The 112,201-nt window shown below is 39.4% G+C and overlaps 4 protein-coding genes across 15 annotated transcripts; 3 read left to right on the top strand and 1 right to left on the bottom strand.

Moving 5' to 3' along the window:
• The first annotated feature begins 6,713 nt into the window (after positions 1 to 6,713).
• LOC134224578 (uncharacterized) lies at positions 6,714 to 20,621 on the top strand. Of its 3 annotated transcripts, none has more exons than XM_062703989.1 (5): positions 6,714 to 6,856; positions 16,660 to 16,899; positions 16,962 to 17,161; positions 19,383 to 19,455; positions 19,522 to 20,621. In XM_062703989.1, exons 2-5 carry the CDS (start codon positions 16,678 to 16,680, stop codon positions 19,693 to 19,695), a joined length of 669 nt encoding a protein of 222 aa, XP_062559973.1. In that variant the 5' UTR covers positions 6,714 to 6,856; positions 16,660 to 16,677; the 3' UTR covers positions 19,696 to 20,621. The 3 variants fall into 3 exon arrangements, with proteins under 3 accessions (XP_062559973.1, XP_062559974.1, XP_062559972.1); XM_062703990.1 differs by having other exon boundaries at positions 16,671 to 16,899; XM_062703988.1 differs by lacking the exon at positions 6,714 to 6,856 and adding an exon at positions 16,454 to 16,597.
• Positions 20,622 to 20,936: 315 nt separating this feature from the next.
• LOC134225021 (uncharacterized) lies at positions 20,937 to 39,309 on the top strand. Its single transcript, XM_062704756.1, is given in 4 exon segments — positions 20,937 to 21,033; positions 21,036 to 21,155; positions 38,720 to 38,985; positions 39,044 to 39,309. Coding segments are annotated over 4 exon segments (618 nt in total). The 3' UTR covers positions 39,179 to 39,309.
• Positions 39,310 to 46,630: 7,321 nt separating this feature from the next.
• On the top strand, positions 46,631 to 105,262 carry LOC134227662 (uncharacterized). Of its 2 annotated transcripts, none has more exons than XM_062709313.1 (6): positions 46,631 to 46,740; positions 100,001 to 101,747; positions 101,814 to 101,985; positions 104,055 to 104,451; positions 104,510 to 105,063; positions 105,142 to 105,262. In XM_062709313.1, exons 2-6 carry the CDS (start codon positions 100,030 to 100,032, stop codon positions 105,208 to 105,210), a joined length of 2,910 nt encoding a protein of 969 aa, XP_062565297.1. In that variant the 5' UTR covers positions 46,631 to 46,740; positions 100,001 to 100,029; the 3' UTR covers positions 105,211 to 105,262. The 2 variants fall into 2 exon arrangements, with proteins under 2 accessions (XP_062565297.1, XP_062565296.1); XM_062709312.1 differs by lacking the exon at positions 46,631 to 46,740 and adding an exon at positions 46,745 to 46,861.
• LOC134227663 (transferrin) lies at positions 46,863 to 77,856 on the bottom strand. 9 transcript variants are annotated; one of them, XM_062709321.1, is made up of 12 exons: positions 77,704 to 77,856; positions 64,711 to 65,015; positions 58,880 to 59,113; positions 58,676 to 58,809; positions 58,467 to 58,611; positions 58,249 to 58,406; positions 58,059 to 58,192; positions 57,787 to 57,990; positions 57,403 to 57,707; positions 57,080 to 57,340; positions 47,239 to 47,512; positions 46,863 to 47,176 (listed from the first exon to the last, which is right to left on the bottom strand). In XM_062709321.1, the coding sequence occupies exons 2-12, from the start codon at positions 64,823 to 64,825 to the stop codon at positions 46,978 to 46,980; spliced, it is 2,163 nt and encodes a 720-aa protein (XP_062565305.1). In that variant the 5' UTR covers positions 64,826 to 65,015; positions 77,704 to 77,856; the 3' UTR covers positions 46,863 to 46,977. The 9 variants fall into 9 exon arrangements, with proteins under 9 accessions (XP_062565305.1, XP_062565304.1, XP_062565300.1 ...); XM_062709320.1 differs by lacking the exon at positions 77,704 to 77,856 and adding an exon at positions 77,584 to 77,607; XM_062709316.1 differs by lacking the exon at positions 77,704 to 77,856 and adding an exon at positions 77,429 to 77,577 and having other exon boundaries at positions 64,711 to 65,006.
• Positions 105,263 to 112,201: the final 6,939 nt, after the last annotated feature.

A 112,201-nucleotide genomic window follows, 5' to 3' on the forward strand; every position in this document is an offset into this window, starting at 1 on the left:
ATACTCTCCCTTTATGTTACCCAGTGGAAAAAATATTGAAATTATTGAGATTCGTTTTAGTAGAACCCTTATTGCAAGACAAGTGAAAAACGCACTCTTACCCCACCGGTGGGGTAAAAGTGCGCATCGGGTGGGGTAAGAGTACGCATTTATCCAATCATGTGCTTTAAGTATATATTAACACAAATAAGAGTTAATAACATTTAATTGATGTTTAATGAGCATATGTTAGGGAATGTTTAAAGATTACGTAACTCTTAAAGGAGGAGGGGTCCTAAAAATGTGCACTTTCATACGAAAAACTATTATTTTTTATATATACAAAAAACTACAGAGGTAAAAATATATATCAGGTTTCGCGTGGCGTATACAAAGGCATTTTCCTTAAAGAAAGTCTACCAATCACGTAACGTAAAATTTAGCTATTTCATCACACCCCCCCCCTATCTTACACTATTTGTATGAATCCTCTAAAAATTATATGGATCGTCACACATCTCACAACGTTGCGTAATTTATGATTGTTTCTTTTGATTAAATGAAATTATCATTTAGATGAAATTGTGTTTTCGTGCTATGCTTAGGTGTACAACAAGTCCTAATACAATTTCATTATTTCGCTTCAGTGCTTTGTTCGCTAAGTCCTTTCTAACACCGAATTACTTCAACTTATCCTGAAAACTTGTGATAATTTCGAATTCTGTCCCTTTTTTCTTAGTTGTGGATCTTTACGCTTTGAAAGAAGTCTTATTTCGGACGGAGATACGGGTTTGACATCATAACTTGAAGATTCATATGCGTACTCTTGCCCCACCGGTTCCTGCGTACTTTTACCCCACAGTCCCAAAAGTTATTCAAGTAATGGTTTTGACTTCTTGGAAAACCAACCGGATTGATGTTCTGTACCATAAAGTACTTTATACAATAGGTTATCGAAATGGTATAATGTTCACCTGATGGAACATATATATGGTAATGAAATACTAGTTGCGGATATCCAATTATTTTTAGCAAAATGACCAAAAAGTTATCTAACTCCATATCTCCCTTGTTGTTTGTTCAAATCGTTTACAATTACACATGATAATAGTTGGCCAGAATACCTGTCAAACTGATGCAGTGCTGCTACTTTATCTTTTTTTATTACTTCAAAAAATCGAAAACGTACTCTTACCCCACGCGCACTCTTGCCCCACTCTACTCTAATCTTTTTGAGCGGAGTGAATTTAAATCAAATATCCGTTTTGTTACACTCAGCTGATAGATATATTTAAAAGCTTTGGTCCAAGTACTAACTAGCATACGCTAAGAGAAGAATGAATTCTGTCATCAAAAGAAAAAGAGCGATTCCAAGCAACAGCATCAAAATTTAAGAAAATTTTTAATTCATGATTTTCTATTGAGTTGAAACTTTGCACAGTTTTTCAATTTCATCTAAATCGTCATTTTTCGATATCAAATCTTCATATTGAGTCACGACTAACTTTTCAAAAGGGTGTATGTGAAAATGGTTTAAAAATATTTAAAAAGCTGCACAGCAAAAACGGAATGTTCAATTATTATGATTTTTTCAGCAAAGTTAGACAACTAAATGGTGATTCTTAAGAAAATGTGCACAGTAAAACAAAAAAAAATTTTGCCTTTAAAAATATCATTTTTGTCACAAAAACTCAAATATCTCAAAACCCTATCTTTTTTCGAACGTATTTTTTTTAGGGAAAACGGTCCATTATATTAGCTATCTACCATAAAAATTTGGTGATGGTAAACAAAAAAGTTATGACATTTCAAACATTTCACAATTTTCACATATAGTAAAAAAAAAAATTTCCGTGTATTTTTTTTTTCAAGAATCGCAGTTTGATGCTGATTTTATTTTTAAGGGCCTTGCGTGAGTTAAACAAGTTGTTTGTATGATATTCCATATTTATGTATTCATCGATATTATGTATATTATATGTATAAATATTATATGTATAAATAAATAAAAATGAATTAATATTATCCTAAGTATTAAATTAAATGTGGCAGTTACACAATGTTGTTATAGAAACTCTAAGAGTTTTGGGTTTGAATTTTGGTATGGGTTATGATATCATGATTTTTATTCAAATTTTTTAAAATATCGAACACTTTTGAATTATTATCAGCACAGTTTGAGTATAGTTTTGCTTTAATTTTATTTTCCGACAATGGAATGAAACAGTGAAATTTTTGGGTTCCTTGGATCGTTTTCGCGTTATTAAATTGCTCGCTGAGCTCTGAAGCCTTTATTTCGTACTCTTCAGTAGTAGTAAAACAAAATGATAATTTGGTTAAATCTTTTCTTTTCTACGATTTGCCCAATCAAAAGTTCTTTCGCAGTTTTAATTGGATGCTCACGTTCTTTGGCTAAACTTGCTCTTGTGGCCATGCGCTTTATTGTTCCTCCAATAGCATCACAAGGACCTTTGCCATGTGATGTAGCAAAAAAATGCCATTCTGCATCAATTCCGTACATTGATTTAAATTGACATAGGCTCGAAAAATTCTTACGATTTTTGTACTGCGACGCTGCTCCATCAGACATGAAATATGTCTTTTTGACTTCTTTATGCTTATCAACGCGTATAAAGACAATCATTGTATTTTTGTACAGGTTTACGGTTACTGAATCGTGTCTTAAATCTTCGGAAATTATAATAAAACTTAAGTGTTCAATTTGCGTACTTCCATTAAAATAAATAACGAATGGATGAATTGTAGCTTGTTGTACGTTCCAGTGATGGGACTGCACTTCATCTTGCAATACAAAGCTGTAATTTTCAGAAAAATCACAAATGACTAAAAATTCACCATTTTGTAATGTATTTTTCCTTTTTTTTGTAAAAAGCTGGATTGTTCTGTTTTAATGAAATCGTGAGGGATTAAACTTTCTAATTTCAAGCAAAAATATGACACAAACTCATCTACAGGTTTTACAATAGTTTCTATGTCACACCTATCCGTGGTCACCCATTGCTCAAATGATAACTGATCAATATATTTTTCTTCAAACTCAGCGAATAAAGTATTTTCCAATGATGAAGAATCTGGACAATCCGAACAAGATCGTAGATAGCAATTTGATGTTGTATTTTCACACAAAAGACTACCAGTTAACATTTTAATATCCTTTGTTAAATTGATTCTTTTCAAACTATGTAAAATAAGATTAATATTCTCATGGGTTGTGCACACACACATTATGTGTTCCTGAATTGGAAAGAAGCTTACATTGCCTTGGCCGAAGGCTTGCAAATGAGGAAAAACCTATTTTAATATTATCGTGAATTTCCTTGAAGCGTGTGTACGCTTCTTTCAAAGTCGTCATCATTAATCGTTTTGGATTGCTTGACGCTTTCCATCTTTTTACTGATGCATAATCTTTTGACCAGGCATAGCTCGACTTACTTCATCATCTTCAAAATATTGAACTACTATTTCTTTTGTCTCATCTGTTAATGCAGTACTAGACCTAGTATTTTTGGTTGAAAGACAGTTATTCTTCAATTGTTTTGCCTCTTTTACTGTATTTCTATTGGTTTTGAACTCATCAATGGCATCCTGAATAGACCACGAACTTGGCAGCATCGACAAAATCAATAATTTTTCTTTCCTTGTCGTGGCTGCATTCGAGAACCTTTCCTTCATATTTATAATTACCTCATCGTAGTCTGTATTTTCCACATCATCAGGTCCTAATTTGAAGAGGTTTCTTCGTACAGCTTCGTTTATTTCACGGTATTTTTCTCCGGGTAATAAACGTAGTCCATCTTACTCCATTTAATCGGAGTCACTTTTATCCCAGCTATGCCCTCGTTAAAGCGTTCGATGTTGACCTTTTGGATACACTCATCTTCCGATTGATTTGTTGAAACAGATTTCGCTGATGGTACGGTGGCAAGGCTCTCAGCACTTAATACTTCTGGTAATTCCTCAGTTGTTGTCGATACATCTGGCAATTCCTCAGTTGCTGTCGTTTTCGAACTTCCTGCGCTCTGCTCAACCGATGATATACAGATTGCTCTTTTGTCAACGTTTAGACGGCAGGACGTGCAAATGCGTAAATTTGTATTCAATGTGGACATTGGAGCATAACAAGTCGCTTTCAGTTTATCTATGGTGCTTTCGGTGAGATTTCGTAACTCTTTTGAACACTTTTTTCCATCAAACGGCCTACAACAGTTGAGAAAGCGGCTACTCATGTTGTTCGTAATATTTCAATAAACAAAATCACTTTTAAGTTTTTACTGACTAGTTTGGTGTCATTTGTTTGACTGAAGAAAAAATTACTATAAGATCTTTAACAACCTTAGTAGTAGTAATTTTTTGCTTTTTCGTGAGCATTGTCATGGTATGTACCTATCATGCATTTGTTGTTGTTGAAGATACCCGTTTCCTCCCGATCATAAAGTCTATTCTCTAAGAGGTATATTTTTGCAGATAAACTATAGACGTACACGTGTATATAAATCTTTGATTTTGCAGCTTTTGTCTTAAAAATAACATTTCTGATATGTTTCTATCAACGTTATTATCAACAGGTTTCAACACTATTAAAAGAATTTTCGCCAGTCACGTGCAATGAAAATTATGACACTATCAATACTTTTGATCACAACACTGGATCGTGTCTAAGTTTCTTATAGATGCTATGAATAATTAAATCAAAATATCATGAAAACAACTTGTTTAAATCACGTCCCTTAACAATAAAATCTGCATCAAACTGCAATTCTCGAAATAACTTACACAGAAAAAAAATTTTTTTTGTGAAAATTGTGAAATGTTTGAAATGTCATAACTTTTTTGTTTATTAGTTTACCATCACCAAATTTTTATGGTAGATAGCTAATATAATGGACCGTTTTTCCTGAAAAAATTACGTTCGAAAAAAGATAGGGTTTTGAGATAGTTGGGTTTTTGTGACAAAAGTGATATTTTTAAAGGCAAAACAATTTTTTTTTACTGTGCGCATTTTCTTAAGAATCACCATTTAGTTGTCTAACTTTGCTGAAAAAATCATAACAATCGAACATTCCGTTTTTGCTGTGCAGCTTTTTAAATATTTTTGAACCATTTTCACATACACCCTTTTGAAAAGTTAGTCGTGACTCAATATGAAGATTTGATATCGAAAAATGACGATTTAGATGAAATTGAAAAACTGTGCAGAGTTTCAAATATTTTCGAAATGGTCGCTCAGGATCGACTGACATGCCCCCGTGGAATGCCTCAAAAGTAGAATCATGAAAAAAATTCACAGCGAGGTATGGGATGCAGCTCTCAAAATAATTTTCAAAATTTCAAAATGATATTTATTTACAAATAATTTATAGCATGAGGTTAGAAATTTGATTATCTACATTATACATATATTAATTTGATTGTAAATGACAATGAAGTTTTTTCTTGAAATGTTTCCGGGGATGGTAGTACTTTTAATGTTTATTGAATTTCTAATCCCGCCTAATAAATCCTTTTCAAAAAAATCTCTGTTTGTAATTTTTAAAATTATTTTCAATTCCATTGGCTATACCTTGCCGTGTTAAATTTCAGTGATTCCACTTCTCCTCGCGTATGGGCAAAGCTCATTTTTATTGTATGAAAAACAAATTAAGAAAAAAAACTCCCAAAATGCTAAGCATCACTGATTTCTCGCTTAACTTTTCAAAAGGACCTAAGTAACATTTTTTTCATGAATTAATCTGAGTACTGCAATCAAAAGCTTTCATGTTGTTCTGTTGATTGCGCTATTCAAATTTATTCATGAAAAAATGTTACTTAGGTCCTTTTGAAAAGTTAAGCGAGATTTAGGAGTTCCTAAGAACTTTCAACTGGCGAATTTCCTGGATATAACCGAAGGTATGATTTTTCTATATAGCTTCCTACATGACTGCCACACTAAGGTAAGGAAGGCCCCATAGCGTCTAGCAAACTTTATATAGCCAATGCCTTATCTGTGTCACAAGATTGAAAATATGAACCTACATTCAAATGTTGTCCAACCTGTTGAATGTTTGATATGGTTTGGCCTCTTATATGCACCGTGAGGAGTGACAAAAATGTGTTCGCCGTTTCTCGCTATGAACATCAGAATCCTACTTCCACAGTAGTATCACATTGCGTGACATGCGTACAAACACTTGTTGTATAATGGGTATGTACAGTACCAAGCGTATTCTCTCGTATCTCACAGGACATAAAATGTGAAATATCAAAGGGATACACCATAGTTTGAAATTATTGGTCAGATACAAAACAAATTGATAAGACCGTGAATAAAAACTGTTTTTCGCTATATTCAAGAGGAACAAGTATGAAATTTAGCCCTTAGCATGGACGAAAGTATAAGCATTACGATTTCTCATTTACTAGCCAAAAACATCCCTTTTCTCAAAACTTCTGCGTGCGACTTTCTAACACTCCAACAAAGCAAGTATTTCGCTAATATTTCCATTTCTAAATATAAGCAAAAGGAACGTTCATAAATGTTTTTATGCGTAGAAAGAACAAAGGGTTTCCGGGAGTTCCTTGCAAAGTTTACAAAATTTCATTTATTTCTTACTCAGTTTGAAAGGCAACTATTGTATCATCATATCAAAAAACCTTATTGCCGGAAGTGTATCAGGATGTACTACTCCCTGATATCAGCAGGAGAATAGTAGCATACCTTATCAGTATGTTGTAAACTCATCTGGTGACAGCATCCCAAGATTTCCTCTGGGTTCAGTGAGCTTTCTTTAGTGAAAAATCTGCATAATTCATTGAAGATTTCAATCCGAGTTGGTGTGCTGAATATATCCTGAAATCAGTAGCATTAGAATCTTACAAGGTAGGAGCTATTATCTTGATTACTCAACAAAATTGCAGAATTGATTTTAAATTCCCACCATCCTGGGAGTTTTATATAATGTGTCGTCGTTGTAATCGGGCTTCCCAAGTCGGTCTCTGATAAAGTTCTTTGCATCCCATCCCAAGAGTAAAATTCAAGGACACCCGCCGCGGGAACGGTTCCATGAACACGAAATTACAATGCACCCCACTCCCACTCCGAGTCTTATCAATTTTCCTTTCCGTCATTGTTCGATGTCGCCTAGAGCATAACAGCGCGCCCGCCTGACGACGACGGCAACGACGACTAGCCAGCTCACTTTCACTGATGCTGTACGTGCTTTGTCGCCTTCTACTGAGTATGAGGATGGGGACGCTGAAACATCACGAGATACCACTTGGTTTGAAGGCTTGTCCTTTTATCATCTTGTCGAGCCTTTTTTCTCGTTTGCTCACCGGAGATGGGTGAACTCTAGATCAATACATGTAGTGGTGGTATGAACTTTTCCGAACATCTGAGATGATGCTTTTACTATTTTAATTAGAATGAGTTTGTATCTAAAGAACTAGCTAAATGAAAGTTGTAGAGGGTTAAATGATATGCTTGATAACACACTTTTAGAGCTTTTTTTTATTTTTTTTTTTAAATCTGCAGTTCAACGAGATAACATCATTCGTGAATCTTATTGAATTTATAGCCTTTCTACGTCACTAGTGGTAAAGGAAAGGCGAATGCTTTCACAGAACCAATAAGGAAATTCCTGCACCGTACTGCACGACAATAATCATTAAAAAGGATCATGGGAAAATCCCTAGTGGCACTTCGAAGCGATTTTTGTTTCATGGATGATTGATAATAATTCAACGAATTCACACGCCGACACCATACTGAGCTAGAGAATCGAATTGATGGATGAAAAACTAGTTTGTGAAGTAATGTCATTTGAGACAACTTTGTAAAACGACCAAGCTTATTTTCATTTTTTTTTTACTATGCACCAGCCCCACCAGTGAAAATAAAAACGTTTTTTGACTTTTGAACTCTGCTTGAGAACGAAAAATGTGGTATGTACTTGGATTACGCATACCTACCTGGATACCTGGTTGGCTACAGCGTCGATACACCTATGCCTGGCGTATTGTAGAGCTCCATAATCGTCGGTCTTGGGTGATGTTTCTCCAGTTTCCCCGAACGTTCAGGGTCCCCAGGCCCGATTCCACCGCATGAAGCCAGCGTGTTCGTAGCCTTCCACAAAGTCACCGGTCCCTATCTGGTTCTCTGTTGAATATTGTTTTCGCTATTCCTTCTTCCGACATTCGCATTAAGTGACCAGCCCACTGAAGTCTGTCGTATTTTATACGATTCACAATATTTTCTTCTTTGTATACTTGATACTGCTCATGATTCATGCGTCTGCGCCACGCACCATTTTCTAGTTTCCCTCCGAGTATTGTACGCAGCACTTCTTGGATTACGCATCTTGGAAGATAGTTAATAAAACTATTCAGTTCACATTGTCGTTAAGAGAAAATATGATTTATAACAAAAGAAAAAAATTGTTTCTCTGAAATACCCATTATGTGAAGGTATAAAATCTTAACTTCCATGTTACGGATAAACGAAAATGTCCTATCGAGGAATCATGAATATTTTTTCAGTATTTTTACAAACTCCACACAAATCTAGAATAAAACCCGATTTTACCTCTCCAAAAATGTATGGAAAATGAACAGATAGATCATTTTGTAAATTGACTTTGCAGAAAAAGAAAAACTGTAGGGGTGGTGGGGGTAAATTGGACACCATAAGAACTGCTGCAGATTATCAAGTGGCTATCAAGAAATTGCATTGTTGAAAGCAGGTGTGTCGAAGCTTATCTTATTGGTTAACGAAGCCTGTTGTTAAAAAAAATTGAAAAAATGTTTAAATATGTTATTTTGATCATATAAAATTAGTCCAAAATAGTTCAATTTTGTTTTGGGCGGGGTAAAATGGTCAGGCAGTGGGGTAAAGTGAACAATATTGTAAATAAAGCAAATAAGTCGATCAAAATATTTTAAACCAAATACAAAATATCAATAATATTCAAAATGTTACCTGACAGGTATAAGCCCTTCGTTTTATCACAGACAAGCAGACGTACCGGGCTTGGTCAAAATGATAGGGCGGGATTTTTTTTTTGAATATTCGATTCACCATTGCTCAGTGAAATATCAGGTTCCTTTGGTTTTGGAATGGTTCGGCAGGAAATTCATCTAGTTTTGAAAAATGGGTTAAAAATCATGTTCTGGCCGCAAAAGAAATTCCAGATTATTTGAGGGCATGTCAAAAATGCTAGATTTTGTGCGCCTATATTATTAAAATAGATAAAATGTTAGCCCTTGTTATACTCTTTTACAGAAACTAGAGCTTTTATTGAGTTGATTGATTTATAGATATCACAGATCGGATGGCAATCATCTGAGATATGGATGTTTCCATGAACGAGGTGCGTTGTATGGAAATATTCGCTCAGGAATGTAGAAATTGTACGAAAATGTGTATGTGGAGCGTAAATGACCAGGTCTCTCTTTTCTTCACCCCTGATTTATTATCCCACTATCAACCGAACCGATTAAGGTTGAAATTTGAGCTAGTTATCAACATTTTTCTGTCAGAACATTGCTCACTTTACCCCCAGGCGACATGACCAATTTACCCCCATAGCTACATGTTTTTCAAAGAACACCTAAACTAAGAAAAAAGTTAAAAAACTATCTTACATCACCCAGTTCCGCTTCATAACAAGCAAAATGAACGATGTGAACGATATTTTGGTTTAGAACTACTAACTCCGAGTTTTCATGGCTTAAATGCAACAGTGCCGAAATTACATCAAACAAGCATTTTGCGAAAGTGCGCAGAATTTTGCTAAAATCTAGTCGTTAAATAGATATTTCATGATTTGAAATAGCTCGGAGAGCATGAAATGCTTAATTTATGGTGTAGCATGGAAAATTATACGATAAATCCATAAATAGGGGATAAACAAGCAGTTACCCACTTTACCCCGCCTGTTCACTTTACCCTCGCTACCCCTACCTTCACCCCTGATGTATTGCTTAATTGCGGGCCGGGGGTACGGACTGGCGAAAGGGTTTTGGTTTTAGTGGGTCGGGTAAGAGTTACATGACATACCCATCCCCACACTACCTGAGTACCTCCTCAGGTGTCTGGTTGCAGATTTCCGTTTACCCTTGCTCAAGAAAAAAACCCCTACCTTCACGTAGTAAGGCATTTCAAAGATTTAAAAAATAAAGTTCTTTGGACGAAGACATCGTGAGTAAAGTCAAGTAAGGCTGTGACATATGAACAAAGAATGTGGCCCATGAAACAATTCACAGTCAAACCTTCAAAATTAAGCTTCGATATGAGGGTTAAAAATCTTTGTTATGTTTACCAGTAGTAGTGCGCACAGAAATTGGTTCGATCAAGAGAGCGCGCGCAGATTCAAAAACTTTGAATTAGATACAATTAGCACCGCGTCCAGAAGCTGCATGCATCAATATACGAATCAAGCCCAGTTTTGTAAGCTTCAATCATTTGGGTTGATCATTTTGATCTCCTAGTTTAGAAGTTTCCGATGGTTTTCGAGATAATTCTTCTAGTGCACCCAGATCGTTAGATTTGTCCTGTTTAATCTAAGATACATTTTCTCATCATAAAGTTCGACCCATTACGAAATAACAGCAGGTAAGCCCATAGAAAAGGGAAAATATAGAACAGCTTATCTGCATATAATTCCATAGTTGATGTATCAACCATTGCACTCACAAATTTAACACATTTCAACCCGTAGATACTTAAAAGAGATTTGAATCATGTAACGTATCGATGTTACAGCGGTTGAATTACCTTTGTAAACGCGCAGTAAGTCATATTCGCTGGAATTCTGAATGGTTTATACGTCAGCTATAAAATCATGGGCAGTTATGGTAGGATGGTAAACAAAATAGTGATTCTGGCGTTAGTACAGGCAACCAGCAGTTGACCATTCCTGTCAAAAATTGTAAGTCGTTTTATTGATTCAGTCAATTGTTTAAACTATTCTAGGTGATCTTTCCCAAAGAAACTATACTTTTGGAAGCTTCGAACTATCCTAAAAATCGATAACAAAAACTGAAAAAGTTCTGCATGTACCTATAAACTAGCATGAAGTATTAGCCTTACGTTGGTTTAGGTTTAAGGTTATGCCCAACCTAAAAAACAGTACATTTTAAATTTTATGTTTAAAATTTCAAAAATACTTAGATGCGACAAAATATATGGGACCTATTATGTGTTCTTTGGCAAAGTTGACCTTAGTTGATTGAAGAATCGATTGAGCAAATGGATCAATTCATACAAATTTAAAAAAAAAAACTTTGGCGTATACGGAAAGCAGATTCCTAAAGCAGCGTTTCTTAAATTTTCTTATATGTAATTCTGTATAAGAACCTACTAGAAACTGTATTAGAACTGGGTATATGAAAAACTTCAACATTTATATATCAACATGAAAAATTTTTGTATAAAACCTTAAAACATGCCAGACTGCAATCGGCTCGTTGTTCCCAAATACTGTTCTGTGAAATCGTTGCTGCAGCAATGTTTAATTCCGCAGGGCTCTAATTGACACACGGAAGTTCAACATGGAAAGCAATTCAGGACCATCAGTCTCACCATTCAACAGTTTGACCACTAGTAGTGATTGTTGAAATTTTCTACGCTGCTCCAGCGTTTCTAAGCCCAGCAAACGGTAACTATCGGGATACTTTATTTATTTATTCGCTTTAACCTGTTGCCAGGTTAGATTTCGGTCGACTTATTTTATTTCTTTATTGAGGCTTCGCCGCCATGAGCCTCAGGGTCTGCCTCTGCTGCGATGTCCCGCTGGATTCCAGTCTAATGCTTGTTTACCGATTTCGTTTCCGCCCCTACGTAGAGTGTGGCCGACGCAGGCCCACTTCCGATCCCGAATTTCTGTTGCTATCGGCCTCTGGTGACAACGACGATGGAGCTCGTTGTTTGAGATCCAGTTGTTAGGCCACCAGGCCTGCAGGCATCTGTTAATGAACACCTGCAGCCCTTGAGTGTTCTCCACTGATACACACCATGTTTCGCTAGCGTATAACAGCACAGATTTCACGTTAGAGTTGAAAATTCGTATTTTGGTGCGTTCACTTATCTGCCTGTTTTTCCAAATATTTCTTAAACTCGCAAAGGCAGCCCTTGCTTTCTTGATCCGTGCGCCTATGTCGATCTTGGTACCGCCGTCTGATTTCTTAGATTTCAACAACTTCTATTTTACCTCTGTAAAACGTTTAGAGTCTGAGAAGTAAAGTTTAGACCACCTTGAGCGCTTTACGGGTTAATAAAGTGTCTGAGGTCCCAAAGAACAATCAGTCTATTGTTTTAGGATCCCAAAAACATCTATGATTATTGTTTGGACTCTGATTAGCTTTAAAATAACCTTCTACTAACATACAAATTCTTACCATCGAATGACTTCATATGTTCATACCATAATCATGGGTAGGACAATGCTTTGACTGTCCCACCCAGGAAAATTCATGCGTAGGACATGTCCTACCTGTCCCACCCACTCCTGGTGCCCTGAATTGGTCAGCTTACTTCCTAACTTTTTATTTGCTTTCGATATTATTAATGAACGATACAGATCAAATGAAATTTGTAGTCCAACATTGATAACTCATGAAAGAACACTACACTACATGTATGCTTGTTATACAAATCTTCTATATACATAAAAATGAATTTCTGTCTGTCTGTCTGATTCTTATAGACTCGTAAATTTGTATGCAAAGGTTTTCGGGACCGGGGAAGGTTCTTGAGATGGTTCGAGACCCCTCCCCTCTTTGGAAAGGGGGGACCAATACAAATGAAACACCAGTTTCTTCATAATTCGAGAATTAATCAAGCAAATGGAACCAAATGTGGCATGTGGAGATTTTGGAAGGGAAAATATATTTCTGTGGTAGTTCGAAACCCCTCTCCCTTCTGGAAAGGGGGAGGGGCTCTCATACAATTATTATTTATTTATTCAGACTAATGCAACGTACACAACGCGGTATATAAGAGTCTTCTCCATTCGGCTCGGTCCATGGCTACACGTCGCCAACCACACAGTCTACGGAGGGTCCGCAAGTCATCTTCCACCTGATCGATCCACCTTGCCCGCTGCGCACCCCCCTTCTTGTACCCGTCGGATCGTTGTCGAGAACCATTTTCACCGGGTTATTGTCCGACATTCTGGCTACGTGCCCGGCCCACCGCAGTCGTCCGATTTTCGCGGTGTGAACGATGGATGGTTCTCCCAACAGCTGATGCAACTCGTGGTTCATTCGCCTCCTCCACGTACCGTCCGCCATCTGCACCCCACCATAGATGGTACGCAGCACTTTCCTTTCGAAAACTTCAAGTGCGCGTTGGTCCTCCACGAGCATCGTCCAGGTCTCGTGTCCGTAGAGGACTACCGGTCTAATAAGCGTTTTGTAGATTGTCAGTTTTGTACAGCGGCGAATTCTATTCGATCGGAGCGTCTTGCGGAGTCCAAAGTATGTACGATTTCCAGCCACTATACGTCTCCGAATTTCTCTGCTGGTATCATTTTCGGCAGTCACCAGTGAGCCCAAGTACACAAATTCTTCTACCACCTCGATTTCGTCACCACCGATGCCAACTCGCGGTGGGTGGCTCACATTATCTTCTCTTGAACCTCTTCCTATCATGTACTTCGTCTTCGACGTGTTGATGACTAGTCCGATTCGCTTGACTTCCCTCTTCAGTCTGATATAGGCTTCCTCCATCTTCTCAAAGTTACGTGCAATAATATCTATGTCGTCGGCAAAGCCAAATAGCTGGACGGACTTATTGAAAATTGTTCCACTCGTGTTAATCTCTGCTCTTCGTATTACCCCTTCCAAAGCGATGTTGAATAGCAGACACGAAAGACCATCACCTTGCCGTAACCCTCTGCGGGTTTCGAAGGGACTCGAGAATGCCCCTGAAACTCGAACTACGCACATCACCCGATCCATCGTCGCTTTGATCAACCGTGTCAGTTTATCCGGAAATCCGTGTTCGTGCATTAGCTGCCATAGCTGGTCCCGATCGATTGTATCATATGCGGCTTTGAAGTCGATGAATAGATGATGTGTGGGCACGTTGTATTCGCGGCACTTCTGCAGTACTTGGCGAATGGCGAACACCTGGTCCGTGGGGGAGCGTTCGCCCATAAAACCCGCCTGGTACTGCCCCACGAACTCCCTTGCAATTGGTGCTAGTCGACGGCATAAAATTTGGGAGAGTACCTTGTAGGCGGCGTTCAGCAATGTGATTGCGCGGTAGTTGCTACAATCCAGCTTATCGCCCTTTTTGTAGATGGGAAACACGACACCTTCCATCAACTCCTGCGGCAAAACTTCCTCCTCTCAAATCTTGGTAATAACCCAGTGCAGCGCTCTAGCCAGTGCCTCACCACCGTGTTTAAATAGCTCTCCTGGTAGTTGGTCAACCCCAGGGGCTTTGTTGCTCTTCAGCCGGCCAATCTCCTCCTGGATTTCTTGGAGATCCGGAGCCGGTAGAATTATGTCCTGCGCGCGTTCCCCCAGGTCCATCACCATACCGCCATCTTTGTCTGCCACATCGCCATTCAGGTGCTCTTCGTAGTGCTGCCGCCACCTTTGGATCACCTCACGCTTGTTCGTAAGAAGGTTCCCGTTTATGTCCTTACACATATCAGGCTGTGGCACGTGGCCCTTACGTGAACGGTTCAACTTCTCATAGAACTTTTGTTCTTCACGGTCTCTTCGTCGAGAGTTTTGAGCGCAGGCATACTGCAACGAGGTAGTGGTCGGATTCAATATTCGCACTGCGGTTAGTGTGGACGTTCGTGATGTCGGAGAAGAATTTACCGTCGATTAGAACGTGATCGATTTTGTTTTCCGTTTCTTGGTTAGGTGATCTCCATGTGGCCTTGTGGATATTTTTGCGGGGAAAGAAGGTGCTTCAGACTACCGTTCCGCGGGATGCTGCGAAGTTTATGCATCGTTGGCCGTTGTCATTCGATACGGTGTGCAGACTATCCGGTCCGATGACCGCTCTATACATTTCCTCCCTTCCTACCTGCGCTTTCATGTCATTGACGTTCCGCAGTGGGCATCCATCGTATGTCTGCTCCAGCTGTGCGTAGAACGCTTCTTTCTCGTCGTCGGGTCTCCCTTCGTGTGGGCAGTGCATGTTGATGATGCTATAGTTGAAGAAACGGCCTTTAATCCTCAGCTTGCACATCCTTGCATTGATTGGCTGCCATCCAATCACGCGTTGGCGCATCTTACCCAGCACTATGAAGCCGGTTCCCAGCTCGTTGGTGGTGCCACAGCTTTGGTAGAAGGTAGCCGCCCGATGCCCGCTTTTCCACACTTTCTGTCCTGTCCAGCAAATCTCCTGCAGCGCCACGACGTCGAAGTTGCGGGGATGTAATTCATCGTAGATCATCCTGTCGCAACCTACGAAACCTAGCGACTTGCAGTTCCATGTTCCAAGCTTCCAATCGTGATCCTTTATTCGTCGCCTAGGTCTTTGCCGATTATATCGAGTCGCATTATCTCTTATATTGTTCGTAATTATTGGTTTTCCAGGCGGCTTATTGGGCCTGCGCAAACCTCCTGTCTCGCCGGAGGACCATCGTGTCAGGGCTGTTTAGCGTCCCACCTAACACCAGGACTTGGGCTTGTGCGCTTTGAGCGGCACACGGTCGCTTTGGCGGAGCCTACTTGCGGATACATGCAGCTTTTTATAGAGGTTTAACAGGGCCCACTGTCAAACCCCACCACATCCTAGGCAGGCGCCACAACTCGCGGATGGCCTGAGGAGGGATCGTCAAGCCCTTGGACATAGTCCCTGCTGCCCCTACTTAAAACATTAACGCTTTACAAAATTATGATAAAACAAAAACAATATTTATGTAAGTATGATAGCGAACCAAACACAATCAAACATAATAGTGCTGTCCAATGAGAGCTTGAAGTAGCTCGAAGTTTCTCCCTGTCCTACTCATGCCCATTTGTTGACTAAAAAGAACGAGCAGGACGGGAACAACTTCGAGCTATTTCGAGCTGCTCATTGGACAGCACTAATATGTCACTGATACCTATTTGGTCGTCGGGGCACCAAGCCGCTTCTCGACTATCTTATCATACTGTATTATTAAAAATAACAAAAAAAAACAAAATTCATAATTATTTATACGCATAGAATATCCTATATTACGGAGTCGAGAAATGTGTGATACGATTGATTGATAATTAGCACAGCTAAACGTTATTTTGTGCGTATAAATGGGTTATTTTTACCATTTGAACTCTACACTAATGCCTTATCACTGACAAAATCCAGTTCAAAGTGGATGCACAAGAACAAGCGTAAGTAATGCTCATGCATTGCACATTTTCTTCGAATGAACCTCTACTCTGTTTGTTCGCTATCTATGAATTTCATGTCCAATGCATTGATAAATGATAAATGCGGTGGTAATTATAGCCAGAATATAATCTTGCCACTGTGAAGATATCTTAGAGCTGCCGACATTGATAACATTTCGTTTGAAGACAACTTTGGATTTCCAGTCCAAGCATTCAATGCACTTTCATCCAGTGGGCACAACACATTAAAACAATGTTCATAAAGAGCGTTGCCGTAGTAAGAATTTACAATTAAACATCTCGTTTTTGATTTCATTGTGAACTTCTTTATTCTTCAAGCTTTTCCGCAGAACTATCATGTTGGACAGCAAACTCAACAACATCCGTTTCGAGACAATATCTAGCAAATACTATGACGACGTGATCGAACATCTGCGGCAGACATTCTTTGCCGATGAACCGCTGAACAAAGCGGTACACCTTACCCGTCCGGGACAGGGCCATCCGCTCCTAGAACAGCATAGCCTGTCCACCCTCAAGGACAACGTTAGCATTATGGCCATTTCAAACGATGGAGACGTACGTATGGTTTACGATAACAGCATTAAGCTTAAATTATGTTCAAACTATTGTCATTCCAGATCGCCGGTGTAGCATTGAATGGTATACTCTACGGTAACAGCGATATCGAGCATTCCAGGGACAAATTGAACGATATTCAGGATGAGAGTTTCAAGAAAATATTCAAACTGCTGTATGAGCAAAATTTGAAGATCAACCTGTTTAAGCAATTTGATGTGGAAAAGATCTTCGAGATACGAATACTCTCTGTTGATTCCAAGTAAGTCATTTGATTTGCAACTTATTTTTGAACGCGGGTTATTTTGACCCTGTGGTCAAGCACCTCTGAAAATATCCTACATGCAGACATTCCAAAATATCTAACAATTTGCGAGGCTGAAATGCTAATCTATTACGCGTCTGTACCACGCGTCTCCACCAGTATTAACGCATTATCCCATACCCTAACGATATAATCGAACGCTTGGTACTTCTTTCCATGGTAATTCTTTGCGATTTGGGCGTACATAAACGAACACTATTTCATCAATTTCAAATGATGTATGCGATTTTCTTTTAAACTAATTAATGTATCTAATAGCGGAATGCACATATTGCCGGATACACATCTTGATTTTCTCAGAATGGTTGAACAAGAATCTATATATATAAAAACCAATCTATGTATGTATGTTCGCTAACTACTTCTGAACCACTTGGCCGATTTCAACCAAATTTGGTACAGACATTCTCTATCCTCAGAGGAAGTTAACAAAGGGGTGGGATGGTCATGAAGAAAAGGGGGAGGGGTTTTGTTCAGAAAACGAACAATTCTGTGTAACTTTCAACTCCCAGGACCGATTTCAACCAAATTTTGTACACATATTCACTACGAGCAGGCAATCATATGGAAGGGGATTTGGGAAAGGGGGAGGGGTCTGGAGGGAGGGGTTTTGTTTAGAAAACGGGCAATTCAAAGTAAATCATGAACCCCTGTACCGATTTCAACCAAATTTGGTACACACATTCTACATCATAAGGAAAAGATAACAAAGGGGATGGGATGGTCATTGGAAAAAGGGGAGGGTATAGGGGAGGTGTTGTCTTTGGAAAACGAGCAACTCAGTGTAACTCCCAACCCCAGGACCGATTTCAATCAAATTTTGTACACATATTCACTATGAGGAGCCGATCGTACGGGAGGGAAATTTGGATAAGGGGGTAGGGGTCTGAAGGGAGGGTATTGTTCAGAAAACGGGCAATTTAGTGTAACTTCTGAACCCCTGTACCGATTTCAACCAAATTTGGTACACATTTTCTATCCCTAGGAGAAGATAACAAAGGGGGTGAAATGGCCGTTGAGAAAAGAGGAAGGGTAAAGGGAAAGCGGTTGTCTTTAGAAAACGGGCAATTCAGTGTAACTCCTGACCCCCAGGACCAATTCTAAGCAGATTAAATGATTAAATCATTCAACTCTATGATTAAAGATTATGATTAATGATTTATTCGTTTTTGACAATGATTAATGATTATGATTAACGATTAAATTAATTTTTGACAATGATTAACGATTATGATTAATAGATGAAAAAAACCGTTGGATTATGATTAACGATTACCGATCGTGATTAAATGTTGACACACTATGTGTATGGTTAATGATTAACGATCGATATGATTAATGATTGATGATTATGAATGATCAAATTGCATAGTGATCCATAATCGAGTAACCTTTATTCCAAATTTTAAAAGGTATGATAATTATATGATAATGATTCAAGATTAATAAATAAAAGCAAGGTATGCAATGATCCAATGTTCCAGCATAACTTCTGTACCCCTTGCCCGATTTCAACCAAATTTGGAACAAACATTCTTTTTCTTAAGAAGGCGAAGATGACAGGGATCGATCAACTCAACACTTCATCGAAATCATGGTTTGCCCAGAGAAAAGCAATGATTAAAGTGTTTCCTTCTGGACGGTAAATGTGATCATTTCTTTAAAAATAGACGTTTTTCCGGAATAAGGCATCGGTGTATGTTTTTCCTTCTTTAGAAATAGACGTTTGCCCGGAATAAAGCGATTTTGGGTTTGATCCCATTTTCAAAATCAGTCAATGTTTTCAAATGTAATCTACCTTCTTTTAATCAAATGATGAAATATCAATAAGAAAACACAATTATCCTTTTGACCTATTCCAATTCCGATGGTGAAAAAAACTGCGAATTAAACTGGCAACTCCGAGCAAGGCCGGGTACATACAGCTAGTTAAAAATAAGAAACAAATCAGATACATTTTCATTGCTTTGTTTTTCGTGGGATGAATATCGGAGCTATGAGATGAAGTCCAGCAGCAGTAACCCTACGCCGAAACTTCAAAGTAGAACTGCTAAGAGGCGAGTCGCAGGATTGCAATTCTACCACACTAAAATATGCTGCATGGAATATCATACCCTATAATATATTTCCTTTATATATTACATAATTACCATTTCAGATTCCGTGGTAAAGGATTAGCTAAGAAACTCCTAGAAAAAAGTGAAGAACTGGCACTGGATCGTGGATTTCAGGTAGGTTGTACAATGGAAATTCTAAACCGAATAGAGATCATTCGACTAATTTCAAAATACTCGAAGGTTTTAAAAACCGATGCCACCGGAGCATTCTCTCAGCGCGTCGTTAGCTCCCTGGGATTTGTAACAAAAAGCGAAATTAACTATATCGATTATTTGGATGACAATGGAGAACAGGTGTTTCTAGTAGAACCACCTCATGAGAAGCTAAAAATTATGTGCAAAGTAATCAACTAAACGTGCAATATGGGAACATTTATTCCTAAATAAACATAACACATATGTATGTGGAGTGGCCGTACTAGTCATTGACAATAGAAATAAATACATACCAATAAGTATAATATTTGGAATGCGCAGTATTGCACATCTTTCGAAGAATTAGAATGTTGAGTAAGAAGAAATATACCAACCAAGAAGATGATAAATTAGAATGCTGTGTTAGAAGAAATACGCAAACCAAAACATTAATGAATGATTTACTTGAAAGGAGGAGCGGCATAAAAGACACTTTGACAACTAAAAAAACACATTATACAGAGAACTCTTGCTTCTACGAAATTGAAGCAATCATCGTGTAAGTAAGGATTTCGAGTTAATGAGCTGAACATTTTGAATTAGTATGATGAAACCGATCAGAGTAGTCAGGACTAACATCAAGTAAGGAAGAGATTACTGTATTTAACTTCTATGTGCAATGCAAAAATATTGCAGTGTCGTTACTCTCAACGCAGTATAAAATCAAAATTACCAAAGAAAAGCTGTGTCGATTGTTGTTCAAAATACTAACGGCTTACTTTGATGTTGACCAACTTATAAGTGTTCTAATTTTATACTAAAGTTTATGAACTAAAAAACCTTTCCAAAAATTGTTTTAATAGTTATAATTATTTCATAATGTCGAGCTTTAAGTGTTGAAACCGTTACCAAAACTTATATCAAATGAAAAATGGAACTGCTAAAACTGTCACAAGTACTATAATGATATACAAACTACTATGAACCGACCAATTTTGAGTGATCATATTGATTATATTAGTAACATTGAAACAATTATGAACCCAGTCCACAATGGCTCGAAAATTAAAACCAACCTAATAAATATATTATGTATGAACCAATTGTAGAACTCAGAGCATAAAATAAACGATAGGGTTACCGAATGCGTGCGTATACAGAAATCATATCCATACCGGTCCCTAATTGATGTCACATCACGCCTTTGGTCACTCGATATCCGAAAGGTGTGGCTTCTGGGGGTGGCACCTTTATGATAGCTTCCGTAACAAACCAATCACCGAGCGTCAAAGCAAAGCTACCATGTGCCATGCAACGAGGTAGGTAATACCGTTGTATGTTCCTTGCATATCACATCAGTGTTAGCTAACAGTGAACCACCCCGTAATATAGGCAACCAACCAGTGAGTGAAACAGTATAAATAATTTACTCACCGTCTTCAGACCGAGTGGTTACCCACATGTGGGAAACTGTTAACCAACAGTTCTCGTCAAACTCCTGCGTTGATGTGATGTACATAGAATTATCTGTTACAATCCTGTAGTTTTGTGTCATGGAGGTATTGAACTGTTAGGCAAAACCACCGTATTGAATTATAGAATGGATACCAGTGCACAGACTCCAGAACAATCAGCTTTACAGTTCATGAAAAAGTGCAATTATTTTACACCACAAACAGGTATAGTCAGAATTGCAACGAAATTATCATTGAGGGAAGTGTTTTTCCAAGTATAAAGAAAACCAGAGAATTTGACAAATAGAGCTGAGAAATTTTTCGTTTGTTCGACAACACCGTTCAAAAATACTCAAAACATTAAATGGTTTGTTAAGAAAAGTATTTTGAGCTTTTTGATGGAATGTCTTCACTTGTCATAAGACGAGTTTGTACCTTCCCAATTTTATTCCACCAATTGATTGTACCTTGACAGATACGTATTTCGACCTCAACAGTAAGGTCGTCTTCAGTGTCTCATACTTGACTCGACTTCAAGTGATTAAATGGTTTACCAAAAACAAAATGTTTTGAAACTAGATCTTCAACAAACTCTATTGGATTTTATTTAAGGTCAACTTTCCCAAAGAACCAACATTTTTGTGGCCTTTAAGTATTTTCAAAACTTAAAACAAAAAAAATCGAAAAAGTGCTGTTTTTCAAGATTAGCCCAACATTTGCCCGACTTTGAAAAAACATTGGGTAAATTTTTCAAACCGGTTTATACGTGTAGCACTTCCACGTTTTTGATTTTTTAAATAGTTAGAGGCTTTAAAAAATATGGATTCTTTGGGAAAGTTTACCTTAAATAAGCCAAAGAATCGGCTGGTACAATGACAATTTCCGCGGGAAAGGTCAATTGGGATAGACTTTCCATATAGAGGCCTTCCTCAGCCTAGCGGTAAGATGCGCGGCTATTGCTGAAGGTGTCTGGGTTCGAATCCCGGATCGTTCTAAGAAATTTTCGGGTTGGAAATTTTCTCGACTTTCCTGGGCATAAAAGTTTCATTGTGTTAGCCCCATGATATATGAATGCAGATATGGTGACTTGGCTTCAGTAACCTCACAATTACTAACTGTGGGAGTGCTGAATAAACACTACATTCATTCTACAGTAATCGGTAAATTAAATCGACTTTTCAACAACTAAACTTTGTAAATCAATATTATCATTCTCGCTTTGAAAAACCATTATCTTTCAAGCACCGATAAATTTCGTAATATTTTAATATTTGAAAATCATTATTTATAAATGCGATAAATTGAACAATTTAACTATTAAATATTTAGCATCGATTTCCAAAAATACATTTAGTAATTTTCAAATCCCAATTTTTTCCACATATTCACCAGTCATTTTAATCTCGAGACTTCTGCGAACTAACAGCAAATTCGTATACTAGAACGAAATACCCAAACTTTTAAACAGGTTTTTTTTTTAATATTTTTAAATAACGTAGAAAATGATAATAACCCACTAAAGATCGATTGTTGCGCATAATGCGCATCCAAAATTTGAACACCGATAACCGTATTAAACTTTGACAACCCTAAGTAAAACAGACGAGCAGAAAGTAGAGATCAATTCAAGAGAAAATCTTCAAAACGACTTATCTGCTTTTCTAAACAAAGGTTCAAACGACGATTTGACGAATCTGATAGCTCTCCCACGCAAACCAACATCATCAATAGGTAGGTGAAGGATTCCGCTACCTGTTCGTGGTGTTGGTTTGCCTTGGAGTGCTATCAGATTCGTCAAATCATCGTTTGAATCTTTGTTTACAAAAGCAGATAAGTCGTTTTCAAAATTTTGTCTTGAATTGTTAGTCATCTGAAAAACATGAAAAACATCTGCCACCGAATTTGTAAGTTTTAAATGTTTGTAGCTGATTTCATTTAATAAACTTAACTTTTTAGCTTTGTAGCTGATTTAAGACAATGTGCTTGTTTTTCATATCTGCTGAAAGAGTCGGCTTATACCAAACCCTCCCACAATGGCAACACCGATGCATGAACTGAATCCCTTCCCTCTCTTTATTTCACCAAGATAGTTTTGTCCTTGGGGGCCGTCCAGAAACCACGTGGTCATATATGGGGGGAGGGGGGGTTTGGAAAATGACCACGATAAGCCATAGGGGGGAGGGTTTTTTTACACGAAAAACTTTTGGTGAATAACAATAGCGGTGTAAAAAATACAAATCATTAAAATTTAATGATTTAATCATTAAACGCAAAGCGCATCTTAGGGCCGATGCCACGTAGCGTCTTTTCAACTCAGCGTTAAAAAGACGTAGGTGTGCATCGAGAAAAACCGGTAACGTCAGTTGTTACGCCGATGCATATCTGCGTTATTTGACCATCTTAGCCGTAGATCCTATTTCCATAAAAAATAAACGAAAAAATAAGTTGCGATTCAGTCTCAATTTCCACAAAAAAAAATCGCCGCAGATGATTTTTGGCATCATGCCGCCGACACTTTTGCATCAGCGGATTTACAATTTTGAAAAATGTTCATGTTTTTACAATAATCCAAGAAAAAATCTTAAGAAAAAAACTTCAAAAGAATGTCTTGTGGATATTCAGGAAAAATCCACTAAAGAAATTTCCTGTAAAAACTTTGACATTACTTCATACAATCCTGATAAAGTGCTGGCATTCAGAATGAACAATTCTCTCTGAAAAATTTTGCTACAAATTGTTAATGAAAAAAAAACAAAACATCTCCAGTGTAAGTTCCGAAAAATTTTCCTTAAAACTCCGATAAAAATTCCATGTGAATTCTGTCGGAAAATGGCAATGTTCCAGAAAAAAACACTCTAATTCCTAAAACAATGTAGGTTAAAAAATAGTGTTATAATAACGATTGAAATTGAATTCCAAACCAAATCTCAACCCTTCCAGGACGGATGGGTCATATATGCCCAGCGTTTTAGATTGTCTGTGAATCATTCTGAGCACTGAGATAAGATGGGTCATCCTGAACGTTAAGCCAGTGATGAATATTCAGGCATACGAGATGCTCAAGGTACTCCAAAACGTTCTCAAGTTCAGTCCACGATATCTACCAGATCAATCAAGACATTTGCAATGTCCTCATCATCGGTATATACCCAATCTGATGCAATAAGCATATGATCCTAGTTTCCATTAACATGAGATCCAAGAGACAAGGTACCCAAAATTATCTTGAGTCAACATCAAGTTGCACAATGACAATGAGGCTTGTTCGCAAACTTTTTTGTAGGGCCTTATAAGCACTGGGTTCACGGACTTGAATGATTAAGTAGTTCAAACATTACGACTTCCTGGACGTTTTGTATAACCTAAAGTGTCTGTAGTAGTTTGTATAAATTATAATTGAAGTCATATCAACCCAATGGACCTTCTGGGATATTATATCATACATCATTCATAAGTTGGTCAATTGGATAAATGGAATGATCCGAACTCCAAAATAGTAATTGGTCTATAATACATTCATTCCTCTATGAGTCGCTTATGAAAGGACCATTGGCTGAAGCATATTCGAGATTGGAAATTTATTCGAAAGAACCATCAGAGTGACCGATAAAATATTTTTGGTATGTCATCATTGGCTTCCACGAGTCGATATCAAAATAAAATTTCAATGAAGAATTATAAATTTTGAGAGATGAGCCAGCTCTGGACTGAAAATCTCTTTAATAAAGAAAAAAAAAATTGAAATTTTCCATAATAAAATAGGAAATTGCCAATATGAAATCAGGCTATGAGTATTAAATAAATATAAAATTCCATAAATAAAAAAAGTTGAAAATTTTCCACAAAACAATAATAAATTAGCACTTGTAAAAGCAAAAATTGCAATCATGAAATAAGAATTTTCTATAAAGAAATCAAAATGTTCCACGAGAAAATACAAAAATTTCATGAATAAATCAATTCTAGCAATAAACAATTACAAAAATCTTCACAAAATAAACATTTTTTCAACAAAATTTGTTTTCCACCATATCTCTATATAATAAAAATTAGATTTCCTTCCTTACGATTTAACTCGCGAACGGGTTGACCGATTTGTAAGATTTTCCAGTAATCGATTCGTTTTGGGATCCGCAAGGTTTGTATATACAAAACGTTGGTGAATTTAACGGGGAAATGTAAAAAAGTAAAAAGTAATACAATTTTGGGTCAGCTGTTGAGGAAAACAAAACAAACGAAATTGATCTAGAGTGCGGTGCTGCAAATAGTTCATTGTGACAATGGCAACACTTGAGCAATGCTGGGTTTCTTTCACATCAATAAAGAGCAATAAAAAATAAGAAAATTTAAAAAAATAAAAAACAATTAAATTTATAAAATTCTCCATGAACTTCAAACGCTTTTAAAGAAGGGGTAATCTATGGAAAAATGCTCAATTTTATTGATTTTTTATATTCTTTAATGGAAAATTTCCTTTTGTTTTCAATGCTCTTTAATGATTTCTTCGTGGAAAGGTTTAATAAAATTTAATAAATTTAATAAAAAAAATATTTATTTTGTGGAAAATTTTGTAATTATTTATTTCTAATATTGATTTATTTATGGAATGTTTGTATTTTTTCCGTGGAACATTTTATGGAAAATTCTTCTTTTATCTTTTCTTTTATCCATGTAAAAAAAAATCCTGAAAGGGTTAAATACCAAAATATAACAATAAATTCTAGAATACCATAAGGAACCCAACGATATTAAAGACTGTTGATTTGAAATGAAAACTTGCATTTTAAGCCAAAACTGTATAATTCAGGCAAAGGAATATAAAGCACATTGTGTTACGGTTCTAATTAGAATCATAGAATCTTGACATAATGAAGAGAGTTTTGAGATTCTGAATAAAACTTGTATGCCATTAAAAAAAACCTATTGATATTGGAAGGTAAACTAATTTGATGATTCTGGAAACAATACTGGAATTTCTCATGAATGCTACTCTAAAAAAACAACAGTAGGAGGTTTTACTAGCATCTCTGATAAACTTTTTGTTGTAAGAGTTCAGTTCAGATGCTTCGCTGAGGTTAATATATCTTAAGAATTTCCAGTACCTCCAGAGCTACTGAAGGTCCCAAATACGCTTAGGAATCTATAGGGATATTCAGTGATGAACTTCATAATTACCTATTTTAAAAAAATCACCAAAAAAATAAAATATGGGGATATTTTGGAAAATTTCTAAACCATTACAAATTACATTGCGAGTTATAGATATCCTAATACCTGATACACATTACAACATGATATCATCATCAAAATGTTCGAATTCATGAAAATTTATAATTTCCATGCTGGGTTTAGTTTGATTTTGAATCAGTTGAAATCGTCTATCTTAAAAATTGATTGGATTAACCATATGTTTCAGTTAATTGAGTTTTTTTTTTAATTTTTTGTACTTGAAAAAAACCACGTGGTCAAAGGGGGGAGGGGTGTTTGCCAAATGACCACGATAGACCACATGGGGGGAGGGGGGTGAAAATCTTAAAAAATATGACCACGTGGTTTCTGGATGGCCCCTTGGCTTAATCTTAAGAGATGACTCATTTATCATAATCACAACTGAGATTTACAGAGCAGTTTGTGTGTCTTGAAGATCTTCACACACATAAATGCATGATTTTTTTAGGTCTCCAGTCATGATAGCCTTGCGAAGGCATAGGATTGCTAATTCTGAGATGGCGAATTCGATTCTCGGTCGTTTTCTGGTGAGAAACATTCTCGACTCCCTGAGCATAGTGTAACCATTGTACTTAGGGTAAGACGGTATAACCGCTTTTGGCCCCACCTAGCCAAAACGCCCCTGTTTGATTTCTAAAAAACTATAACTAACTAAGGGTAAACATCAGTTGGTACCTTTAAATATTTGTAAGATCATCATCCTATGTGATGTCAATTTGTGTTTGCTCAACATTGGGGAGCGACGCTAGCACACTGTCCACAAAACTTGAACTGGAACACTCAGTTGGACAATAAAATAACTTTTCTCAGTGGTTATGTGATATAAAATTGCTTCCATCTTCAAAACTGTTTTTCGAAAATATGTTTCTCTGGCCAAAACGCCTCAGACAAGCCAGGACAATATGCCCTTACCAACTGGACACAAGCGCGGTGAGCTTGCAGCATTTGCTTCCAAATGATATGGAAACCTTTTGAAATGTAATTCAAACCTGCTCAAATGGACTTATGTTGGTTTTTTAATGTCAAGCACATTAGGATTTGTAACCTTTTTATTATGGGATAGATAAAATACTATTGAAGAGCTATGAAACGTCTTTGGTTACGGTGGGGCGTTTTGCCCAGGCACTTTTTGAAATCCATTTTTTCACAACTTTCCAAAAAAACTTTATTACGTGTTCTCATTAATATTTTTATATGACTACTCACAGGCAATGCATTTGTGACTTTTTGGACTACCAAATAACACTAAGTTTGCATAAACTGCGATGAAAAGTAAAAAGCTATCATAGTTTTGCCTTAGGAGGGCATGTTATACCGTCTTACCCTACCGCAGGAGATGCATATCTACTCATGACGGGCATAGAAAAGATTTCAATTAATAACTGAAGGAATGCTACACCCAACCATAGAGTGCAAGATTGTAATGCAATCTTGCATTATATCCAATGCACAGTTTGCCACATTTGTGGGAATATGTACACATATTGAATTAAATCAACATCACAAGCCCTTGCATTAGATCTCCGGTCACGAGAAAGTAGAAAGTGGTTATGTGTTTCTACCTATATTGAATCTATTGTTATACTCCAAGCGAGAAATGAATCGCTGTATGCCAACCTTAACTCGCTCACAGAAAAATTTAGTCAGAGAGCCGATTTATATACTTTTTCCTGGAGGTATAATCGAGATAAGTTTAGATGTGTTGAGCAAAACCAGATTAATCGACCAAATGCAATGAGCTTGCTTAACAAATATAGCATTATCTGATTGGTTTTCATGGGAGTTTTGCTACAATCTGCTTAGTGCAATCGATGTCATAGATTTTTGTTTTGGGTGTCAGACTACTAAGTTGAAAAGCAGGCCAAGTTTCAGCTGGATGGTAGATCCTTTGAAGAAGAGGAAATACTTAGTTTATTTGATTTCCTGTCCACATAGGACTACTATGTATTTATGGGCAGTATAGATGTCATAAACATGCTAGAGATGAGCCAGCCTAGGGCTGAAAATCTCTTTAATAAAGATATAAAAAAGGTCATGAACATGATTTTTTTTTAACGTTGACCAAATACAATCTTTTTGCCTTTCTCGAATATTAAGTGTCAGTAGAGGTTTTATGGGCATTATGCAAGTTTTGTTTCGATTATTTAGTATTCGAAATTGGCATGCGGTTGGAAATGTTCTTTCCAATTCTTTGTCTATGTACATTAATCCTTCAATTATGAGTCGCACACTAATATGAGTCATTTCCATTTGACCAACATGCAAAATGGAGTGACTGATTATTGTTACAAAGTGACGCATATAGGGGAACGGTTCGCCACTTCATCTCATAGCTCCTATTTCCATCCCATCAAAAACAAAGCAATGGAAATTAATTTGGTTTGTTTATTATTTTGTGATTTTTTCAGCAGTGAGCACGCATGTTGACAAAAGAAGCGACGAATTTGGTGTCGTATTTCTTTGTTTAGCGATGAGATTGATATATGTACAGTGAGATGGAGATCGGTACAGTTCCCCTATGTGGGGTCAGTGTTATGCAGACGAAGAATATGAAATAAAAAATGTTGACTGTTACGCTCTTTTCAAATGTTACTCTAGTATTGACCAAACTGATAATTTCTCGCTTAACTTTTCAATAGGACCTAAGTATCATAAATTAATTTGAACATTAGATTAATTGAATTAATTTGAATATTGGAATCAACAGACCAACATGAAAGCTTTTGACTGCAGTATTCAAATTAATTAATAAAAACCCAGATTAATCCACCTACAGTGAGATTTTGACCCTTCCTTAGTTAAAAAGATTTTTTTTCCAGACTAGTATTTAAGACGAGATAAAACTACTCAGCTCCCCACGGCGATTTACCGTGAAAGTGACAAAATAATTGCCTACCCAAAGGCGGTGTCTTGGGTTGAGTGATAACTTAACGAATGATAACGTACTGTACTTCATGCTGCCTATCTATAAGGCGCTCGTCGGATTGAATAACTATTGTGACATGGTTAGCAACTATCGTAACGCTGGTTGCATATATTGTACGCGTAATTTTCAGAGACCTCGATATTAATTAATCCAGAACTAACTTAATCAGTCATTGATCTGAGCGAAACTCAATAGCGTTCAATAATAACATATATTTCACCTTATGGATGCCTAATTTGGTAAAACTAAACTTGTTCAATACCTTAAAAATGAGCGAGATTTTTATGGTAGTAAATTTCAGAATTTGCACACATACGCACACATACATGCATACAAGTGATCTATTAGTGTCTCAAAACATGCTCACATTTGCTATCTAGCTTCTACTGAAGAAATTTTTGAAATCCCTTTCAATTTTACGTTTTGCTTTTCTGAGAAGATTTTTTGTACATGCTTCTATATGTTCCTCAATAAAAATCATTTATTTCTTTGAAACAAATCAGAAAAATAGGCATAATTCCATATCATATCATTTGTCATAATTATATTTTCAATGTCAAAGTGAATTTGTTTCAAATACCATACATTTTATTTAATAATTAACGAGATTTCTTGATAGATTAATACGTAACACACCTGCGTAACGCATACAAAGTGAAATTATAGACACTTCCGAAGGAAGGGTCAAAAAAGTTACTTAGGTCCTTTTTAAAAGTTAAGCGAGATTTTTCCCAAAAAAATAGTTTGGGCTTCAACCGTATGTCTGAAATGGTCGTTTGGCAGCAAGGATTATTTGACCGAACGAGTCAATATTGTTGGCCATTTTCAGCAAATGACAGATTCGGTTGTATGACCCGTTCGGTCAAATAACCTATTTATTCGACTTTCCGATCAAGTTACATGTTTGGCAAAGCTACATTTTTGGCCGAACCATTTTCGACCTAATAACTGTTTCGACCAAATGGGATTCGGGTAGATCGTTTTCGGCTTATCGTGTTATATGGCCTAGTGAAATTCGAACAAATGGCTTTCCGCCGAATGACTTCCAGTCGGAAGTCAATCGGCTAAAAATCTTTTAGCTAAAGATAACAAGGCATGAACTGCCGCTAAGCCCAAGTTTTGCTAAGCAAAGACTGTTTTGATATCTTAGCTGTAACGTTTTTCGCGGGTATCTTTGCCCCATGCAACAGTTTAGGATTATAGCTAGCTGATCCCTTCTTAACATTGAAGAAAATCTCAACTATATTGATATTATTAACAATTTCAAAAAGTGATGATATTTTTTTGCCCAAAATCTTATGATTAAAAACGCTGATAGCTCTGGTATGGAAAGTGCGTGGAGACGCGTAGTACATTGTAGCGCATGTAGGCATGTAGGCATTGTAGGCATTGCCTCGCCAAAATGTGAGACGTCCATCACCTTGTCTCAGTTCCCGGCGCGATTCGAACGAACTGGAGTGATCGTCCGAGATCTTCACGCAGTTTTACACACCATCCACCGTTGCTTTAAACAGTCTGGTTAGCATCCCAGGGAAGCTGTTCTCGTCCATAATTTTCTATAGCTCTACGCGGTCTATACTATCGTATGCCGCCTTGAAATCAATGAACAGATGGTGCGTTGGGACCTAGGTTTTACGGCATTTTTGTGCTTCCGGAGTGTGGGCTATGGACGTTGATTATGCTGAAGTTGAAGTACCGGCCTTTGATCCTCAACCTGCACATTCTCTCATTGATCGGCCACCACCCGATCACGCGCCTTCACATATCGCCCATCACTATGAAAACTGTTTCCAGCTCGTGTGAGTTGCCAGCTCTAGTATAGATAGTATGATTACCTCTAAACGTTCGCACCATTGATCCCTTCCAACAAACCTCCTGCAGCGCTACGATGCCGAATCCACGGTCCCTGAGCGCTATTACATAAAAATTCGAGTATGCGTGTGCTCCCGATGAAGTTGAGAAATTTGCAGTTCCACGTCCCTTTTCGTCGCAGTGGTTCGCCGATGGTTCCAGCCCGTACTCTCTTGTTGCTCGTTCGTTGCGTGAGTTTTTTTTAAAGGCTGGCTTGCAGGGCCTTATTTCCGGTGGATCGTGGTGCACAGTTTCAATTACAGTCCCTCGCTGGTACTCGGGCGATGATCATCCGCCACTAACATGGAGAACAGACGCTGTTGTGAGCCGTTCCTGAAATGGAGAATAAATGCTCAGTAAGATTTGCACCTCCGGAGAGGAGCAAATACCCCGGGGTTTGCTGAGGTTGCTCACTGAGGTTGCTCGTATCCCGACCAGTGCCATGAGGAGGTAGGGGTAGGAGTTGCTGGGTAAGAGGCCAAGGACCGCGAGATGGGGTCTATTTTATTCCTTCAGATACGCTGCGTACCATTATTATTATTTATTTATTCAGACTAAGGCCGAAGTGGCCTGTGAGGTATATAAGAGTCTTCTCCACTCGGCTGCCCGTCGGATCGTTGCCGAGAACCATTTTCACCGGGTTACTGTCCGACATTCTAGCTACGTGTCCGGCCCACCGCAGTCGTCCGATTTTCCGTACGTACGCATCACTTTCCTTTCGAAAACTCCAAGTGCGCGTTGGTCCTCCACGAGCATCGTCCGGGTCTCGTGTCCGTAGAGAACTACCGGTCTAATGAGCGTTTTGTAGATTGTCAGTTTGGTACGGCGGCGAACTCTATTCGATCGGAGCGTTTTGCGGAGTCCAAAGTACGTACGATTTCCAGCCACTATGCGTCTCCGAAATTCTCTGCTGGTATCATTTTCGGCAGTCACCAGTGAGCCCAAGTACACAAATTCTTCTACCATCTCGCGATGGGTGGCTCACATTGTCTTCTCTTGAACCTCTTCCTATCATGTACTTCGTCTTCGACGTGTTGATGACTAGTCCAATCCGCTTAGCTTCCCTCTTCAGTCTGATGTAAGCTTCCTCCATCTTCTCAAAGTTACGTGCCATAATATCTATGTCGTCGGCGAAGCCAAATAGCTGGACGGACTGGTACCACTCGTATTAATCCCTGCTCTTCGTATTACCCCTTCCAAAGCGATGTTGAATAGCAGACACGAAAGACCATCACCTTGCCGTAACCCTCTGCGGGTTTCGAAGGGACTCGAGAATGCCCCTGAAACTCGAACTACGCACATCACCCGATCCATCGTCGCTTTCATCAACCGTGTCAGTTTATCCGGAAATTCGTGTTCGTGCATTAGCTGCCATAGCTGGTCCCGATCGATTGTATCATATGCGGCTTTGAAATCGATGAATAGATGATGTGTGGGCGCGTTGTATTCGCGGCATTTCTGCAGTACTTGGCGAATAGCAAACACATGGTCCGTGGTGGAGCGTTCGCACATAAAACCCGCCTGGCACTGCCCCACGAACTCCCTTGCAATTGGTGCTAGTTGACGGCATAAAATTTGGGAGAGTACCTTGTAGGATGTGATTGCGCGGTAGTTGCTTCAATCCAGCTTATCGCCCTTTTTGTAGATGGGACACACGACACCTTCCATCCACTCCTGCGGCAAAACTTCCTTCTCCCAAATCTTGGTAATGACCCAGTGCAGCATTCTAGCCAATGCCTCACCACCGTGTTTAAATAGCTTTCCTGGTAGTTGGTCAACCCCAGGGGCTTTGTTGTTCTTCAGCCGGCCAATCTCCTCCTGGCGTACCAATGTTACGCTTTATCCAGCATTTACCAGCCAGCTGGGATCCAATAAATGTTAAATAAACAGGAAGTAGGGCTAGGGAAATGTTTTCTCTAAATATTCGTGAAATTATCAAATGATCCTTTGCGCTTATTATGTTACTAATTACTTGTTCTTCAACCGTCTAAGACGAATTAAGTACTCTCCATTTAATTCCACCAGTTAATTTTCGTTATCTTTGCAGATACGTATTTCGACCACAACTGTGTGATCGTCTTCAGTGTCTTGTACTTGACTCGACTCGACGAAAGGAAATTTTCGGCCGTATTCGCCCTTTCTGTCAAACGATCTTCGACCAAAAGGGATTTTCAGCCACATGACCTATTCGGTCACATAACTAATTCGGCTTATTCGCGAAAATCGTCATGTGTTTCAATGTTTTGTGGAAATTCCGAAGAATTTTCCGCGGAAATTCGAATCAATTTCCCTTTAGGAATTCCAAACATTTTCTTTGGAAATTCCAAACAATTTTCTCTGGAAATTTTAAAGAATTTCTCGTGGAAATTTCGAAAAATTTCCTATGGAAACTCAACGTAGTTCTCAAGAAAATAAAAAAAAAATACGAATGAATATTTTGGGCAAGTGTAAGTTGTAAACTTCCTCATACAGGGAAGTGATATAAAATAACGACCGAACTCGTTAAGTTTTCGACTTGAACTGAATTTTATTTTTCAACATGTACAGAGTTTAGGTAAGAAATTTTAGAGTTGTGGTGCCGTGTGCACCAATCCATGCTTGTCCCTCCTGGTGCGGGCTGCACCGGAATCGCTGATTCAGCGGGCATCGGGTGGTGCCCGTTCAAACGCTGAGGTTGTTTAGCCTCGTCGACGTCTCCAGTGATTTGAGCCGTCTCGCATTACGCCTCCATTTCCACACAATGAAGGCTAATACAATTGCTATTACAAAGAGTACGTCGACCGCGTACCCGGTCGCCTCGTGCGTGGAGATGTTGTTCTCCACTTCCACTTCTGGGTTGCTGTCTGAGAACGGCCACATTGTTACTTAGTTGTTGGTTAACGATAACTGATACCACCCAAGTGGCGGTACGATCGAAGTTGACTCTTTTCGAACTCAATGTTGCTGGGCGCACATTTGTTGCTGACTATGCGCTTGCATATATCGGGGTGGCGTGATGCCACCCATTTGGTCCGTGGGGGCATATTTCCTGTCGATTTGATGGTTTTGAGCAATGTTTTGTTTATTGCTTCAATGTTTACCGCAATGGAGCTGCCTCATCAGCTTCATAACGGAATGGGGTAACTGCCTATTTTGACCGTGAATACTCCTATTGATTTTAGTTACTTCCAGCAAGCTTAGAAGAATTTCCTGTAGAAGTTCATTTGATTTTTCCGGTAAAATTCAAAATATTCTCTCTGTTCCTAAAAAAATACAGAAATTTTTGTTTCGTCTCTATTCAGGTGTTTTTTATATTATAAAATATTAAGTTCAACGACGGAGAAAAAAAATTTCAAGAAACGATCGCAATAAAAAATCGCCACGTCGATAACACCGCCGTTGCCGACCAAAGTTGTGACAAACGCCGTCGTTGACAATTTCCAGACAAGCGCACACTTCTTTTATTATGAATAATTTGGAAACAAATTTAAGAAATAGAATGGATTATAACTAGGTTTTAATTTAAGAAAAAATGGATTTCTTATTCCCAAAATTATAGCGTTTTAGGTTCCCCCAAACGCACGCGACGAGACTATTGCGACGCGATTCTATCGCTTGGCGGCTGCGATTCTGTCGCCGTTGGTATGGAAGCGTAAATGGAACTTTGCCTGCAGCGAACCAACGATAGAAACGTGGTGACTAGTTGTCGCCGTCGCGGAGAAGATATCGGGGAGCCTTTAAGCTTTTGATGAAACTCCTGAATTTTGAATGATTTTTGACACAGTATAGTCCCCAGTATGGTATATCCGATTTCGAACTCTGAAAGTCAATACCTGTATAGAACGATTCGACAAATAATGTGTGCTATTAAAATTAATCAATTTAACAATCAAACCCTTCAAATTTGTTCAGAGCTCTTAAATCGAACTGCATATCAGCAAAGACGTAACTAGTGTCCCGGTCTAGGGGGCATGGCTCCAATTGGCAAGGTATATTTTACTTTGTCGATAGAAGGCATTGCTAATGAAATTTCTGTTCTATGTTTTTGTCGCTCATCGTCTTGTTTTTTCTGATTTTCAATAATTCTGTGATTGAGCCAGCACGATTTGTCTAATAGACATATACATATAACTAATTGTCGACGACTATGTGATCTACATAAAGAATTCTTAATCTCTTTATCAATAAACCAATATGGGTTGAATGCATTTTATTGTTTTTCTAATATTTCTGTGCATTAAAAAAATAAATTTTAGGACCGCATGATGGGTTTGCTTTGGCTTACGATTAGATTTTCAGCCGTTTCAAAGTGTCACGAAATAAGAAGAGGATGGTTTTCTAGCTTTTCGATTTAATGGTTAACTAAAGATGTGAGAGCTTCAACAAAAATAGAAGAGATTGTCAGATTGTTTTCCGATTTGATTCATTTCATTTATTTAGTTAACATTTAAACAGATAACACTGAATCGACAATTTGACGCCACAATGCACGGTTCGAGGCCGCATCTCTCCATCCTCGGATACGCCCCACGCTCGCCAAGTCGTTCTGCACCTGGTCTGCCCATCTCGCTCGCTGCGCTCCACGCCGTCTCGTACCTGCCGGATCGGAAGCGAACACCATCTTTGCAGGGTTGCTGTCCGGCATTCTTGCAACATGTCCTGCCCATCGTACCCTTCCGGCTTTAGCTACCTTCTGGATACTGGGTTCGCCGTAGAGTTGGGCGAGCTCATGGTTCATTCTTCGCCGCCACACACCGTCTTCTTGCACACCGTCAAAGATGGTCCTAAGCACCCGTCTCTCGAATACTCCGAGTGCTTGCAAGTCCTCCTCGAGCATTGTCCATGTTTCATGTCTGTAGAGGACAACCGGTCTTATTAGCGTCTTGTACATGACACATTTGGTGCGATGGCGAATCTTTTTCGACCGCAGTTTCTTCTGGAGCCCGTAGTAGGCCCGACTTCCACAGATGATGCGCCTTCGTATTTCACGATTAACGTTGTTGTCAGCCGTTAGCAAGGATCCGAGGTAGACGAATTCCTCGACTACCTCGAAGGTATCCCCGTCTATCGTAACACTGCTTCCCAGGCGGGCCCTGTCGCGCTCGGTTCCGCCCACAAGCATGTACTTTGTCTTTGACGCATTCACCACCAGTCCAACTTTTGTTGCTTCACGTTTCAGGCGGGTGTACAGTTCTGCCACCTTTGCAAATGTTCGGCCGACAATGTCCATGTCATCCGCGAAGAAAATAAATTGACTGGACCTGTTGAAAATCGTACCCCGGCTGTTACACCCGGCTCTCCGCATGACATCTTCTAGCACAATGTTGAACAACAGGCACGAAAGTCCATCACCTTGTCTTAGTCCCCGGCGCGATTCGAACGAACTGGAGTGTTCCCCCGAAATCTTCACACAGTTTTGCACACCATCCACCGTTGCTTTGATCAGTCTGGTAAGCTTCCCAGGGAAGCTGTTCTCGTCCATAATTTTCCATAGCTCTACGCGGTCTATACTGTCGTATGCCGCCTTGAAATCAACGAACAGATGGTGCGTTGGGACCTGGTATTCACGGCATTTTTGAAGGATTTTCCGTACAGTAAAGATCTGGTCCGTTGCCGAGCGGCCGTCAACGAAGCCGGCTTGATAACTTCCCACGAACTCGTTTACTAATGGTGACAGACGACGGAAGATGATCTGGGATATCACTTTGTAGGCGGCATTAAGGATGGTGATCGCTCGAAAGTTCTCACACTCCAGTTTGTCGCCTTTCTTGTAGATGGGGCATATAACCCCTACCTTCCACTCCTCCGGTAGCTGTTCGGTTTCCCAGATTCTGACTATCAGTTTGTGCAGGTAAGTGGCCAGCTTTTCCGGGCCCATCTTGATGAGCTCAGCTCCGATACCATCCTTACCAGCTGCTTTATTGGTCTTTAGCTGTTGAATGGCATCTTTAACATCCCTCAAGGTGGGGGCTGGTTGACTTCCATCGTCCGCTGAACTGACGTAGTCATCTCCTCCGCTGCCTTGACTTTCACTGCCTGTACTTTCAGCGCCATTCAGATGTTCCTCGTAGTGCTGCTTCCACCTTTCGATCACCACACGTTCGTCCGTCAAGATGCTCCCATCCTTATCCCGGCACATTTCGGCTCGCGGCACGAAGCCTTTGCGGGATGCGTTGAGCTTCTGATAGAACTTGCGTGTATCTTGAGAACGGCACAGCTGTTCCATCTCCTCGCACTCCGCTTCTTCCAGGCGGCGTTTCTTCTCCTGAAAAAGGCGGGTCTGCTGTCTCCGCTTCCGTCTATAACGTTCCACGTTCTGCCGGGTACCTTGCTGCAGCGCGACCGCCCGCGCTGCGTCCTTCTCCTCCAGAATCTGTCTGCACTCTTCGTCGAACCAATCGTTCCGTCGACTTCGACCCATATACCCGACGTTGTTCTCCGCTGCGTCGTTAATGGCTGCTTTGACTGTACTCCAGCAGTCCTCAAGAGGGGCCCCATCGAGCTCACCCTCTTCCGGCAACGCTGCCTCGAGATGCAGTGGCGACATCAGGTTGCTTCAGTCGCTCTAGGTCGTACCGCGGCGGTCGTCGGTACCGAACATTGTTGATGACGGATAGTTTTGGGCGCAGTTTAACCATCACCAGATAGTGGTCAGAGTCGATGTTAGCGCCACGATATGTCCTGACGTCGATAATGTCGGAGAAGTGCCGTCCATCAATCAGAACGTGGTCGATTTGTGATTCTGTTTGCAGTGGTGATCTCCAGGTGTAGCGATACGGGAGGCTGTGTTGGAAGTAGGTGCTACGAATGACCATATTCTTGGAGGCGGCGAAATCAATTAGTCGTAGGCCGTTTTCGTTCGTCAGCCGGTGAGCGCTGAACTTTCCAATAGTCGGTCTAAACTCCTCCTCTTGGCCAACCTGAGCGTTCAAATCTCCTATGATGATTTTGACGTCGTGGCTTGGGCAGCTGTCGTACTCACGTTCCAGCTGCGCGTAGAATGCGTCCTTATCATCATCAGTGCTTCCTGAGTGTGGGCTATGGACGTTGATTATGCTGAAGTTGAAGAACCGGCCTTTGATCCTCAACCTGCACATTCTTTCATTGATCGGCCACCACCCGATCACGCGCCTTTGCATATCACCCATCACTATGAAAGCTGTTCCCAGCTCATGTGTTTGATTTGAAGTGATCCCAACATCTAAAATAGTTTCAATTGTCCAAAGAAGTTCACATTCTCAATGAACACAATAGATACGATACTAGAAAGATTTCTGATAAACCTAAAAGCTCTTCTACGCCAGCGCTGGAATAGACTTTTGAGATTTTGCCCTTCAACCCTGCCCTGCCAAACATCTGCCTTATTTGTTATTGACCCAAATTTTGCATTTAAAGCTTACTGGTATCAATTTACATGGAGCCCCATCATTGTATGTACATATTACGTTTTTGAATAAATTTTGTTCATCAAATATAATGAGAATGACTGTTTTAACATTTATCAATCAATAAATCGTGCTGTACTCAGTGTACATAAAAGAAACGAAAACCTTTCACATTTTTGTCGGGGGTGAAATTGGGTCACTGTTACGTCACGTAGAATACTTATACATCAGATTGAATGTTTTGAAGAGCAAGAAAACTTAATTATAAGAGACCTTTTCGAACGATTTTGTTATCCGACCTCCAGACTGCTGGTGGATGTGTTGAGCCATTCTCACCCCGATCAAAATACCTAAAAAGATAAAGCTAAATAAAAACCTTAATTCACAAATAACATTGAATTCTGTCATCTTCTCTTTAGAATCTCATTGTTTAAAGCGACAGGCCAATACGGACGTTCAGCTTCCCCTGATACCACCACCGTCTTTAATGCTGCATCGACAATCTCTCTTACCGAATGGACCTTACCCCCTACTGATGCCACTGAAATGTTTTAAAAGAAAACAACGATCCGAGAAAAATCCTATTCCAAATGAACGGAAGGACGAAAAGTACTACGAGAAACGGAAACGGAACAACGAAGCAGCGAAAAAGTCTCGCGACGCGCGAAAGTTACGGGAGGACCGAGTGAGTAAGGTTTGCCTAACGTTTAGGATCTTGATTTCAAACAGATATGTCGTTCCAGATTGCACTAAAAGCCACATTGCTGGAGCGAGAAAATGCCATCTTGCGATCTCAAGTTTTTGCTCTTCAGGAAGAAGTTTACGCGTTAGCACAAGTGCTCTGTTTAAAAAATGTTTCACAAAACTCGTCACAGTAAGGACATGTAGCTAATACGAAGATTAATTACTCTGGCCACAATCGACGGGAATCTCACGCTACAATACTCGGGGCTGATCAATTATGTATACACGTGTTGTATCTTTATTTCAATAAAAGTTGATGAAGATATTTCTGCAGTTGAATAAATAATTAGCCATATCACATAGGTCAAACGCATTACAGCACCCCCTTCATTAGTACGACCCGGCAACCCTTTGGCTGAGTCAACAACGATCATAACATTAATTGTGTGACAGGTAACAGGTGAAAAATTCTCTATAGAAAACATAAAACAATTATTGTTTTCTTACAAAGCACATACATCACATTTATTTGTGCAGTAGTTCCTCTATTGTCTATATTATGCCAAAAACAGAACTATGTTCTATGCATTCCTAGACTTTTACATGTTACAATACTGTTTAGGAAAAGGTTCTCAAACGATTACACTCCACAGCATAATTCTAGATGTCACCCACTTTGTTACACTGTTCACTGCACAATGAAATACCGAAGCAATGAAGATCACCCAATAGGAACTAAATTCATATTATAACAAAACGATTAGCATACATAAAATCTACGTAAATAAAATTTATTTATCGGAACTCCTGGCGAAGGAACTCTTTACAAACAAATGTAGTAAGTAAGCATAGTATGAAGTGGGGCTGGTTTCCCAACTCTGAGATGGAGTTTTTTTTTTTTGTATTGCGTTTATTTGTAAGGTCTGAGATGGAGTATTTAACTCAAAATTGAAAGAAGCTTCAGTTGGACCAAAGAAGATGCAGGAAGATAAAAACCAGTAATCTATGCACGAAACGTAATTCTCTAAATGTTCAGATATCAGATACCATTTTGTTAGTTGGCTCACCTTTCTAGTCCTAGTCTAGTCATGTTCAGTAATAATCATACAGTCAATATTTATGTTAATGCCACTGTAATGCCAGAAGTTTGCCAACCATGAAAGATGCAAATAACTTATGAATTCACATGCGAAAAAAAATACTCATTGAATGAATGCACAGTAATGCAATTTTTATCATGTTATACGAGTTTTACTAAAGTGGGAAACACTGCTCTGTATTAGGCGCATTTATTTAATTATACTGTTTCGGTACCAACCCGGGCGTTAAGTGCTTGGCAAAGAAAAATGCTTACTATTTTACGTATATCCTTGCATAATGGTGAGAAAATCGGCATCTGCCGGTATTCGGCGATGATCGACTGGTGCCACGTTAGCGTGTGATTATGAGCACGAACATGTAACCAGAGCAAAAGAGCAACAGAAAGGATAAAACATATGGACACTAATTTGAATATTTGATTTATGGTGTTGTTTTTTATTACCATCAATTGCTAAGTTTTGTTTGGAAACGTAAGCAACGCGGTTCAAAAATCATATGCATTAGAAGGAATAGAACGAACCAGATTGAACATGGAATGATGTAATTAATTTTACTATCTTACATAGGTATCTGCTGCAAAAGAATTTATATTATTAGAATACCCGATTCACTTCAAATCTAGAACAATTAATTTTCAAAATCGTAAAACGTGTATTTGCCTTAATTGTAAATTAAATGGGGTAGTACCATTTGACTCAAACTCCAAACACTCGCTTTTAAATGGCCATTTTAGCTTTATTCGCGTAAATCTTTCCATATGATATTGAATCGTTTGTAATCTTGATCCTCCCTACACAAAACCAGTGGAAAATTAAGTTAAAAGGTACAAAAACGCCAGTGTTTGGAATATTAGTCTTATTCGGGATTTGAGTCAAAACGGTACCTACTGCGACGGTTGCAAGATTGGCAACGAGAGGAGTAGTTGAAACGCCGCGCCGGTGGAGGTCTTCCCTGACACTACCCTATAAAGTTCTAATTAGGTATAGATCAGCTATAAAATTCATTTTTCGGTGGCAAAGTAAAGCTTCATCATGCCTATTCCTTATCTATTAGAAATAACTATTAATAATGAAGCCGTCATCAGATAGTTCATATAAAAAGATACTTTAGTTACCAGATAAAGATTGTCGCTGTCGTCGTTGCCCGGAACATCTTTTGCTGGCGAGGATAGGGGATCTAAATGTCAATGAAGGAAAAATACATACGATTTGACAGTTAGGTACCACACATGTTTCGGACAGCAGAACAAAGGGAACCGAAGCGACAATCTTTATCTGGTAACTAAAATATCTTTTTTCATATACCATCATTATAATGTGTGGTATTTTTCTTATGGCTATTCGAAGTGAAACATAGACACAGTAGAAGAATAAGTACTAGAACGCTAGTGGCGCTGTAGTTATTAATAATGTTTTATCAAGTCGATTCCCTACGAATGTCTTGAACACATCGTTTATCAATAAATGGGTAGCTAGCTAAATGTAAGCGTGGCTACGACTCATCGTCACAGGGAACGCGTCAGAAAAGTATAGTCGAAATGAAGAGATCTCACATCATTATCACTGATGAAAAAGGCCTCTGCCTGCCTGCACTACCATTCAAGGCTCCAAGGCACAATGTCCGTTGGATCACATGCACATGCGTAAACTCGGTGCGTCAATGCCAGATTTATGACGCGGCACAAAACTAAAATAGTCAACATGTGATACCACCACGACAGGATAAGTGTGTGGTTGCCATCTCAGTGCTAATGGCGTAAGCCAACTCATCGCATCAAAATCACATATCCGAGGGGAGGGAAAACGGAGTTGATTAATATTGGGAAATTATCCCCGAGTAATAATCGTCCAGAAATGCGGAACAATTCAAACAATATTTCGACACCAACGATGAGATCAACCTGGTTGGTACTATCGAACTATGGATCTGCGAACTGAATACCAGGTGGTACTTCCCATGTCGAAGTGTCGAATAAGGTTGCAGATAGATCGATGATAACTGTCGGAAGCATAAAGAACTCAACGTTGGCGGTGTTCTCGCGAACGGATGGTCGCAGCAAACTTTTGCTTAGCTTGAGTAGACGCTTGACCAGTTCCGCTAATTGGCAGAGACAAATTCTTTTTCGGGTTACTTTGAGTCGCTGTGTGAATCTTTCTGCTATAAAGCAGCATCCGCCTCCTCAATCAAGAAGAGCACGCCCAGGATGTCCCACTCCACTGTCGTCGGCGGTGGCGAGTATAACCGTTTTCTTCTCATGCCCTACGGAAGCACAGCTGATAGATTCTGGGATGGAGGCTGAGGTAAAGGTAGTCGATCAGTCGTTCGTTGGAATAGTGGATATTGGTTTTAGTTGCTGATTGTTATGCATCACTTAAGCAATACTGGATGTGGTGACGCCCACGACACTTGCGGAAACTGATGGACGATGAGCATTCCTTTTGATTGATGCCCCTTTCTCAAGCAATTCCGGCACAGCTGATGCCGGCGACCTCCCCTTTCCTTTTCATCCAGTGACACATTGAAAAAGGTTGCATACTAAGAAAAAGAACATACTAAGCATACTGGGACCTCAGCGCCTTGATCCTACCTTCAGTTGACATGATCGGGTCAGTCAGATCTGAGGTCGAATAACTATAGCGTAGATGCACAATCGAGATAGTGAAGTAGTTGGAAATATAATCACCTGCTAGAGGCAAGTTAGCCTCCTTGAATAATTAGATGAAATTTAACGGCAAACAACTGTAATACGTGCACGGTAGTAACGGCAAGCAACTGTAATGACGGAGCTTGAGATCTGGAGATGGTTGACTAGCGTAAAACTACAGATAGCAGACATACGAAGTTTTGTTGAAAACGTGTGTAAAGCTCCTCGGCACCGACATCGCAGACTTTTAAACATACAAACTCAATCTCACCAAGCGATGGCGTAGCCAAACACATCGGGAATTTAGTACGCGGATTTTTCCCCATGAGTTTTTACACATGCGATGTTTCGGGATTTGGGCACAGAAAATCCAAATCCCGGACCCATTTAAAATGCACGGGGACCAAAATCCGGCGGATTTTTTTTCCGGGGTGTGAGGCTACCTTTACACTGCGTAAACAAGGTGATGCTATCATCTAGTGGCGAATCGGAATGAGCACTAGCGCTAAAAGGTAAAATACGGCAAATATTCGCCAAAATTATCAGCACACTACCCTAGTAGAACACATGTTCAACATAGGTTATTTATTACCAGACTAAGGCCGGAGTGGCCTATACGTTCAAGGTCCATACACATTTTTGAAAATTTATATGAACAAATGTCCACGCTGGGAGAAAGGGTATTTAAACCTGACCAAAATCTGTCCATGTGGTATCGGGACAGCCCCTTTGCACTTTGGTAACATTGCATCATCCTGAATAATGTTTTCTATAAGTAATTGAAAATTGCAGCTTATCAGTGAATTAAAGATTCTTTTCTTCTTCTATTTGTTCATCCCCTTTTTCTTCTTGTTGTTCTTCTTCTTCTATTTCCTTCTTATTCTCTTTTTGCTTCTTCTATTTTGTTCGTACAACGGAAACAGAAATGAATTCGTATTAATTTATTCCTATAATATTTAATGTTCGATATTCTCAGTTATAGGGTGGAACGATATCCGATACACTGGTGATCCACTGGATCTGCTACTCGAAAACTTGTGCAATAAAATGGGTAATTTTTTATTGACGCTTGGTGCGGTTTAGCAGAGCCCCGACCAGTTAATTATTGAAGGCTTTTCCATGGTGTGTAACCATGCGTCTCCATGATTGTGCTTACTCTTTATTGTGTATCTTCTTCTTCTTCTTATTGGCATTACATCCCCATACTGGGACTGAGCCGCCTCACAGCTTAGTGTTCATTAAGCACTTCCACAGTTATTAACTGCGAGGTTTCTAAGCCAAGTTACCATTTTTGCATTCGTATATCATGAGGCTAACACAATTATACGTTTATGCCCAGGGAAGTCGAGACAATTTCCAATCCGAAAATTGCCTAGACCGGCACCGGGAATCGAACCCAGCCACCCTCAGCATGGTCTTGCTTTGTCGCGCGTCTTACCACACGGCTAAGGAGGGCCCCGTCAATATTGTATGTTCGTACCGGCTTACTTTAAGTCAGCCATATACTATCATATACTTTCAGATTAGTACTAGCTCAAGGAAAATTTTATGCATACTACACACCAAAAAATTATGAATATTACAGGTGACGTATGTGAATAAAATGACGCAAAACCACATGACATAAACTGAATCGCATATTTTTCAATGTTAGATGATTTAAGGTGATTATACAATCGGGCCATGTGGTGAATTTCAAATTCACCACACGGTTTTCTACTCCTATTGTCAAAAGTTCAAATCTAGCGAAATAATGTTCGTACAATGCTGAAATTAAAGTCGATTGTTTAGCATAAGCAAGCAAACGTTCTACGGATGTTTCATCCTCATGGCCGTTGTGGTTCTTTCAATTCGTGCTCTTGAAAAATCACTAGAAAAAGCACGTGGTTTTCAAGATGGCCGATTTGTGGCTTTGTTGTATAACCACCTTAAAATTACATGTCATGGAATCCAAACACAGCACCCGATGCGACGCACCTAACGCTCTAGCAAATCGTGGAACATGGTTTACTTCGATCGCCCCTCTTTCAAGAGACGGAGATAGCTGAGTGGTAACGTGTTGGGCTCTCACTCAGCGGGCTTATGTTCGATTCTCATTCTAATCCTTCAATTTTTTGTCAATAAAGTTGTAATGTAAAATTAAAGCATCATCTAATTTTACGTCAAAAGTGACGCTCGCATATGTCGTTGTCGCAGCACCTAAAATTACATGATAATTTTTAGGTGTGTAGGGTTACTGCTCCTGGACTTCATCTTATGGCTCCGATATTCATCCCATGAGAAATGAAAAGGAATTTGATTTGTTTCTAACTTTTGTGATTTTTTACAGCAGTGAGCATTAAAGTGATTCAAATTTTGACTTTTTTGCTCCACGATGCATAATCGATTGCATTTGCCTTCTTAATAATCCTCCTTCTTTTTAGCTAATTTGAATGTAATTTGAGTGAGCACGCGCAGTTTGAAGTTTGTATAAAAAATACTATGAAAACAGTAACTTTTGTGGAAAACCGTTCCTCAACGCTTTTTTTTATCTATTGCATTTATTTGACAGGCTCAGGCGTGTATAACACTTAACGGAGCCGAAACTCTTTATGATATTTACAAACTATATCATTATTATTAACAGTTAGTAAGGGGAAAGGGACATTGACCAAGATACTCGTGGTGACTCAAGGTTAGATTGTGTAATTTCAGGATGGACATTGTTGGGATTTGGGTTTGGGGTATTGCATCGTGCTCGAGTTGTGGTTCGTCAGGGAGCATCTTCCGGATGGCCAGAGCTTCATGGTACACGGAACAATAAGACAAAGACAAGAAAAAAAACTTGGAAAGAAAAAAAAGAAATATTAGACTTGGATGTCAGACGAGCAAAGAAAGTCATAGATAGCCTGCATATATACCACATCGCGATCCCCCAAAACACTTCTTACTTCCCTGTAGGGGTTCCTCAACGCTTCCCATTAAGCTCTAATAATATATTAGTATATTGGCAACATAGAAAATTTTACAAAGAAACAGATCGTCTTTGTTGCGAAACGATTTGTTGTTTGCAAGAAAAGTTATTAAGGAAATACTGAATCGTGGAAAATTCAATTTAACACGTAAAAGAATAACATCAATATCAATAATGAGCATTTTAGTTTTCTTCGGAACTTTGCTTCCAAACAAAAAATCGCTTCCCAACAACAACTGGCTTTCAGCATAGGAAGTATTCTATACAGTCTCCGTGTTGATTATAATAAAATAGTTCATGGGCCATCTCACGGAACGTTCTCTCACATAACGGTCGGTTTTCATAGTAATGTCCATACAAACTTCAAACAGCTCGTGCTCACTCAAATTACATCCAAATTAGCTAAAAATTTAGGATGATTTTTAAAATGGCAAATGCAATCGTTTAAGCATCGGGGAGCAAAAAAGTCAAAATTTGAATCACTCTGGTGAGCATGCATGTTAGCATAAAGAAGCGACGAAATTGGTGCCGTATTTCTTTGTTTCGCGATGGGATGAATATATGTACAGTGAGATGGAAAACGAAACAGTTCCCCTACATACTATGAACCAACTTTACGATTCAAGACAAAGGTAAGTTTGTCTTTATTATTGCTTCATCATTTGCGTTGAAATGATCCGCGACCGTTGACATAGTTTTCCTTAAAAAAATAACATTTCATGGCCATACGATACTGAGAAGTACTAAACTCGTTTTATGACAAGTGAGGACATTCTACTAAAAGAGCCTCATAATTTTCTCATAATTTCGATTTTTTACACAAATTTAATTCAAACACCCTACATGATGTTTCATGCGATCTTGCATAGGGCTATAATATCGACCAATCGACAACAGCGCCAACGAAGTAGGCAACCCTGCATACAAACACGTTGCACATCGGTTACCAAGCCAACAAGGACGAAAACAAACAGATTGAAAAGGTTTGAAAATTCAAAGTGAAATTCTTACAATTCTTGTGAAGTTCTTATAGCATTCTCGTGGATTAAAAAATAACTGTAAGTAAGATATTCAGAATTTTCAGTAGTTACAATTGACTAGTAAAGCATGTGGATTATTCAACATACAAGAATCAGCACAAAAAATATGGATTACTAGAATAATAACAAGGAACACACGGTTAGTGAATGAACGTAGACGGTCGTAAAATGCTTTTATTGTGGTGTTTTAAATATAAATAATATCACAAATTGGTTTTCCACTAACAATGAAAAGTTATTCAGTCACTGAAGAGATCACATCAGGTAAAACGAGGAATAAATAAAAATCAATATGGCATTGAGCACTAGGACTTGCGACGACCCCATCACTGTGCGATTGGCATGATTGTGAGTGCAGTTTTTATACGCTATCCTTGAGTATATCGCATCAAGGAGCCCGGCGTTCCTGTCTCGGTACATCTCCATCTGGCCTCGAAGGGATTCGGTTCCGTCCCTGAAAACACAAAAATTTTATTCAACGCACTGGTTACCAAATTACGGAATGAATACATTTACCTATAAATAACATTACTTCTGTGATCAAACTCGCCGTACAGTGTGAAGGGGACGGATGTAACTCGATGCTTTTTGCCCAAAAGTCGGTCAATTTCCCTCAGCGAATTGTATATTTCCTTTTCACGCAGCACGGATGCCGAATCGCTAATCATGATGTGACCACGGGATACCCAATTCAAGTAGCAAACTGCTTTCGATTTTATAGGTTTGTTGAATGGGCAAAACAGGCTGAAGTCCGCAGGAGTGTGCTTGTGCGCCCATTGGAATTCATTTCCTAGAAACGCAAAAGAAAAAGTTATCATATATGATTATAGGGGAGAACGGTCCAAAATGCACCCATACACTCCATATACTATGAATTCCGACGTATTTGTTTTGATGTCATCTAATTAATTTTTATATAATCCTCTTTTTGCCTTTCTCGTATACAAAGTATACGTAAAGGCTATAGGATCGCTCCAAAACCGAACTTTTGATAGAAGGCTCGGAGACCCATAGTGTTATATACCAATCGACTCAGCTCGACGAATTGAGGTGATGTCTGTATGTGTGTATGTGTGTGTGTGTGTGTGTGTGTGTGTGTGTGTGTACAAAAATGTGAGACACACCTTTTGGTACTTAGCATTATTCGATTTGCTCGCAACAAGCTGCAGTCGACGCGGATTGCGGTCTAGTTGTTTCCTATTGAAAATTGCCCCAACGGGTAATTTTGTTCCAAAGTTATTGAAAAAACATTGTTTTTCTGCCAAGGGTCCCCCCTTGGGAAAAAAAATTAAAAACGAAAAAAAAATTTTTTTCAAAGATTGCAGCAATGCATTCAAATGACCGCAAATGCATATGAATTGATGGAAAAAGTAAAATCTATCCCCCTTAAGTGCTATTTCGACCTCTCTTATGTGTTTTTCTTATTTTTTTTAATGCGCGAGAAAGGCACCACCAACGCTAGGTGGATTGATCTGGGTTTTTAATTGTTGACACTACATCCCCCACAAGGACATAAGACTTCCTGACGTTTAATCAAACGCACAAAAAGCGTAGCTTTCCAAGGGTTTCCCGATAAAAACAAATCCTATCCTTCTTATGCGCTTGAAAGGAAAAGATGATTAAACGTCAGCAAGCCGTATCGCCGCCTCGCAGCAGAAGTCACAGTTATTAACTGAGTCTTACACGATGATTTCCACATCAAAAACATACTAGACCGAACCGGGAATCTAATTCGGCCAAAATTTATTTTAAGTGTGAATCTATTTATGATAAAGCTCACATACCAAATCTCTTCTATTTTTGTCGTGTACTAAGCGTGATTAAGATGCGCGGCTACAAAGCAAGACTATGCTGAGGGTGGCTGGTTTCGATTCCCGGTGCCGGTCTAGGCAATTTTCGGATTGAAAATTGTCTTGACTTGCCTGGGCATAAAGTATCATCGTGCTAGCCTCATGATATACAAATCCAAAAATGGTAACTTGGCATAGAAACCTCGCAGTTAATAACTGTGGAAGTGCTTAATAAACACTAAGCTGCGAGGCGGCTCTGTCCTATTGTGGGGATGTAATACCAATAAGAAGAAGAAGAAGGCCGAATTACTATTTTTGAATTCGTATATCATTAGGCTAACACGATGATATTTTTATGCCCAAGGAAGTCAATTTTTTTTCAAATCCAAAAATTTCACAGATCGGAGCGAGAATCGAACCCAACCACATTCAGCATCGTCTTGCTTTGAAGCCGCGCATCTAACTTGACTAAGTAGGGCCCCTTTATACCCTTTTATGCGATTACAACTCGGATCATCTTAAGATCCTGTCATAGGACGCGTTTAGTACTATTCAATTTATTTCCCCCACTTGATGAAACTAAATGAAATAGTACTGAAATCGTCTTATAACAAAGTAAGGATGAAGCCAGAGTAAACGCGACGAGCGATGCGACGCGACTCACGTAAAAGAATAACAATCATTATCAACAGGCTGTCAAATTGCACTGTCGCGTCGCGTCGCATCACATGACGCATTTACTCTGGCTTGCCCCTAACATTCCACGAAAAGAGCCTTATAAATTTCTACCTCGAGATATTTGCCCCATGTGCTCTACTAAACTAAATGTTCAGTAATTTATTTTTCTTGGAAGATAATCCGAATTGCTATAACAACAACAATGGCGTTGAAAGAGTTCGAGATTTCGCGCTTCCAATTACGCAAGTTTTTATAGATAAATCTTAACCAACCCTGTATGTGGGCTCTGATATATAGCCAACGCTCTGTGGCGCAAATTAATATCTACGGTGTCCAGGGTATCTGCAAAATAACTTCATGCTCCTTAAGGTGAAACTGTCCGGAATCCAGATAATTTTCACCTCACATTTTATGAGGCACCAATCTCGAAAAAGAAGCAACGAATAACTGTAATCTGCGTCGCAGCAAGCGGAGAATGAAAAGATGACAGCTGATCGTTGCTCCATTATTGAAAGTGGTGCCCTTTAAAACGTGAGGTGGAATACAATTGGATCCCGAAAAGTTCATCCTTAAATCCCCCTTCAACGAACGCAATTGACCTTTTTCGTTAAAATTCATATCATGTTTTATTGTCTTAATCAATTCTTTTACCCAATTAAGGTAGAGTTTCCCAAAGAACCCATATTTTATTTAAAACTATTTATTGTTAGCTCTATGTGTCCCGTTGGGCACTATGCGAGCGAGTTTCTTTTTCTTATCATTACTAGTTTTATGTACCCGGCTTTGCTCGAGACAGAAAAGTAAATTATGCAACTTTAATGTCCAAGGCTGTAGTACAAAATCCACAGAGATAGGTCTACCGCGCATCGGATTGAATCCATGTATCGATCATTTTTTTTATATGTCTATGGCCCTTCTACCTTTTTAATAAACATCTTTCAAAAATAGAGATTATGTGAACCAAATCTGGTTCGAATTGATCCTGGGGGTAGGGAGTTACACTGAATTGCTCGTTTTCTAAAGACAAACCCTTCTCCATCAACCTTCCTCTTTCCCCAATGACCCTCCTACTTCCTTTCTTCTTCTTCTTATTGGCATTACATCCCCACACTGGGACAGAGCCGCCTCGCAGCTTAGTGTTCATTAAGCACTTCCACAGTTATTAACTTCGAGGTTTCTAAGCCAAGTTACCATTTTTTGCATTCGTATATCATGATGCTAGCACGATGATACTTTTATGCCCAGGGAAGTAGAGACAATTTCCAACCCGAAAACTGCCTAGACCGGCACCGGGAATCGAACCCAGCCACCCTCAGCATGGTCTTGCTTTGGAGCCGCGCGTCTTACAACACGGCTAAGGAGGGCCCCCACTTCCTTTGTTATCTTATTATTAGAACAAAGAATGGTTACACCAAATTTGGTTGAAACGGTCCTGGGGTTGGGAATTAGACTGACTTGCTCGTTTTCTAAACACAACCCCTACCCCCTCCCATTTTTCCCAATGACCAATCCCCCTTTGTTATCTTCTCCTTAGGATAGAGAATGTTTGTACCAAATTTGGTTGAATTCGGTCCAGGGGCTCTTTTTTTTTTTTCCTCGTTTGTCGGGTGAAGATCACTGCGTCCAGATTTTAGGACTATTGTGATATACCCTTTTACTGTGAAATACGCAAGTTATCTCAGTAACATGTTTGTCACTGAGATACCTTGGTATCGACTGAACTCAAGACCATCTATTATTGATGAATAGAGATCCTGAGTTACAGTATGTGACTCCCCCATTCTGGCGAGACTAGCTTTATGAAGCCAACCACGTCCTTGGGGGATAAGATCCATATGTCAGCAGGCCCTAAAAAGGGCTTGCTGAGAACTTTGAACCTACGTTGGGTGAGTGCACTGCAATAGCAGAGGATGTGTTCTGATGTTTCTCTCTCCTTGTCACAGAAGCGGCAATTTGAGGTTTGGATTGCTCTGATCTTTTGTAGATGGTATCTGCAGGGCAGTGTCCAGTTATTAGACCGGTGTAGATGTTGAGATCCCTTTTGTTGAGACCTAATAGTTGTTGGGTTTTCTTGGGGTTAATCGTTACGAGCCTTTTGGATTGGCTCGTATGGGGAAGTGCATTCCAGTTTGATGTGATTTGACTGACTATATATTTGTTCAGTTCCATTTTTACAGAGCAGTCTGAGATCCCGCAGAAGGGCTCAGGGCCAATGAACCTTTCATTAGATCCATTCCTGGCTAGCTCATCAGCAATCTCGTTTCCCTCTAGACCCGTATGTCCTGGGATCCAATATAGGTAGACTCGATTGCGTATGGATAAGTTTTTCAAAGCCAGAATGCATTCCCACACTAGCTTTGAGTTACAAGTGTAGTTATTAAGCGACTTAAGTGCCGCTTGGCTGTCAGAGAAAATACATATTTTTGCAAATCTATACTTTCTCCTCAGGCATAATAACACGCATTCTAATATTGCATATATTTCCGCCTGAAATATTGGGCCACTGTCCTAAGTGGACAGAAATTTTTGTTGTAGGGCCATAGATTCCGGATCCTGTCAGATTATTCATTTTCGAACCATCTGTGAAGAAATTTATAGAGCCTGTTGGAACGTTGGTCCACCTCCTTCCCACTCCTGGCGGGAAGGAATGAACACATCGTAAGGTAAGTCATAATTGACTACCGTTTCCATCCAGTCACTACAAATTCCTATTGCGGGATTTATGGCAAATTCATTTAATATGCTGAGGTGACCCGTAAGGTCTCCCGACAGCAGTGTTTTTGTTCTCTTTAACCTTAGAGCACTTTTTTCCGCTTCCAGCTTTATGAATTGATCTAACCGGGGCAGGTGAAGCATTGCGTCTAGGGCCAAAGTGGGTGTACTACGAACTGCACCAGTGATGGCTATGCAAGCGGTGCGTTGGATTTTGTTGAGCTTAGCCCTTGCAGCAGCCTCATTAGTTTTAGGCCACCAGACAAGGGAAGCGTAAGTTGTCCTGGGACGGACAATGGTTTTATATATCCACATGATCATACTTGGTTTTAGGCCCCATCTTTTACCAAGGGTTTTTGAACAAACCCAAAGTGTATTGAGACCTTTCTGCACAACTGATTGGAGATGAGAGTTCCAATTAAGCTTTGCGTCGAGTATGACACCTAGATATTTTACTTCACTTGAATAAACTAATTGTGTTTGATTCAAGAAAAGGGGTTTCAGTTGTACCTTTCTCCGTTTGGTGAAAGGGATAATGGAAGTTTTTGTAGGATTTATGCCTAGTTGATACTTTTGACACCAGGAAAAAGTATGATTTAGGGCAGATTGCATTCTTTCCACGATAACACTTTCGAATTTGCCTCGTACAATAATGACAACGTCATCAGCATATCCAACCACTTCGAAGCCTCTTCTCTCTAAGCTGTCTAGAAGCTCATCCACCACCAGTGACCACAACAAAGGAGAAAGCACTCCGCCTTGCGGACACCCCCTTGTTGCTTTAACAGTGATGTATGAACCGCTAAGCTCAGAGGAGATTTTCCGATTAGCTAGCATAGCATGTACCCAGGTAACAATGCATGGGTCGAATTTTCTCCTCAACATTGCTGACCCTATAGACGAATAAGAAGCGTTATCGAATGCGCCCTCAATATCAAGAAATGCTACAAGAGCAATTTCTTTTGCATTAAGTGTTTTTTCGATTTTTGAACTACCGTATGTAGTGCCGAGATCGTAGATTTTCCACTTTGATAAGCGAATTGGTTTTTGACAAAGGCATTGCTTTCATAAATTTGTGATTTATGTACTCGCATAGTACCTTTTCCATAATTTTGAGCATTACAGATGATAAACTTATCGGCCTGAATGCTTTGGGGTTGGTTTTATCTCTCTTGCCTGCCTTCGGAATGAAGACAGCCCGGATTTGACGCCAATCGTTAGGTATGTGCCCCAAAATCAGACTCGCCTTAAAAATCTCAACCAAGGGTGGAACCAGTGTTTTCTCCTCTTTTGGATCAACGCTGGAAATATTCCATCCATGCCAGGAGACTTAAATGGCTCGAAAGATCTCACAGCCCTCTCAACCCCTGGCCCGAGTGAAAGCTTCCTTTGCAACCTTTATTGCGTCTTTTAGACCCAGAAACCCATGATTGGATCTCTTGTGGATCTGAGACAGCAATTCCAGTGCCTTGGTCGCCGATGCTCGACTCAGGGATTGAATCAGGAAGTGGATCTTTAACAATTCGCTCAGTGTATCGCTAGGCTCTACAGTGAGCGAACCATCCGTCTTTCGGAGGCTACCCACACCATTGGAGTGGTCTTTTGAAAGAGTTTTTGGAGTCTGGCCACTACGGGTGTATTCTCTATGCTTTCACACATTAGAATCCACGATTTCCGTTTGGCTGACCTTATTTCTTTGTTGTAGTTCGTCAGGGCCTTTCTGTATAGGCTCCAATCGCCGGTTCGCTTAGCACGATTGAACTCCCTACGCGCAGTTTTCCTAAGCTTCTCAAGAGTTTTATTCCACCATGGAACGTCTCTACTCGAACTAGTTGATTTAGTTGGACAGCTCTCTTGGTAGGCGTTAAGGATTTTGTTTTTAATGGATTTGGACGCATCTTCCAATTGTGTTATGGACTTGATGTGACTTTCTATGATGTACTCTTCGGATCGTAGGATAGCTGAGTAGGATTCCCAATCAGTTTTCTTAGGATCTTTAAACGTTTTTTCCATCGTTAGACCCCTTCCCATTCGAAGATGATGTGTTTATGGTCTGACATTGATATTTCTTCAGAAACATGCCAGTTTTTTATTTTATCAGAGATAGACCGACTACATAGAGTCAAGTCCAAAACTTCCTGACGAATGGAGTTTTCAAACGTGGGCTTGTCACCAACATTACAAATGTCAATGTTCTTGGAAGAGAGAAACTGTAACAGGTACTCACCTCTGGTGTTTATATTGGTACTTCCCCATACGGTGTGATGTGCATTTGCGTCGCACCCTATGACGAAGGGGATGTTGTGTCGGTGGCTGTAGGCTACGAGCGCAGCTATTTCTGGAGGAGGAATTTCGTCCACGTCACCTGGGAAGTATGCCGAGACCACCAAGATCTCTACTCCCTCTGGCGGAAGGTACCTCCATCCTGACCGCTACGATGTCCCTTTTATGAATTCTGAGATTGGAAAGTATTTACAGTTGTTATGTAATAAAATAGCCGCTCTAGGAGAAAGCTGGCTGTCATCATATACCAACTTACATGAGTGTTGTGGAATACCTTGTATTCTGGATTTATTGACCCATGGCTCTTGAATGAGGGCCACGGTTAAATTCTCTTTGGTGAACCTCCGACAGAGCACACCCGTGGCGCTCTCAGCATGGTGGAGGTTCACTTGCAGAACTTTAGTCGCCATTTCCGGGGTTCCCGCTTTTTCCGGACGACGACTGTCCGGCTTTGGATGTTGCGGATCATCAGGATGTCGTTTGGTATTACAGTCTGGGTTTTCTCTCTTCCCTGTAGCAACCTGGCCCGCCAGTTTCGCCTCTGTGGTCAAACTGTCGCTTTTTGCACCCCTTTGCCCTGTTTAGATACCTTTGGTTTGGTACCACTAGAGCAGGGGGTCGCATGTAAGCTTCGAGCTTTTCCTTTAGAGGCGGACAGACTAGCCTTTATGGTGCTTTTGGGGCGAGATTTACTAACCTCGCCCGAACCGGAGGCTTCCTCAGATTTCTCTTGGGTCGGCCTTCCAGTTAGCCGAACCTCGCTCGAACAGGAGGCCTCCTCAGATTGCTCTTGGGTCGGCCTTCCAGTCGGATTGGCGGTAGCGGCAGTCGGTTGATCTGTAATCTTCCTTAGTTGGATTTCACCAAATCGGTAGTTGAGGGTGTATTTGGACTTCTTCAACTTTTCCATCGACGCACCCTCTACTGTGAAGATCCATTCAACATGAATATCTTTCAGAATGGATCGTTTCACAATACGCCAATTAGTTGTTGTGATGTCATTTTGGCTTTCTATGAGAGCCTTTATTCGGTCGTCATCATAGCTGGAGCTTTGTGGGAAGAATGCTCGGACCATCTCTGGACGTGGAATCGCCACTTCGTCCATTGCCATCAGCTCTGCACCTTCCCAGGGTTTCATGGATGGGGATATTCTCTTTAACCACTCAGCAGTCTCTTGATCCTTACAGATTAGAACCATGTAACCGGACTTGTAGATGAGGTTGTTGAATTTGGGTTTTATTGGCTCGTTTCGCTGTTGAACTACTCTGAGCAGGAGTGCTTCTTGTAGAAGGTCTAGCTGGGCTGTAGTGAGTTGGACGGTGGGAAAGTCTTTGGGTATTATCCTGACCTTCACGCTTTTGGCCATATCACTGTAGCTGATACCAGCTGTTTTCCTCATGGGTGGGTTTTGTTGTCCAGACACGTTTTTCTGAGGCGCGCGGTTTGAGGACTGTTGGGCGCGCTCTCTCGGATCCAGATGGTGCTTCACCCTTTTTGTTTGGGGTCCTCTGTGGCGGATTTGTCTAGGTCGTTTTCGAGCGTTTTGAGGAAGTGGGCTCGCTCTCCTTATTCAGGATTATGGACAAGGCCTCATTCCGGTCTTTTCCCTTCTCCCGGAGAGTTCTAAGCTGCTTCCTCTGCGATCGTGTGAGTGTGGGGATTTTCTTTCTCGGAGCACCCTTGGCTTCCGTAGAACCCTTTGTTATCTTCGGATCCTTTGCTACTTGCTAAAGATTTTTGGGGTTGATGATGATCCTTATACCATCATCTTCGTTATCTTCCATGTCCAACAGGTTGGAGTCGGTCGATGAGGGGGGTTGTAGATCTGGATCAGCTTTGTCGAAACATGTGCTGCTCCGGGAGATAGGCGTTGAGGGGCAGGATATTTCCATCTTCTCCTGTGAACTACTGAGTAGCTGGTCTTCGGTAAGGCCAAGCTGACTCAGAGTATTCTCCACTTCGCTCTCACACGACTGAGAGAGGCAGTCGTCACCTTGAGGGTTGTTTGTAGAATTTGTACTCATTTTTGGTCCCACGAGTAGCTAGGGAAATAAATGTCCGCTGCACCAGTGCCCCGCCGTAGTGCAGTAAGGGCTGCTTACTGGGGTGTTCGCCCTGGTGCACCCCAGGCATGTTTAGAACCCCCTCAACCATTCTGCCCTCGGCACGGGTCGCATGTCACCTTGGCATTGGGGTTTATCCATTTTTGCTTTACACGATGGCCATGAATAACAGCCATCGCAACCTTCCTCCTTTACCAGGGCTTAGGACCTGTAGCTCAAGTTCTCAATAGTTTCACAATCTTTCGGACATGCAACTACAGCGAACCATCATTGCTAGCGGAGCGTCCAGGGGCTCAGAAGTTACACTGAATTGCCCGTTTTCTGAACAACACATCTTCCTCCAGACCCCCCCCCCTTTCCCAAATCACCCTCCCATATGATCGGCTCCTCAGAGTGAATATGTGTACAAAATTTTATTTAAATCAGTCCTGGGGATTGAGAATTACACAGAATTGTTCGTTTTCTAGACAAAATCCCTCCCAACAACCCTCCCCCTTTCCCAATGACCCACCTCCCCTTTGTTATCTTCTCCTGAATATAGAGAATCAGTGTACCGAATTTGCTTGAAATCGGTCAAGTAGTTCAGAAGTGGTTATCGAACATACACACATACATAGATTGGTTTTCACATATATAGATTATCAATTTCGACTACAACGCTAACATTAGGCTAGTGCATAGCATGATGTCTTTTTAAGCGAATAAAATTGTTTCAGCGAATAAACATGTTTCAAGCTAGATTGGTATATTTCTACCCATAGACATGTACTGCGATGCCTCTAACACACTCTCACCGGGGTTAAAATCTAACTCATTCTGTGTTTAACTCACCTTTAAATTTCTTGAAAGTTTCATAGCTCAAAAACGCTACATCTCCATTTCCTTCCAGCAGACACCGCAATGCTCCTTCGTCTCCATTGAAATTGTGCGTGCATGTTGAATCTGCAACCCAGTTGCACGACTTTGGTGAAAAATATTCCGATACATCGGTACATTCGTCGATGAGATTTGTATGATTCATCAGTGACTCAAACACCGACAAATACGCCGCTCCTTGGTAGCTAGGGAAACAAGCTTTCTTTCCACGTAAATCTAAAACGATTAAATTAGCCTCAACCTAGTGAACGCAACGAGGGTAATAAATAGTGACATACCGAATCCAGTCTTGATTTTCGATCCAGCTCGAATTACTGCAACCACAACGTACTTATCTTCCAATGTAGATGAGTATTCGTAAAGGATGGGTTTGAGTTTGTAATCGCGTTCCGCTCTCAGCCGCGTATCTTGATCAACAACAACCACATCTGCAACCTTATATTGTACATTTTTGAGGCACTTATCCAGTGTATCCGCTCGCATACACTGTATGTTGGGTTCTACGCCATACACTGAAGCCACCTCTTGCATCCAAGAGCATTTTGCTAGCTCTATCAAGGACGTGGTGCAAAACAGGATTGATCTGTAACAGTTGAGATATAAAGTATCAAAATGTAGGTTGAACAATTTTAAATCATTGCATTGACATGGCCTTATCTTACCTAGGAGGATTACACGATGGAAAACTGTACGCATCTTGAAAACCGACCGCCTGATCCAGGTAATCATCCACCGGAATGGTATTATCCAATGTAGTGACGTTCACGTGATATGTTTCCAATATCATAAGCAAAGCATTCTGCCAGCTGCTTGTATCATCATGACTGAGACCTGCTACGATATCCTGCACTCTCATGGCAACATTGCTAAATAGGACGACATTTGCATGTTTTATTGGTTCTTTGGTTCTTGATAATCAATTTTGAAATTTTACCTTTGCGCTGCTACAGCTGGCCATGGTTTAGCTAGCCAGACGCATGGCCTTCGGGTATCTAAAGGTTGCAGATGTCCGTCTGGACAAAGGAAGCTAAACCCAGCAGGATCTGCTTCTGCAGGAAGTCCTCCAAACTAAAATGATTGCCAGAATAATGGATAGTTCGCTGATGAAGCATTATTTGACCTACACCAAAGTGACTTTTCACGTCATCTAGTCGAACCCACGCGACTTCTCCAGCCCCACTAGTCAAGCAATACAATGGTCCACGACGACCCCAATGTTTATCGCCAATGCCACATTGATAAGGATTGTAGCATAACTGACACAAAGATGGATATTTATTTTCTGCAACATTCAACTTGTTTATACGGTTTTAAATACTTATTAGTTACGTATTCAACATACTCAAAGCTCTATCTTCTACTGGATCGGATACCCAAGGACCGGCCTTGCAGCTAGGCCCGAAGAAGTTAGCCGCAGCCTTTATCCTAGATTCCGTGGGAGATAAATCTTCCTCACACTCACGAGGCACCAACTTGGTTTCAAAATACTGAAATGAATAAATAATGCGTTAATATGTTGCATAGATGTTTCCATAGAGTATGTGATCATACATCAGCCAGCACTTCGGTCCAGTGGTTCTGTATTCCGTGGCCGGGGTGGCAGAACTTGCTTCCTTTTAGTTCTCTTGCTGTGTTGATGTGAGCCTCATTGTCCACAACTGCTACTACTTCATATTCGAAAAATTCTGAAATCAAATAATCAGTTCGATTAGACGTCGCCCAATGGAATGAAGTTTTCTCGACAATCTTACTCACCATTATGGAAGCGAAGCTCACTGGTGACCAGTATTTCAGCGCCCGCCCATCTTGCGGCCAACAAGTCCTCCGGTGAAAAAACGGTGAAATGTGCCTTTCCTTTTTGGATTTTCCGCAGGCAGTCAAGCCGGTCTAGTCCGTAAACACATTCGAGGTTGGACTTTGCTTCAAGGATTGGGCAGTTTTGGGCGCCCTTCTTATATAAGCCACTTCCTTCGACAACGCAAACCCGCACTGGAATGGGGAAAAATAAATAATTTGAGAAATAATATGTTAAGTATCAAATGGTAGTAATCATATAAGAAGTTATGTCGTAAAATCTTTTTGTCCCTAATAATATTTATTAGGCAAACATTGTCCGGCATAGTAAACGAGAATGCGCGTTGTGAGCTGCCCATGCAAAATTTACATAAGAAACATAAATTTAGCTTTTCACGAAAAGCGTTTATACGTTCGTGACATTTGAGGCTAAAACATATACATATACATATTACGGGGTAAGATCTACCACGGTTACATTGCCAGCTCCAGGCAAATCCTGACCCAACGATTACCTTCCTCATTATCCAACTCCGTGGTACTTATGAGGGTGTCGCTAAGTCGGTGGCCTCTCGTTAAGTAAGTACTACATCAACACTTCCTTCCTTTCCTTAGTTACGGTGAAGATGGGCGTGACCAGGAGTAGTAATCCTCATGCTTTTGTTATTTTTATTTGAGACTGGAATCAAGGACCACTCCCTTGATTTCTGATAGCATTCTAGATAAGGATCTCAAAAGTAAAACATGAGTATCACTAGTGTCCAATCTACGAATTACACCGTAACAATGCTAATGCTAATGCTAATGCTTTGAGGCTAAAACATATACAATACAACGTCCACTGACTCATACGGTTTAGCTAGCAATCTTCCTGACTAACGTTTCCAGGACTCATAAATATTATTCTCATGAATCGACTGTTGTAGCGGCGCTTGAGCTGCCTCGCAGTGGAGCAGTAACAAAGTTGAACTTACTTAAACTTACTACATACTAAAGCGCCATACACAATGTTGAGCCCTGAACGCCATCACAAACAGTTTTTGTCGGGTTTGGACTTACGAACACGGATCATCGTTCAATATCATCAGTAAATGTTAAGTTGTTTAATTTAATTTAATTTAATTTGAACTCCGATCTCTACCATTATTGTGAATACGAGTCAAGAACGACTGGTACTCCACTAGTCTGGTACTAAATATTTCGCAATGGCGATATAAATGCTTCGAATACAATATTCTGCAAAAGTGATCTTCCGTAAGATACGCAAACATCCCAACTAACATTTTTGGTTTTATAACGGTCATGAAAACCATTATTTGCTGCACAAGACTTCTATAAAACCATTATAAAACTCGAATGTTACTGGGATGTTCTCTTCGTGGATCACTCCCTCGGAGATCGTACATACGATATGGTTTCTTGTATGGCACGCAGCCCAAAAGTTGATGACCAACTGGTTGGTTGCCAAAAAGTGTGTTCAAACAAAGAGTTTTATAATTCCCAATGTTTCAGTAACCGAAAAGCTCTTGTAGCTCAAAAAGAGACCTCTTTGAATCTTTACTGGCTTAATAACCAGTCATTGCTCGTGTAGATATCATTTGGAACTAATTGACCAGGAAATAATTGTCGTTTCTGTAACATGGAACGAGAAATCTCGAAACATCTGCTTTGATGCATTGTTCAAGTGTAGATCTAAATTTCTAAATAGTTGCTTCATGCAACCAAGAGAAATTTGGACTTCAAATCCTGGAAAGGTAGTGGGTTTTATCAATTCAATTCTGCCGGGCTGGGAAAAGACGCGTCTTAGGTTGTTTGCTTATGAAATGGTTATCCGAATTAATCAATACTGAACTCTTCTACAAACCGTTGAATGGGAGTACGAAAATCTCATATCAGTCATATCATCTACTTTCCGTGAGTTCGATCATCGTGAGGTGCAAGTGCAAAAAAATAGGACGAAGGAAAGTGCTTTCCGAAAGAGTCACTACCAGCGATGCGTTATGCAACACGAACTTTCCATGCCCTACATTCTTCAAAGCTAAAATGTTAAGCATATGCGCTATTTACTGTTTTCTGTCGTCAAAGAGTCGTCTCTATCTTCTCATGTATCCGATTTAGAATAACATTGCACATAGCTTTGAGAAAAATGCTCTGTAAAATGATCCCCGTCAGTTGTTATCGGAGCTGATCTTTGCATTGAAGTTGCCCATTAGAGTTGAGCATCATGGCCATTTTTTCAAATCAATGGTTCTTCGATACCATTCGGTTCGGGGTCTCAAACAACTGTGCAAACTTTAAGCCCGATTGATTGCTTCCTTGCTTTCCGCATCGCGTTGCTAACGTAATGAGTCACATTATTGACGGTAAAATGTAGCCGCCATAAACAAAAATGTAAAAAAGTACAACTTTGCAAACCAATCTCCATATAAATTTAAATCGCGTTTTGTGGAAAGCGCGGACACAACCAATCGAGACCATATTTTGCACAGTTGATCGGGGTCCCAAAACGATTCAGAAAAAGCTTGATCTCACTTGATTGGATGAAGTTTGCGTTTTTCCATACAAGTGCGCCCCACTCTATTGCCCATGTATATCCTGATTTCACGCCGAAGTTTCGAAAAACTGCACGACGGCATTTAGTTTCACTTAAAAGTTCTTTTTATCCTGTAACAAGGTCGATCGTGCGAATTTCTCGATCTAGCAATAATTGTCCTATCATTAATTGGTTCTCACTCCATGATGCGCTAAGCCAAAGGCAGCTGGTGTGTTTTGATAACAGTTAGTGGCAGAATTTCGAGCTTCATGCACTGCGCATCATAGACCTTGCTAAACTAACGTTAAAACATGCCATGTTCCAATTCGTTTCCATTGTTTCATGCCAAAAGTCGTCGCCAGTCAATCAATTCTCGATATTTCCCAATAGGTTTCTCGAACGGTTAGTTAAGTTTCGGGAACAACTCCATCTCAAGAAGTTTAGTTATGTTATGTTCCTTCCAGGATGTCAACTCACCATTTCGTAGCCGTCATTGTACCTAACTGGTGCTGTTGAAATGTTTTATATGCGAATGCATAGTTCAAAACCCAGAATATTCCACCTAGCGAAGATGGTGCCTTTCTCGCTTATTATCAGATATAACAAGAAAAACACATAAGAGAACTCAAAAATGCACTTTAGCGAGATAGATTCAATTATTTCTATCAATTCACATTTCTCGCTTAACTTTTCGAAAGGACCTAAGTAACTTTTTTTTCATGAATTAATTTGAATAGCGCAATCAACAGAACAACATGAAAGATTTTGATTGCAGTACTTGAATTAATTCATGAAAAAAATGTTACTTAGGTCCTTTTGAAAAGTTAAGCGAGAATTCTCTGAAAGTAAAGATTTTTTTCTCCACCATCTCATACCATGGAAATGACGAACCACTACTTCATTACCAGCATTTGTCAATAAATATCAACGGCTCATACAAATTTGATTTACGAGGTTGAAAAGAATCGAAAAACATTCGAAAACGACTGAGAATTTTAAAAATCGGTATATTTTATCTTATAACCGCTATAGCTCAGAAACGGTAGCACTTAGAAAAAAATACCTTTTACATTGCAAATTTCACGTACTTTCATAAAATTGAGTCGATAAAAATGTAAAAGAAATATTTCGACCATTTTGGAAAAAACAACTTATTTAAAAAAATATAACTTTTTTGTCCATCATTTCTCCATTATGGTCTATAGTGCAAAAAAGTACATATATCATCTGCTACAACATATTAAAAAATAAAAAAATATTAAAAAATTAGTTTTTGAGAAAATCGTTTTTTTAGTTTTATTTTCAATGATTGAACTTCTTTTTCACAGTGCATATTTTTTTTCACTTAGCCCCAATGATTACCTAAAACAATGCCGAAACATCAAAACGATCGGACAAGCCGTTTTCAACTTATATTTTTTGTGTTAGGTGTTTTTGCTTATGCCTTTGTCAAAAGTTTGGCGAGAGTAAAAATGACAAACCAATGATGCAAATTATGTTTTTTGATCTCAAAGAATGTGTTGAATGCATTGAAGCAGGTTTTTAAAAAAATAACGTTTTTTCGATTTTGTGAAAAATGGGAAAAATGGAGAAAACAACAATGTTTTTACAATAACTCCGGAACGCAATTTTCAATAGCGAAAAATTAGGTAGGATTCCGCGTAGGCTGAGTACTAATGGACCAAACAAATATCATCCAAATCGGTCAACGTTTGGGCGGTGCTAAACTCTTTGGACGTTTATATAAAAATATTTATGCAGAAACATCGAAAAACAGTGATTTGCAGTTGGACGGCATAATTTACGATAAAGAACTATGATACTCATTCAGATCTTGAAGAATTTAATACAGATTGTTATGCTGAAACCGCGAGAAGATAAGCGTTTACTCGGCGAAGTTATCAGTATTTTTCTGAAGTGGGGTTCGAGCAAATTCTGTGTCTGTTACCTTTAAAAAGAAATAAATTCACCCCTACAACACTCCAGTAAAATGCTAATATTTTTGTCTAATAAACTATAATCTTCTCGCGGTTTTCAGCATAGCATTCTGTATTTTAATTCTGCAAGAACTGAATGAGTATCATAGCTCTTCACCGTAAATTATGCCGTCCAACTGGAAATCACTGTTTTTTCATGTTTCTGCATACATTTTTCTATATAAACTTCCAGCTAGTTTAGCGCGTTGACAAACGTTGACCGATTTGGCTGAAATTATGTCCAGAGCATCAGGGCATTAAATAGAACCGAATAAGAGGGCGGCCCATCAAAAAAAAATGAAAAAGTGTTTTTTGAGCCACCATAACACACATACAGACATCACCAAAATTCGTCGTGCTGAGTCAATAGGTATATAACACTATGGGTCTCCGAGCCTTCTATCAAAAGTTCGGCTTTGGAATGATCATATAGCCTTTACGTATACTTAGTATACGAGAAAGGCAAAAACATACAATTTGTCCAAGCTCTTTTACAACAGTTAAAGAGTTCCTACTGTTCCTCAGCGTAATCGACCAATATGCAGAGTTAGCTCAATACCCTAGCAAATCGCTTCTCTGAGGCGAGCCTTACATCAACTGCAGCGAGATCAAATCATTGAATGCCAACAACAACAACTCATCCAACTTTGCGGTAGCCGGGCAAGCAGTATAGAAGTTCTAGAAGACTCAATTGCCAAACATGACATATAATTTTGAGCAGTAGTGCAAAAAGTCGTGATCGTCATAAGACAGAAAACAAAGCGCCTTTTCATATCTCAGCCGACTTGAAAGTATCGTGGGTTCTGGGATCAATTTCGCATGTAAAGCAGTCATGAAAAGATGTTGTGCTTTGTTTTAAAATTAAAGTTTCTGAATTATTTTAATAGCTATATGCAAAGAACAATTACTGTTCGTTACATTAATCACATTTCTTTAATCCACCAAGTTGAAAGCGGTAATAAACCAAAAAATAAAGCAGATATTTCACACCTCCATGCCCTGTCACGGAATAAAATCTGTTGAGAATGTTGTACCCCATGCATTTCATCCTTCACGTTTCTATAGAAATTGAAAGGGGCAGATATGTAAACAACGACGTGACATGTTTAATTGAAATTGAGAAATTGCAGTACTGTACGAGTTTTCTGGATTACTTAAATTACTTAATTACATTACTTAAAAAATAATAATTTTAATTAATAATGAAACTTTGTTTTATTTAATAATTTTTAAGCCAATATTGTCTTGGTCTTGACAACGGTTATGAATTCAATGTCACTTACATTTTTTATCCGACGACTTTTTGTCTTTCACGAGATCCTGCGACTGTACCCGAGTTGATACAAGATAAATAATCACCAACCAATAATAAAGATTATATCTTCGAGAAATATTCATGGTCACCAGCTTCTGTTTCCCACTTCGACGGACGGGAAATAAAATCACTTCGACTAATTGCTTTTTCAGTCACAACACTTTTAGCATACACGGTTTATTGGGTTTTTTCACTTTCAGGTCATGATATTTTTCGAATGGATCTCATTATTCATCGTTCGCTGTTTATCTGATTAATTATCACCTTTTTAGGCTTGTGAATTAGAGAAATATGGTAATAAATCATTCCCACGCTTAATGTCCTCAAGTATATCCGCCTATGATATCATAATGATAAAAACTCTTCGAAAAATATATTGATAACGAATTTTGTACTTATATACATAATCCTGATCTATGTAAATGCTTCTTACTATTATACAAAGATATTAAATTCATAATGTTAAATTATTTTACAATATTAACTATTCAAGCCTTGACCATAATAAAGCAGGTTAAATTTAATCTGGCAAATGGGAAGTACAAAAACTCAGGGAAATTTGTGGACACAAAACACACACAGAAGTTCCTGCTTTAGGTGAACCAATTAGAGCTTCTACCAACGTGGGTTTCCCATTGACTGAACATCGATACGCGTCGACTTGGAAAACCCCATTTTATTGTCTACACCGCAACAGGTTCCTCTTCTAGTCGGTCGTTCAAGTTCATCAAACTGTCTGGAACATTACTCTGCATTAGGTCGATCCGTACCTCCTCGCCTCAGCGCACATTCAACTTTTGAACAAACATCCAGATACTTTCGTCAAATTCACGTTTCTAAAACCTTCAGTCGAATGTCTCGGTTATAAATTAGAGAACCTGTTTCTCGCATGAAATGCATCCAGTTAATCGAATTCGTAACCACCAAACCGGCCGAATACGTGTACGGAACACGTCATCGAAAGCGAAAGAAGATCCATAAAAAGCTATAGGGAGTGAACTTTAAAATATTTTCTATAAATCATCTAACGAGATTTTGTTTAAAATATGTTGATAGAGGTGTTGTGATGCCATTCTACGCATAATTGTCCCATGTTACCTTTGATGAAAAAATCCAAACTCGAATTAATTGTCCCACTGAAAAAAGGAAGTTGTCGTCTACCGAAGGGTAGTGATCTATATTATGTTCTAAAAAGTGTTGCCTACCTTCATTACATCTCAAACAATGTTGGTAAAATTTTCAGATCTAATCGATTTTGAAACTAGTAGGACAAATTGACTCGAGTTTGTTTTTTTTTCATCAAGGGTAACATGGGACAATTATGCGTAGAACAGCAGTGTATTCGAGCTTTAAAAAATGATATCTTATCCAAAACTAAATGTAAATTTAAATTATTTCCGTAACTATTATTAACCATTTTAAATATTCATTAATCTACTTTATCTCCGATGAACATGTAATGCGTCAATCAAGTGATATAACTCACGTTCCCGTGTACGATAATGCGAAGTCGCTGAATCATTGGACTGTGGTGACGTGACGGGAGAAACGGTGATGCGAAATGAAGCACGAGACCAGCGAAAGTGTTGTAAAACGTAGCTGGCACCGATATATTTTTATTTTATTTTTTCATTTTCATTTCGGTCTGGCAGCAGTCGTCCGATTATGTCACAAGAGCCGAGCAACCAGTTTCCATGCTACGAATGGCAATGAAGTTCAAGGTTAGAGGCTTTTAAAGATTGTTCGGGTTTTTATGCTAATTGAGGGGTGCAACAGCTGTCAAATATTAATAGGAATGCATTGGAAAACTGGTACAAAATGCATCAATATAGCCCCAGTTCAATGCATGCATTTTGAATTCCTGCATTTTTTTCTTGTATGTATAAAAACTTGTTAACTGATTATGGCCAACCTGTGCTAAAGCCACCTTAGGAATTATATGTTCTACAAGTGTCGACGAGCGGCCGGTCTTTTAACTTTGTGAGTTGCAGACAACACAGACGTTCTGCAGAACATCCTCGCGCTAGTTTATTAACATGAAAAGTTCACCTGCTCAAGAACATCCATGCACATAGGCACAAGTGGATGGAAAATACAAAACAAGGTAAATGGAAACTGATTCTCAGCTCACCACCGAGTGTTATGTCTGTATGAATGCATATACAGTACTGTGCTATAGTGGATATAAATGGAGCATGAAAACCGAAAGAACAGACTGTGAATTCGGTTTCCAGTCAAAACAAAATGCTGATTCCTTTCACTTTCATGGTCAACAGCTATCCAACCCAACCCAAACTGGACCGGACTAACGAAACCCTCTTAACAAATTTTGGGCATGTTCGTTATTAATTCAGTTTTTGCACAAATAATCAGATGAAGTGGTTACGAGATCAGCCGGCCAAGAACCGAAAGTCTCGGTAATAAAGACAATAATAATAATAAGATGCGGTGGGCATGTGAATGTTGCTATTGGAAAGTGACTGTTAGAGACATCAATACCTGAAAATCTCTGTAGCTGAGTTTGAGACTTGGCAATACTAGACGCATCTCTTGCTGCTGAATTGGCCCGTCTTCTAGCGTTCCTCTTCCCAACAAGTTAATGTTCTACATCTACGCAATTGATTGACTGCAGTTTTCGTGACATATTTATTGGATACGTTTGCGAGCTGTGATAATTTGATCAGTAGTACTACTTATCCAACGTTGGGTGAGAAATAGAGCATGACGCAAAAACATACCGGTGTTACACTTTTTTATTTTGATTGTCTAATTCTGCCGAAGATCTCTCAAAATGTACAAAACCGATTACTCAGCAAAAATGTTTTATTGCTAGCAAATAAGTATAGTTGGCGAAACCTGAAACTTGCCAAACCGGCAAATTATACGATTCTTCTTATTTTTCATTGTGCATTTCAAGTATTCTCCATTTTTCCGACATTGCAGGTGCATATCGCCAACCACGTCCTTCCAACTAATTGATTCTGCCTGATACCGACGATATTGTATCCTCGTGGGATTATTATTGACACTACTGACGGCGCCAGCTTTTGTTATTTGGTGGGGCACCACTTGGCGCAAGAACAATATAGTCTCTGAATACAACGGTGTGACATATAAGTTCATCTCGTAATACCGTTCATGATTTATTCTCCTTTTAAAATGTGATAGTCTTATATACCATAGTTGTCTTAGGATGTGTCTCATTTACTGAATTAAGCTTACATCGAACTTAAAAGTGGCAGTTCAAAAGATTAACATCAGTCAGTCATGAGAATATTTACAATTACTTTCCAATAAGACAAAAACGACATCTATCAAAAACGATTCGATATCCTTCGATAGTTAGCTTGCTCTGAGTGCAGGATTACTCGGTAATTATTGAACTGTAGTTTCTTAGTTTAAATCGGGAAATGAGAAATAGCTATAGTATAGCTTCCTCGACGAAACCAAACAGCTGAACGCATTTTTTGTACATCATTCCGTCATGTCAACTCCTCCCCATATTATACCATCCAAAGCAACGTTAAACAGTAGATACAAAAAAACGTCCCCTTCACCAACGCGTCAAATTGTCCGGAAGTACATATTTACTATATTCTGTATCAAATCAATCGATTGTGTCGCATAACAAATAATTGAATTGACGAAAACCAAACCATAATTGAGCGATCGTCTATGCAACTGGAGTGATTCTACACGAACTCTTTTGTAATTATTGTGAAGACTTGCAACACTTTCCGTGTACTAATGCAGAGATTTGTGTCCGCAACGCTTCATAATGCAGATGCTACTCAATTTTCAGTTAGATTTTTTAATGAACCTTTGTTTAAACAATAATGGACAACACGTTTCCCAGACAGTTCAAGTGAATTGAGCAAGTCGCTTGAATTGAACGCAAATTGAACGTCTAAACATCTTTATTCAACTCACTTGAATGAAAAGAACGTTTAACATGTTCAACTTTTGAAATATCTTAATACAGTTATTTATCTGGGTGGAAGAATTCTATAATCGAATCAGTGAAAAATACGTGAATACATAAATATAACATAATTAAGGTTAGTTATTCAAAATACACATAATCCAAGTATGAAGTAAAATTAAACCTTTGAATCTATAAAAAAACGCGATTTCCTCCTGATAACAACAAATGCAGCTTTGTTCCGACATTTCCTAGCGAATCACTTGTTTTCGATAACTGCATTGCACATTTGTGGTATGGACTCACTAAGGTTGTTAACTCATTACCGCCCGGAGGTTAGCCAAAACTCGCTGATCGTTCATAAGAGCTGTCCTGTTCATAGATTTCTGGTATAATATGGGCTAATGATAATTTCTGAAATCGCTTCCCAATCTATTTGGATCCTTGGCATGATCCATTAAATACATACGCCACCCCTTGTTTCTAACTTTTGTATGTGCTTTGATTCACAATCTCCCACAGGTTATCGTTGTTGTCGAGATCAGGTGATTGAAATGACGATAGGTTTTTTACTCTGAAACCACTGTTTAACGATTTTCGAGGTATGTTTTGGGTCGTTAATTCACTAAAAGATGGCTTCAAGTTTTGTTTGAGAAACCGCATATGTGACTTTTTTGGTCAAAATGAGGTTTCCATATACTCTGAATCTTCGTCCAAATATACGTAATACTAAACAAATATTTGTTCGGAAATGTATGATATTTTTTTTATTTATTTAAGAAACTACTGCTTGCAATTTCCGAACTGGAAGTTTTCCAAGTGGACTCTGCTTACGAGATATTGCCTCGCTTTCAATGGTGTTGAATTAAAGGGCTTCTTTCTCGGATATAGTTACCCTGTGTCCTTCAAAATTACTTGGAATAAGTGGTAGTAATAGAACTAGATTTCTCACTTCTCTGATTTATTAAATCTTTCCTGTTGAACGGAATTTGGCACAAAATCGCGATTTTGTCCAATCCTGTAATATCATAGTGAAACAATGTTTGTATCAGTGGAAAACACTCAACGACTGCAGGTATTTATCAACAGTTGCCTGCGCTACATAATTTGTACCTGTTATGCTCACAACTGGATTTCAAACAAGGGGCTCCATCGTCGTGAATTCCGGGAACGGAACACGGGCTGAGTCGGCCACACATGACGAAGGGAGGGAGGAAATAAATCTGTAACATTAGAGTGGAACCCAGTGGATTAGAGTGGATCATAGCAGAGAGCCTCATAGCGGCGTGGCCTCCATGAAGAAAATAACTGAATCATAACTTGGCAACAAATCAAGCATTAAGGCGATTCAAATCGACCCTTTGCACGTTTTGGGGAGTACAGTTTTATTGTGATCCGTTTTGCAAATAAGCAATAATTCCCGGTCGAATTTCAAACTCACGACATAGGAGAACGACAGTGGGTAGCTAAATTTTGAACTGAAGGGCAACATTTAAAATTAATCTTCAAATGCGGTAAACTTCTAATGTGGTTCACTGGCCGAAGACGGAATGAATTACTATTGAAGTAAATTGAAAAATTCGTAGCTCTGATTTGACCAACGAAAAATACCGCTTGTCAGCAAAAACATGTCCGTGAGCAGTGTTCCCGATCAGCAATGCATAACAAAATTATAACTCAATTCTATCAATGGTTGTTATTTAAAACAACGTGTGTTATAATTAGATAATTCGATAAAAATGGCTCCTCGGCCAGGTTCATTTCATATCAAAATTATAACAACATTAGTTATGTATATTTACTCAAAATAATTGCCTACATTTTTTGTAGATATTGGAAAACAGCATAGGTAATAGAGTGGGGCGCAGTTGTATGGAAAAACGCAAACTTCGTCCGATCAAGTGAGATCAAGGTTTTTCTGAAACGTTTTGGGACCCCAATCAACTGTGCAAAATATGGGCTCGATTGGTTGCAACCTCGCATGCCGCATCGCGTTTTAAATTTACATGGAGATTAGTATGGGAAAACGTACTTTTTTACATTTTTGCTCTTAGCGGCTTCAATTTATCATCAATCACGTGACTCATTACGTTAGCATATAGTCTGGAAGATGCCGAAAGACTTTGCCGAAGAAGGTACGTAGCTGGAAGGTCTACAAAAAATGTTATTACGTTTCGAAAATTGATTGTTTAAACCATATGCAAGAAATCAATGTTTCTGCCAGCACTACCGGATAACCTATGGTTATCGAAGGGCAAAACCTATCTTCCTTCTTGTCGGATTTTTTTCTTCGTGAAATAACTCCGGATAGCTCCCATTAGCTATAAAGCCCTATAAGATCAATTATTTCGAAATAACACTCAGTTAAATTATTGGTCTACGTAGTACGGCAGTGCTGGCAGAATAAACGATTTTTTGCATATGGTTTGAACACTCAATGTTCGAAGCGTTATAACTTTTTTCGTGGACGTTACAGCAACGTGCCTTCTTCAGCAAAGTTTTTCGGCATCCTTTGGGTTATACTTTAACGCAATGTGCCACTTGGTTTACGATGAACTGAAACCTCTAGTAGTAGAAATGCAAAAGTATACGTTCTCCCATACTAATTTCCATACAAACTTCAAACGCGATGCGGAAAGCGAGGAAGCAACCAATCGGTCCCAAATTCTGCCCAGTTGTTCAGGACCCAGAATGGCTTCGAAAAACCATTGATTTGAAAAAATGACCATGACGCCCCACTCTAATAGGTAATCACCTCCGGTATAACTTGAATCTATGTTCGATATTAATAGCTATAACAAAGCTAATCGCCTACATTATGGATGGAAATCCGGCGTTGGAGCGTACCTTTTTTTTTGTACGTGATGTGGGCATTTATCTTGAAAGTAGTTTTTTACAGGATAATTATATCAATGTTGATATGAAGGTATCAACCTCTGATTTAATTGTGTTACGGCTAGAGGAATTTTTGATATATTTTTATTTTTACTGAGGGTCGTGGGTTCGAGTCCCATCGAAGAGAAAGTGTTTACCTCCAATACATTTATCAAATCAACATCTTCCACATAATGTACATATTACATATTTTTTGTTATTTTAGCAACTAACCAGCCAAATTTATAACACATTTTGTTATATTTTTTTTTAACTGATATACTCCATCTAAACTGTTTTATAGTCTTAACTAAGTAAGTTTAACTAATAGAGGGATATTTGAATTTTCTAAATGTCATGCCAAACTTTCAAAAAATGCACACCAGAGCCACAGGAGCGCGCACGCTGAAAATACACTCCAGTGTATTTTCAGTGCGCGCGCTCCTCGGCTTTGGCGTGCATTATTTTGACAGTTTGCCATGACATTTACAAAATTCAAATATCCCTCTATTTGTTGAACTTACTTAGTTAAGACTATAAAATCGTTTAGAATTTTTTGCACTGAGTGTAAGACAACACTGGCCGTGAGTTGTAATTTGACAAATTAATGTACATGTAGGCGTGTTATATGACACTAGATACCTAATCCGGCATCTGATGAAGATGATTCTAAAATCAATGTTTTGTACACATTTTTAATGTAATCAAATATCAGTTGCACATGTTTTGTCCGATGTTGTATCTGGAATGTTACTGGTATGACTTCGCAAAACTGTTATTGTTATCAAGTCATCCATTACTCAATTCGAAATCCGAAAGTTAATATTGACTTTCAGAACAAAATGAAGAATAATGTATTCATAAATCAAGATTTTTCGCATCAAGATTTTCCTAACGGAACTATCAATTCTATACTTTCGCCTCTAATTCTATCATGAACATGTACGTCCAAGTTTGGAAGATGATATTAGCATTTCCATATCATTTCACATTAATAAAGTTTAAAAATACAGTGTCGACCCGATTTTGTCACTCCCCGATTTTGTCACGTTTTCGACCCGATTTTGTCACCCCAAAAAATTTTGAAAATTTTAGTCGTTCTTTTTATTTTTGTAAATAATACCGCAAACAACATTGATTTTCATGAAAAAACTTTCACCGCCTGTGGTTTATTATAAATCATTTCTGAGTACCTGTCAAGGATTTTTAAGCCTTTTCGACAAGAAATAACGGGTGCCAATCACGCATTTTACCTTTCCAAGGCATAAACTGATTCATATTTGTGAAATGAATTAAAAAATTGAAAATATTTTTTTTTTTCGATTTTGTCACATTTCCTATTTTATCACCCCAAAATTCACCAGGGGGTGATAAAATCGGGAGATTTCTGTATATATATAATATGCATGATGATCAATATATCAAAGCCCGTTGAATCCTGCACACTACACCAGCATAGTGTATAGAGGACTGTGTGACAAAATTTCAAAAAGGCAAAACGTCAAGTGACATAAATCTAGAATCTAAGGGTTTGGAAGCGTCCATTTGAGAGGTATGAAGGCTTTTTTATTTTAAAGGCTCAGTAGCTTCGTTACAAGAGGCTTGAAAGCTTTCTTTTAAGCAGCTCGTAAGATTCCTTTTGGGAGAAACAGAAACATTTTTTCAAGAGGCTTGTACGCCTCCTTCCATGAAGTTCGGAAACCTCCTGTTAAGAGGCACGGAAGCCTCCTGGTAAAATCTCAAATTCTCAAATGTCATCGGTGATTTAAATCCAAATCATGGCCCAGAGAATCCGTCGGGTTCGGGTTCGGGTCGGGTTTCGGGTTTAAAAACACGAAACCCGACAATCTCTAATTTTGAGAGATGTAAGAAATTTAAAGTAAAATGATAGAAGTTAAAGCATATTAGCAAGGCACGTTCCGTATTTGATACAAAATTCGACTCAATATTCATAATTGCAATCATAAAAATATGATAATTGATTTTATTATTAATTGAAGTCAAAAATTTGCTCAAGTTTTCGTGATATTAGATCAGAGCGATAGTATTTCGTTGCAATAATATCCATGGAAATTAGGATACCGTCGTGCGGGGCTTTGACTTCAGGGGCTACTTTGGATTTTGGATTTTGTGAAAAAATTAAGCGAAAAAAATACCAAATTTAAAACAGCGCCAGCGGTTCCCAACCTTTTTCTTGAGAGGTACCTTTTAAAATTTTACATTCATTGAGGTACCCCCTATAGTTTTTGCGCTGGGAATGAAAATAAACATGACTCATGGCTCTCCAAAAATTTGTGTTAGATTTAGTTATTCCGTGATACTTTCCAATTTAAATATAGTTTATACATCCAGCTTCCTGTAGTACTTTGAAGACTTTTGGAGGGTTCGAGCCTCTTGAAAGTAAACTTCTGTGCCTCTTGAAAGGCGTTTTCCGAGCTTCTTCAAAAAAGCTTCCGAGCTTCTTAAAACTGGGCATGAGCATTTTGAAAGGACATTTCTTAACTCCTTGAAAGCAGGCTTCCAAGTTTATTAGAAGAAGAATTTCGAGTCTCTTGAACAAAAGCTTCCGAGTGTTTTGAAAGGAAGCTTCGTAGTCTCTTGACTGTATCGTTAGAATCATACGCAAACCTCATACACGAGATAACTTGCTTGCGATTCTGTAGGGAGAGCATCGTGCTTGAGTTTTTCGGGCAGAATCACATCGCTTCGTTCACTCACCGAAAAATGATTTCGCTCTATAAAGCGTCAACACGCAATCGAGGCATATATTTTGCTTACATATGGATCTATTAACTATTGTTTTAAGCGAAAAAAGTTAGTTCAATGTATTCAACAACGAACGTGAAAAATCATGCAATGATGTAAATCGCGATTTGAATCATGAGCGATTCTCTGGGCCATGATTTGATGAATATCACGAACACTTGAGCAAATTTTTGACTTCAATTAATAATAAAATCAATTATCATATTTTTATAATTTTAATTATGAATATTGAGTCAAATTTTGTATCAAATACGGAACGTGCCTTGCTTATATGCTTTAACTTCAATCATTTTGCTTCAAATTTCTTACATCTCTCAAAATTAGAGATTGTCGGGTTTCGTGTTTTCAAACCCGGAACCCGACCCGAACCCGAACCCGACGGGTTCGGGTCGGGTTCGGGTTTAGAAAATTAGAACAATGTCGGGTTCGGGTAGGGTACGGGTTTGTGAGATGATAAAATGTCGGGTCTGAGTCGGGTACTAGTTTAAGAAATAAAATATTGATTTTTTTTTATTCGCTTCTGGTAAATTTAAGGCTTGTTCGTTGTTTGGGCCTATACCCTCTTGAGTGTAAAGAGAAATATAAATATCTAGTTTGAGTTGCCCGCCAAAAATTTAGTTCGGGTCCAGCTCGAGTTTAAGACGGCAAAAATTGTCGGGTACGGTTCGGGTTCGGGTTTGATAAGATTTTTCATTCCGGATTTGTCCGGGTTTGAAAGGAATTTCTAAATCGGGTTCGGGTCGGGTTCGGGTTTACAAAATGTGAAACCCGACCATCTCTACTCAAAATGCAATGAATTGAATGAGCAAAACAAATACCCGAGCAGCACAAGTGAGACAAAAATTGTTGCAGCAACTTAATTGCGACTGAAACTGGTCATATATGAGTTGCCGTAACCTACTTGGAACATGTGAGTTGCTAGGATATAATTAGAAAGATCGAAAAAAACACTTTAAGCACAGACAAACAGACATAACACATTGAACATTCACTTATCAAATTCATCGTCGTTTAAACACTAACGACATCTGTTGATTTCAGTTGGTTGGGCAAATCACGAACCAGATGGCGGTAGTAAGCAAACGTCAAACTAGAGCAAATCCGATGTGCGCGCCACGAGTGATCAATTGGCCAACTAATGATTATTTGAATTGACCAGTAAATCACTGAACGATGGAAATTTGTCGAGTGTTATGTCTGTTTGTCTGTGCTTTAAGGGTATAAATCCCATTTTCCCACAAATTTACATTTTTTTACTGTCTTGGGGAAAACAATGATTTTTCAATAATTTCAAAATACATAAATAGCCGATCGAACCATTCTTCGATAACAAACAAGTTACCTGTCGAATGCAACTTTTTGTGAATAATTTGGTCAATGTTATGTTCCAAAAACTGTATTTACAAAATGTGCACACATACGCACACATATACCCACATACAGACATCAGCTCAATTCGTCATGCTGAATCGATCGGTATATAACATTTCGGTCTCCGAGCCCCATCAAAAGTTTGTTTTCGGAGTGATCCAACAGCCCACAGGTACCACTTCTCTATACAGTTGAACACATACATTTTATCAACCCCAGCCCAATAACATTTTGATTTAATGAGCCGAATCCAACCTGTAGCTTTTTGCAAATGAGTAGTTAAACACTCCAGGCAGAATCCAAACTTCTAGGCTACTACCCGGATAAAAATACAATAGAGTTGCAATAAAATATTATAAAAATACAATACATTTTATTTATGAACATTAAATTCTATTGTTTTTATATCATACCAATTAAAATGCCATATTGTTGTTCCAATAGACGTTCAATAGATTCTATTGCCAGTAAAAAGTTGACAATATAATCACAATAAATTCAATTGTAATGGCAAAAATTTGTTCGAGAAATAATCGATTTTTTTATTGTAAAGATACATAACAACCCCTATTTTCTATTATAAAACTACCATTTACAATAGGCGTTATGGTGGAAAACAATATTCTTCAATGTTATTCAATTGTGAGCCACAATAGAGTTTACCGTAATTACTATTAATTTCAGCGTAATGTTACAATAATTTCTATTGTAATTGTTTTGGAATTTTTTATTAGGGTAGTTTGCGAAAATAAATACTCATTAATATGAATTATTATTGTACACATAAAAAGCTTTTCAAACATGAAAACAACTGAACAAAAGCATTTCAAGATTTTTGCCCAGCTTTTAAATCAAATGAACCTTAACATTTTTTTTCATTCATCATAGAAGTATACGCCAAAATTGGAAATATTTATTAAAACTAAAAATGATAAATTACTCTCAAGAAGCTCTATGTTAATAAAATCAAAATTGCTTCCACACCGTATAGCCCATCGGCTATAATTTGATTAACTATACATAATAACATGTTCACGCATATATTGAGTAAATTGATTATTTGTTTTATTCACATTTGGATGGAAAACGAGTTATTGCAGCAGTTGATAACGATTCTCTGATAAATAATTATTTAAATTCTAACAATAATACAGTATTTATTCTATTGGTTTTTCTTGCATTCTAAGGTTTATATTCGGTGGCCTAACTATGAGATACTAAGACATATCAAATTAAACAATATGAAAAAATAATAAAATAAATCACAAGCCCGCTGACTATGTGCGAGGAAACTATCATTTGATATCATTAGGTTCACATGCAAACGAATTTCACTTTATAAACATGACTGTAAGCATGACTAGGCATTTCGTTTTCATTAGCAATTCATAACGTGGAAATGATTTAATTAAACTGTAACTGATCTTGTTGCACTGGTTGCACTTGGCTACCGCCTTCCGTGATCGCGAATTCTCGATTACTGGTCAACGGTGACCACGCTTGGACTTTGCATTCTACCGCACGACAAAGTTTGCCACATTTGCTCCAGTTTTGCTTCTTTCTTCATCCGTCCTTGAAATTCCTAATTTCACTCTTTCTCTCGTAATTCGTAAGACAGCCGCCGTTACGCAGATCAATCACCGTACAACAACGCTTGGATGAAATCCTGCAACGTGAGTTTCACAAGAATTGCCCGTTCCACCTTCGATCACACTCTGGTCTGGTCCTAACTGACAAATTGCACTTTCCCAACCTTTGCAACGGTTTCAGCACATCCACCAATTCAAGTCACCCCCGGAGATAGGCGGAAAACGATCGAACTAGTATTTTGCGCCGATAGTTCCAAATGCACCTCACATACGCAAAACGAATGCGTGCTACCCGAGCTGTGGACGAAACGATACTGACTGAACTGGAGACCTGTGAAGACTGCTGTTGAATCACCAGCGCGCGTTGCCGCTGGCGATTTTCAGGGTTTTTTCATCGATCAACGTAAAAATTCGGCTGCCACAAAAATCACCACAATACCGTCATCAACCGCGAGCGACATGGCTTAATTTCGGCTTTTCGGTGAACTTATTGCACATTGCTCGAAAGTCACATTGCTAGACGGTCAGATCGTTGATCGTGTTGCGCACAGAGTCCGTCCGATCAAGTCGAACAAGGTGCGCGGAAATTCAGACCACCGCAACACGCCTGCCGCGCTTATCTCGTTCTTATGCAGTGCTAAAACTCATCAACGCAAATGTCTCTGGGAGAAAACGATTAGCGCCAGCGGGGAAGTACCTACCCAGGTTGTGTCAACTTGAAGTTGTTTTTTTTTTGTTCCTGTTAAGCTTGAATAATAGAGGTAATAAACTATAGAGGAAGATTGTCGCTGCCGTCACTGGCGAAATCTTTTGCTGGCGAGAACAAGAACAATGAGAACCTCAGCGACAATCTTCGTCTATGGTTTATTACCTCTATTGCTTGAATAGATTGTTACATACCTGTTGATTGACGAGGCGAAAGAATAGGAGGAAGGATGTTTTCTGAATTGAACTGACGGTACTTATTCACGAACTAAATCATTTCGAAAGATGAGCACAATAATAACTGAATATTTTAATAGGCCAGGCTATGTTTGTTAAAATCGAGAATACATGGGTAGATCCATATACAATATATTGATAGCTTAGTAATGTATAGAACTGCATAAATAATGCAGTTCCCAATCAATTCTAAATTAATTGCATTTTTGAATTAAATAGGCTTGGGATGAAATAATTCTTCTAATAATCTTCTAATAAATTACTTTTTTAAGCAATATAACAACATTCGACAGATTCTTAGAGATAGCGATGTTGGTTCGCGATAACGAGCAATCATGTGCTTAGAATCATAGAGGCCTTCGTATCTATCTCTAAATTGACATTACTGTTACTGGCTTTGCATTTGTACGTTAGGAGGAGTTAAGCATCAGAACTCTGCAACTACACCGATGCCAACACGCGGGTAGCAACAGCGACCAGGCAACAACATGGTACATAGGACGAACGAGCATACGCAGCGATGAAGTGCACTTTGGCCAACGCACAAACTGCTGACACACATCATCGATCGAACCGATCATCCGATTGAGGAGGACAATAACCACGTGGAGAGCTTATTGCTGACATATCAGAAATAGTTAATAAAATCAGTGCAGCTAGGGAAAATCAAGTTAGTCTGTAATCGTTAGTCTGTAGTGTGAAGTGTAATTCAATTTCGGAATAAATTATATTTTTTTATGAATGCGTGCCGCATTCTATTTAACTTGTACATCATGACGCTAACACGATGATAGTCTAGACATAGGGTAGTCTAGACAGTTTTCAACCCGAAAATTTCCTAGACCAGGCCGGGAATCGAACCCAGTCAAACTCGGCATGCTATTGCTCTATAGCAGCGCATTTAACAGGACCATTATAGGAGGTCTTCATTTACCTTTGGCTTTTTCGCACCTAAAAGCTATAGCTTTATATATGATAAAACAAATTTACAGTTATATGTGAGAATGAATTACAACCCGAGTAGACGAAAATAGCTAAATAATATCAAATGTTGATAAGATAGCAAAATGTGATATGGACATGATTGATATAAGAGATAAAAGATCAATATCAATGTTTTGCACTTAAATATCATGAGGAGATCAAATTATGCTATTTGTAATAAGTGATCAATATCATGTGCCATTAGTTTGTTCTTATCAATAGCATATCTTGCTATTCAAATGATATTTCGGTGCAAATTTTTGATATTGTTGCCTGTTCTTTTATCTCTTATGTCAATCAAATCCATATCATGTTTTGTTATTCTGTTTGTGGCTTTTGCTCGGGAAGCGACCTCGACAAAAGTTGGTTTTTAGCGGAATTACACAAACTTTAAACGGATGTGTAACGTTTGTTTTCGTTCAAAAAAGTTCAATTTTGTTCAAAAAAGCTCATTTTTTTATTTTTTGCTAATTTTTTGATAGTTAGAAGCTGGTTAGTAGGAACTATCCCATTTATTTTCGCCTCTTTATTACAAAAAACGAATTTGTTAAATCCCTTTAAATCCCATACTATTTGTGCGCGTATTTCTTTTTATTATTATGTTTCTTTTTCTTCTATGACTCTACATTCCCACTGAAACTTGGCCTGCTTTTCAAAATAGTTTTCTTTTAAGATTTCCTCAGTTATTAATTAGGAGCGTTTCTATGCCCGCCAATGGAGACCCTGATTGCGAGTCCAGTCAAGAACGAGGCACTGAAGACGCCCTTATTGATGAGGTTGAAATACTGTGAATTATCTGTAAAGTTGCAATCAAGTGGTGGAATTAAATGGGATAGTACAGGATGACAAGTGAATTTATGACACTAAATATTTTTCTTAGGAAAAGTCAACTAAATTCAACTATATTTTTTAAGGTGGCAAATACTGCACAAAACTATTAAAAATCAGTTTCGGATATTTACATAATAAGCCAATAGGCTCGTCATATGATCGCCCTTGAGATCGGATTGATTCACAATGTCCTACGAAGCGTTATCCATTCATTTCGATCCAATGTCTCTTGTTTTCATCCACGCTGTCTACATGCAGAAGCATAGAAAATGATCATCCAATTTGCGGTGCTTGTAATTGAGGTGTTTATTAGCTTATTACCACTTTTGCAATCATTAATTCGTTTGAAACTAATCGATAAATGATCATGGCCAAATATGTCTAGCTTTAGGTGAAATATATATCCAATTATTAAATATTTCATTTGTATAAAGAATTTCGCACATTTCGCACACACACACACAGACATCATCTAGCCGTGCAGAGGGAGGCAGGCGCGAGGTCGACCCTTTCCTACTTTCCGAGGACATAGGGCGTGGTGAGGCCACCTTGAAAGCCGGCAATGCGCTGGCAAGATACCATGGTGTTCTTCTAAAAAAGCGAGTCACGATGTTCAGCGCTTCAAGGACACCCCATTGAAGCATTACTTTCTGGTTGTATTGAAGGGACGATGGGCTTGGCGGCAATGGAAACGGTTTAGCGGGACGGGGATGTAGTCCTGCCTCCCTCGTTTGCTGATGGAGGTGGTCCCTAACCCCGCACTTCCTGGACGTCCAACACAGGATGTCTGTTGAGCAGATTCCCCTTCCATTGCTTAGGAAGAAAAAAAGAAGACAGACATCATCTCAATTCGTCGAGCATCTTTTTTGGGATTCAAAGTAAAGCCGTACAGGGGATGTCCAAAATAACTGGGATAGGCAAATTTTGGGCATAATAAGATGTGTTGTAACCAGCACCAGAAGAAACTGCGGTCAAAAAAGATTCTCCACCGCACCAAATGTGTTATGTACAAGACGCCAATAAGACCGGTAGTCCTCTACGGATACGAAACATGGACAATGCTCGAGGAGGACTTGCAAGCACTCGGAGTATTCGAGAGATGGGTGCTTAGAACCATCTTTGGCGGCGTGCAAGAAGACGGTGTGTGGCGGCGGAGAATGAACCACGAGCTGGTCCTGTTTAGATGTAGAATAAATTAATGAATGAAATGAATGTAACCAGCACCGTAGCGTGTGGTTGGCCTGGTTGACCCCCGCCAAGAGCGCCAGCCTTGAGAGGGCGCCGGTATCAAGAATTACGGTATGGGCTACAAAACAATTTCATTCGTTACATGGCCAAATAATAATCATTGACAATTCCGACCGCTTCCGGGATCTACGGATTGCTCGAAGAGAGCATGTAGAAGGGAACATTTCAGTTTTAGCACCAAAAGGAGTCATTCGACGATCATGAAGCGAAGAATTAACAATAAAATGGATTATTAGCGATTCTGACAACTTCCGGGAACCTATAGGTTGTTCCAGGTGAACTTGTAGACTGGAACATGAACTTGTAGACTGGGACTTTGGTTTCATGGTTTTTGATCAGGAAGTGAGGTATGAATATTAAATGGACCATTGACGACTCTGACCGGTTTCATGACTTATGGATTGTCCCAGAGGAAACTGTATAAGATGATATTTTAGTTTAAGCAGTAAAACTAGTCATACTTCTTTTGGCGCTAAAACTGAAATGCTCCTTCTACAGGTTCCCCTGGAGCAATTACTTGGTTCCCCTGGAGCAATTACCTTGCTTCCTGATTGAAAACCATGAAATAATAACTGTCGAATGACTAGCTTTGGCGCAAAAACTAAAATGCATCCTTCTACAGGTATCGCTGAAAAACGAACCGTCGAATGACTAGCTTTGGTGCCAAAACTGAAATGTCCCCTCTACGGGTTCTCCGGCGGCACTCCAACGACATCAGAATCCGTCTGTTTGGTTGGTTTTTCATTCTTGACGTATCAGAAGACTTCTGGGATGTAATCATAAAGGAATATCGGTCAAAAAGCTTATTTTATTATTTATTCAGACTAAGGCCGAAGTGGCCTGTGCGGTATATAAGAGTCTTCTCCATTCGGCTCGGTCCATGGCTACACTTCGCCAACCACGCAGTCTACGGAGGGTCCGCAAGTCATCTTCCACCTGATCGATCCACCTTGCCCGCTGCGCACCTCGCCTTCTTGTGCCCGTCGGATCGTTGTCGAGAACCATTTTCACCGGGTTACTGTCCGACATTCTGGCTACGTGCTCGGTCCACCGCAGTCGTCCGATTTTCGCGGTGTGAACGATGGATGGTTCTCCCAGCAGCTGATGCAACTCGTGGTTCATTCGCCTCCTCCACATACCGTCCGCCATCTGCACCCCACCATAGATGGTACGCAGGATTTTCCTTTTGAAAACTCCAAATGCGCATTGGTCCTCCATGAGCATCGTCCAGGTCTCGTGTCCGTAGAGGTCTACCGGTCTAATGAGCGTTCTATAGATTGTCAGTTTGGTACGGTGGCGAACTCTATTCGATCGTCTTGCGGAGTCCAAAGTACGTACGATGTTCAGCAAATATGCGTCTCCAAATTTATCTGCTGGTATCATTTTCGGCAGTCACCAGTGAGCCCAAGTACACAAATTCTTCTACCACCTCGATTTCGTCACCACCGATGCAAATTCGTGGTGGGTGGCTCACATTGTCTTCTCTTGAACCTCTTCCTATCATGTACTTTGTCTTCGACGTGTTAATGACTAGTTCGATCCGGTCAAAAAGCTTGATTCTAATGAATTTGTGGCCTGGTAACTTTTAAAACTACCGATCGGCACCGATTCTAAGCAAACGGCCATATCTCACTTGATTCTGGTCCGATTTCGAATATCAACATATGATTCTAATCAGAAAGAGCCCTACTTTATTTGTGGTTACTAATATTATTATCTTTTTAATCACAACTTATCAGCACAACACCCCCACAAATTAACGGTTCTGAAACTACCTTCGAAAAACCCGGAATAACTCCGGTATCCGGTGGCCATGGTCGGTTCCATGAAATTACATTAAATTTCTATTTCAGGCATCCCTGAATTGTCAAAATCGGATATTAATTGACATAGTTACAACACATCTAATTATGCCCAAAATTTGCCTATGCCAGTTATTTTGGACATCCCCTGTATGTCATTGCCCATGCGTCGGCAGAGATCTATATATGATTTGTATAAAAGAGTCCTTTTCCTGAGGTGTTTACCTGCAATTATATAAAACTGAGCATAGAACAGAACACACCTAAAAAAATTAAGAATAAAATGCAAAAAGATGATTTTTCAGCCCGAGTTTTACGCTACCCCTCTCTTATTAACTGTATAATAAAATGCTATTGATTGTATATATCACAAAGAACCATGGCTCCGTAAAGTGTTATACACGCCTGAGCCTACCATATTTTTTTTTTTTTTTGCAATGACGAATAATGAGCTATGTTTCATAATGGAGAAATGATAGATAAAAAAGTTAAAATTTTTTTTAATTAGTTGTTTTTTTAAAATGGTCGAAATATTTTTTTACGTTTTTATCGACCCGATTTTATGAAAGTGCGTAAAATTTCCAACGGAAAAGGTATACAACAATTTTTTTCTAAGTGCTACAGTTTCTGAGATACAGCAATTATAAAACAAAAAATACAGATTTCTTAAATTTACAGTCATTTTAGTTTTTTTTCGATTCTATAGAACCTAGAATCAAATTTTACTGAACCGTTGATATTTATTGACAAATGCTAGTAATGGAGTAGTGGTTGACCATTTTCATTATATGAGATGGCAGAGAACACATTCTTGTCCTAAAAAAAATGAATCCTAGTCTTTCAACCTTACTACCTTACCATACAACCTTACTATGTTTGGTATATCATTTAGCCAAAGGCTTCTATTTAATATTGAATAATCAGTATGCACAAGTGATAGACAAATATAAGAAATAAATTTGAAAATTAAAAAAATACCTTGAAAAGGAAGCCTAGGTCCTAGACTATCCTTGGCCAATAGTAGATGAAACCCCGTGTGCATGTTTTAACCCTTTGGCATTCGTTGCAGTATATGAATTAGTATTCAAATTGTGTTGGCCTTGCATGAAATAATAAATATAGCCTAAAGTTGAAATTTTAGGGTCTTAACAGTGAATTTTCTTGAAAACTTTATTCAACTAAGATCAATCATTCGAATATTTTCCTCTCCATTATACAATAAATCATTACCACTAGATTGGGTAGTTTGTCTGGCAAAATCTACAGCAACTAATTTAGCAATCAGAAAGAATTCCAAAACGTTTTTTAAGCACGTTAAGTAATCCTTGCGACAGGTGTCCTTCTTGAAATACATTATTACCTTCTGAACTATCTTAAGCTTGTTATCTGCTTGTCGTTGTCACAATGAATAAAATGCTACTTCTTTTATACTTGCCAACTATAACAGAAGAAAGTTTGGTTGAAATATCATATATTATCATATGATATATAAACGTTTCGGGGATAACCCGTCTTTTTGTATATGTTTTTAGTTTCAATTTTTTCCCACCTTGACCTACTGTGCAAGAAGAAAAAATTGTTCTCTAACATATATCAAAAATTATTATAGTTGAAAGATTCTTTCCCAAGATGGTTCACTTAAAGGTTGAATTACGAAAAACAAAATGTTTGTTTTTTTTTTCTACGTAAAAGGTTTTTTTTCACAACCTCATACCATGAAAATAACCAAGCACTGCTCCAGTACTAGCATTTGTTAATGAATATCAATGACTCCGTAAAATTTGATTCTAGGTTGAATAGAATCGATAAACATTCGAAAACGACTGAAAATTTAAAAAAAATCGTACCTGCTGTACCTCAGATACGGTAGCACTCAGAAAAAAATACTGTGAACATTTTCCATTGGAAATATAACGTACTTCCATAAAATCGGGTCGATAAAAACGTAAAAAAAATATTTCCACCATTTTTGAAAAACCAACTCATTTAAAAAAATTATAACTTTTTTGTCCATATTTTCTCCATTAAGACCCATAGTACAAAAAAATACATATATTATCTGCTACAACACAAAAAAAATATTGAAAAATTCGTTTTTGAGAAAATCGATTTTTAAGTTTTATTTTCAATATTTGAACAATTTTTTTTGCAGTGTATATTTTTTCACATAGCCCCATTGATTACCTAAAACTTTGCTTTTGTTTTCAAGTTAATTTTTTTTTGAAAGTGTTCAAGGTGGTTTTGCTTAGGCCCTTGTCAAAAGTTAGGCTAGAGTCAAAATGGCAAACCAATGATGCAAACTATGTTTTTTGATCACAAAGAATGTTTATACATACAGCGCATCACTCTTCGATTTCCACGCCACACGGAGCATGTTAAGCCGAAGATTTTCATCGTTCTTCACAGACATAAACAAACAAAGACAATGACTATACTTGTTTAAATGTTTTATACCTACTTTGTATTATCCCTTGACACCATCTTTTAATGTTCACTTTTTTTTTCTCAAATACTCTTCATCATTGGGGCCAAATGTAGCCTGTTGATGCAACAACCATAAAGATAAAGATAAAGATATGCAAAATTTCAGAGAAATCTCGCTTAACTTTTCAAAAGGTCCTAAGTAACATTTTTTTTTCATGAATTAATTTGAATAGCGCAATCAACACACCAACATGAAAGCTTTTTATTGCAGTAGTCAAATTAATATATGAAAAAAATGTTACTTAGGTCCTTTTGAAAAGTTAAGCGAGAAATCAAAAATACAAAATTGAAATCTCGAAAAAAAATCATGATTTCACAGACAATTTCTCATAATCATTTTTACCAAATAAATCATGCTGCTACAGAGAGCAATCATATCCCATGTTATCGTGCCACATTGCATAGGTCGAGAAGCCTTGAAGCGATGGATGAACTTGCCTTTGGAAAATTGTGATGTCATAGCCATCAACCTATTTCATTTATTACGTGACGCAGAGAATACACTATTTGATCACTTACCCAAGCTTGATCATCAAAATGTAATCATGTAACTACTGTTCTGATGTTGGATTTTCAATATAGCACCCAAATGAGTGCTATAATGGATTTTATGCAACCATTTTGAGTGAATATACTAAATGATAATAAGTGTTATTATCATTTAGTATGTTAAATGATACTAGCGTTTAACGCTGTAAATATTAGACATAGAGCAATGTATCCTTAGATAAAATTGTAAAGGGGAAATAGCGCTAGAAGTCCGTCATACAAAACTTTTCGGAATCACGGCTCTGGAATGAGTTATTTGCTGAATACTAATTGATAATGAAATGATAAGTTCAATCCCTGACGTACTGTGAACCAGGTATTATGATCAGGAATTGCAAAAAAGGATTTATAAAACGAGACTAGTGTTCCTTCACACGCCGAAATCGAAAATGATTTAAAATATCATCAATTCCAATCATTCTGTCAAATTCTCTCTTTTCGTTTTGGTTTGCTGCGCCTCATTATTTCCAAAATGGCAAAAAATAAACGAGGTCTAGCAAAAATAATATTAGTACCTATTGCTAACAAGTCTATAATATAAATATATTGATAATTTCTGAATATATTAATTGTCATTTAACAGGTTTTCGATAAACATATTTTTCAATTAGTAACTTGGCCTATTAGAAAAAAAAATACATGCCTTTACACTTTACGCTTTACGCCAAAAAAAAGTCTGGTTCTGGTTCAAAAACGCCAAAGAGGGAAAAAAAAGATCGACAGAAATTTCGTTAAAAACTATGAAGCCTGAAATAACTCTACTAACGTTTGAACAATTCAAAGCGATGTTCGGTTTGGTTTACCGCGTATTTTCTTGTAAATATGTAGTTGTTAACTTTTAACTGAGGGAGAAAAATATATGTTTTTTGTGAAAAAATCTAGATCTTTTGGGTTTTATTCATGCACCTCTCAACCGCAAATTACTGTTTTCTGTCACTGTATTTTCTTGTGAGTTTAATTGGTTTAGCCAATGCGTGCGTCAATTTTCCTTTTTTTAAATGCTTGTTCACAAAGCTGTCATTTCATAATTATCCATCTTTCAGCAGTTCGAAAAACTCCTTTCCTTTCTCATTCGCAGACCTTGACTCATTTTATGATATACGGAATAATGAAAAGATGGCTATCATACTAAAAAGAAGGTTACATAATATTTATAGCTTTTGCGCACAGAGATAATAAATCAAAAGAAGCCTTCACACTAATCGATAAAACAAATCAACCCGAAACAATATTTTCAAAACTCAAAACGATCAGTTGATCAATTCAAATTCTCCTAATCCACCAATCTGCTTATCAAAATAAGCTCCTGGATTGATCATTGCGCCTCAATTTTATTACCCCTCCAAACCTGATCATTTGACTGTGTAGACAAATGTACAGCATTTTTACTATCAACACGTAGCCTGACAAATAAATGAGATAGAATTTAATGAATACATTTGCAAATATAAAAAGCATTCGCATATTTAACGACTTCAGAACTAATCGAGAGTATCCAATCAGGTCTTTTGTCCAGAAATAACGTGTTTAAATTAGGAATGGGCGATACCGATACGATGTATTATGACGTTATCTTTTATCGTTTTGAACGAAATAAAACTCGAGTAAATTCTGTTTCAAATTTCGTGCAAGAATACAGCTGAGCAGTATTCCTGTTATAAATTTCTGTTCGAATTTTTAACTTCAACGTCTGTTGAAGATGGCATTCTTTCAGTTTCAGTCTCGTTTCCTAACTCCCATACAATTTATAACTCTACTAAAGACGACCTTAAAGAAAGTTTGATTATTATTATTAGTTTTATAAATCACAAATTTCTTTTCGGTTTATCACGTTTGAGATTCAACAGGGATTATTGAATTTTACTCCAGCATCCAGAAGTTTTCTTCAATATCTGAAGATTTTTTTTTATTACCTGGATTTTCTAGGGTTACTGCTCCTGGACTTCATCTCATAGCTCCGATATTCATCCCACGAAAAACAAAACAATGAAAAGGCATTTGATTTGTTTCTTATTTTTGTGATTTTTTCAGGAGTGAACTGAGCACGCGTGTTAGCAAAAGAAGCGACGAAATTGGTGCCGCATTTCTTTGTTTCGCGTTGAGCTAAATATATACGTTCAGTGAAATGGAAAACGGAACAGTTTCCCTATGTGTGATCCCTATTCTCTACCAAACTCTCCAATTTAATAATAGGGGAGAAGAAGAACGATAACTGTCATAGAGAGAAAAAGTAGAATCACAAAAATTTCACACAGTGTGGTATAGGAAATTGAATATATGTTTGTTATAAAGCAGAAACAAAGATGTGTGGCCGACCCAGCCCCACTTCCGATCCCGAATTTCTGTTGCTATCGGCCTCTGGTGACAACGACGATGGAGCTCGTTGTTTGAGATCCACTTGTGAGGCCACCTGGCCCGAATTATATACAGCAGGCATCTGTTGATGAACACCTGCAGCCGTTGAGTGTTCTCCACTGATACACACCATGTTTCGCTAGCGTATTTCGGTCCTTTCACTTATCTGCCTATTTTCCAGATATTTCTTAAACTCGCAAATGCAGCCCTTGCTTTCTTGATCCGTACACCTATGTCGATCTTGATACCGCCGTCTGACGCCACTTGGCTACCAAGATATTGGAAGCTTTCAACATTCTCCACTGGTTGCCCGGCTACTGCGAAACTGGAAGGGGTCACCGTGTTTACATCCAACGATTTGGTTTTGTTGACGTTGATTACTAAGCCTGCCGAAGAGGAGCGCTCGACAAGGTCGTTGAGCTTACTCTGCATATCAGAGCGCCGTCGAGCGAGGAGTGCAACGTCATCAGCCAATTCGAAGTCGCTTAGGTGCTCCATGGTTATAGGCTGCCATAACAGCCCGCGGTTTGGTTCACGGTCAATCGCTCCTACCAGAATCTCGTCGATTACGATGAGGAACAGTAACGGTGATAGAATTCACCCTTGCCTCACACCAGCTACGACCCGGATAAGGTCGGACAAGACCCCATTGAGCAGCATTCTACACGTAAAGGCCTCGTACTGTGCCTCGATGAGGCCGATGATTTTCTCAGGAACCCCCTTGCGTCTCAGGGCGCCCCACATATTCTCGTGATAGAGACGGTCGAAAGCTTTTTCGTAGTCAATGAATACCAAGTAAAGGGACTCTTGGAATTCGTTGACCTGCTCCAGAATGATACGGAGCGCGACAATATGGTCCACACAGGATCTTCCTGCACGGAATCCGGCCTGCTGCCGCCGGAGAGTCGAATCGATCTTCTCTTGAATCCGGGCTAGGATAACTTTGCATAGAACTTTGAGAACGGTACACAGCAACATAATGCCTCGCCAGTTATCTCATACAGTCAGGTCACCCTTTTTGGGTATCAGAATTTTAAAAGCATACAATATATACATTAGGGTGGCTCAAAAAAGACTTTTTCAAATTTTTTGATGGGCCGCCCTTTTATTCGGTTCTATTTGATGCCCTGATGCTCTGGACAAAATTTCAGCCAAATCCGTCAACGTTTGGGCGTTGCTTAACTCGTTCGAAGTTTATATGGAAAAATGAATGCAGAAACATCCAAAAACAGTGATTTGCAGTTGTACGGCACAATTTACGATCAAGAACCATGATACTCATTCAGTTCTTGTAGAATTAAATACAGAATGTTATGCTGAAAACCGCGAGAAGATTAGAGTTTATTAGGCAAAGATATTAGTATTTTACTGGAGTGTTGTAGGGCTGTATTTCTTTTCAAAGGTAAAAGAAACGAAATTTGCTCAAACCCCACTTCAGAGAAATGCTAATTACTTAGCCGGGAAAACTCCAATCTTCTCGCGATAACATTCTGTATTTAATTCTTCAAAATCTGAATGAGTATCATAGTTCTTCATTGTAAATTGTTCCGTCCAACTGCAATTCACTGTTTTTGGATGTTTCTGCATACATTTTTGCGTAGTGATGAACTTTATTTTTAATTTAAAAATCACTTTAATAAAGATTTAAAAAAAATACATTTTTGCATATAAACTTTCAACGAGTTTAGCACCACCCAAACTTTGACCGATTTGGCTGAAATTTTCTCCAGAGCATCAGGGCATCAAATACAACTGAATAAGAGGGTGGCCCATCAAAACAATTGAAAAAAGTTTTTCCCATACTAATTTGAGCCACCCTAATATACAGGATATTTTGGTTTTTATGTTTTTAATAAATAAGCAGTCAATACTTCAGATTGTTGAATGGCTAACCAAACAAACTAAAAATTGTTTGACTGAAAAATATGTTTAACGTTCTAGGGGCATTTCCTGTACCATGTCAACTTTCCATGATTCTACTTTTTCTCGAGATTTTTCAGGTGGCAGCACTGATGAAGAAACCGCACCCTTTGCTGGAATCAAACATGACCATTATGATCGTACAATCCGTAGTTGCTACTCGATGATTAGTTTGAACTTGCGAAATTCCACAGCGAAACAAATAAAAGGAGCTTGGGGTTAGCTATTCCTTTCTCAATGTACACATTTCAGAGGCTCAAATATTTACAGTCAATAACAGCGCCACCGGCCACATCCTTGCGGTCCTATATGAAGATTAGGTTTCTTAGTTCGACACTGGTTGCTACTATGGTGACCAAGAACACCTCTGCATCTCAACAATTGCTTTGGGATAGGATATTGGGTTATATTTTATAGGATACTAGCTGACCCAGTTTCCTAAAACCTCAAATGCTAGCTTCTCAAAAAGTTAAAGTTTTCCATATTTTCTTTCGTGGTTTGTAATGGATCTTTTTTTTTAATTTCAATATTTTACCTTTCAATAACCTTGAGCCACCGCGTGTACTCCAACAAACTATGATTTATTTATTTATTACCAGACTAAGGCCGGAGTGGCCTGTGCAATACATAAAAGTCTTCTCCATTCTGCTCGGTCCATGGCTACACTTCGCCAACCACGCAGTCTGTGGAGGGTCCGCAAATCGTCCTCCACCCGATCGATCCACCTTGCCCGCTGTGCACCTCGCCTTCTTGTTCCCGTCGGATCGTTGTCGAGAACCACTTTCACCGGATTACTGTCCGACATTCTGGCTACGTGCCCGGCCCACCGCAGTCTTCCGATTTTCGCGGTGTGGTTGGTTCTCCCAACAGCTGATGCAACTCGTGGTTCATTCGCCTCCTCCATTTACCATCCGCCATCTGCACCCCACCATAGATGGTACGCAAACTTTCCTTTCGAAAACTCCCAGTGTGCGTTGGTCCTCCACGAGCATCGTCCAGGTCTCGTGTCCGTAGAGAACTACCGGTCTAATAAGCGTTTTGTGGATAGTCAGTTTGGTACGGCGGCGAACTCTATTGGATCGGTGCGTTTTGCGGAGTCCAAAGTACGTACGATTTCCTGCCATGATGCGTCTCCAAATTTCTCTGCTGGTATCGTTATCGGCGGTCACCAGTGAGCCCGAGTACACGAATTCTTCAACCACCTCGATTTCGTAACCACTGATAGAAACTCGTGGTGGGTTGCTTACATTGACCTCTTTTGAGCCTCTTCCCGTACTTCGTCTTCGACGTGTTGATGACTAGTCCAATCCGTTTAGCTTCGCTTTTCAGTCTGATGTAGGCTTCCTCCATCCTCTCAAAGTTACGTGCCATGATATCAATGTCGGCGGCGAAATCAAATAACTGGACGGACTTCGTGAAAATCGTACCACGCGTGTCAATACCTGCCCTTCGTATTACTCCAAACAAATTATAAACAAATCCATTATCATCCGGCAGTCTTCACCGAAAAGATTTACCACCTAATCGAGTTCATGAACGAACATGCAATTAAAAATTTGGCTAGCTCATGGGGCGTCTCTTACTTGCGTCTGGCAAATACACAACGGCACAAACAACTCCAAAAATAATAGGACCAACACAAGTTAGTTATACATATTATATATTAGAAACACAGAACTAAATTATACATTTATTTATCCGTCTATTTCAACAATTATAAACGCATGTGATTTTTCGGGGTCTTAAAGACAGAAAGAGATCGAAATTTAGCACAAGTCGAACAATTGTTTGAGGAAAAAATGTTGTTAAATTCTACGGGGAACCCTTAGGGATTGTTCCTTTGAGTGAAAAAAAATCAATCTCTGAAATTTTTAGCTTATCGGTTGTTGCATAAGCTGGCGCGTTGATTTGTAGTTTGCATGGGTGTTTCAGCAAAACATAGTAAAATACACCTCCGTCGCTCTTTCGTTCCAAAAATTGGTTCGGTATGTTCGATTGAGGGGCTGCAAAATTGTGGGTTGACATCAAAGAAATCTGGTCCCCACAAGTTCCTATCTCACGCTTCCACGGGTCGTCCGATGACAAAACACCGCCTAGTCTGATGGCCTAGATCCGGAGAACGTGAATTCCGAGCCGTGGACCCCACGACCAACACTGCATCTGCAAAGCAGAGCATAGAGTTGGTTTCGTAGTGATGGTAAAGCAGATGAAGCGAGTGATGCGGTGAAAACCCATTAGCGAACGAATCTGTGTATTGAGGATACGGGGCAAATTCTTCAATTAAAGCTTAATCAACGTTTAAGCACTGAGAAATGATAAATCCGTCGACGTGAAGGACACGTTTTATGAATGTCTTGATAAAGCCTATGGAGAGTGCCCAAATCATGACGTGAAAATTGTTATCGGAGACGCTAACGCTCAGATCGGTAGAGAGGACTTTATCCATCCCATAATCGGTAGGAAGAGCCTCCACTCCGCTACCAATGTCAACGGCCTACGGCTAGTAAATTTCGCTGCTGCCAGAGGGATGGCTATCAGTAGCACCTACTTTGCACGAAAGAACATCCAAAAACACACCTGGAGACACCCAAATGGTGAAACTTGCAACCAGATAGCAAATGGTCTAGTGGATAGGCGCCATTTCTCGAATGTTATCGATGTGCGGACATTCAGAGGTCCGACCATTGACTCTGATCACTACCTCGTTGTCAGTAAAATTCGATCACGGTTGTCAACTATACCGAACGAAAAATCACAGCGAACGATGCGTTACAACATCCAGCGATTGTCGGCGGAAGGAGTATCAGCTGAGTACCGCCAGAAGCTCGACGAACGGATAAGTGCATTCAACAATCAACGTGCAAGAGCAGCCGCAAAACGAACCCACCGCAGGAAGAAAAGAGAGTATGAAGAACAAGTGATAAGCGAGGCGATAAAACCGAAGTGGCTGCCAGGTAGAAGCAACACTTCGAGACTTTGTTGAAGTGATGGTGCATCGGTGAACAGAATAAATATTAGCGACGATGAACAAGCTGTGGAGTCGCCTACACTATTGAAAAGCTGAAAAACAATGAGGCTGCGGGGAAGGACCAGCTCCCGGCTGAACTTCTCAAACATGGCAGTGAGCAGCTTTATGAAGTTCTGCACCATATTATGTCGAAAATATGGTAAGACGGGGAATTACCTGCTAGCTGTTTTTTTTACAAGGGGGAAAACATTTACACATTGACCCAGCACACTCGACCGTACCGGTAAAACCGACTAAACTCCCTTGGGCTCCGCCATTGTTTCCCCCAGGAACTACCTCCCAGTACTACTTCTGGGGGTGCCTGCTAGCTGGTTGGACGGCGTCATTAGTCCCCTCTTTAAGAAAGGGCACAGACTGGAGTGCGCCAATTACCGAGGAATAACCCTCCTTAATTCGGCGTACACATCATTTGTTACCTTAGATCAGTGGTGCTCAGCACTTTGGGCGTTTTTTCCTTAATTTGCTTCTCACTAAATAAAAATTAAATTTGACCATACAAATTAGCACTTGGTTGAAAGATTTTAAATGTATCTACTGCTGAGAGTAATAAAACGGATATTAGTTTTAAATTCGCTCGGTACAAAACAATCAACGCAAAACAAAGGTGTAATTTTACTTTGATCAAGTCGTACGGATTGATTTCGACACCAATATTTGTTTTAATACCCTCAGCTGATAGATATATTTGAAAGCTTTCGTCCAAGTACTTATTTGTTAGGAGAAAGCTCTTTTTCATTTTGTGATAAGCAAATTAATGGAATGCTGAGCACCACTGCCTTAGATGGATTAAAGCAGGGTTATGCACTCTCGAATCTACTGTTCAATATAGCGCTCGAGGGAGCGATTAGGAGAGCTGGTGTGCAAAGAAGCGGTTACATTATCACAAGATCCATATGCTCCTGGGATTTGCGGACGATATCGATATTATCGGGATTGATCGCCGTGCCGTGGAAGAAGCTTTTGCGCCTTTTAAGAGGGAGACAGCGAGGATTGGACTCACGATTAATACCAGCAAAACGAAGTACATGATCAAGCCAAGTACAAGCATCAACGTGGGTTGGAACATTAGTGACGTGCGATAATGATGTTACCCGCGAGATGAAATGGCGTATTGCAGCTGCAAACAGGGCTTAGTCCCATAGTCTGCAAACGAAGATAAAATTTGCGCTGTATACTACTCTCTCTGATTCTCCTGGTGGCTTTATACGGCCATGAAGCATGGACGTTAAAGGAGAACGGTATCTGGCGGCGTCGCATAAATTACGAGTTGTACCAGCTGTATAAAGGGCCGGATATTATTAAGCTTATACAACACGGCAGACTACGGTAGGCTGGACACGTTGTTCGTATGCCGGAAGAACGTCAAGCAAAGATAATATTTAGTAGAGAACCCGTAGGATGCCGCAGGCTTCGTGAACGGCCGCGTACACAATAGCTTTTAGCAGTTGAAGAGGACCTGAGGGCGCTCAGTGTTCAGGGCGACTGGAAGCGATTGGCCCAGGATCGAGTCCAGTGGAGAAGGATACTTTATTCTGATACATAGGTTCATCGGAGAGCTGTAGCCCATCAAGTATCAAGTAAGCATTTTTGACGTATTTTATTTTTTGGTTAACACGAACTTTCACAACTTTTCAAATCCCACCTGGTTTATTTTGTTCCGTTGCAACTGGAGGTCATAATAAATCAAAATAAAACCGAGTTAAAAACACTATGTGTGTCAATATTTCCACTACGATGCTTGCTTACGCATATTAAACAATCAATCAAATTATTACAGTTTGAGACATTGGTGTTTCACACGTAATGGCCGCCTTTCAAGCAACTGATTAGTTAACTTTTTTAATTCTTTATGTTTTGTATCATAACGAAGTTCGACCAATGAACGTATTTTTTTATTTAATCGATGCACTAATAAACTATTTTTGTTCACCTTGGTGAGGATGAAGAATTTAATATTGGTGTGATTGAGTATTTGTAATTTGAAATTTTTCTGTTGAGTTTGAGTTTCGCGCGCTAAATATTGGAATTAACTCCTGATAATCAAGTTCATGTACAGAGTTGCGCATATACAGCTGTTTTTAGAATTCTTCGAATTAGTAATATCTGGTAGAGTTTCGTAAAACTTCTTGTATCGTCGGAGTAGTAGCATAAGCTGCTTTAATTTTATGGACGACTACTAATGCTTATGAGAATCTGTAGTGAAATCAATAACAGCTTCCTTCATATGTTTTGCTGGATAATAATGGAAAGTTACGACATATTATATCTGTAATGGTGATCGGGCGGTTTTTGTTTTCAAATCTGATTAAATTGTTAAATAAAGAATATCTTGAAAATTAATGAAAATAACATATGTATACTTTCACACCAAAATACTCTTTATCAAGTGATAAAACTAGTATGTAGTCTGAATAGGCTATTGAAGATAAATCATCTAGCTTGTTGGCGAACCACTTACAAATTTAAAGCCTTCTGTTACAAACAAAAACCGAAATGAAAAATTCATTTAGCTCAAATTTTTGTGGGGTTATGTGGTGTGACGATCATCACCATCATCATCAATACTTCAGTAGTGCTGCTCACGGAAAAAATACCTACTTGAAGCGTGAGCATTTTTCTAGTGTAAGCTACTCCATTCGAATCGGAAAGCGTAGTAATGCTTTATGAATGGCAGTGAAAAATTAGGCTTCCGTTTCTGTCAAGTACTTTCACATGTATAACAAACGCACTGCATCTAAAAACAAAACACCCGTAGCTTATATGAGATAAAAAAAGATGACTGTGGGTAGATACGTAACTTATGTATCCATAGATGATATTGTTGTACACATTGCATGATTATTCAACACGTACGTTTGATATTAAGATGATTTTGTTCCATTTTCGCAATCACTTATCGCCTTAAAATGCTGAATTTATCAGCAAACGATAGTATTTAAAAATTTTAGTATTCATTTGAAGCTTTATTGTTAAAGCTTGGATGTCTAAAGGACAAGTTTGTTTAATTCTATTATTATTCGCGTCAAGTGCGAAGCACCTCAGATAAGGGCTCTTAGTAGAAGTTGAAAAACGTGTACTTGTGAATGGGTCTAATTTTATGATTTTGTCAAGCTTTTCAACCAAATTAAAGTTACAACATTAGGTTCTTTTTTGCCAGTAACATTGCAAAGCGGCTGTGTGACAAAGTCGGGTCAAGTACGAGACACTAAGAACGGCTTTACTTTGAAGTCGAAATGCAAAAAAAATCTTACTGAGCGTCTGTTCTCCATGTCAGGATCGGCTCACAACAGCGTCTGTTCTCCATGTTAGGGGCGGCTGATCATCGTCCGAGTGCCAGCGAGGGACTCTAAGTGAAACTGTGCACCATGGTCTACCGGGAATAAGAAGGAATGGTTCTCCGGAAATTTAGGGGGTTTAGTGTCAGGCCCTGCCTTTAAAAAAACATAAGCAACGAACAATCAACAAGAGAGTACGGACCGGAACCATCGGCGAAGACCACTACGACGAAAAGGGACTAGCGATTGGAAACTCGGTTCGTGGAACTGCAAATCTCTCAACTTCATCGGGAGCACACGCATACTCGCCGATGTGCTCAAGGACCGTGGATTCGGCATCGTAGCGCTCAATGGTGCGAAAGTTTAGAGTTACCAGAACTGCGGCAACACACATGAGCTGGGAACAGCTTTCATAGTGATAGGCGATATGCAAAGGCGCGTGATCGGGTGGTGGCCGATCAATGAAAGAATGTGCAGGTTGAGGATCAAAGGCCGGTTCTTCAACTTCAGCATAATCAACGTCCATAGCCGACACTCCGGAAGCACTGACGATGATAAGGACGCATTCTACGCGCAGCTGGATCGTGAGTACGACAGCTGCCCAAGCCACAACGTGAAAATCATCATAGGAGATTTGAACGCTCAGGTTGGCCAAGAGGAGGAGTTTAGACCGACTATTGAGAAGTTAAGCGCTCACCGGCTAACGAACGAAAATGGCCTTCGACTAATTCATTTCGCCGCCTCCAAGAATATGGCCATTCGCAGCACCTACTTCCAACACAGCCTCCCATATCGGTACACCTGGAGATCACCACTGCAGACAGAATCACAAATCGACCGTTCTGATTGATGGACGGCACTTCTCCGACATTATCGACGTCAGGACATATCGTGGCGCTAACATCGACTCTGACCACTATCTGGTGATGGTTAAACTGCGCCCAAAACTATCCGTCATCAACAATGTTCGGTAGCGACGACCGCCGCGGTACGATCTAGAACGACTGAAGGAACCTGATGTCGCCACTGCATACGCGCAGTCTCTCGAGGTAGCGTTGCCGGGAGAGGGTGAGATGGGGCCCCTCTTGAGGACTGCTGGAATACAGTCAAAGCAGTCATTAACGACAAAGAACGACGGAACGACGGAACGATTGGTTCGACGAAGAGTGCAGACAGATTCTAGAGGAGAAGGACGCAGCACGGACGGTCGCGCTGCAGCAAGGTACCCGGCAGAACGTGGAACGTTATAGACGGAAGCGGAGACAGCAGTGCGAGGAGATGGAACAGCTGAGCCGTTCTCAAGATACACGCAAGTTCTATCAGAAGCTCAACGCATCCCGCAAAGGCTTCGTGCCGCGAGCAGAAATGTGCCGGGATAAGGATGGGAGCATCTTGACGGACGAACGTGTGGTGATCGAAAGGTGGAAGCAGCACTACGAGGAACATTTGAATGGCGCTGAGAGTACAGGCAGTGAAAGTCAAGGCAGCGGAGGAGATGACTACGTCAGTTCAGCGGACGATGGAAGCCAACCAGTCCCACCTTGAGGGAAGTTAAGGATGACATCCAACAGCTAAAGACCAATAAAGCAGCTGGTAAGGATGGTATCGGAGCTGAGCTCATCAAGATGGGCCCGGAAAAGCTAGCCGCCTGCATGCACAAATTAATAGTCAGAATCTGGGAAACCGAACAGCTACCGGAGGAGTGGAAGGAAGGGGTTATATGCCCCATCTACAATAAAGGCGACAAGCTGGAGTGTGAGAACTTTCCAGCGATCACCATCCGTAATGCCGCCTACAAAGTGATATCCCAGATCATCTTCCGTCGTCTGTCACCATTAGTGAATGAGTTCGTGGGAAGTTATCAAGCCGGCTTCGTTGACGGCCGCTCGACAACGGACCAGATCTTTACTGTACGGCAAATCCTTCAAAAGTGCCGTGAATACCAGGTCCCAACGCACCATCTGTTCGTTGATTTCAAGGCGGCATACGACAGTATAGACCGCGTAGAGCTATGGAAAATTATGGACGAGAACAGCTTCCCTGGGAAGCTTACCAGACTGATCAAAGCAACGGTGGATGGTGTGCCAAACTGTGTGAAGATTTCAGGCGAACACTCATGTTCGTTCGAATCGCGCCGGGACTAAGACAAGGTGATGGCCTTTCGTGCTTGTGCTTTCAAAATTGCGCTAGAAGGTGTCATGCGGAGAGCCGGGTGTAACAGCCGTGGTACGATTTTCAACAAATCCAGTCAATTTATTTGTTTCGCGGATGACATGGACATTGTCGGCCGAACATTTGCAAAGGTGGCAGAACTGTACACCCGCCTGAAACGTGAAGCACAAAAGTTGGACTGGTGGTGAATGCGTCAAAGACAAAGTACATGCTTGTGGGCGGAACCGAGCGCCCGAGGGCCCGCCTGGGAAACAGTGTTACGATAGACGGGGATACCTTCGAGGTGGTCGAGAAATTCGTCTAACTTGGATCCTTACTAACGGCTGATAACAATGTTATTCGTGAAATACGAAGCCGTATCATCTGTAGAAGTAGGGCCTACTATGGGCTCCGAAAGAAACTGCGATCAATAAAGATTCACCAACGCACCAAATGTGTCATATACAAGACGCTGATAAGACCGGTAGTCTTCTACGAGCATGAAACATGGACAATGCTCAAAGAGGACTTGCAAGCACCCGGAGTATTCGAGAAACGGGTGCTTACGACCATCTTTGGCGGTTTGCAAGAAGACAATGTGTGGCGGCGAAGAATGAACTACGAGCTCGCCCAACTCTACTTCGATCCCAGCATCCAGAAGGTAGCTAAAGCCGGAAGGGTACGATGGGCAAAGCATGTTGCAAGAATGCCGGACAGCAACACTGCAAAGATGGTGTTTGTTTCCGATCCGGCAGGTACGAGACGGCGTGGAGCGCAGCGAGCAAGATGTGCAGAACGACTTGGCGAGCGTAGGGCGTATTCGAGGATAAAGAGATGCGGCCTCGAACCGTGTATTGTGGCGTCAAATTGTTGATTCAGTGTTATCTGTATAGATGTTGACTAAATAAATGAATGAAATGAACTATATTATTGACATTTTCTGCAATATGTTCCACATAGGTTACTCCAACTCATATGTGACTAAAATCAGTCACAATCAAGTTGCCCTTAAACATGTTTGCCTGACTTGTGCTGGTCGGGTTAAATTTGTTAACACGAGGTAAACATAGCCATGAGTATCGAATTGAGAAACTAAAGTAGTACATATAGTAGTATTTTACAAACAATTTCACTATATTTTTTTAATCTTGTTCTATTATTTTGCAGCTGTTCATACTGTTGTGCAGTTGAAAACTATGAAGAAAATACCTAACCAATCAGCAAAACCTACTGTGACAAAACGACTTCCTTCAACAGTTGTAAAATCAGACGATAACAAAGACACAAAAAAGAAAGTGAAGCAAACAATTTCCGTATCTAAAACGAGTTCTTTGAGTACCACAAAAAAGATATCTTCCCAGTCAACACAACCAACCACAAGTAGAACCGAGTTTAAAGATAAATCAGAAGACATCAAACAGCGTGTGATAACTAATCCCAAAATCAATATAACCCAACTCAAAAAACAAGTTCCTTCTTCATCATCCAGGAATGGGATACACTCAAAAAAGCCGGTAGCCGGAAACTTCAATGTGACCGTTAATTCACCTCCAAACCATCGTAAAACAACAATTGAGGGAAAAAACGCACCGCCGCCTCGTGATCGTACCAGAACTAGAACGATGAAACCGGAGGAGGTTACCGTGCTTAAGCAAATACCACACATTCCCAGTGAAGTGAGCAGAGAAAAGCCTAAGACCCCAGTAACTTTCGACATCCCGTTCGAAAGCCAGAAACAAAGTTCGTCAAGTGCCAACAAGCAAATCACTAACAAAGTCATTGAAGCTGAGAACGATGGTGATGATCAATATGAATCGGAATTTGAATCATACGAGTCGGACTTCGAGTCCGGATCGTCAAAGAAATCATCTTCTTCTGCATCTTCACAAAAGTCAAGTTTATCGGAATCGTCCGCGTTCACCAGCTCGGAGTCAAGCTCCGATGAAGAGCACGGGAAATCACAAACGCCTATCGAACAGAAGTTAGACTCTGGCAACTACGAAATGAAGCTGAAACGGTTGCTAACGATCAATGATACTGGTAACGCCCCCGTCAGCGTACCAAAGCAAGAGGACAATCAACCAGATTCTGGTATGAACAGTGGATTGTTTGAGAGCCATTCTACGTCTAGTAGCACCAAGTTATTGCAGAAACGATATGCTGAAATACTGGACAAAATATCATTTAACACGATGGTGTATGAACTATACGAAGAAAAACCAGCGCCATATGAATATTTCGTCAAACACTATGGTCACACGAAGAATATTCAGAATCACACCCAAACTGAAACTGATGTGCACTCAAGTGAAACACAATCAGATGATATTCATCTCAAATCTGCATGGGTGCAGCATCCACCCCAATTTTCATTATCATGTCTAAACGGCATGATCACAAATCCCGATAGTTATACTGAAGAAAAATTGGGTGTAGCGCAAGAAGATTTCATTGTTGATGGTTGCCCTATTCAGCAGAAAGACGATTTCTCAGATTTCCTTGTAAACCTTGAATCGGGAAAATTAAAAGATACTTATAAAACACACCTGTTCAATAAGTCCAGCTTCAACTTAAATGATTTGCGAAGCTTTTTGAGACGTTCACTCCCTATTATCGAGGCGACTTTGGTTCAGAACGTTCAACACTATGGAAACCCTACGACCAAAACTGTAGAGCTTCAACTGCAAAATACGTCGGACACTAGCACGGTAACACATGCGCACTATGACAGCGGATCTCAGCATGTCCTTCTAACTTTCCATGAGTGTGACATAGAGAAGTCCTGTCACAGGTATGTAATCAGCGTGTGGGATACCAGAAACTGCATTCGACCCAAGGCGATCCTTTCATGTTGGAGCGCCATAGCATGCACTGAGCGGATTGGTCCCGTTATTTTAGGAGGCACCACAGACGGGTAAGTTAGCTCTACCACATTGAACATTGCCACCAGAATTATTGTTACTATGTATTTGTCTTCCAGAACCTTATGCCTTTGGGCTGTAGAGAATAACAATGAGGAACCAGCGGCACCATTTCAGTTAATTAGTTCTAATGTGCTAAACAATGAAGCTGAAAGCTGTTACTACGGTCATGTAGTAGCGATTCGATCAGCAAACCAATCAGCCAGTCACAGTAGTATACCAACATGTCAGGTTAGTGTTTTTCATTTATACTTTTCCAAGAATTCTGGAGAATTACCACTCTAAGAATTGCTCCTTTAATAATTCTGTGGACTTCCCTTTTTCCGAATTCTGAGAAAATATTTCCCAGGAATTTTGTAGAACTCCTTCTCCAGGAATTCTGGGAAGCGCTAATTACAAGAATACAGAATTATTTCTTATCAAGTAATTCTCTGGAGTTCCTTCCTAGGAGTTATGAGGATTTACCCCTTCAGAAAATATGGAGTTTGTTCATATTTCACCCTAGGTCGCTTCCACCACGGATTTTAAGGGACTTTGCCCTCCTCCAGACTGTAATTTTTCTTGAGCTCTGACCAAGTTCTTCCTTGATAATTCTGGGAAATTCCTATTCCAAGAATTCCGGGCTCTTCCATCTCCAGGAGTTCGGGGATATTCCTTACTCAGCAGTTCCGAGGATTTACCCCTTCAGGAATTATGGCTAATTATTCCATCAAAAAATCTTAAGCACTACAGCCTACCCTCCCCCTCAACACAGGTATTCCTCTTTCAAGAATTCTCTGAAAATCTTCTACCAAGGTATTTCGAAGAAATCCTCCATTCTCAGGAATTCTGGGAACTCCATGAATTGTGAAATATTCTTACTTCAGGATTTTTGAAGAATTTCTCCTTCAGAAACTGGCAACCATTGAAATGGCTAGATAATAAGGGCCAAAACAAAAATGCCATAAAAAATCTAAAAATTTTGCTCTAAAACAGCTCATCTGATCGTTTTTTTTATCTTCAGCCATGTCTCGACTATCGGGCAATTAATTTTGTATTATTCATCCTAATCTTTATAATTTTTTTTCGCCGAAAATCAGCATAATTTTGCTGAATTTTGCCGAGCTGAATGATCAGCAATCACTTCAGTAAAAACAAATTACTGAAAATTTCAGCAAGATCAATTGTCATCTCATTTGACAACTTTTTACTAAATAATCAGCAAATTTGAAAGGTTTGCTGAAAACTCCGTAGGTTTGGCCCTTGTAGGATTTGACAGCATCATGCTGATATATTTCAGCAAAATACGTCCAACTGCTGATATCATCAGCTTTTTCGATCCACGTACACATTATAAATAAACTGATTTTCCATTATTTTTTATATTTTATTTAAAAAAAACATAAAATCCAATACAATAAACATGGGGATGTATCTGATAATTGTCCATTTTTTTGTGATAGCCTATAAAATAGTCCGAAATGCTAAACGTCTCTTCATTTGGATTGGCTGAAAAATATTTATGATGTTCCACGTGATTATTTTGTAATAATCTCATGTAAATATATAATTGAATATGATGATGATTCAGATGAAATACTTACAGGCCTCATGTTAGATTCGGCAAATGTTTGATAAAATAACACTTATTTAAAAAGGGAATTGTAAAATCTCCTGCTCAAAACTAAAAATGGTTGCTTTTCTCGAAACATGAAAGTCGATGGGAAATGCTGAATGATCAGCAATCTGTAGAAGTATGCTGATTTTCAGTGAAGATCAATCAAATTACTGACTTTCAGTAAACTTCAAAATTGCTGATTGATTTTCAGTAAAGCATTTTGCTGAAATACTATTTGATATTTTGGTGTGTATGTTTGTAAATTGTGATATTTTATCAGTTTTAATTGCCTTAGATCCAAAAATGTTATGAACATCTATGTATAATAAAACCAAATAAATCCTAATTTTACTATAAGAATGGTATACTCTTATCGCATATCGAAATATTAGGAATAATATGTTATGGAAATGCTAATATCATCTTCCAAACTTAGACGTAAATGTTCATAATAGAATTAGAGGCGAAAGTATAGATTTGATAGTTCCGTTAGGATACGGAATACGGAACGCCTTATATTCTATCATAAACATGTACGTCTAAGTTTGGAAAATGATATTAGCATTTCCATATAATTGAAAAAGAAAAGCATTTAACTTCGCGCAATACACTCATCTCATTAATTAAAAAAAAATTATGCATTTGGGTTTAGCTTTCAATTCATATGTATATTAATTATGCATATCTACCGTATTAATTTCAGGTACTCACACTTTTTGAAGCAGGAATTTTGACCACATGGACGATATCTAGAATAACCCATGAAATAAACTGCGACGATAAATATGGTCTCAACACGGTATTCCACCATGCAAAGTATCAACTTATTCAACAGAACGTTATGAATCTACATTCGATGGTTTATGAACCATCATCATTTTTAAGCAAGAAAAATAATAAAGTGAGCAATTTCCAGAAAGGTAGTCTAGATGATCTACTTAGCTCAAACAACAATACTACTGGCGAATATGGAAATGATGAGATGAGGTCAATCAGCGATTTGCAGATTTATCATAATAAAGCCATTGTTCTGCTAAACGAGCAAATCTTAGTTATCAATTATTTGGAACAAAAGTGTATACTTGTACTGAAAAATCAAGGTATTTTTCACTAATAAGCTAGCTAGAACAAGTTCTCATTTAATATTTCTAATTCCAGATCGAACGTCAAGCCTCAATAAACATCCTAATATGAAAGGATTTATGTTCACAATGTCATCAGATAACTCTATCAAAATCTTGAGCATAGACAAAAAAGTCAACACTTCTTCATCTAACGATACAACAGATATTTATAAAGCTAAGCAGCAAAATTCCATGTCGAACTTGAAAAATAGCCCGATTCTGAACAACAAGTCCTGCGCTATTCAAAACATTGTGAAAAATGAACGAAAATTCTACCATGAGCCAGGTAGCCACACGGACGGCTTCGCTCGGCCTCCCAGCAGTAACTTGGGCGGTAGTCAACAATTCAATCAAAGGACCTTGGATCATATTTCTCTACATCACAATCAGCTATTTTTCCTGAAACAACTAGACCAAAGGAATTCGTGGTTGCATTTTTTGAGCCGAGGCCAGATCCTATGCGTTGGCAACGAAACTCGAGCTCGATTCATTGACCTAAAAACCAGCCGAGAGAGCTATTTGAGTGATTACATTGATACGACGGATGCCGGTAATCGCAGACTGCTCGGAACGACAGACAAACATGTGGTATGAAGTGGCATTCATCGCCAGACGAACATACTAAAAGAAATAAATCATTTACCTTTTGCTTTTTTTATTCTGCAGATAATGGCAACGAGCGGGCAAGGTGTAGTACATCTGTACGACATATCAAATTATTTTGAGAGGACATAGTCACAAGTAGTGTTTAAAATTATTTTTTTAAATAAATATGATTAAGACAATGGTTATTAATGTTATCACATTCTAAACTCATTCTTCTAAAACTGCCTCTTGTTAGAAGAGAAGCTCAGAAACTGTATTACATGCATGTATTACAAGTATGCATGCATCACAAAAAAACTTGATTAATCCACCTAGCGCCTTTCTTGTGCATATAAATAAATAGTATTTTGGTCATAACTTTTGAACGCATAGTGCGACCTGACCAGTGTTCAATGGGAAACAATAAGACAGGATTCCCCATCGAGTGCACATTGCTGGTAGCAAATCGGTAAGACGAGTGACAAAAAAAGAGTGACAGTTTTTGCGCACACACACAGGCGCACATACATTTATCAAAGTACTTCGAGCAGACAGCGGCGCTTCAAATCTCGATGCAGATGTGCTGACAGAAACTCTTGCGAAGGCATGCGATGCGACGATGCCAAGGAGGCTGGAGCCAAGGAACAGCAGGCGGCTAAATTACTGGTGGATCGAAACTCTTTTTAGTCTTCGTGCTACGTGTCGCAGAGCCAGAAGATGCTTTCAGAGAACAAGGTCAAACGGGAGATTAAAGTCAGCCAATCCAACTGCATTAAGAAGTTATCGGGTCGTAACAACAAGGATCAGGGGTCCAGCGACGCAAGCGGAAATGTATCCGGACAAGCTGAAGATCGTAGTTGACTGTCTCTTTCCGCAGCATGATTCAACGTACGCAGCATGATTCAACGTACGGCGAAAGATCTGAAGATAAAGCAAGCTCCGGGTCCGGATGGAATTCCAAACGTGGCTCTAAAAACTGTGATACTGGCGTTTCCAGATTTGTTCAGGATGGTGCTGCAGAAATGCCTAGCATATGGTAACTTTCAGTCATTGGTCATTGAAGTTTCAGAGAAAGCGTCCAAGAAGAAAAGGCGCGGCAATCGATTCTGCGCTGTAATAACAATTGACGTCAAAAACACTTTTAACAGTGCCAGCTGGGAGGCCATCGTCGCAGCGCTGCACGGTATGCGGGTCCCTGACTACATGTGTAGAATCCTTAAGTGTTAATTCCAGAACCGGATTCTGGTTTACGAAACGATTTCGGGGCAGAAGTCGATAAGGGTTACTGCAGGTGTTCCGCGAGGATCCATACTAGGCCCAACGCTGTAGAACATTATGTACAACAGAGCATGAGCATGAGCATTATGATTCGTAGTTGCTACTCCGTGATTGACTGAACTTGCGAAATTGTACAGAGAACACAATGAGTGGGACTTTGGATTAGCTACCCATTCTCAATGCACACGTTTAGGGAGCTCAAATATTTAAAGTCAATAACGGCGCCGGCCACGTCCTTACGGTCATATAGGAATGGAAGGATTGTTAGTCCGACTCTCGTTGCTACTAGAGACCGAGTATACCTCTGCATATCCACGATTGTCTTAGAATAGGATATCGTTTTAGTTACAAAAGATAATTTATCTGGATTCCCTTTGGTAAGCGATGCGATCTATGGGATGGGAAATAACACCCGATGGCATATGAAAACTAAGGAGATTCGCATTTTGGACGACCGCACGGAAGCGCAGCACTCTGTACTCACTTGCTGGATGGCTACAGCAAACTATTGGATAACGGCGCTTTTTTCAAGCGCGCGCGACATGCGCATGAGCCACCGAACACAAGATAGATATTTTATTTCTTTCCCGACGACTAAAACACGCACTGCACTTACTTGTTCGATGGCTACTCTTATTACCGGCCGCGCAATGCAAAACACAATATTTCGACTGATTGCGCGATCGTTCTGCTGTCCGAAACTAGAGAGATCACGCACTGAACTGATTAACGTTATTACCAGCCGCGCAATGCAGAACACTGCTGTCCGAAACAAGAGAGATCACGCACTGAACTGATTAACTTTATTACCAGCCGCGCAATGCAGAACACAGTATTCTGGCCGATAGCGCGATCGTTCTGCTGACCAAAACAAGAGAAAACACGCACTAAACTGATTAACTTTATCACCGGCCGCGCAATGCAGAACACAATATTTCGGCCGATCGTGCGATCGTTCTGCTGTCCGAAACAAGAGAGATCACGCACTGAACTCGCTGTGGAACATTATGTACAACAGAGTTCTAAAACTGAAGTTGCCCAAAGGCGTGATGATTATCGGATTCGCGTACGATGTCGTCCTTACGATAACCGGAGAGTCGCTGGAAGAAATAGGAATGCTGGTGGCGAAAACGACCGACGCAGATGAAAAGTGGATGAATGGAGTCAAGTTGCAGCTTGCTCACCACAAAACAGAAGTGATGCTGGTTAACAACTGCCGAAGGATCCAGCGGATGCAGATTACCGTAGGAGGGTACAACATACCGTTCGTGCGGGATTTTAGGCATCTAGGAATGATGATCGACGACCGGTTGAATTTCAACACCCATATCGACTATTCCTGCGAAAACGCGGGAAATATGCACCCAGCCAAAAATACTTAGGAGGTTCATAAAAACCACTTATGATTTGGCGCCACAAAGATTATATGTGAAAACCTTAAGCGTAATGTATGATTCAGAAGGAGAAATGCATTTTCAACTACTAACAACTATCATAACCAGACTTATGAATATCATGAGAAAGAACTATTGATGTTATAAGAGTGGTAAATAATTCACCACAGTCATATTTATGAATCTATTAATAAAAATGAAATAAAAATTGAAAGTATTTGTAATGAAAATTTTATTTAAAATGCATGCCATGAATGTTTAGAAGATATTTTGATTACTATAACAAAATGTTATAGTTTCAATATTTTATCAAATCCACACCGTCAAAATATGGTCATTCAAAATTATAAGCATTAGAGGATTTGAAATGAGTCCATGGGCGAAAATAGAATCTTCAAGATATATTATCATAATAAATTGATGCCTTTTTTACAATTTTTCTCTTATGAATCATCAACCTGAAAAAAAAAAAAATCCAAATCATCAAAAATGAAAAATAAATCAATTTTCTGAAATGTGTTTAGAGTAATACAATGATAAACACAACCATGATGAGTAATCAAAGCATTCAAAACGTCTTAATCGACCAAAGTTGAAACTAAAAATCAGCAAAAAATGCTTTCCCCAATATCAACTCTAATGCGAATCATAAGTCATAGTTATGGAGTTCAAAAGCCACTTTTATGGACAGTATAAGTCTTCAATGGAACAGAAAAAATACTCATTCATAAGTTGTAACTTATGAAAATCCTAAGTGTTTTTGCCTGCGTGTGGTCAGTGCGTTTGCAAGGATCATGCCAAATGTGGGTGGTCCGAAAAGCAGCAGTAGATGTTTTCTGGAAGTAGTATCATTCTCGATACTGAGGTACGGAGTTCCAGCCCGGGGAGCTGCGTTCAAGACAAAACGTAACCGCAGGAAGTTGAACAGCGTGTTTCGTCTAATGGCCGTCCGAGTGGCGAGTGCGTACCGAATTATTTCGTCGGAGGCAGTTTGCCCTATCACAGGGATGATTCCAATCTGCATAACCTTAGCAGAGGATATCGAGTGTTACCAACGGAGAGATACCAGAAATGTGAGGAAGACGGTGAGACTGGACTCTATGGTGAAGTGGCAGCAGGTGTGGGACAATGCGGATTAGGGAAGGTGGACCCACCGGCCCATCCCCAATGTGTCGACGTGGGTGAATAGGGAGCATGGAGAGGTGAACTTTTATCTCACACAGTTCCTGTCCGGACATGGCTGTTTCCGACACTATCTGCATCGGTGTGGTTATGCGTCATCGTCATTCTGCCCGGCGTGTATCAACATAGAGGAGACTCCAAAACACGTGGTATTCGATTGCCCAAGGATTGCGGAAGTATTTAGAGGAATGCCGCCCTACTGGATAACAACATCCCAGAGCGAATGTGTTACGAAGGAGTGTAATGCGGTAAGCAGAGTCGTGACGCAAATACTGTCAGAGCTGCAGCGTAGATGGAGAAGGGACCAGCAAATAAGCGTCGGTTCGAAGGAAAATCCAGTGCCAGACCGGAAGTCTTCTGCCAACCGTAATCGTCGGACCGATCTCGGCACTCGATCAGCCAACCTGCTGAAGAAAGAAGAAGAAAGTGCTTCGGGTATGTAGGGCTGACGTGATCCACCACCGGAACTATCGGACCACCAACGTAGACACCTTTCCCTACAAGATTGGATGGGATCGATATAGCCGAGTGCTACTGGAGGGCCAACACCGTCCATAACGACACATGCTGCGTGTACTCATGTCCGTGTTTGATCCGCTTGAGCTTATAGCCCAATTATTAATGCACCTGAAAATTCTGCTACAAGTCTGGCGTTCTGGCATCGGCTGGGATTATCAAGACGATGAAACCATTTTCGAGCGATGGCAAACCTAGCTCAACGTTCTTCAAAGCCAATAGCAACCCACGGTGTTCATACAGGCCCTTAGAGGTAATGTGTATGATATACGATGTGGATATGTCCAAACCGGATGTTTTAAGTTCTCCAAATCAAATCTAAAATTTACTATCAAGACAAAATTTTCAAAACGACTTATCTGCTTTTGCAAACAAAGATTCAAACGACGATTTGACGAATCTGATAGCTCTCCTACGCAAACCAACACCATCAATAGGTAGATCAAGGATTCCGCTACCTGTTGATGGTGTTGGTTTGCGTGGGAGAGCTATCAGATTCGTCAAATCGTCGTTTGAATCTTTGTTTACAAAAGCAGATAAGTCGTTTTGAAAATTTTGTCTTGCTATCATGTCCCACGTTGTCAGAACTGATATTATTATCAATCAACTTCAAAATCCTAGGAGGGCTGAGACCCATTTAGACCTCTCTTTTACGCAAATAGGTCCTTTTGAGGACTGTTGCTGTACCACTTGAGGATTACCCAGGTGTGTATTAGCAGAGAGGGTAACTCAAGTAACCTTCCGCTACTTGGTGGGTATAATGGGTCGGCCTTCTGTCAACCCCACTTCCTGAGTGATAATTTCATGTGTCTGTTTGCAGATTTGCTTTCATCCCTCTATAAAGAGGTGTTTTTGTGAATATTTCAAGATAAAATTTTCAAAACGACTTATCTGCTTTTGTAAACAAAGATTCAAACGACGATTTGACGAATCTGGTGTTAGTTTGCGTGGGAGAGCTATCAGAATCGTCAAATCGTCGTTTGAATCTTTGTTTACAAAAGCAGATAAGTCGTTTTGAAAATTTTGTCTTGATTTGTTACTTGCGACACAGGTACTGATGATTACCATCCCTCTAGCAGAAGCGAAAATCACAGGCCCCATATGCAGACCTATATCTTTGGTAGCGGAATGGATTTTTTTCGTATTGTATGTTGTTACTACCTGTGTATGTGGCATGGACGTCCACACGTCCCGAGCCAGCTCTTTTGACTTTGAAGGCGTGGCTGGCTGGCGGATGGACCGGCTACTTACCACTATGCGGATTCCAGCACGTGCCTGCCTGATGGGGAGTTCTCCTGCTGCCTGACCAGGAGGGATGGTTTCACAGAACCCTGGAGCGACTTCGGCTCAGAAACAAAATAACACTGGGCTTCTGTTGGGTATGCTCGCACACCTCAACTTTCTTTTGGTTAACCAATTATCGCACTCAGGGCAAAAGACCATTAATGGTAGGCGGTCACAGAGCACAAGAACCGTTTGGGAAAGGACGGTTCGTTTTGGCCTTCTGGAAGGCAATTAACGCGTTTTGAACTGTTCTTCACAACTAGATGGTTCACAAACGCGACTAAAGGATACTAGAGCGAGCAGCGGCTCCTTAACAATTACCCCTTTACACTCTAGTCCACGTGTGCGAGTAATCACTCCTTTACTTTAAGCACTTTTGAAAAATAACTTGATTGCTGAACTATATTGTTTGCCTTCACAGGATCATAGATATCGAACCCCCTTAGGGAAGAAGCTTTTATAGCTCAGCGGGCGCGCATTCGGTGACTCCAAACGAGCGGGCCATCCACCCAATGTACACTTTAGCTCGTTCGGCTTTTGCGCGCTTCGTTTGTCGAGACGTTGGTAACAAACACTCCGCAGGGCAAAGCTAGTTGAGAAATTTGAATGTTAGAAGTTTGTGAATTCAGGAGCAAATCAAATTCAAACTAATCCTTTTTTTTATATAAATAAAACTTTTCTTGGCATGTTATTTACATTTAATAATATTTGAATAATTCAGCAAAACTATTCCACCAATTAAAGATAAAGGTTGAAAACTCTATAGGATGTTACAATGTAAAGGGCGAAAGAACGTTTTAATCTGATCTGCGAGTATGCGTCTCCGACTACTTTGCTCCACCTCCAGGTTTTATTTCAGAATTGTTTATTTCTATCTCAAATAAATGTAACTGAGGAATATGCCCCTCCCAAAACAATGATCAAAAATAACAATAGTGGCACTAAAGTTTCCAGAAAGCAAGGACGGAAATCTTCGTTTTACTATCAGTTGCATCGATGATCAGTAGGCAGCTTCGTCATTGATTCGTGTTTGTTTTGATCAGACGCTCGGCAATGCAGGCACGAACACCTCGCAGCATGCTGTCAAACTTCCATACCAAATTTACCGCCCGATCCTCAATAGCCGATTGATAATCGAGCGTAAAAAATGAATATCTACCGGGGCTGAAATGAATATTTTGAATTGCGGTTGATTTGCACCGATAAATGATGATTATTTTACTTTATGTACTAAACAGATGCATATATTTTAGGAATCTGACTTCAAAATGTTGAATCCATGCACCGCAGTATGAAATGATATTCATATTTTGAGATTTCAAATTGAATATCAATGTGCCAAGCTGAAGATTCATTTTGACACCGCACAAAACAACGCTGACACCGAGACTCGACGCTTGCTGCTGTTCGTGCACATGCCGTCTAATTCATTCGCTCATACAAATTTAGGAAGGACTAGCAACTTGATTGTGTGTTGGATGTCAGCT

Source organism: Armigeres subalbatus, chromosome 3, assembly GCF_024139115.2.
Source record: "Armigeres subalbatus isolate Guangzhou_Male chromosome 3, GZ_Asu_2, whole genome shotgun sequence".
Lineage (NCBI taxonomy): Eukaryota > Metazoa > Arthropoda > Insecta > Diptera > Culicidae > Armigeres > Armigeres subalbatus.

Bases quoted from the DNA above. Each gene is read 5' to 3' on its own strand.
- LOC134227662 (XM_062709313.1), top strand. From the start codon at position 100,030: ATGAAGAAAATACCTAACCAATCAGCAAAACCTACTGTGACAAAACGA. The intron at 101,748-101,813 runs GTAAGTTAGCTC...TTTGTCTTCCAG, and splicing joins TTAGGAGGCACCACAGACGG to AACCTTATGCCTTTGGGCTG. The intron at 105,064-105,141 runs GTATGAAGTGGC...TTTATTCTGCAG, and splicing joins GAACGACAGACAAACATGTG to ATAATGGCAACGAGCGGGCA.
- LOC134224578 (XM_062703988.1), top strand. From the start codon at position 16,574: ATGTTCATAAAGAGCGTTGCCGTA. The intron at 16,598-16,659 runs GTAAGAATTTAC...TTATTCTTCAAG, and splicing joins TCATAAAGAGCGTTGCCGTA to CTTTTCCGCAGAACTATCAT. The intron at 19,456-19,521 runs GTAGGTTGTACA...AAATACTCGAAG, and splicing joins CACTGGATCGTGGATTTCAG to GTTTTAAAAACCGATGCCAC.
- LOC134227663 (XM_062709321.1), bottom strand. From the start codon at position 64,825: ATGAATATTTCTCGAAGATATAATCTTTATTATTGGTTGGTGATTATT. The intron at 58,407-58,466 runs GTATGTTGAATA...TGAATGTTGCAG, and splicing joins AGTAGAAGATAGAGCTTTGA to AAAATAAATATCCATCTTTG. The intron at 47,177-47,238 runs GTAAATGTATTC...TTGTGTTTTCAG, and splicing joins AGAAGTAATGTTATTTATAG to GGACGGAACCGAATCCCTTC.